This window comes from Diabrotica virgifera, chromosome 4 (assembly GCF_917563875.1).
Source record: "Diabrotica virgifera virgifera chromosome 4, PGI_DIABVI_V3a".
Lineage (NCBI taxonomy): Eukaryota > Metazoa > Arthropoda > Insecta > Coleoptera > Chrysomelidae > Diabrotica > Diabrotica virgifera.
In genome coordinates, this window is record NC_065446.1 from 161,990,459 (window position 1) to 162,134,637 (window position 144,179).

Sequence of the window (144,179 nt, forward strand, 5' to 3'; positions counted from 1 at the left end):
ACTTATAGCACGATAACTTTTGAACGAAATGTCCGATTTCAACCAAATTTGGTATATAGGTTCCTTTTTTGATTTATAAGGTCAAGGTCTTGAACCGAAAGAATCGGTTTACCAGAAATTGAATTTTACCTGGTTTTTATGTAAAAGTATGTTGTTTTTTCTTCAATTCTTTCACCCTGTATACAGTGTGTCTGCGTAACTTGGAACCATATGGGAAACTTTTTCAATATCAATTTTACAAAAAAATGTTATTCTCCATAAAGTACTCTGCATAGTCTAAAACCTAAGATGCAATCATCAGATATAGTCTGTTCGCTAAACTCAGACGCAACTTTCTAGATATTTTAGTCGGTAATTTTGCCAATTTTAGTAAAATTGGCAAAAAGTAATTACTAAATAGTTAATAATCACTAAATAGTTGGTAATTTTGGCAATTTTTGCAAAATTGCCAAAAAACGAAAAAATTATCGACTAAAATATCTAGCCAGTTGCGTCTGAGTTTAGCGAACCGACTATATCAAATTTTATCAATAATATACGAGGTATGTCCAAAAATATGATTTTCGCTCAAGAGTCAAGTGCCTTTACATTTCACAATATCAAAAATTGTTATCAAGAAAAGCTGTTTGTAATTAAAAATTATGATATAAGCATTTATCTACAGCCTTTTAATTGAAAAAAAATTTGAAAATTTTCCTCAAATTACGGATACCCAACATCATTTTTATTTAAGATAACTCCGTTATTATAAATTTTGCGAAAAAACTTATTCGTTATAAAAATGTCTGAATAGTCAAAACAGTATGATGCAATCATAAGATATCATTTTTTTTCAATTTTATACGAGGTATGTCAAAAAATATGAATTTCGATCAAGAGTAAAATACCTTTATAGCTCACAATATTTTAACTAAAAGGATGCAATTGCATACTAAAACATAGTTTTTAATTCTGAACAACTTTTTATAATAACAAATTTCAATTTTGTGAAAAATAAAGGTAATTTACTCTTCAGCGAAATTCATATTTTTTGACATACCTCGTATAAAATTGACAAAATTTAATATATTATAATTTTATCATAGTTTTTAGACTATGCAGAACGTTTTATAAAGAATAACTTTTTTTCGTAAAATTAATAATAATGGAGCTATCATAAATAGAAATGATGTTGGGTGTCCGTGTTTGAGACATATTTTCAAAAAAAATTTTTCATTAGAAGAGTGTAAATGCAGATTATAACATAATTTTTAATTACAAACCACTTTTCTCAATGACAATTTTCGATATTGTGAAATATAAAGGCACTTTACTATTGAGCGAAATTCATATTTTTTGACATAACTCGTATACTGTTGATAAAATTTGATATCTGATGATTGCGTGTTAGGTTTTAGACTATGCAGAGCACTTTATAAAGAATACCTTTTTTTTTTCGTAAAATTGATATTAAAAAAGTTTCCCATATGGTTCCAAGTTACACAGACACACTGTATATAGTGCGGCAGATTCGTGCAAATATTATAAGAATTGTGCATTTAATGATACAGGCATATAATTTGGACCACATATACTACACATATAAAGTTTCAAAATTAGATATGAGGCCATCTAAGATTTTACCTTTTACAAAAATGGCGGGCATTCAAAATGGCGACGATACATATGTGACTCATAGCACGATAATTTTTAAACGAAACGTCCGACTTCAACAAAATTTGGTGTATGGGTTCTTTTTTTAATGTATAAGATCGAGCTCCTGAACCGAAAGAATCGGTTTACTAGAGTTGTGTTTTTCCTGATTTTTTATGTAAAATATGTTGTTTTTTTTTTCAATTTTTTCACCCTGTATATGTTAATTTTTTAAAGCGGTAATACCGGCATTGAAAAGAGCGTAAAACTATTTTTTAGGAAATATTGTGAACTTTTTAGTTATGTTAGTTACCATGTAATAAATGCATAACTTATCTTCACATCTGCAAACATATATGTGCGGCAGATTCGTTCAAATACCTTTTATAAGAATTATTGTGCATTTAACGGTAGAAGCATATAACTTCGACCACCTATACTACATATACAAAGGTTCAACTTTAGATATGAGGCCATCTCAGATTTTGCATTTTACAAAAATTTTACCATTCAAAATGGCGACTATACATATGTGACTCATAGCACGATAACCTTTGAACGAAAAGTCCGATTTCAAGCAAATTTGGTATACAGGGTGTCCCCGAAAATAGTGCGTTCCTTTAAGGTGTGGATATATATCATATCTGAGCAACTCTCAGCTGAACTTACAACTAAGAATCAAGTTCCTAAAATGTTATGTGTATCCTGTATTACTATATGGATGTGAAACCTGGATCATGAAGGTTAACATGATGAACAAATTAGAAGCCTTTGAGATGTGGTCATATCGTAGAATGCTCAGAATATCTTGGGTTCAACGCATTTCTAACAGAGAAGTCTTAAACAGAGTAGGTCAAGGCGAAGGTGACTTAATGAAGATGATAAAAAAGAGAAAACTTGAATATCTGGGGCATATAATGAGAGGTAGCAGATACAGGATGCTGCAGTTAATACTCAATGGAAAGGTCGACGGAAAAAGAGGAATTGGTCGAAAGAAATATTCATGGCTCCGAAACCTTCGTCAATGGACTGGCTTATCAACAGATCAATTGTTACATGCCGCACATTATAGTCCTTATTAAGTCCTATAATATTTTTCCTAAAGTTAACCGTTTAAAAAAAATTACATTACTCCATACGAGTGAATTTTTATTCTCATAAATTTTAATGACCTGGCAACATTGCGTAGAGGAACCTGTGATTGTAGAAATTTCATCTAATGGAACCCCTTGTTTATTTACTACTCGAGGTGTGATTTTTAGGGTTGATGACCCTAGATATAGGTACCTACCAGCAAAATAATTATTTTCCTACGGCCGTGCTAAAAGAGCCACTTTCCCGCACGCATTTCGTTTCCGAAAGTTGCACTTTCCCGCACGGCTTGCGGAAAAATAAAATACCTTGTAATATGGCATTATAAATACTATAGTAGGTACATGCAATAAAATAATATTTAGATATTATTTACTATTTTATTTCAAATTTATCTTATTGTGTTCATGTTTTAATGAAATAAGCGCGATAATTCGATGAAATAAAATTATTTTGACATAATATTTAAAAGTCAGATCAGTAGACAATTATAATGGTTGTGAATCGCGTCATGGAAACCAATATCGTCGTCATGGAAACCAATATCGTCGTCGTGGTAACCCATTATATTGAAAGTTTGGTTTTGAGAAACTTGTCAAAGAATTAATTTGTGTATTTTCACTCCTAAATAAAAATTGATATAACTCTATTTTTTGTGGCTTTTTTCCAAACGTACGGCCCTAGAAAAAATATTGTTCCTATCTCAAGCGGAAAGTGTCTTCCCCGCACTCGACTACTTGCCCGAACTCCGCTATCGCGTCGTTCAGGTCAACGGCAGCCTCGTGCGTGAAAGTATCACTTTCCGCACTAGTTACGAAAATAACTATTCTTGCTTTAATAATGTGGCATTTTTGCTAAAAATATCTGAATTAAGGTTTTGGATTAACGCTCGAAATTTTACATAAATTATGCATAATTACATAATAATGCTCTTAGTGGAAAAATGATTTGTATCTAATGATATATTATATAACACCGGTTTATCTGCGCCTTCCGGTTCCTATTCTCCAGCCGCGTCGCTCTGTCTGATCTCCTGGTCGGAGATCTCTCTCAGACATGGCTTTCTGAATTCCACTTATCCAGGTTGTTTTCGGTCTGCCCCTTTTCCTTCTTTCCGGGGGTTGCCATTCCATTATTAGCTTTGGGAGTCGATGTTTCTAAATTCTTTGTACATGGCCATACCAACAAAGTTGTTTTTGTTGGACTTCTTCAATTATGTTTGTTTTTCTATTCATAATATCTCGTACCCGTTCATTCGTTATATGAGAGAGTCTGGAGATGCAGGCCGATCTTCGCCAGAAGTCCATTTCCAGTGCGAACAACTTCTGTTCTGTTCGCTTATTCAGTTGCCAGGTTTCACATCCATACAGTACCACGCTTTTATAGATGCTATTATAAAGCTATGTTTTCTCTTCTTTTGATATGGTTTTTGACCAAAGTAGTGAGTTCAAAGCTCCTATTACCTTCTTTCCTTTCATAATTCTTTCCTCTATTTAGAATTCTGTCCTTCCACTTTGTTGGATTCTCGTTCCAAGGTATACATAATCAGGGCTTGGCTCGATAACTATATCATCCTCTAGTTGTAACTCACTTTTCTGTCCTCCTATACACATATATTTGGTTTTCTTTATATTAAAGTATAGGCCCCATTTTTTGTATTCTCGAAACAGCCGGTTTGTCATAAATATTAGATCATCTTTATCCTGGGCAATCACCACCTGATCGTCAGCAAAATGCAGTGTGTATAGTGTTGAGTCGTCGTTTAGCTGTATCCCCATTCCAGAACACGATTTCCGCCACTTATTCAAGACCTTATTTATATAGATTTTAAACAGGGTTGGCGATAAGCTGCATCCCTGTCGTAGTCCCTTATTCACCATGAAGCTATTAGATAATCTGCTGTTGATTTTTATGTTTGCTTGGATATTGTTATAGAATTGTTGCACTGCTTTTATTAAAGTTATATTAATAGGGGATTGTGCCAGGACTTGCCATAATTTACAAAGTGGTACGGTATCATATGCCTTAGTTAGATCGACGAATAGTAGATGTATTTCTCTGTCTCTGGCTACTTTTTTTCGTTGAGTTGGTTGATCGTGAATATGTGGTCGATGCAGGATCTTCCTGCTCGGAATCCTGCTTGTTGTTCGATCTCTAAAGGTGCATATTCATTTTCTATTAGAGTTTTTAGAGTTTTCCCATATAATCTGCTAAAGGTGCTGGTTACAGTAATACAGCGATAGTTCTGGCAGTCTTCCTTGTTACCCTTTTTGTGTATTGGGGTTATCCATCCTGTTTTCCAATTTTCTGGTATGTTTTCGCCATTTGTGTAGTTGTTGAAATTATGGTTATTGAAACTGGTTATTCATTTTTGATTTACATTTACTTGGATTGGAGTACGAAGGGAAATATTCTCGTTGGAACTTTACCGCGCTGAGCAGATGGGACGTGACTTGCAAATTGTAGAATTCCTTCATCTTCCTTAGTCTCAGCATCCGTATGGCTTGCAAATTGTAGAAGCCTCGGAGGTGTAACCAGAGAAGGTTCCCATTGTTTTCATTCTGATGGGATGTAGAATAGCATTATGTTGTTTTATATGCCATTAGATTGAAAACTTGGTCTTTTTGGTAGCAGTTGCCGCTAGGGCATTTATGCCATTTCGTTCGTTGCAATCCGGGACTGCATGCCGGGGTTTTGTTTTGGTTGGATCAGGGAGAGCAGCATATATGTGCCTCCTGATGAGAGACTAATAAGTTTCGAAACCGGTAGAGGTGCTTACTGCACTCTCTGATTGGACTAGAATATGGTTCGGCTGTATTATCGTTTTGCAACGAAATTGAAACTGGTGATTCATTTTTGATTTACATTTACTCTGATTGGAGTACGAAGGGAACTATTCTCGTTGGAACTTTACCGCGCTGAGCAGATGGGACGTGAATTGCAAATTGTAGAATTCCCTCATCTTCCTTAGTCTCAGCATCCGTATGGCTTGCAAATTGTAGAAGCCTCTGAGGTGTAACCAGAGAAGGTTCCCATTGTTTTCATTCTGATGGGATGTAGAATAGCATTATGTTGTTTTATATGCCATTAGATTGAAAACATAGTATTTTTGCTAGCAGTTGCCGCTAGGGCATCTATGCCATTTCGTTCGTTGCAATCCGGAACTGCATGCCGGGGTTTTGTTTTGGTTGGATCAGGGAGAGCAGCATATGTGCCTCCTGATGAGAGACTAATAAGTCTCGAAACCGGTAGAGGTGCTTGCTGCACTCTCTGATTGGACTAGAATATGGTTCGGCTGTATTTTCGTTTTGCAACGAAATTGAAACTGGTTATTAATTTTTTCTATTTATTCTTTATTATGATTATTAGTTTGATCAATTTTGTAGTTCCATTTTTTTTAAGTTCCGCTGGGATTCCTTCTGGACCACATGCTTTTTATTTTTTAGTGATGTAATCATTCTCTCAACGAATTCGTCATTTAATTCTACGACTTGACCATTTAAATTGTAGTGTTTTGGTGATTTATTGATGTATTCCCGTCTATTTTCTTGAAGTTCTTTTTTGTAGTGGGTTTTCCATTTTTTTAAGTCAATCATTTGAAGGTTTGTATTATTTCTGTTTTCATTTCTTAGATTTCGAATGAACCTCCAAGTCTCTGAGGATCTGCTTCCACCTAGATGGCATTCCACTTCCCTACATCTCTGTTCCCAGGTATTGTTTTCATTTTTTGTTAACATTTTTTTATATTTGAATAATTCTTGGCGGTATTGGGTTTTATCATATAGGTACGTTTTGTGATTTTAACCATTTATGATATTTCTGTTGTTTTATTTGTTTCTGTTGTTCAAGTTCATTGCTCCAGACTATGTTGTTATTTTTTCTGGTATTTATTATCTCCTCCATGCCTAATGCTTCACTGGCTGCTTCCTTAACCCTTAAACGCCCAAGGGTGGGTAAAAAATATTCACCTAATGCATATTCCATTGTAACACATTTATTACGTGTTTAAACATTTTTCAAAAATTATTTATTGTTAAAAAGACAGCCCTTTATCGAATGTTAATTTGGTTCTACCGATATTTTTGAAAATAAAAGTAATATCTTGGGCTAAATATGGGTGGGCATAAAAAGTACACCCTTAGTAAAACTTGTTACTAATGGTTTCTATATAATTTCTCATTGGTTGGAACATAATTATTATAATTATCGACGTATTATTACATAATCAACATAATTATCCGCCAATAAGGAGGCTGAAAGGAAGAATGTGGAGAAAATCGACAAATCTGAATTACTGGCTTTTGCCAGTATGTTAATTTTGATGTAAGGTACATGCAGCCAATATGGCCAAGTAGGCAATATGGCCACTTTCTTATAACTCGGTAACTACCTTGAATTTAAAGTAGATGGCGCAATAGATATAAACAGTATGTTCGCCAAATACGACAGCCGCTAGAGTAATCAGTCTTAAGCCGACATTGTGAGTGTGTGCTGCATTACAGAAGAAAATAGTGCCTCGTAAGTGCGTCATTATAAACGTGAAACTTATTATATCTCTTTTTACAGTAACAATCACGTAAGTATTTTTTAAGTAGATATTACGTTTAGATTGTGCAAAGGTACGATGATAAATGAGTGCAGTTATTTTTTGGATAAGTTTATGATAGTGCCTTATATTTGAAAAAACAGTTGATTTGGTTCATGTGAGCAATATGGCCATTATCGATAGACAGTAATATGGCCATGGTCATATTGCTATGCATACATTTTCCTAATAGCGTATGTATCATACCAGCTTTTTGTAATGTTTTCTCTATTGTTTAAGGAATAACGATGGGTCGTATTCGCTCTAGAGGCATAAGAGGGCAATGGAGTGAAGAAGACTTAACCCAAGCGCTTCAAGCTATGAACGCGGGTATGTCATTAAATAGGGCCAGTATAACTTATAATCTACCAAGGAGAACCCTTAGGCGCTATGTCGAGCAAGGTAAGACAGGAAAAGCCGCCATGGGTCGTAAACACATCTTAACTCAAGAACAAGAAGCTGAATTAAGTCGAAGAATCATTCGGTTATCCGAAGTAGGTTACCCACTAACTGCAAGTGTACTTCGTCGATGTGTTTACCGGTATACCAAGTTGAATAATATTCCAAATCCTTTTAGAGAAGAAAAAGAAAAAGCTGGGCGATATTGGCTAAAGGGATTTATGGAAAGAAACCCTCAAATTCGAGTTAGAAAAGCACAAAATCTAAATCCGGCAAGAGCCCAAAAACTAAACAAATTCATTGTAAATGACCATTTCACCAAGCTAGAAGAAGTATTGCGATCTTTACATATAATGGAACATCCTGAAAGAATCTATAATATCGACGAGAAAGGATGCAGGCTCTGTTTGCACCATCAACAAAAGGTGTTAGCTGCAAAAGGGTCACGGCGGGTACATCTCGTTACGAACGAACACGCACAAAATGTTTCAATTGTAGCCTGTGGTAATGCTATCGGAACAGCAATACCTCCCGTAATTTTATTTAAAGGGAAGCGCATGAAACAAGAATGGAGTGATTCAATGCCTGCAGGGACTTCAGTACTTATGACCGAAAAAGGTAGCATGACACAAGCAGCATTTTCCCGGTTGGCAATATGGCCAACTCATATTATATCTTATATTACTCATATTTTTGTAACGGTTCTTACGGTTGACTTTTAATTACTTAGAATATCTGTCTAATAATGTAGTTTATACTATAGCATATCAAAAGTTTTGAAAAACTGAAAACATTATTATGTAAAAAAATAAAACCTATTAGCATGGCCATATTGGCTGCATGTACCTTACATTGTAATTTTGTTGTAAGGTTTGTAAATTGTTTATATTAGTATTTTAGAAGATGCTGTGTTTATTAAGCATAATATTCTTAATTTTAATCCATTTCCAACCACCCTCAATAAATATATTAGCTATTTTCGAGGTGGACATTTTTTACCCACCGCTGGGCTTACATGGAAGCTAAAAAAAGTTGGGCGTTTAAGGGTTAATCGCAAGTGTTAATTTGTCATACCGGGTGGTGAATTGGAAAGCGGGCCATAGAAAACTCAATGTAAAATTCTAAACTGTTGAATTCCTGCTTCCCTAATTATTTTACATCAAAAGTCATAAGAAACTATTTGTAGAGAATTGAAATCTGTATTGAAAACAACTGTTAATATTGTTCTACGAACAATAATTATTCAAAATTTTGTAAAAATATAATACATTTTTCAGAGTAATACGCCAAAGTTAGGCCACACGCAATACCATAATGTGTATAAGGTTGCATTTGTTGACAATAAATTTATTATATTAACAATTTGAACTGTCAATTTTTTTATTTATTTTATCAATTACTGTTTAAAACACAATAAAGTTGATAAGATACCTTTAGTTAAGGAGAAGTATTAATAATAAAGATATCTTCTTCAGTCAATAATGTGCTCACTGTCAGTTAAATAATAACGTGTGGCCTAACATGCCCACACATACCTACTGCGGTAAATACATTATATTTTTCAAAATTTTGGAATGTGTTTAAATCGTAGAACAATTGTAACTTCTGTTTCTAATACAGATTTCAATCCTCTACAAATAACTTCTCATGACTTTTGATGTAACATAATTAGGGAAGCAGAAATTCAACAGTTTAGAATTTTACATTGAGTATCCTATGGCCCGTTTTCCGATTCACCACCCGGTATATTATATATTGGTGCTACATGTCAGGTCAATTTGATCAAGCTTTTGATCCAGTCTGTTCTGGTATAGGAACCTGGTGCTGTCGTCATGTAGCCCAGTTAGTTTGTATTTGGGTTTTTTGATTATTTCTTCTCTTTCCTCTTTATATGTTTCATTTATTGCATATTTGAAGAGGATTTGGATTCGAGATATTAGTAGATCCGCATTCTAATGTTTTTTTTTTTTTGAAATGTATTAAAATATGGAATAATTTTAAACTAATTGATAAAATGTTTATTGTAAATAAAAATTTACAATAAAAACCACTATATCTTTTAACTAAACTAGTGTCATGTATTTATTAAGGTGATACAGTAGCGATCAACAGGTAGCCAAAACGCGTTCCAAGATTGCGGCTGTAACTTTGAATATTTTTTCGAGATATTTTGCACACGTATTTCTAATATAATAAAGAATGGCGGTACATAGCCCAATTTGGAAAATATATTAATATGTGGAAATTACTCTGTAATAAAATACAATATTAAAAAAAACGAGCCTGTACCGCCTTTAAGAAGAACAAAAAAATACACTTTCTTCAAATAAACTTTTTTAGCAGATGCCTAGATTTTCTGTCATTTTGGAACTACTAATGGAATAAAAAATTTTAGTAGTTCCAAAATGACACAAAATCTAGGCATCGGATAAAAAAGTTTATTTGAAGAAAGTGTTTTTTTTTGTTATTCTTAATGGCGGTACAGGCTCGTTTTTTTAATATTGTATTTAATTACAGAGTAATTTCCACATATTAATATATTTTTCAAATTGGGCTCTGTACCGCCATTCTTTATTATATTACGAATAAGTGTGCCAAATATCTCGAAAAATATTCAAAATTACAGCTGCAATCTTGGAAAGCGTTTTCGCTACCTGTTGATCGCTACTGTTTCCTCTTAAGCGTTAAATGTGTTGAATGCAAGGGTTTTAACTGAATTACATAGTTTACAGTGGAAATTAAATACATAACAGACAACGTTTAATGATTTTAATTTAGTTTTGTACATTATGCTCCGACTATCAGTAATTTGTTTACTTGTGGTCTAAAAATAGAATTAAATGTTTGTGCTTAATTGACAATAATTTTTATAATACTTAAATGTTCAAAGTGAGCTCTACCATGCATAGATACGACGAATCCTTTTGTTAGTAATGCCATAGTTAACTAAATTATATCGGATAGTTTCTGCAGCACCAAAAATGCGTTTCTGTAATTCAGCTTCTGTTTGGATTTTATGTCGTTTATCATACACTAACGATTTCAAATGTCCCCAAAAATAAAAATCCAATGCACTAAATTCGGGACTCACGGTGGCCACAGAATGAGTCAATTCCTACCAATTCCACGACGAGGATAAGTAGTTATCCAGAAGATTTTTTACAGTTTGGTAAAATGTGCTGGGGCTCCGTTGTGAAGAAACCACATTTGACGTCGCGTCGTGTTTGCGAAGGCACGTCTTCAAGAAGTACCGGCAAAACATTTTGCAAAAAATTTATATGCCTCTACATTCTGTTCATTAGTGTTCTGGGTAATTCATAAAATATTGCATCCTGTAATATTGTACCCTTTCTGTATCCTTTACAAATTTCTCATTGTTAAGAAATACCTGTTCTATTGGAATGAAGCTAAATGACCCCAAATATCCAATGTCAATAACATCAAACAAACCAAGGGGCGAAAAAATGTAAACACTAGCCATTTGGTTGATATTTACATTTTTACTTTACTACCTACCAGATACAAATGATCTACAAACCTACTATTTTTAAATGTGTCAACGGTGTTGCCAGACTTGCAACGGTGTCAATTTGCATATCAAAATATATTTTCGTTTTTCGGCCAAACGGCTGAATTTGGAAAAAAAAAATGTTGTAAGACACCACACAAATAATATAACTATTCTCCAGAGGCTAAGAAGAGACAAAGAATTAATTAACACCGTAAAGAACAGAAAATTGGCTTACTTCGGCCACATTATGCGTAATGAAAAATACCGACTGCTACAGTTGATTCTACAAGGCAAGATTGAGGGCAGGAGAGGCCCTTGACGTAGATCTATTTCGAGCTGCCGTAAATAGAATAAGATGGGTCAATGTGGTCGCCAACATCTCCAGAAGATAGGCATCTTTAGAAGAAGACTTTTTTGCTCTACATTGTGCCTTCTATCTATACCTTTACGGAACGCACTATTTTCGGGGACACCCTGTATAGGTTCTTTTTTGATGTATAAGATCGAGCTTTTGAACCGGAAAAATAGGTTTACCAAAGGTTGTGTGTTTTCTGATTTTTTTTGTAAGAATATGTTGTTTATTTCTTCAATTCTTTCACCCTGTAGGTATTAATTTTTCAAAAAGGTAATACCGGCGTTGAAAAGAGCGTAATAGTTATGTATGATATAAGTGTTAAAAGTACACGTTTAAGGCACGCATGTGAAAGTTTGCAGAATGAGCGAAAGCGAGTTCTGCAATTCACATGAGTGCCTTAAAAATGTACTTTTTAACACGCATATCATACAATATTTTTTCTACAAACGTAATTACAGGACAATATCTACAAAAACTTTTACTTGAACTTGACTGACATTCCAATTTTATATTTTTTTGACATTACATCAAAATTGCATATACGGTCAGTACGAACTGCAGTGCCTTAAAATTTTTTTAAAGCACTAGTGCCTTAAAGTTGCATTTTTAACGCTTGTATGGAGTGCTAAAAATTGTATTTTTAACACGGTTGTAGAAAAAATATTTTTTACGAAATATCTTGAACGCTTGAGTTATATTAATTACAATTTAATAAATGCATAATGTATCTTCACATGTAGGTACCTATGTGCGGCAGATTCCTACAAATACTAATATAAGAATTATTGTGCATTAATGTTAGAAGCATATAATTTGGACCACACATACTACACATACAAAGATTCAAATTTAGATATGAGGCCATCTCAGATTTCACCTTTTCCAAAAATGGCAGGCATTCAAAATGAATCTGCCGCGCATAGGTACATGTGAAAATATATTTTCATTTATTAAATGGTAATTAATATAACTAAAAAATTCAAAATGTTTCCTAAAATATATTTTTACATTCTTTTTAATGACGGTATTACCTTTCTGAAAAAGTTGTATAGGATACAGCGTAATAAAAAAATATAACTTATTTTATTTTCCAGTCGATTTTTTTGCTCTCAAGTGTAGATTACAAAATTCAAAAATCATTAATCAACTATTTGCGTCAATCTTATCTATAATGTGCTTCCGATAAATAGGGAATTAAGGTGAACACATTATTATTAACACTAAAACTTTATTTTTGAAATAATAAATTTATTATACAATAATGTGCTACTTATTTTTATTTCTCTTATTTAATGCCGCATTAGTTATTTGCAAATGTTCACCTACAAATTGTGAAATAACTAACTTTGATCAAGTAAGTGATACCGTCCACCGATGTAGCGATATAATTATTAGGAATCTTGATGTGCCTGCAGGACAGACTCTAGAACTCGATTTAAAACAAGGAGCGAGTCTCAGTTTTGAAGGAATTACTACTTTTGATTATACGAATTGGTCTGGACCACTTATTAGGATAAATGGAAGTGGATTTACGATTAAAGGAGCTCCAGGTAATAAATATTAATTAATATTATTATCTCGGTTATTTATAACATTATTCGCTTTCTGGTTCCCAGTTTCCGGCTTCGTCGGTCGTTAAAGTCGCCAGGGTGAAGATTCCTTTCCGACATTACCTTCTAAAAGCCGCCTAGACAGGAATGTTTCGACCTTCCATTCTTCCTTCTTTCCCTTCGCGTCCATTTTAAAATTTGTTTTGGAAGCCTTTCATCGTTTATTCTTTCTACATGATCATACCAGATCAGTTGTCTCACTTAAATTTCGTCTATGATGGTTGACTTGACTCCCATTATATTTCTGATTTGGTCATTTTGTATTCTTTCAAGCATTCTTCTCCAGCCGATCTTCTCCATAAGTCCATTTCCAATGCAAGTCGGCGTCGTTCCAGAGATTTAGTGAGTTGCCATGTTTCGCATCCATTCGACACTATACTTTTAAAGATAGAGTTAAAGATGAGATGTTTTCTTTGATGTGATATTTCTTTTGACCATAGCATCGGGTTTAGGCATCCAATCACTCTTTTTCCTTTCACGATCCTTTGCTCCATCTCTTTTTCGGTGAGTCCACTCTTATTGATTCTTGTTCCTATATATACATGTTCGTTAATTATTAGATTTTCTACTCCATTCCCGATGCATAAGTATTGCGTTTTCTTTTTATTTACAGAAAGGCCCTTCTATATGTTTAAAATAACCGTCTCGTCATGAATTATAAATCTTCCTTATCCGCTGCTAATACGACTTGGTCATCCGCAAACTGTGGCGTATACAATGTATCGTCGTCAAGTTGAATTCCCATCCCTGAACAAGCTCTTCTCCAGTGTTTTAGTACTTCATTTAAATACACCTTAAATAGTATCGGAGAGAGGCAGCATCCTTGTCGTTATCATCTTGTTACTGCAAATTTTTTTGATAAGGTGTTGTTTAGTTTTATTTTTGATGTAGCTTTAGTCTATAATTGTTGGACTGTGGTGATGAGTGATGATCGGGCTATTTAACCTGCCGATGACAAACCTTTTTTTGTTAAACGGATGACTAACGGGGGTAAAAAATGACCCCACGTCAAAGATGACAATTGACAAAAAATTAAGTTGTTTTAAGAAATGTAATAATGTATTCGTAATTTTACTGTTACTATTGTGTCAATAAATTATAAATAAGCATTAAGTAGTAAAACATATTTTAAATTACAACTGAACAAAAACAGGAATCATCATTCTGAACTTAGAACTAGCGAAATTTTAAAATATACACTAATTACGTCGCCACTGGTTTAACAAACAATTTTTTTTTCAATATTGAAAGGTTTCTTACATACAATTCCACATAATAGACGGTATTTACTTAATACAAAATTGGAATATGGAAGGCCAAGGGAGTTCGTCTTTGACCCCAAATTTAGAAAATATTTTTTTTACTAAAATATAGGGAATTTTTTTTATTACAAAATATGAGGGTATCTAGAATAATATTAAAGTCAAATAAAAAAATAATGAATTTAAAATTGAAAATATTTGTGAATTTATTAAATAAAAACATGCATTGGGGTCCAAATTTACCCCCCTTGGTCATCCGAAGGTTAAGGAAGATTGTTCAAGAGACTGCAACAGCTGTCTCACAGGAATCGTGTTATATGCTTTTGTGAGATCCACAAATAAAAGCTGTATTTCCTGGCTTCTTGCAAGTTTCTTTTCATTAAGTTGTGTTAGGTGCTGTAAAACTAATTTGGATGAAAATTTGGATGGATGAAGACGTATTTTCTGACGGATAAATTTATAGGGCCACAACTGGCCTTGTATATCTACTAGCAAACATTATGAAAGATCTTCATCGTAGAAAAGATATAAAAGAGATGAAAAATTAAAGCAGAAAAGCAATTATTATCAACATTTTTATCTACCATCAAGTCATGATGTGAACAAGCCAAACTCGAGCTCAATAGTACGTAGAGCATAAACCATTTGATATTTTACACATCCATGTTTAATTTCGCATCTTTTATCTATTGGTATTACGGATCAATTGTAAAGGGGTTTCACCCACATATTTTTGGTTTTGGTGGTTAGCATGTTAGATTCACGTAATCACTTACGATGATCGGTCATCCGATGGAAAACTAATATATGGTATACAGTCAACTACAGGAAAACTTTTGCCTCCTAGATTTTTATCTGTTAAATCTCTCTTACATATGAAAATATTTGTGGCTCTAAAAAGAGCCGTTTTTTATAATGAGGCAAAAATCTTATGATTGTAATATGTTACGTTTCAGAAATACGGCTCTCTTTATGTTCTCTTCCATCTCTTGTCTGAGCATGTCATCAACCACCATAAGTTTTACATTAAGAGTCTCGAGGATTTTGTACTGCTCACAAATAATTTTTTTATTAGCTTCAATCTCAAATTTTCGTGTGGTTCTTTTTAATTTAAGTCTGGATATTTCTGCTTTGTACGTATTAATGTTATTATCGGCATCTTCTATTTGTGGGAGAAGGTAATTCATACTAGTTTCTATTCGTGTTATCCTCTTGTTTTATTGATTAAGGTAGTCGTTCAGGTTTTCCATTTTACTAGTGCCAAATTAGGTTGTTATCTCGTATGTACAGCTAAAATCTTCAAAGCTGTATTGGTTAATTAGCTGATCAGATAATGACGCTTTGAGAAATTTCGTGGCATTTATAATAATGCTATAAGTATTGAGGGAGGATGGGTGCCTCTGATTGGTCAATTTAATACCAATGACGGACGGGAGCCAGAGCGCTTGAATGGGCGGATTCAATAGACGGGAAACAACGCGAGTTATTATGGAGGTTAAGTGATACGAAATGAATTAATAAGAGGTTTAGTAATATTAAATTCTTATATTTTTATAAATTCCTTCCTTTAAAAGTCTAATTTTCTTAACATTGTGGTTGAAAATAGGTCGTTGCCGTGTTCTTTCGTGAGCAAAAAGTTTGCTTTTCAGAGTCTTGTAGAATTTTGTTTGAAAATGTTTGTATATGCACTTCAGTATCAAAGATGCTTTTATTCATTTCTGATTTATTTTTAGATACTTCTGACCCGTATTTTTCAGTCCTATTATAGGCATTTTGTCCTTGACCTTGAACGTGATCCACTTTAATTTGTGTTGGTCTTATCTTTTTTTATTTTCAATAAGGTGTTTGCATACGTTATACATTTTACTCATTTCTGCCTGTCTTTCTGTTTTACTAAAACTGCTAAGCCGTATTCGATAATTTTTGGTAACCAAATCGTAGACTCCGACAACAGCTTAGATACATCTATCGAAAAATAGATATAATAAATATTAGAGGTAAGTAAAGGAATAAAAATTAAATGTAGACCCTTTATCTGTTAATATATAGAGGCAAGCCGCTATCACTATTATATCTTTAGAGGCAAGACGCAAACATTTATGTGAAAATTTGGATGGATAAAGACATGTTTCCTGACGGATAAATTTATAGGGCCACAAGTGGCCTTGTCTATCTACTAGCAAACATTAAGGAATATCTTCATCGTAGAAAAGATATAAAAGAGATGAAAAGTAAAAGCAGAAAGCAATTATCAACATTTTTATCTACCATAAAATCATGATGTGAACAAGCCACATTCTAGCTCAATAGTACCTAGAGCATAAACCATTTGATATTTTACACATCCATGTTTAAATTCACACCTTTTATCAATTGCTATGACGGATCAACTGTAAAGGGGTTTCACCCACATATTTTTCATTTTGGTGGTTAGCATGTTAGATTCACGTAATCACTGATGATGATCGGTCATCCGATGGAAAACTAATATATGGCATACAGTCAACTACAGGAAAACCTTTTCTTCGTAGATTTTTATCTGTTAAATCTCTCCTACATATTAAAATATTTGTGGCTCTAAAAAGAGACGTTTTCTATAATGAGGCAAAAATCTTATGATTGTAATATGTTACGTTTCAGAAATACGGCTATCTTTATGTTCTCTTCCATCTCTTGTCTGAGCATGTCATCGACTACCAAAAGTTTTACATTAGGAGTCTCGAGGATTTTGTATACTGCTCACAAATATTTTGTTTAATATCTTCAATCTCAAATTTTCGTGTGGTCCTTTTCAATTTAAGTCTGAATATTTCTGCTTTGTACGTATTAATGTTATTATCGGCATCTTGTACTTGTCGGAGAAGGTAATTCATACTAGTTTCTATTCGTGTTATCCTCTTGTTTAATTCATTAAGGTAGTCGTTCAGGTTTTCTATTTTACTAGTGCTAAATTAGGTTGATATCTCGTATGTACAGCTAAAAACTGCAAAGGTGTAATGGTTAATAAGCTGATCAGATAATGACGCTTTAAAAATTTCGTTGCATTTATAATAATGCTATAAGTATTGAGGGAGGATGGGTGCCTCTGTTTGGGCAATCTAGTACCAATGACGGACGGGAGCCTGAGCGATTGAATGGGCTGCTTCAATAGATGGGAAACAACGCGAGTTAGAATGGAGGTTAAGTGATACGAAATGAATTAATGAAAGGTTTAGTAATATTAAATTCTTATATTTTTATAAATTCCTTCCTTTAAAAGTCTAATTTTCTGGACATTTTAGTTGAAAATACGTCGTTGCCGTGTTCTTTCTTGAGAAAAATGTTTGCTTTTCAGAGTCTTGTAGAATTTTGTTTGAAAATGTTTGTATATGCACTTCAGTATCAAAGATGCTTTTATTCATTTCTGATTTATTTTTAGATACTTCTGACCCGTATTTTTCAGTCCTATTATAGGCATTTTGTCCTTGACCTTGAACGTGATCCACTTTAATTTGTGTTGGTCTTATCTTTTTTTATTTTCAATTAGGTGGTTGCATACGTTATACATTTTACTCATTTCTGCCTGTCTTTCTGTTTTACTAAAACTGCTAAGCCGTATTCGATAATTTTTGGTAACCAAATCGTAGACTCCGACAACAGCTTAGATACATCTATCGAAAAATAGATATAATAAATATTAGAGGTAAGTAAAGGAATAAAAATTAAATGTAGACCCTTTATCTGTTAATATATAGAGGCAAGCCGCTATCACTATTATATCTTTAGAGGCAAGACGCAAACATTTATGTGAAAATTTGGATGGATAAAGACATGTTTCCTGACGGATAAATTTATAGGGCCCCAAGTGGCCTTGTCTATCTACTAGCAAACATTAAGGAATATCTTCATCGTAGAAAAGATATAAAAGAGATGAAAAGTAAAAGCAGAAAGCAATTATCAACATTTTTATCTACCATAAAATCATGATGTGAACAAGCCACATTCTTGCTCAATAGTACCTAGAGCATAAACCATTTGATATTTTACACATCCATGTTTAAATTCACACCTTTTATCAATTGCTATGACGGATCAACTGTAAAGGGGTTTCACCCACATATTTTTCATTTTGGTGGTTAGCATGTTAGATTCACGTAATCACTGATGATGATCGGTCATCCGATGGAAAACTAATATATGGCATACAGTCAACTACAGGAAAACCTTTTCTTCGTAGATTTTTATCTGTTAAATCTCTCCTACATATTAAAATATTTGTGGCTCTAAAAAGAGACGTTTTCTATAATTAGGCAAAAATCTTATGATTGTAATATGTTACGTTTCAGAAATACGGCTATCTTTATGTTCTCTTCCATCTCTTGTCTGAGCATGTCATCGACTACCATAAGTTTTACATTAGGAGTCTCGAGGATTTTGTAAACTGCTCACAAATATTTTGTTTAATATCTTCAATCTCAAATTTTCGTGTGGTCCTTTTCAATTTAAGTCTGAATATTTCTGCTTTGTACGTATTAATGTTATTATCGGCATCTTGTACTTGTCGGAGAAGGTAATTCATACTAGTTTCTATTCGTGTTATCCTCTTGTTTAATTCATTAAGGGAGTCGTTCAGGTTTTCTATTTTACTAGTGCTAAATTAGGTTGATATCTCGTATGTACAGCTAAAATCTGCAAAGGTGTAATGGTTAATAAGCTGATCAGATAATGACGCTTTAAAAATTTCGTTGCATTTATAATAATGCTATAAGTATTGAGGGAGGATGGGTGCCTCTGTTTGGGCAATCTAGTACCAATGACGGACGGGAGCCTGAGCGATTGAATGGGCTGCTTCAATAGATGGGAAACAACGCGAGTTAGAATGGAGGTTAAGTGATACGAAATGAATTAATGAAAGGTTTAGTAATATTAAATTCTTATATTTTTATAAATTCCTTCCTTTAAAAGTCTAATTTTCTGGACATTTTAGTTGAAAATACGTCGTTGCCGTGTTCTTTCTTGAGAAAAATGTTTGCTTTTCAGAGTCTTGTAGAATTTTGTTTGAAAATGTCTGTATATGCACTTCAGTATCAGAGATGCTTTTATTCATTTCTGATTTATTTTAGATACTTCTGGCCCGTATTTTTCAGTCCTATTATTGCCATTGTGTCCTTGACCTTGAAGGACACATATTTTTCATTTTGGTGGTTAGCATGTTAGATTCACGAAATAACTGATGATGATCGGTCATCCGATCGAAAACTAATATATGGTATACAGCCAACTACAGGAAAACGTTTTCCTCGTAGATTTTTATCTGTTAAATCTCTCCTACCAATTAAAATATTTTTGGCTTTAAAAAGAGCCGTTTTTTATTATGAGGCAACAATCTTATGATTGTAATATGGTTCGTTTCAGAAATACGGCTATTTTTATGTTCTCTTCCATCGCTTTGTCTTCGTCTATATACGATTCCTGTTTCTCCGTGTAGAGGTGGAATCGGTTTTCTATCGTTTCTAAGTACTGCTGATACTTTCCAGAATGCAGATTTATTTGGATTTAGGCTTTGGATATATTGGTCCCAGCATTCGCTTCGGTGCTCTTGTAACTGTTTTTTGACCTCCCTGTCTAATTAATTTGCAATTCTTTCATGTTCTCTGTTTCGAGTTCGTTGTGCTCTTCTTCTTCTTCTGTTCTTTTCTCTTGTCAATTCTTTTAATTCGATTGATATTTCTCTGAATCTTCCTTCTTTATGTAGCTATGTTTTCGGTTCTGGTGCTGACTTCCATTGCATTTTGTATTGTTTGTTCTACTTTTATTATGCTTTCATCCAGTTCATTTATGTTATTTATTGTGGGTATTGCACCTATGTTCTCACTCATCACTCTTCTGAAGTTTTGCCAGTTTATTGTCTTCTTTTCACGTGGTTCTACTTGGTTCAAATCTATTGCCCCAAGTGTCATAACTATTACGTTATGTGTGGAGTCTCCTTCGTTTGCCGTTATTATCTCGTGTTGTAATCCCACCTCGTGAAGAATTGCAAGTCTATAAATGTTGGGATATTATCTCCCTGAAAGCATGTTGGGTCTGTAGGTCCAGTTACAATAGTGTTATGTTTGTTTTCGAGATAGTTACAGAGCCGTCTGCCATTACAGTTAGTTAATCTGTTGAACCAGTTGGGCGACCTCGCGTTTAAGTCACCGATAATCACAGTGGGCTCGTCTGAGTCCAGAATGAGATCAAGATCCTCTCCCAGTACTGGATCAAGCGGCCTCACATACACCGAAGCAATTTTCAGTGTATGGTTGGCCGCAGTGATCCGCACCAAGGTAGCCTCCATGGTGACCAGTCCATCTGGTGTTGGAACATGTTGGTGTTCTATTCCTTTTTTCACCATAATGGCCGTGCCACCAGATCTCCCTGTCCGGTCAGTTCTATAGATGTCATAGCCCGGGAACTTGGTTTTCACTTTTTCGGTGAGTTTAGTTTCTTGCAGTGCCATGACATCTATATCGAGTCTGTTGGAAAACTCGTCTAGTGTGTTTAGTTTCGAACGAAGCCCGCCCGAATTCCATCACCCAATTTTAAGTTCGTCCAACTGGTTGTTCAACATTACACGGTGTTATTGAATTGTTTCATCACATCGAAAGCTGCAACCATTTTTTGCATCATGCTGGCGAAGTTCTGCATAGCTGCATTCATTTCGTACAACATTGCATTTTGGTCTAGGGGAGCGCTTGTGTTGGGAACGTTACCTTTTGCCGCATTGGCATAGCTAACGTTTGGTCTAGTAGGTGCACTGGGTACACCTCTGCTCTTTGGTGGTGTTGGAGCTTTTGACCTTTTTGGGGTGCTTTTTTGCATCCCCTGTAGCTTGCTGTGTGAGCTTCGCCACAGTTTGCGCATTTCGCTGCGGTTTCCCGGTCTTTCTCGCAGTCAGAAGTTTTGTGATTTTCACCACATTTCACACAACGTGCTTCGCAATGACATGCCCTAGCGCCGTGATAGAAGTTCTGGCAATTAAAGCATTGCAGAACGTCTTACTTAATTCTGAACTCGTCCTCTTTTGTTACATGTTGTAATATTGTTCATGTAGGAGAGGTTACTGATTTGGGCCATTTTCTTTTCGTCGTTTTCACCGATGGTTACGATGTATAGAGGTAGCTCTTTTTTATCTGGTTTCTTTGAAATCATCCGTTCGATTTTTCGAACTTCGATTCCTTCTTTTTCTATCTCTGCACCTAAAGCTTTCAGGTTTAATCCTGTGTTTAGGCCTCTGATGATCTTTCTCTTTGCCCTGTTTGTTTCAGCGTCGATCGGGTATGCGATGAATTCCACTTTTGGCGTGTGGTCTTCAAGGAGTTTTAACATCACGAGGTAACCTTCTCTGTCATTTGTTTGGATAACTATAGACCTGCCTAACTTCGCGAATTTATTCACGGAGCCAATGCCTTTTGTCGCTGCTTTACCTGAAATCCATTGGCTTTCACCAACAGACTTTAGGATAATTGCCGGTGGTTTTGTTTTTCTTGTGGAGGTCTTAGTCTCTGCCACTGCATTACTTGTTGAAGCCTTGCTGTCTTCTACTGCTGTTTTCTTTTTGTCCTTTCTGTTTTTCCTTTCTTGTAGATTATCCAATGCTTTTTGTTCTTCATCATCAGAGAGTTGATGGATAATTACTTGAGCTACTTCAGCAGGCTTGGTGTTTTTAACAGTGGCAGGCTGAGTTCGTCGTTTTTTGTTGTTCGACTCATGATCCTTTTCAGCATCGCTTGCCTCTGAATGGATCTCAGACATGTCATTATTTTGCGCGTTCTGCGAGATTTGGCGGGTTGTCTTTTGCTTTTCCTATTACGGTACTTAGGAAACTCGTAGACACCATCGTTTCCAGATTCAGTACCTTCTTCCGTTTCCATGACAATTTCTATAGGTACTTCATCTGAGGGAGTTGGGGTTTGGCCTTGCTTTTCAGTAGTTAGTCTCATCAGCTCATCGACTAACTCCTGATTTCTTTTGTCTTTTAGCTCGATGGTGGCCCTCAGCTGTTTTAGCTCGGCTGTTTCTCTACCATGTCTCTCTCTTTCCCTCTGTCTTATGGCTTCTGAGTTCTGGAGATTCATGATGAGCTCCTCGATCTTCGCATTTCGTAGTATCGTGAATGGGTTCAGAGGAAGCGTTAGACTCATCAACCTTGAGACTAGCCCTCGGTTTTCTTCGTCTTTTTGAACGTTAATGGCATTGAGCTTTTGTAGCTCTGCCATTAATCGGTCAATTTGCTGGCCGTAAGCTTGTTGGTCTTGCTTTCTGGCAATTTCGGACTGATGCAGTCGTGCGATAATTTCATCGATCGATCGTTGCATCGCATGCAAATCCTTGGCTTTTTTCAGCTCAAGGTTTTGGGTAGGGCTTGAGGGGTTACGAGGCCTTTTATTTGCCTGTTTGTCCTCGGGGCGTCGGTTGCAGCTATTCGATGTGTCGAATTCTACACGGGCTTGGGGGTTTTTCTGAGACCTGAGGGGTTTTAGAATCGCGGGTTTCATTTTCTACCGAAACCTGAGGGGTTTCTTCGAGGTCTTCGTATGTTTCTCTGACCTCTTCATCGGAGAACTTATTTTCGGGCATTAGTTCATCTTCAGAACTAGAGTACTCTTCCTCCATCTCCGACTTGGGGGAAGAGGCTCTAGGGGCGGATTCGTCGCCAGAAGCATCGTCGTCAGACGACTCATGTTCTGACTCCGAGAGGGATTCGGGTTGGGTGGGTTCATCGACATTGTGAGCGGAATTCCTCGGTGAAAGCGCTGTGCTTTCAGAAGACGACATTTTCTAACTTAAAAGACTCTGTTTTTTTCGGTTGGATGAACCGCTGTTCATCCAATTTCTGGGTGCCGTCCCAGGGACCTACGCGGCTGTTCACGCCCTAACTTGCGCTAGGGAGGGTTCCACTTGCGTTTTCTCAGCTATCAGGCCCAGGTGTCCGGGTCTGTCCGATGTGAAATTCAAAATTTCCACACCTTACATTGTACTTCCTACGGAGTCACAGATAGCTCCCGACAGGCACAAGGCCCGTGAAGAAGCAATCCAGTCCTGGATTGTGACTTCCCAGAGAACTCAATGAAATAGAAAATTCCCTAGGTTAGTCACATCCGCGGATGTCGCTTTTGCCTCTCGGTTTTACCTAAAGAGCGTGTCCTCTCTCCCAGCGTTCCGTGTCTTACGCACGGCGATCTGACAAGATCGAGCTTGGTCAAGTAGTCCCCACTCTTTTGGCTTCTCCTCGCTACTGTCGCACTGCACGCGTCTGTACTGTTCAGCGGCGGCTGAACAACTACTCAAAGTGAAACTCTCCTGATTTACTAATAATTCATTTCGTATCACTTAGCGATCGGATGACCGATCATTTTCAGTTATTTCGTGAATCTAACATGCTAACCAACAAAATGAAAAATATGTGGGTGAAACCCCTTTACAGTTGATCCGTCATAGCAATAGATAAAAGGTGTGAATTTAAACATGGATGTGTAAAATATAAAATGGTTTATGCTCTAGGTACTATTGAGCTAGAATGTGGCTTGTTCACATCATGATTTTATGGTAGATAAAAATGTTGATAATTGCTTTTCTGCTTTTACTTTTCATCTCTTTTATATCTTTTCTACGATGAAGATATTCCTTAATGTTTGCTAGTAGATAGAGAAGGCCACTTGTGGCCCTATAAATTTATCCGTCAGAGAACATGTCTTTATCCATCCAAATTTTCACATAAATGCTTGCGTCTTGCCTCTAAAGATATAAGAGTGATAGCGTCTTGCCTCTATATATTAACAGATAAAGGGTCTACATTTAATTTCTATTCCTTTACTTACCTCTAATATTTATTATATCAGTTTTTCGATGGATGTATCTAAGTTGTTGTCGGAGACTACGATTTGGTTACCAAAAATTATCGAATACAGCTTAGCAGTTTTAGTAAAACGGAAAGACAGGCAGAAGTGAGTAACATGTATAACGTATGCAACCACCTTATTGAAAATAAAAAAAGATAAGACCAACACAAATTAAAGTGGATCACATAAAGTATCTAAAAATAAATCAGAAATGAATAAAAGCATCTTTGATACTGAAGTGCATATACAAACATTTTCAAACAAAATTCTACAAGACTCTGAAAAGCAAACTTTTTGCTCAAGAAAGAACACGGCAACGACGTATTTTCAACTACAATGTCCAGAAAATTAGACTTTTAAAGGAAGGAATTTATAAAAATATAAGAATTTAATATTACTACACCTCTCATTAATTCATTTAGTGTCACTTAACCTCCATAATAACTCGCGTTGTTTCCCGTCTATTGAACCCGCCCATTCAAGCCCTCAGGCTCCCGTCCGTCATTGGTACTAGATTGACCAATCAGAGGCACCCATACTCCCTCAATACTTATAGCATTATTATAAATGCGACGAAATTTCTCAAAGCGTCATTATCTGATCAGCTAATTAACCAATACAGCTTTTAAGTTTTTAGCTCTACATACGAGATAACAACCTAATTTGGCACTAGTAAAATGGAAAACCTGAACGACTACCTTAACGAATTAAACAAGAGGATAACACGAATAGAAACTAGTATGAATTACCTTCTCCGACAAATACAAGATGCCGATAATAACATTAATACGTACAAAGCAGAAATATCCAGACTTAACTTGAAAAGGACCACACGAAAAACGAAGGAGACTCCACACATAACGTAATAGTTATGACACTTGGGGCAATAGATTTGAACCAAGTAGAACCACGTGAAAAGAAGACAATAAACTGGCAAAACTTCAGAAGAGTGATGAGTGAGAACATAGGTGCAATACCCACAATAAATAACATAAATGAACTGGATGAAAGCATAATAAAATAGAACAAACAATACAAAATGCAATGGAAGTCAGCACCAGAACCGAAAACATAGCTACACAAAGAGGAAGATTCAGAGAAATATCAATCGAATTAAAAGAATTGATAAGAGAAAAGAACAGAAGAAGAAGAAGAGCACAACGAACTCGAAACAGAGAAGATAAAAGAATTGCAAATTAATTAGACAGGGAGGTCAAAAAACAGTTACAAGAGCACCGAAGCGAATGCTGGGACCAATATATCCAAAGCCTAAATCCAAATAAATCTGCATTCTGGAAAGTATCAGCAGTACTTAGAAACGATAGAAAACCGATTCCACCTCTACACGGAGAAACAGTAATCGTATATAGACGAAGACAAAGCAGAAGCCATGAAAGATACACTAGAAACGAATTGTAAGAAAAATTTCCATCAAAGGGAAGATCTAGACTTCACCGCAGATGCCGAAAATAGTGCAAGAAGAATAAAAAGAAGAAAATGCAGAATAGGCCTTGAACACACCACCCCAGAAGAAATAAGAAATATAATCAAAAGGGCTAAGGCGAAAAAAGCACCAGGCCCAGACAACATCACAAATAGAGCAATTAAATACCTACCGACCAAATTAATAGTGTACATCACAAATATCATCAACGCAGTACTGAGACTAAGATACTTTCCAGATATATGGAAAGGAGCTCACGTAATAATGATTGGAAAACCAGGGAAAAACGGGAGCTTTCCTCAAAACTACAGACCAATAAGCCTGCTATCATCGATAAGCAAAATAGCTGAAAGAATCAGAACATTCTTGCGAACTCCAAGTACAAAGACTGACAGAGTACATCACGAAAGGCTTCAACGAGAAAATGTACACAGCAGCTGCATTTCTCGACGTCAGTAAGGCATTTGACAGAGTCTGACACGAGGGCCTAATCTACAAAATGAACGATTGTGGATACAGTGGGGCGATGACATGTCTTCTGGCTTCATACTTGGCCAACAGGAGGTTCAGAGTTCGGATAGGGGAAACCCTGTCCCGGGTCGGGACCCTGGAGGCGGGTGTGCCGCAGGGAGCCGTGCTGTCGCCTTACCTGTACACCATATACACCGCAGACACACCTAAAAGCAACAGAACGATCCTAAGCCTATACGCAGATGACACTGCTATAGTAGCATGCAGCAGAGACCCAGACCTGGCAGCAAGACATGTACAAGGAGAATTAAACCGACTATTACGATGGTGCATAAAATGGAAGATTGCACTAAATCCAGATAAAACTCAGGCCGTCATGTTCCGTAAAAAATGGGGAGCACCGAACACAGAATTAAGCTTGGATAATAACCAAATAGAATGGGAAAACGAAGCTAAATACCTAGGCGTAACGCTAGATAGAAAATTAACATTCACACAACACATAAAGCTAACGGTAAATAAAGCAAAAGCACTAAGGAAGCAATTAGCCCCAATAATAGGGAGGAAAAGCAAATTAAACATCAAGACAAAACTCAGAACAGCCAATAGCATAATTCTGCCAACCCTAACATACGCATCAGCAGCCTGGGGACATACGTGCAAGTCCAACAGGAAGAAATTACAAGTCAGCCAAAACCACATAATCAGAGAAGCCCTAAACGTGCCCAAATATGTACCACTGCGGTACATATACCGGGACACAGACCAGAAAAAAATCCTAAGGACCATGGACGAAAAAGCGTATGACATCTTCACCAATATAAGAAATCACCACAACAGGTAGCTAAGGGAATTAACGGATTATAACGAAAACGTTAGAACGGTACAAAGACGGCCTAAACAGCAACTATTGGGATATAGACATGTCCCAGCAGAAGAACATGATGTCTGAGATAGTTACAGAGTAGTCAAACCACACCGCGCAATAAAGGTAGAAAAAAAAACATCATGCTCTGGGGCCCAATCGATGTTAGACGATTGGACGCCAGATCGTGGTGCTCACCAAAAAAATACATAAAACAAAACATACTAACAAAAGACCCTTTATTGTCGCAACCACGTTAATATTAAGTATACTTTGAAGATTAGTGAACACTGACAGTACCCACTCGGCTCATACTCAACATTAAGGGTACAAGGGACCCCTCAGGCCACCTTGTACAAGCCACTTAGGCTTCAGGCCCTTAAGGCAGGTCGAATGAAAGACCTAATCGTCGCGAAACTCTGAGCATCGAGGCCATGGGCGATAACCATGGGCTCGATGGCCAGACTCATCGGGTGCCTAGCTGCCGAGGAGAACAAAATTTGCCAATACTTTGCCAATTTGGCAGCTGAGTGACCGAGCTCACCGCACGGCTCCTCGCGGAGAGATACCAACCTAGGTTGGAGCCTCTCCGAGGGGAGACACACTCTTAGGGATTTCAGTCCAAATTCATGTCAATACCAAAGTAGAATCAGTAACGTAAATAGGGAGAAAAGCTACACAGCTACCCCTACAGTGAGGTGGCCTAACCACAACCATGCTAAAGCGAAGGGTGTTTCTTTTTCCCAAATCACCCGACGCAAAGATCATAGCCTCCCCGCGTATGTTGGGGAGGGGTGGAGGAAAAACCTGGGGGTCAGATAGGTACCGATCCAAAATGACTCGCTCTTTTGGAGCGTGACCAGTCTGATTTTCGGACATGTGGGTCCCGTTGACTAGCAGCGGTACACACATGTTCCTAGGGGGCGGGATGATCGGCGAGTGTGGGTGAGTGAGTGACGAAATGAATTAGTGAGAGGTTTAGTAATATTAAATTCTTATATTTTTATAAATGCCTTCCTTTAAAAGTCCAATTTTTTGGACAATGTAGTTGAAAATACGTCGTTTCCGTGTTCTTCCGTGAGCAAAAATTTGCTTTTCAGAGTCTTGTAGAATTTTGTTTGAAAATGTTTGTATATGCACTTCAGTATCAAAGATGCTTTAATTCATTTCTGATTTATTTTTAGATACATCTGACCCGTATTTTTCAGTCCTATTATTGGCATTCTGTCCTTGACCTTGAAGGTGATCCACTTTAATTTGTGTTGGTCTTATCTTTTTTTATTTTCAATAAGGTGGTTGCATACGTTATACATTTTACTCACTTCTGCCTATCTTTCCGTTTTACTAAAACTGCTAAGCTGTATTCGATAATTTTTGGTAACCAAATCGTAGACTCCGACAATAGCTAGATTTCACTCTAGCGCGGTAGTTTTAGAAGGTGGTATACTCACTCAATCGAGGCCGTCCAGACGATTTTTAATACTTTTCTAATAAGGTCCATGTCCTTCTTTCAATAAGGTCCCTGTACTGTTTAATAATACATTATTTATTTTTATTGTTTAATTGTATAGGAAAATTTTAACTTAAAATTTATTTGTTGATAACGCGATATTATCTTTTACATCTATCGAAAAACTGATATAATAAATATTAGAGGTATAAAGGAATAGAAATTAAATGTAGACCCTTTATCTGTTAATATATAGAGGCAAGACGCTATCACCCTTATATCTTTAGAGGCAAGACGCAAGCATTTATGTGAAAATTTGGATGGATAAAGACATGTTTTCTGACGGATAAATTTATAGGACCACAAGTGGCCTTGTCAATCTACTAGCAAACATTAAGGAATATCTTCATCTTAGAAAAGTATAAAAGAGGTGAAAAGTAAAAGCAGAAAAGCAATTATCAACTTTTTATCTACCATAAAATCATGATGTGAACAAGCCACATTCTAGCTCATATTGACGAGAGCATAACCCATTTGATATTTTACATATTCATGTTCAAATTCACACCTTTTATCTATTGCTATGACGGATCAACTGTAAAGGGGTTTCACCCACATATTTTTCATTTTGGTCGTTAGCATGTTAGATTCACGTAATCACTGATGATGATCGGTCATCCGATGGAAAACTAATATCTGGTATACAGTCAACTACAGGAAAACGTTTTCTTCGTAGATTTTTATGTGTTAATTCTCTCCTACATATTAAAATATTTGTGGCTCTAAAAAGAGCCGTTTTCTATAATGAGGCAAAAATCTTATGATTGTAATATGTTACGTTTCAGAAATACGGCTATCTTTATGTTCTCTTCCATCTCTTGTCTGAGCATTTCATCGACTACCATAAGTTTTACATTAAGAGTCTCGAGGATTTGGTACTGCTCACAAATATTTTGTTTAATATTTTCAATCTCAAATTTTCGTGTGGTCCTTTTCAATTTAAGTCTGGATATTTCTGCTTTGTACGTATTAATTTTATTATCGGCATCTTTTACTTGTCGCAGAAGGTAATTCATACTAGTTTCTATTCGTGTTATCCTCTTGTTTAATTCATTAAGGTAGTCGTTCAGGTTTTCCATTTTACTAGTGCCAAATTAGGTTGATATCTCGTATGTAGAGCTAAAAACTGCAAAGGTGTATTGGTTAATTAGCTGATCAGATTATGACGCTTTGAGAAATTTCCTTGCATTTATAATAATGCTATAAGTGTTGAGGGAGGATGGGTGCCTCTGATTGGTCAATCTAGTACCAATGACCCGTATTTTTCAGTCCTCTTATTGGCATTGTGTCCTTGACCTTGAAGGACCCATAATTTTCATTTTGGTGGTTAGCATGTTAGATTCACGAAATAACTGATGACGATCGGTCATCCGATGGAGAACTAATATATGGTAGACAGCAAACTACAGGAAAATTTTTCCTCGTAGTTTTTTATCTGTTAAATCTCTCCTATATATTAAAATATTTGTTGCTCAAAAAAGAGCCCTTTTTTATAATGAGGCAAAAATCTTATGATTGTAATATGTTACGTTTCAGAAATACGGCTATTTTTATGTTCTCTTCCATCTCTTGTCTGAGCATTTCATCGACTACCATAAGTTTTACATTAAGAGTCTCGAGGATTTTGTACTGCTCACAAATATTGTGTTTAAGAGCTTCAATCTCAAATTTTCGTGTGGTCCTTTTCAAGTTAAGTCTGGATATTTCTGCTTTGTACGTATTAATGTTATTATCGGCATCTTGTATTTGTCGGAGAAGGTAATTCATACTAGTTTCTATTCGTGTTATCCTCTTGTTTAATTCGTTAAAGTAGTCGTTCAGGTTTTCCATTTTACTAGTGCCAAATTAGGTTGATATCTCGTATGTAGAGCTAAAAACTTCAAAGCTGTATTTGTTAATTAGCTATTCAGATAATGACGCTTTGAGAAATTTCGTCGCATTTATAATGCTATAAGAATTGAGGGAGAATGGGTGCCTCGGATTGGTCAATCTAGTACCATGACGGCCGGGAGCCTGAGCGCTTGAATGGGCGGGTTCAATAGACCGGAAACAACGCGAGTTATTATGGAGGTTAAGTGACACTAAATGAGTTAATGAGAGGTTTAGTAATATTAAATTCTTATATTTTTATAAATTCCTACCTTTAAAAGTCTAATTTTCTGGACATTGTTGTTGAAAATACGTCGTTGCCGTGTTCTTTCGTGAGCAAAAAGTTTGCTGTTCAGAGTCTTGTAGAATTTTGTGTGAAAATGTTTGTATATGCACTTCAGTATCAAAGATGCTATTATTCATTTCTGATTTATTTTTAGATACTTCTGACCCGTATTTTTCAGTCCTATTATTGGAATTTGTCCTTGACCTTGAAGGTGATCCACTTTAATTTGTGTTGGTCTTATCTTTTTTTATTTTCAATAAGGTGGTTGCATACGTTATACATGTTACTCACTTCTGCCTGTCTTTCCGTTTTACTAAAACTGCTAAGCTGTACTCGATAATTTTTGGTAACCAAATCGTAGTCTCCGACAACAGCTTAGATACATCCATCAAAAAACTGATATAATAAACATTAGAGGTAAGTAAAGGAATAGAAATTAAATGTAGACCCTTTATCTGTTAATATATAGAGGCAAGACGCTATCACTCTTATATCTTTAGAGGCAAGACTCAAGCATTTATGTGAAAATTTGGATGGATAAAGACATGTTCTCTGACAGATAAATTTATAGGGCCACAAGTGGCCTTGTCTATCTACTAGCAAACATTAAGGAATATCTTCATCGTAGAAAAGATATAAAAGAGATGAAAAGTAAAAGCAGAAAAGCAATTATCAACATTTATATCTACCATAAAATCATGATGTGAACAAGCCACATTCTAGCTCAATAGTACCTAGAGCATAAGTCATTTTATATTTTACACATCCCTGTTTAAATTCACACCTTTTATCTATTGCTATGACGGATCAACTGTAAAGGGGTTTCATTCATATATTTTTCATTTTGTTGGTTAGCATGTTAGATTCACGAAATAACTGAAAATGATCGGTCATCCGATCGAAAACTAATATATGGTATACAGCCAACTACAGGAAAACTTTTTCCTGATAGATTTTTATCTGTTAAATCTCTCCTACATATTAAAATATTTGTGGCGCTAAAAAGAGCCGTTTTTTATAATGAGGCAAAAATCTTACGATTGTAATATGTTACGTTTCAGAAATACGGCTATTTTTATGTTCTCTTCCATCTCTTGTCTGAGCATTTCATCGACTACCATAAGTTTTACATTAAGAGCCTCGAGGATTTTGTACTGCTCACAAATATTTTGTTTAAGAGCTTTAATCTCAAATTTTCGTGTGGTCCTTTTCAATTTAAGTCTGGATATTTCTGCTTTGTACCTATTAGTGTTATTATCGGCATCTTGTATTTGTCGGAGAAGGTAATTCATACTAGTTTCTATTCGTGTTATCCTTTTGTTTAATTTATTAAGGTAGTCGTTCAGGTTCTCCATTTTTCTAGTGCCAAATTAGGTTGATATCTCGTACTGCGAAGCTGTATTGGTTAATTAGCTGATGAGATAATGACGCTTTGAGAAATTTCGTCGCGTTTATAATAATGCTATAAGTATTGACGGAGAATGGGTGCCTCTGATTGGTCAATCTAATACCAATGACGGACGGGAGCCTGAGCGCTTAAATGGGCGGGTTCAATAGACGGGAAACAACGCGAGTTATTATGGAGATTAAGTGATAGTGTAGGAAACAAAGGTTGAACCTTGCAAAATGGACACAAGTCCGGTTTTATTTTTTTTCTGGTATATCAAGGGGTGTTTATTATAAGACTAACTTTTTCTGAAAAAATTTCGCCCCGGAACCTCCCTTTTCACCCCTTTAAAGGGGGTAATTTGTGGTTTTTGCGGAACGTAGCCCTTCCTGTAACATTTACAAAAAATTTCTTTTATAGAAATATGAAGAGGACTATATTTTCTACGATTTATTTCCAACACCATCTCTCTATCATCCACCGTTTAGCAGGGGTGGCGCCCTAAAGTTGACAAGTTTTAAAAAAAGATGTTTAAAAAAATATATATATTTTTCCCTAACTGTAACGGAAATTAAGAAGAAATCCTGCGGAAATTATTCACAAATAATTGACTGATTTTTTGGTATAGGTCTTACTTAAGGGTAATTGCCCTTTCTTTAATTACAGGGTGTTACATTTTAAAAAACCTCTTTTTATACCACCTGAACCGTTTATGCTAGAGTAAAAAGACTTTCAGAGATTACCCATGTACTGGTGCTATTTACAAATTTGTATAATGCACCCCCATTTTTTCCCCGGAACCACCCCAAAAAAACGAAGAATTAATAAATAAATTGATTTTCTTGGAATCCTTCACACACAATGCCCTTTATTAATATGCTTCATACATCATTTTGTGGACGTTATTATTACCCATGCATGGACACCAAAAACAATTTCCTAGTGCAACCCCTGAAGCAAAAAAAAAATAAATAAAATGGGGAGTTGAAAATTTTTTTTCGTTTTTTGCTTTTTGATCCATATGGGCATATGCTTCATCGATAGTGCTTTTCAAAAATATATATGGTTATTGCAACATCTCTGCGAAAACCACCCCTATCCTTGAAAATATACTGCAGAAACTACCCCTATCCCTTGGCGAATATGTTTTTACGATTTTCTCATTACCTATGTATTCTTTTTAAACAAAACTTATACAAGGTTAAAGACCACTATTTACTCTAAAAATTATGTCCTATTCATTTTTTCGTATAAGCAACCGTTACGGCACAGTGGCGCCGTAAACCTCATATATGCTTTGGCGGGCTCCAGGTTTTGTTTTTTTTTTCGTCATCTGTTCGTTTTATTGATAAAGTACTTATGCAAAATAAAACAACACAGTGTAACCTACAAATTATGACTTATGCACATTTTACATTCTTTGCTCCCCAAAGCCAGAGTGGTGGCCCAAAGTAAATTTTTGCATATTTTCGCCACCTACATGCATTTTATTGCATTAATGCTACCTTAACAGCACAATATTTACCCTTAGGTGGTCGCTACGCAGTGGCGGATCCAGGGAGGGGTGATGGGGGTTATCACCCCCCCCTCTCAAACCAAGTGATATTATATTCAAAGATTATAAAAATATTCATTTATTTTTATAGAAATTTAACCAATTGGCACCCCCCTCTTAACGATGCTGGATCCGCCACTGTCGCTAAAGCATAAAAAGTCATTCTTATAAAAATAATATTAATATAATATAAGTATTTCTATAAAAATAAATGAATATTTTTATAATCTTCAAATATAATATCACTTGGTTTGAGAGGGGTGGGGGTGATCGCCCCCATCACCCCTCCCTGGATCCGCCACTGCTTAGCGACCACTTAGGGGTGAATATTGTGCTATTAAGGTAGCATTAAGGCAATAAAATGCGTGTAGGTGGCGAAAATATGAAAAAATTTATTTTGGGCCACCACTGTAGCTTTGGGGAGGAAAGAATGTAAAATGTGCATAGGTGATGATTTGTAGGTTACACTGTGTTCTTTTATTTTACATAAGTACTTGATCAATAAAACAAACAGATGACGAAAAAAATAAAGAAAAACTGGAGCCCGTCAAAGCATATATGAGGTTTACGGCGCCACTGTGCCGGAGCGGTTGCTTAAACGAAAAAAATGAATAGGACCTAATTTTTAGAGTAAATAGTGGTCTTTAACCTTGTATAAGTTTTGTTTAAAAAAAATGAATAGGTAATGAGAAAATCGTAAAAACATGCTGGATAAGGTATAGGGGTAGTTTCTGCAGTATATTTTCAAGGATAGGGGTGGTTTGCGCAGGGATGTTGCAATAACTATATATATTTTTGAAAAGCACTATTGATGAAGCATATGCCCATATGGATCTAAAAGCAAAAAACAAAAAAAAAATTTCAACCCCCCATTTTATTTATTGTTTTTGGCTACAGGGGTTGCACTAGGAAATCGCTTTTAGTGTCCATGCATGAGTAATAATAACTTGCACAAAATGATATATGAAGCATATTAATGAAGGGCATTGTGTGTGAAGGGTTCCAAGAAAATCACTTTATTTATTAATTCTTCTTTTTTTTTGGGTGGTTCCGGGGAAAAAATGGGGGTGCATTATACAAATTTGTAAATAACACCAATACATGGGTAATCGCTGAAAGTCTTTTTACTCTAGCATAAATGGTTCAGATGGTATAAAAAGGGGTTTTTTAAAATGTAACACCCTGTAATTAAAAAAAGGGCAATTATCGTTAAGTGAAACCTATACCAAAAAATCAATCATCTATTTGTGAATAATCTCCGCAGCATTTCTTTTTAATTTCCGTTACAGTTAGGGAAAAATATATATTTTTTAAAAACATCTTTTTTAAAAACTTGTCAAATTTGGGGCGCCACCCTTGTTAAACGGTGGATGATAGAGAGATGCTGTCGGAAATAAATCGTAGAAAATATAGTCCTCTTCATATTTCTATAAAAAAAATTTTTTGTAAAAGGTACAGGAAGGGCTACGTTCTGCAAAAACCATAAATTACCCCCTTTAAAGGGGTGAAAAGGGGGGTTCCGGGGCGAAATTTTTTCAGAAAAAGTTAGTCTTATAATAATCACCCCTTGATATGCCAGAAAAAAAATAAAACCGGACTTGTGTCCATTTTGCAAGGTTCAACCTCTGTTTCCTACACTATGATACGAAATGAATTAATGAGAGGTTTATTAATATTAAATTTTTATATTTTTATAAATGCCTTTCTTTAAAAGTCTAATTTTCTGGACATTTTAGTTGAAAATACGTCGCTGCCGTTTTCTTTCGTGAGCAAAAATTTTGCTTTTCAGAGTCTTGTAGAATTTTGTTTGAAAATGTTTGTATATGCACTTCAGTATCAAAGATGCTTCTATTCATTTCTGATTAATTTTTAGATACTTCTGACCCGTATTTTTCAGTCCTCTTATTGGAATTGTGTCCTTGACCTTGAAGGACACATATTTTTCATTTTGGTGGTTAGCATGTTAGATTCACGAAATAACTGATGAAGATCGGTCATCCGATCGAAAACTAATATATGGTATATAGCCAACTACAGGAAAACTTTTTCCTCGTAGTTTTTTATCTGTTAAATCTCTCCTACATATTAAAATATTTGTGGCTCTAAAAAGAGCCGTTTTTTATATGGAGGCAAAAATCTTATGATTGTAATATGTTACGTTTCAGAAATACGGCTATTTTTATGTTCTCTTCCATCTCTTGTCTGAGCATTTCATCGACTACCATAAGTTTTACATTAAGAGTCTCGAGGATTTTGTACTGCTCACAAATATTGTGTTTAAGAGCTTCAATCTCAAATTTTCGTGTGGTCCTTTTCAAGTTAAGTCTGGATATTTCTGCTTTGTACGTATTAATGTTATTATCGGCATCTTGTATTTGTCGGAGAAGGTAAATCATACTAGTTTCTATTCGTGTTATCCTCTTGTTTAATTCGTTAAAGTAGTCGTTCAGGTTTTCCATTTTACTAGTGCCAAATTAGGTTGTTATCTCGTATGTAGAGCTAAAAACTTAAAAGCTGTATTGGTTAGTTAGCTGATCAGATAATGACGCTTGGAGAAATTTCGTCGCATTTATAATGTAGCAAAACAATGAGTCACCGGCCGCAAGACGTAAGCCGAGAAAAGTCTAGATCTAAGCTCGCTATACGTGGAACCGATGCGCGGTTATTGGAAGGTCACACGATAGTCGGAGAGCTGGCTTAGCCCGGAATGATCGAGAATAACGACTAGGATATATAAGGCATAATTTTTGTGAATAGAGTTTTAGTCTTAAGCTAAAGTTTGTAAAGTAAACTTGTATAAATAAATAATAAAGTCGTAAATAAATACCCGAACGCTCGTTATTGTTACAGTTGGTGTCGGTGTTCGGTAAACTTAGTGCGATATAAATAAGTGAATTACAGAGAGACTTTAAAAGACTTTTGAACTTTATTCGTCGGGAATAACCGGAGTGCGTTAATTGTTCGTATTCGAAAAGATTTGGACTTTATTCGTCGGGAATAGTTAAAGTGCGTTGATTGTTCGGTATTCGGAAAGACTTTTAAAAGACATTGTGAAAAGTACGTGTGTGCCGGCCAAAGATGTTGCTACAAGAACTGACCATAAAACAGCTCCGTGAACAATTAGAAGAGTACGAGTTTGACAGCAGTGGGTGCAAGATAGTCCTACAAGCACGACTCAAGGAAGTCCTCACGAAGAACGGAGATGACCCAGAGACGTTCCACTTCCAGTCAGCAGAGCAAGTAATTTTATCGAAATTAAAAACTGTTTCTGAAACGATCGATGAAACTTCTAGAAAAAACAACGAAAAATTTGAAGAAGTTTCTAGAACATTCGATAAGATGCAGAAAAGTGTAGAGACCGTAGAAGAAAAGATCAAACAGCTAGAGAGCAGGATAACCGATACAAAAGTACAACCATCAGTTAATGCAGCAGCGTTATATCCTTTAGTGAAAGATGAACTACCGAGAGACGAAACGTCGCATAATATGAGATTCAAATTACCACCATTTGATGGAAAGTCCTCTTGGTCCATATATCTTAGACAGTTTGAAGCTATTGCGACCGCCAATCATTGGACCGAACAAGAAAAGGCTGTTTCCTTGACTGCTGCTTTACGAGGTGATGCTGCAGATATATTAAGGTCAATTCCCAAGGGTCAAGAAAATTGTTACCAGACCTTGTTCGCTCGTCTAGAAAAACGCTATGGGGATGCCCATCTACAACAAGTATACAAAGCACAACTGCGAAGTAGAAGTCAACGAGCAAGTGAGAATCTGCAAGAATTTGAAGCAGATGTGGCTCGTGTGGTGCGGTTGGCTTAGCCAGAGGTGCCAGACAGCGTTTTAGAAGAAATTGCAGTAGATACCTTCGTCAATGGGCTGAAAGATAATGAACTACAGAAAGCTTTACGACTAGCAAGACCGAAAGTTTTAGATGAAGCACTTGCTATTGCATTGGAACACGAAACGGCTAGTCAAACTTCACGAGGCCATAGAGTAAGAACCATTGAAGAAAGTGACGAACACAACGATGAACGTCTGGAGGAAATGATACGGAGAGTATTAAGTAATCAGATGCCAAAGAGACGCGAGCCTAGATGTTGGAATTGTGGAGACGTAGGCCACATTCGTCGTAATTGTAAGAAGATCGTACAGCCGTCGGAAAACTAGAGCGGGTCGACACCAAAGGGCAACTGCCGACCTCGAGAACTAGAGCCCCCATAGTAACTGTCAACCTTACGTCCTCCGGTGGAATCCACAACTTATATATCGAAGGTCGTATCAGTAATAGATGTAGATCATTTTTGGTGGATACAGGTGCAACGAGAACTATCGCACGTCCAGATGTAGTACGAGACCATAATAAATTATCACCTGCAACAGTAAAGCTTAGAACAGCGACTGGTGAGCTAATTAATACATATGGCGAGGCTAATATATCAGTATCCATTGGCCAGACCACAGTTGAACATCAAGTATTAATTGCAGAGATCTCCGACGAATTCATATTGGGGATGGACGTACTAAGGAAAGTGGGGGCAATATTGGATGTTCAAAATGGAGTTCTCAAGATCAATGGTAAAGAGTTGCCCTTTCACGACGACAAAGAAGATGTCATCCGCTTACTTACTACATGCGACGTAACCATACCCGGTAATAGTGAGAAAATTCTGATGACCATGCTTGATGGACACTGCCGAGAGGGAAGTTTAAGGATGGTCGAAGATGTGGATAATGTCGAGTTCCTAACGGCGAAAACTTTTGTAAAAGTTCGAGATGTCATCCCTGTAAGAGTTATGAATTTAAGGGAAACTGCTATCAAGTTAAGTAGAGGAGCTTTGATCGGACAGTGTGTTCCCGTGGCTTCAATTTGCTCTGTGAATACCAATGAGAAATCATCGAAGGCGAAGTATCCAAAGGAGCTTGTTGAGATGATCATTGAAAGATGCCAAGATCTTGATCATGAACGAACGGAAAAAGTGACGTCTATGCTGATAGAGTATCAAGATGTTTTTGCTATTGATAAGAAGGATAAGGGCAAAACAAGCATAGTAACGCATAAAATAAATACCGGAGACGCTTAGATAATCAGACAACGGCCTAGACGACTTCCATTTGCGAAAAGAGATGAAGCCGAAGAGATTATCAAGGATATGGACAAACAAGGGGTAATTGAACCATCGAACAGTCCATGGACATCACCAGTAGTTCTGGTAAAGAAGAAAGATGGTTCAACGCGTTTTTGTATCGACTACCGCCAGCTCAATGCGGTAACAAAAAAGATAGTTATCCTTTGCCCAGAATAGACGATACATTGGATACTATCTCCGGTTCTCGTTGGTTTTCCACACTCGATTTAAAAAGTGGATATTGGCAAGTAGACATGGAGCCAGCCGATCGGGAGAAAACCGCATTTTCGATAGGATCAGGGCTTTGGCAGTTTACGGCTATGCCGTTTGGTTTATGTAATGCCCCTGCCACATTTGAAAGATTAATGGAGGCAGTTTTAAGAGGTCTAACGTGGAAAACATGCCTGGTCTACTTAGATGATGTAATCGTGGTTGGAAGGTCCTTTGATGAACATGCCAAGAATCTAATAGAATTTTAACTAAAATTTTAAGTTAAAATTGTAAAAATGCCACAAGAAAATAGCTTCAGAACAACATTAAAAATCTAATAGAAGTCTTTCAACGATTGAGGGCAGCGAACTTGAAGTTAAGTCCGAAGAAATGTCACATGTTTCGACGAGAAGTTAAGTACCTAGGACATATTGTATCGAGTAATGGTGTAACAGCTGATCCTGAAAAGATTGAAGCAATTAAAGATTGGCCAGTACCAAAAGATAAACATGAAATTAGAAGTTTCCTTGGCTTATGTACATATTACCGACGATTTGTCAAAGGATTTGCCAATATCTCCAAGCCCCTAACAAAGTTGACGGAGGAGGGCAAAGAATATACATGGAGTGAAGAGTGCCAAAAAGCTTTCGAACAACTACAAATGGCTCTGATCAGTGCACCGATATTAAGCTACCCGGGACAGGCAGGAAAATTTGTTTTGGATACCGATGCTAGCAACAGTGCCATAGGAGCTGTTCTCTCCCAAATCCAGGATGGACAGGAAAAAGTCATCGCTTATTTCAGCAAAGTCCTGTCGAAACCAGAAAGAAACTATTGCGTTACCAGAATAGAACTGCTGGGTGTAGTGAAGGCTTGCGAACATTTCCATAAATACTTGTATGGCAGAAAGTTCCTTCTTCGCACCGATCACGCTGCTCTAAAATGGCTCATACAATTCCGTAATCCAGAGGGCCAGATGGCAAGATGGTTAGAACGATTACAAGAATATGATTACGATATAGAACACAGGGCCGGAAGAGTTCATTCAAATGCTGATGCCCTTTCGAGACGACCATGCAGTGCAAATTGTAATCACTGTGCCAAATTAGAGGAACGATTTTGCCCCGTAAGACGAACCACCGTAATTAATGAGCAATGGCAGCCCCAACAGTTACAAGACGCCCAGGAGGATGATCCATGTATAAAAAGAGTATTGGATTGGATGCGGAAAGGTGAGAGACCTAGTTGGCAGAACATTAGTGCATGTAGTCCAGAAGTCAAGGCCTACTGGAGCCAATGGAATTGCCTGGTACTAAAAGATGATCTTCTGTACAGAACCTTTGAGAACGATGATGGTACAGAATCGAAGCTTCAGTTGATTGTACCTAAAAGTAAAGTGTCAGAAGTATTGCGTCAGTTGCATGACGGTACATCAGGTGGACACTTTGGTATTACGAAGACTCTGCAAAAGGTTCGAGAACGGTTCTATTGGGTGAACTGTAAAGATGATGTAAGAAGATGGTGCCGGAAATGTGAACTGTGTGCATCCGGTAATGGTCCAGTTGGTAAAAAGAGAGCACCCATGAGACAGTATAATGTTGGCAGTCCTCTGGAAAAAGTAGCAATCGACATTGCAGGTCCATTTCCAGAAACCGATGCTGGAAATAAGTACATCCTGGTAGCCATGGATTATTTTACGAAATGGACCGAGGCCTATGCATTACCGAATCAAGAAGCTGCTACCGCTGCAGAGGCACTTGTTAGAGAATTCTTCAGCCGATTTGGTGTTCCCCTGGAGATCCACTCCGACCAAGGGCGAAACTTTGAGTCAGCTCTTTTCCAAAACGTTTGTAAATTGATTGGTGCCAGTAAGACCAGAACAACACCCCTGCATCCTCAATCAGATGGGATGGTCGAGAGGATGAACCGAACGATGGATAAACACTTGTCCAAAGTTGTATCTGAACATCAGCGAGATTGGGACCAACACATTCATTTATTCCTGATGGCCTACCGCTCAGCCGTAAATGAAACTACAGGTTAAACTCCAACCTGCCTGATGTTGGGTCGTGAAGTTCGTTTGCCCTGCGACCTAGAGTTTGGCTGCAGACCTTCCGAGGAACATGTTGCAGGCGAAGAATACGTCGACCGCCTGAAGTTACGAATGAACAAAATTCATGAATTTGCCCGACAACACATCCAGATAGCCAGTGACAGAATGAAAGATCAATATGATTCTCGATGTAAGAATGAAAGCTTCGAAATAGGTGATTTTGTCTGGCTTTATAATCCACAACGTCGTCGCGGCTTGTGTCCTAAACTACAAAGACAATGGGAAGGTCCGTATGAAGTTAAGAAGAAAATAAATGACGTAATATACAGAATTAAGAAGTTGCCAAACGGTAAACCAAAAGTTATTCACATAAATCGTCTTGCACCATATGCTGGCTCCAATGAAACAGAAGAAGCCCGAGTCCTCCAACAGGAAATGAAAGATGCCGCACAGCCAAGTTTTAAGGAATTTATGTCAAATTACGCAGAAAGAAAGAGTGCTAGATTCGGCGTGACCACAGAAGTTCAGCAAGATCTGTTTGGTGTTCCAGAAAACGTCTCTCTAGCCCACTGTGTTGCCCAAGACCTTGAGATGACTAAAGGAATCTCGTCCGTATTCAATAGAATGTTCGGCCGCCTGGACGAGTTAAGAAATCAGCAGCCTAAAATTGGAAGAGTACTGCGATTGGAAGATGGTCCTTGATCTTTGCTATATATGGTGACCAGGAAGTCTTATACGGACACGCCAAGCTATGAGAACATATGGCGTGCTCTAAGTAATTTGAAGAAAATCGTGTGTAATAATGACATCAAAGATTTGGCTTTACCAAAAATAGGCCATGCAGTAGAAAATCTGGATTGCAAGATTGTGAGAAGCATGCTTGAAGTGGTCTTCAGAGAAACTGGCGTACGAATTACTGTGTGTTGCATGAACCCGAAGATGTCGGATCCTTCAAAGACAGTAGACTGTTATTTCTTCTTGAAGGGTGTATGCAAAGCTGGAGAGTCGTGTAGATTCCGCCATCCTGGGCCTTCATCTAGAGTTGCTGATCCGGACGCTCAGATCTTAAGAGGGGAGCAATGTAGCAAAACAATGAGTCACCGGCCGCAAGGCGTCAGCCGAGAAAAGTCTAGATCGAAGCACGCTATACGTGGAACCGATGCGCGGTTGTTGGAAGGTCACACGATAGTCGGAGAGCTGGCTTAGCCCGGAATGATCGAGAATAACGACTAGGATATATAAGGCATAATTTTTCTGAATAGAGTTTTAGTCTTAAGCTAAAGTTTGTAAAGTAAACTTGTATAAATAAATAATAAAGTCGTAAATAAATACCCGAACGCTCGTTATTGTTACAATAATAATGCTATAAGTATTGTGGGAGTATGGGTGCTTCTGATTGGTCAATCTAGTACCAATGACGGACGGGAGCCTGAGCGCTTGAATGCGCGAGTTCAATAGACGGGAAACAACGCGAGTTATTATCGAGGTTAAGTGACACTAAATGAATTAATGAGAGGTTTAGTAATATTAAATTCTTAAATTTTTATAAATTCCTTCCTCTAAAAGTCTAATTTTCTGGACATTGTAGTTGAAAATACGTCGTTGCCGTGTTCTTTCGTGAGCAAAAAGTTTGCTTTTCAGAGTCTTGTAGAATTTTGTGTGAAAATGTTTGCATATGCACTTCAGTATCAAAGATGCTTTTATTCATTTCTGATTTATTTTTAGATACTTCTGACCCGTATTTTTCAGTCCTATTATTGGCATTTTGTCCTTGACCTTGAAGGTGATCCACTTTAATTTGTGTTGGTCTTATCTTTTTTTATTTTCAATAAGGTGGTTGCATACGTTATACATGTTACTCACTTCTGCCTGTCTTTCCGTTTTACTAAAACTGCTAAGCTGTATTCGATAATTTTTGGTAACCAAATCGTAGTCTCCGACAACAGCTTAGATACATCCATCGAAAAACTGATATAATAAATATTAGAGGAAAGTAAAGGAATAGAAATTAAATGTAGACCATTTATCTGTTAATATATAGAGGCAAGACGCTATCACTCTTATATCTTTAGAGGCAAGACGCAAGGATTTATGTGAAAATTTGGATGGATAAAGACATGTTCTTTGAGGGATAAATTTATAGGGCTACCAGTGGCCTTGTCTATCTACTAGCAAACATTAAGAAATATCTTCGTCGTAGAAAAGATATAAAAAAGATGAAAAGTAAAAGCCGAAAAGCAATTATCAACATTTTTATCTACCATAAAATCATGATGTGAACAAGCCACATTCTAGCTCAATAGTACCTACAGCATAAACCATTTTATATTTTACACATCCATGTTTGAATTCACACCTTTTATCTATTGCTATGACGGATCAACTGTAAAGGGGTTTCACCCACATATTTTAATTTTGTTGGTTAGCATGTTAGATTCACGAAATAACTGATGACGATCGGTCATCCGATCGAAAACTAATATATGGTATAGAGCCAAATACAGGAAAACTTTTTCCTCGTAGATTTTTATCTGTTAAATCTCTCCTACATATTAAAATATTTGTGGCTCTAAAAGAGCACTTTTTTATAATGAGGCAAAAATCTTATGATTGTAATATGTTACGTTTCAGAAATACGGCTATTTTTATGTTCTCTTCCATCTCTTGTCTGAGCATTTCATCGACTACCATAAGTTTTACATTAAGAGCCTCGAGGATTTTGTACTGCTCACAAACATTTTGTTTAAGAGCTTCAATCTCAAATTTTCGTGTGGTCCTTTTCAATTTAAGTCTGGATATTTCTGCTTTGTACCTATTAATGTTATTATCGGCATCTTGTATTTGTTGGAGAAGGTAATTCATACTAGTTTCTATTCGTGTTATCCTCTTGTTTAATTCATTAAAGTAGTCGTTCAGGTTCTCCATTTTACTAGTGCCACATTAGGTTGATATCTCGTACTGCGAATCTGTATTGGTTAATTAGCTGATTAGATAATGGCGCTTTGAGAAATTTCCTCGCGTTTATAATTATGCTATAAGTATTGAGGGAGAATGGGTGCCTCTGATTGGTCAATCTAGTACCAATGACGGACGGGAGCCTGAGCGCTTGAATGGGCGGGTTCAATAGACGGGAAAAATCGCGAGTTATTATGGAGGTTAAGTGATACGAAATGAAGTAATGAGAGGTTTAGTAATATTAAATTTTTATATTTTTATAAATTCCTTCCTTTAAAAGTCTAATTTTCTGGACATTGTAGTTGAAAATGCGTCGTTGCCGTGTTCCTTCGTGAGCAAAAAGTTTGCTTTTCAGAGTCTTGTAGAATTTTGTTTGAAAATGTTTGTATATGCACTTCAGTATCAAAGATGCTTTTATTCGTTTCTGATTTATTTTTGGATACTTCTGACCCGTATTTTTCAGTCCTCTTATTGGCATTGTGTCCTTGACCTTGAAGGACACATATTTTTCATTTTGTTTGTTAGCATGTTAGATTCACGAAATAACTGATGACGATCGGTCATCCGATCCAAAACTAATATATGGTATACAGCAAACTACAGGAAAACTTTTCCCTCGTAGTTTTTTATCTGTTAAATCTCTCCTACATATTAAAATATTGGTGGCTCTAAAAAGAGCCGTTTTTTATATTGAGGCAAAAATCTTATGATTGTAATATGTTACGTTTCAGAAATACGGCTATTTTTATGTTCTCTTCCATCTCTTGTCTGAGCATTTCATCGACTACCATAAGTTTTACATTAAGAGGCTCGAGGATTTTGTACTGCTCACAAATATTGTGTTTAAGAGCTTCAATCTCAAATTTTCGTGTGGTCATTTTCAAGTTAAATCTGGATATTTCTTCTTTGTAGAGGAACTGGTCCGAATATGGGTCATGTATTTAATATGGGCCCCCAGACTATCTATGAAACAAGAAGTGCCATCTGTTAGAAAATGCTTAAATATACTAGAATACCCCTCTCTTCACTTGTATTTATAGATTTCTTGACCAGTGTATATGTTGTTGTTACACAGTGCAGACCGTTTGTTTTTGGCTCTTGAAGAAATTTTATCGGGTAAGTTTATATTACGTGATATTTGCGTTTATTGACATTATTTCCGAATTGATATATTATGCTTGTGTGGCAGAAACACGGAGGAAACTGGTTTTAATGTAGATTATGAACAAAGACTAATTATAAAATCATAACCTGATATATTTTTTGAACGTACATATTTTGAAATATGGGCCTCATGTGTGATGTAAATATGGGCTAGGGGCCCATATTCGGACCGCAATAGTTTAAAAATCTCTTTTTTTGCAGGTCAACAATGTCTGGCAATAATAGAAAATTTAACTGTCTCAATTTGCGAAAAAAATGGAACAAAGATGACATGAAGAACGCCGTAGATGCTGTAAAAGAGGGAAAAATGGGATTAAAAAGTGCCTCCAAAAGTTTCCTGGTGCCAAGAACGACTTTACAGAGAATGGTAAACAAAGTCAAAACGAGCAACAATTCGGTTGATGTAATTATAAATACCAAGTTGGGACGAAAACCAATTCTTGGATATGATATAGAAGACGAATTGGTTGAGTATATTCTCAAAATGGAGTCTCAGTTTTTTGGTTTAACCAGAAGAGACTTGTGTAGAATGGCATACACACTGGCTGTTAAAAATAGAATCAACAATCCTTTTAAAAATGGCATTGCGGGTCGTACCTGGTTAGATGGTTTTTTAAGAAGACACAAAAGTCAACTGTCATTGCGAAGACCAACTGGAACCTCTTTTGCAAGGGCTTTGGGGTTCAACAAGGAAAATATCAAAATATTTTTCGATAATCTTGAGGCACAATATGAAAAACTTAACTATGGTCCACATCAAATATACAACGTCGACGAAACTGGTCTTTCCGTTGTACCATCGAGAATTCCTAAAGTCATTGGACGAAAAGGAAAGCGTCAGATTGCCGCCATTACATCTGCTGAGAGAGGTTCGCTAGTGACTATGGTTGCAGCAATGAGCGCAGGAGGGCAATTTGTTCCTCCATTGTTGATCTTTCCAAGAAAAAATAGAAATGATCAGCTTATACGCGGAGCACCACCAGGGAGTATCTATCAGTACATCCAAGTGGCTGGATCCAACAAAATTTATTCACTGAATGGTTCAATCATTTTATCCAGTTCGTAAAGCCTACTGAGGAGTCACCTGTGTTGCTTATAGTAGATGGATATTACAGCCACACAAGAAATTTAGAGGTAATAAATTTGGCAAGGGAAAATAATGTCTGCATCATATCACTTCCTCCTCATTCGACACATAAACTCCAGCCGCTAGACAAAACGTTTATGGGACCACTAAAAGCTTATTATAGTGAGGAGATTAGAACCTGGATACGAATTAATAACAGAGCCCTAACACAATTTGATGTAGCAGAACTATTGGGAAAAGCATTTCTGAAATGCCAAACGGCAGAGATCGCTAAGAATGGGTTCAAAGTAACAGGAATCTGGCCAATAAATAAAACCATTTTTTCTGATGCTGATTTTATTGCTGAGAAACTAGAATCTGAGAAAACCTGTAACTCATCCGAAATTAATTTGGAAGGATTGACAAGGGAACTTGGAGAAACGATTGAAAATATAACAGTTAATTCAGAAGATCAAGAACCAAGCTGTTCTAAAGACCCAGATCCACCAATAAGGAACAAAACTAACGCAGCCACCGTACCAGAACACTGTTCAAAAACATTCATGGGTCCATTCGTTCTTTCACCTGTCCCATCAGTTACGAAGCGAGTGTCTTCAAGAGGAAGGAAAACTTCTCGTTCTCAAGTTATAACTTCATCTCCGTATAAATCAGACCTTGAATTATCAATTGAGAATATAAGAAAATCAAAAGAAGGAAAGGGGAAGAGAACGGTATTTTCAGATGAATCAAAACAAAATGTAAAGACCAAGGATGGAAAGGGGAAGCGAATAGTTTCTGCGCTAAAGCCGAAAGAAAATGTAAAAAAACCCAAGAGAAAGATCAAAACCAAATTCAGTTCGGATGAAGAAGAGGAAGAGGAATTTTTGCCCGCTGACGAAGACCTTGACGTAGAACAGATAGGACAGTATTCTCCTGAAAGCAATGACGCCACATGTCTATTTTGTGAACAACAGTTTTCTGATGACACTAGAGGAGAAACGTGGGTTCAATGTTTAATGTGCAATCTCTGGGCACATGAACAGTGTTCCGGAGCTGAAAAAGACTGTTACGTTTGCGATTTTTGCAGATAATTTTATTTTATTTTTTCACAGATATGTTTATTGTTTTTTAAGCATAAATTGTTGGCTAGGTTATTTCGTATTTTTAATGTCAAAAGAAAATTTTGTTAGTTTTTGAGTGGGGCCCATATTTCAGACAGCCTGGCCTGGTTAGAAAAATATGCCCCACGTCATATTAATATCCGTAAAATTAATAAACTTTATTATAAAAAATACATAACTAGCAGTTGTTTTTCTAAAGTCTTAGAGCATTTATAAATTACATTTAGACATTGTTATAAAAATATAATAAGCAAGTTTCAACAGAAAAACAAATGGGGGGCCCATATTCGGACCAGTTCCTCTACGTATTAATGTTATTATCGGCATCTTGTATTTGTCGGAGAAGGTAATTCATACTAGTTTCTATTCGTGTTATCCTCTTGTTTAATTCGTTAAGGTAGTCGTTCAGGTTTTAAATTTTACTAGTGCCAAATTAGGTTGATAGCTTGTATTTAGAGCTAAAAAGTTCAAAGCTGTATTTGTTAATTAGCTATTCAGATAATGACGCTTTGAGAAATTTCGTCGCGTTTATAATAATGCTATAAGTATTGAGGGAGAATGGGTGCCTCTGATTGGTCAATCTAGTACCATGACGGACGGGAGCCTGAGCGCTTGAATGGGCGGGTTCAATAGACGGTAAAAACGCGAGTTATTAAGGAGGTTAAGTGATAGGAAATGAAGTAATGAGAGGTTTAGTAATATTAATTCGTATATTTTTATAAATTCCTTCTTTTAAAAGTCTAATTTTCTGGACATTTTAGTTGAAAATACGTCGTTGCCTTGTTCTTTCGTGAGCAAAAAGTTTGCTTTTCAGAGTCTTGTAGAATTTTGTTTGAAAATGTTTGTATATGCACTTCAGTATCAAAGATGCTTTTATTCATTTCTGATTTATTTTTAGATACTTCTGACCCGTATTTTTCAGTCCTATTATTGGCATTTTGTCCTTGACCTTGAAGGTGATCCACTTTAATTTGTGTTGGTCTTATCTTTTTTATTTTCAACAAGGTGGTTGCATACGTTATACATGTTACTCAGTTCTGCCTGTCTTTCCGTTTTACTAAAACTGCTAAGTTGTATTCGATAATTTTTGGTAACCCAATCGTAGTCTCCGACAACCGCTTAGATACATCCATCGAAAAACTGATATAATAAATATTAGAGGTAAGTAAAGGAATAGAAATTAAATGTAGACCCTTTATCTGTTAATATATAGAGGCAAGACGCTATCACCATTATATCTTTAGAGGCAAGACGCAAGCATTTATGTGAAAATTTGGATGGATAAAAACATGTTCTCTGAGGGATAAATTTATAGGGCCACACGTGCCCTTGTCTATCTACTAGCAAACATTAACGAATATCTTCATCGTAGAAAAGATATAAAAGAGATGAAAAGTAAAAGCAGAAAAGCAATTATCAACATTTTTATCTACCATAAAATCATGATGTGAACAAGCCACATTCTAGCTCAATAGTACCTAGAGCATAAACCATTTTATATTTTACGCATCCATGTTTAAATTCACACCTTTTATCTATTGCTATGACGGATCAACTGTAAAGGGGTTTCACCCACATATTTTTCATTTTGTTGGTTAGCATGTTAGATTCACGAAATAACTGAAAATGATCGGTCATCTGATCAAAAACTAATATATGGTATACAGCCAACTACAGGAAAACTTTTTCCTCGTAGATTTTTATCTGTTAAACCTCTCCTACATATTAAAATATTTGTGGCTCAAAAAAGAGCCCTTTTTTATAATGAGGCAAAAATCTTATGATTGTAATATGTTACGTTTCAGAAATACGGCTATTTTTATGTTCTCTTCCATCTCTTCTCTGAGATGGACCCATCGACTACCATAAGTTTTACATTAAGAGCCTCGAGGATTTTGTACTGCTCACAAATATTTTGTTTAAGAGCTTCAATCTCAAATTTTCGTGTGGTCCTTTTCAATTTAAGTCTGGATATTTCTGCTTTGTACCTATTAATGTTATTATCGGCATCTTGTATTTGTTGGAGAAGGTAATTCATACTAGTTTCTATTCGTGTTATCCTCTTGTTTAATTCATTAAAGTAGTCGTTCAGGTTCTCCATTTTACTAGTGCCAAATTAGGTTGATATCTCGTACTGCGAAGCTGTATTGGTTAATTAGTTGATGAGATAATGACGCTTGGAGAAATTTCGTCGCGTTTATAATTATGCTATAAGTATTGAGGGAGAATGGGTGCCTCTGATTGGTCAATCTAGTACCAATGACGGACGGGAGCCTGAGCGCTTGAATGGGCGGGTTCAATAGACGGGAAAAATCGCGAGTTATTATGGAGGTTAAGTGATACGAAATGAAGTAATGAGAGGTTTAGTAATATTAAATTTTTATATTTTTATAAATTCCTTCCTTTAAAAGTCTAATTTTCTGGACATTGTAGTCGAAAATGCGCCGTTGCCGTGTTCCTTCGTGAGCAAAAAGTTTGCTTTTCAGAGTCTTGTAGAATTTTGTTTGAAAATGTTTGTATATGCACTTCAGTATCAAAGATGCTTTTATTCGTTTCTGATTTATTTTTGGATACTTCTGACCCGTATTTTTCAGTCCTCTTAGTGGCATTGTGTCCTTGACCTTGAAGAACACATATTTTTCATTTTGTTTGTTAGCATGTTAGATTCACGAAATAACTGATGACGATCGGTCATCCGATCCAAAACTAATATATGGTATACAGCAAACTACAGGAAAACTTTTCCCTCGTAGTTTTTTATCTGTTAAATCTCTCCTACATATTAAAATATTGGTGGCTCTAAAAAGAGCCGTTTTTTATATTGAGGCAAAAATCTTATGATTGTAATATGTTACGTTTCAGAAATACGGCTATTTTTATGTTCTCTTCCATCTCTTGTCTGAGCATTTCATCGACTACCATAAGTTTTACATTAATAGTCTCGAGGATTTTGTACTGCTCACAAATATTGTGTTTAAGAGCTTCAATCTCAAATTTTCGTGTGGTCCTTTTCAAGTTAAGTCTGGATATTTCTGCTTTGTACGTATTAATGTTATTATCGGCATCTTGTATTTGTCGGAGAAGGTAATTCATACTAGTTTCTATTCGTGTTATCCTCTTGGTTACTTCGTTAAGGTAGTGGTTCAGGTTTTCCATTTTATTAGTGCCAAATTAGGTTGTTATCCCGTATGTGGGGCTAATAACTTAAAAGCTGTATTGGTTAATTAGCTGATCAGATAATGACGCTTTGAGTAATTTCGTCGCATTTATAATAATGCTATAAGTATTGAGGGAGTATGGGTGCTTCTGATTGGTCCATCTAGTGCCAATGGCTGACGGGAGCCTGAGCGCTTGTTGGAGTTATTATGGAGGTTAAGTGACACTAAATGAATTAATGAGAGGTTTAGTAATATTAAATTCTTATATTTTTATAAATTCCTTCCTTTAAAAGTCTAATTGTCTGGACATTGTAGTTGAAAATACGTCGTTGCCGTGTTCTTTCGTGAGCAAAAATTTGCTTTTCAGAGTCTTGTAGAATTTTGTTTGAAAATGTTTGTATATGCACTTCAGTATCAAAGATGCTTTTATTCATTTCTGATTTATTTTTAGATACTTCTGACCCCTATTTTTCAGTCCTATTATTGGCATTTTGTCCTTGACCTTGAAGGTGATCCACTTTATTTTGTGTTGGTCTTATCTTTTTTTATTTTCAATAATGTGGTTGCATACGTTATACATGTTACTCACTTCTGCCTGTCTTTCCGTTTTACTAAAACTGCTAAGCTGTATTCGATAATTTTTGGTAACCCAATCGTAGTCTCCGACAACAGCTTAGATTCATCCATCGACAAACTGATATAATAAATATTAGAGGTAAGTAAAGGAATAGAAATTAAATGTAGACCCTTTATCTGTTAATATATAGAGGCAAGACGCTATCACCCTTATATCTTTAGAGGCAAGTCGCAAGCATTTATGTGAAAATTTGGATGGATAAAGATATGTTCTCTGAGGGATAAATTTATAGGGCCACAAGTGGCCTTGTCTATCTACTAGCAAACATTAAGGAATATCTTCATCGTAGAAAAGATATAAAAGAGATGAAAAGTAAAAGCAGAAAAGCAATTATTCACATTTTTATCTACCATAAAATCATGATGTGAACAAGCCACATTCTAGCTCAATAATACCTAGAGCATAAACCATTTTATATTTTACACATCCATGTTTCAATTCACACCTTTTATCTATTGCTATGACGGATCAACTGTAAAGGGGTTTCACCCACATATTTTTAATTTTGTTGGTTAGCATGTTAGATTCACGAAATAACTGAAAATGATCGGTCATCCGATCGAAAACTAATATATGGTATACAGCCAACTACAGGGAAACTTTTTCCTCGTAGATTTTTATCTGCTAAATCTCTTCAACATATTAAAATATTTGTGGCTCAAAAAAGAGCCCTTTTTTATAATGAGGTAAAAATCTTATGATTGTAATATGTTACGTTTCAGAAATACGGCTATTTTTATGTTCTCTTCGATCTCTTGTCTGAGATGGACCCATCGACTACCATAAGTTTTACATTAAGAGCCTCGAGGATTTTGTACTGCTCACAAATATTTTGTTTAAGAGCTTCAATCTCAAATTTTCGTGTGGTCCTTTTCAAGTTACGTCTGGATATTTCTGCTTTGTACGTATTAATGTTATTATCGGCATCTTGTAGTTGTCGGTGAAGGTAATTCATACTAGTTTCTTTTCGTGTTATCCTCTTGTTTAATTCATTAAGGTAGTCGTTCAGGTTCTCCATTTTTCTAGTGCCAAATTAGGTTGATATCTCGTACTGCGAAGCTGTATTGGTTAATTAGCTGATGAGATAATGACGCTTTGAGAAATTTCGTCGCGTTTATAATAATGCTATATGTATTGAGGGAGAATGGGTGCCTCTGATTGGTCAATCTAATACCAATGACGGACGGGAGCCTGAGCGCTTGAATGGGCGGGTTCAATAGACGGGAAACAACGCGAGTTATTATGGAGATTAAGTGATACGAAATGAATTAATGAGAGGTTTATTATTATTAAATTTTTATAAATTCCTTTCTTTAAAATTCTAATTTTCTGGACATTGTAGTTGAAAATACGTCGTTGCCGTTTTCTTTCGTGAGCAAAAAGTTTGCTTTTCAGAGTCTTGTAGAATTTTGTTTGAAAATGTTTGTATATGCACTTCAGTATCAAAGATGCTTCTATTCATTTCTGATTAATTTTTAGATAGTTCTGACCCGTATTTTTCAGTCCTCTTATTGGCATTGTGTCCTTGACCTTGACAGAAACATATTTTTCATTTTGGTGGTTAGCATGTTAGATTCACGAAATAACTGATGATGATCGGTCATCCGATCGAAAACTAATATATGGTATACAGACAACTACAGGAAAACTTTTTCCTCGTAGTTTTTTATCTGTTAAATCTCTCGTACATATTAAAATATTTGTGGCTCTAAAAAGAGCCGTTTTTTATATGGAGGCAAAAATCTTATGATTGTAATATGTTACGTCTCAGAAATACGGCTATTTTTATGTTCTCTTCCATCTCTTGTCTGAGCATTTCATCGACTACCATAAGTTTTACATTAAGAGTCTCGAGGATTTTGTACTGCTCACAAATATTGTGTTTAAGAGCTTCAATCTCAAATTTTCGTGTGGTCCTTTTCAAGTTAAGTCTGGATATTTCTGCTTTGTACGTATTAATGTTATTATCGGCATCTTGTATTTGTCGGAGAAGGTAATTCATACTAGTTTCTATTCGTGTTATCCTCTTGTTTAATTCGTTAAGGTAGTCGTTCAGGTTTTCCATTTTACTAGTGCCAAATTAGGTTGTTATCTCGTATGTAGAGCTAAAAACTTAAAAGCTGTATTGGTTAATTAGCTGATCAGATAATGACGCTTTGAGAAATTTCGTCGCATTTATAATAATGCTATAAGTATTGAGGGAGTATGGGTGCTTCTGATTGGTCAATCTAGTACCAATGACGGACGGGAGCCTGAGCGCTTGAATGGGCGGGTTCAATAGACGGGAAACAACGCGAGTTATTATGGAGGTTAAGTGACACTAAATGAATTAATGAGAGGTTTATTAATATTAAATTCTTATATTTTTATAAATTCCTTCCTTTAAAAGTCTAATTTTCTGGACATTGTAGTTGAAAATACGTCGTTGCCGTGTTCTTTCGTGAGCAAAAAGTTTGCTTTTCAGAGTCTTGTAGAATTTTGTTTGAAAATATTTGTATATGCACTTCAGTATCAAAGATGCTTTTATTCATTTCTGATTTATTTTTAGATACTTCTGAACGTATTTTTCAGTCCTATTATTGGCATTTTGTCCTTGACCTTGAAGGTGATCCACTTTAATTTGTCTAATCCTCTTATCTTTTTTATTTTCAATAAGGTGGTTGAATACGTTATACATGTTACTCACTTCTGCCTGTCTTTCCGTTTTACTAAAACTGTTAAGCTGTATTCGATAATTTTTGGTAACCCAATCGTAGTCTCCGACAACAGCTTAGATACGTCCATCGAAAAACTGATATAATAAATATTAGAGGTAAGTAAAGGAATAGAACTTAAATGTAGACCCTTTATCTGTTAATATATAGAGGCAAGACGCTGTCACCCTTATATCTTTAGAGGCAAGACCCAAGCATTTATGTGAAAATTTGGATGGAGAAAGACATGTTCTCTGAGGGATAAATTTATATGGCCACAAGTGTCCTTGTCTATCTACTAGCAAACATTAAGGAATATCTTCATCGTTGAAAAGATATAAAAGAGATGAAAAGTAATTATCATCATTTTTATCTACCATAAAATCATGATGTGAACAAGCCACATTCTAGCTCAATAGTACCTAGAGCATAAACCATTTTTTATTTTACACATCCATGTTTAAATTCACACCTTTTATCTATTGCTATGACGGATCAACTGTAAAGGGGTTTCACCCACATATTTTTCATTTTGTTGGTTAGCATGTTAGATTCACGAAATAACGGAAAATGATCGGTCGTCCGATCGAAAACTAATATATGGTATACAGCCAACTACAGGAAAATTTTTCCTCGTAGATTTTTATCTGTTAAATCTCTCCTACATATTAAAATATTTGTGGCTCAAAAAAGAGCCCTTTTTTTATAATGAGGCAAAAATCTTATTATTGTAATATGTTACGTTTCAGAAATACGGCTATTTTTATGTTCTCTTCCATCTCTTGTCTGAGATGGACCCATCGACTACCATAAGTTTTATATTAAGAGCCTCAAGGATTTTGTACTGCTCACAAATATTTTGTTTAAGAGCTTCAATCTCAAATTTTCGTGTGGTCCTTTTCAATTTAAGTCTGGATATTTCTGCTTTGTACCTATTAATGTTATTATCGGCATCTTGTATTTGTCGGAGAAGGTAATTCATACTAGTTTCTTTTCGTGTTTTCCTCTTGTTTAATTCATTAAGGTAGTCGTTCAGGTTCTCCATTTTTCTAGTGCCAAATTAGGTTGATATCTCGTACTTCGAAGCTGTATTTGTTATTTAGCTGAAGAGATAATGACGCTTTGAGAAATTTCGTCGCGTTTATAATAATGCTATAAGTATTGAGGGAGAATGGGTGCCTCTGATTGGTCAATCTAGTACCAGTGACGGACGGGAGCCTGAGCGCTTGAATGGGCGGTTTCAATAGACGGGAAACAACGCGAGTTATTATGGAGGTTAAGTGATACGAAATGAATTAATGAGAGGTTTATTGTTATTAAATTTTTATATTTTTATAAATTCCTTTCTTTAAAAGTCTAATTTTCTGGACATTGTAGTTGAAAATACGTCGTTGCCGTTTTCTTTCGTGAGCAAAATGTTTGCTTTTCAGAGTCTTGTAGAATTTTGTTTGAAAATGTTTCTATATGCACTTCAGTATCAAAGATGCTTCTATTCATTTCTGATTAATTTTTAGATAGTTCTGACCCGTATTTTTTAGTCCTCTTATTGGCATTGTGTCCTTGACCTTGAAAGAAACATATTTTTCATTTTGGTGGTTAGCATGTTAGATTCACGAAATAACTGATGACGATCGGTCATCCGATCGAAAACTAATATATGGTATACAGCCAACTACAGGAAAACTTTTTCCTCGTAGTTTTTTATCTGTTAAATCTCTCCAATATATTAAAATATTGGTGGCTCTAAAAAGAGCCGTTTTTTATATTGAGGCAAAAATCTTATGATTCTAATATGTTACGTTTCAGAAATACGGCTATTTTTGTGTTCTCTTCCATCTCTTGTCTGAGCATTTCATCGACTACCATAAGTTTTACATTAAGAGTATCGAGGATTTTGTACTGCTCACAAATATTGTGTTTAAAAGCTTCAATCTCAAATTTTCGTGTGGTCCTTTTCAAGTTAAGTCTGGATATTTCTGCTTTGTACGTGTTAATGTTATTACCGGCATCTTGTATTTGTCGGAGAAGGTAATTCATACTAGTTTCTATTCGTATTATCCTCTTGGTTACTTCGTTAAGGTAGTCGTTCAGGTTTTCCATTTTACTAGTGGCAAATTAGGTTGTTATCTCGTATGTAGAGCTAATAACTTAAAAGCTGTATTGGTTAATTAGCTGATCAGATAATGACGCTTTGAAAAATTTCGTCGCATTTATAATAATGCTATAAGTATTGAGGGAGTATGGGTGCTTCTGATTGGTCAATCTAGTACCAATGACGGACGGGAGCCTGAGCGCTTGAATGGGCGGGTTCAATAGACCGGAAACAACGCGAGTTATTATGGAGGTTAAGTGACACTAAATGAATTAATGAGAGGTTTAGTAATATTAAATTCTTATACTTTTATAAATTCCTTCTTTAAAAGTCTAATTTTCTGGACATTGTAGTTGAAAATACGTCGTTGCCGTGTTCTTTCGTGAGCAAAAAGTTTGCTTTTCAGAGTCTTGTAGAATTTTGTTTGAAAATGTTTGTATATGCACTTCAGTATCAAAGATGCTTTTATTCATTTCTGATTAACATGTTACTCACTTCTGCCTGTCTTTCCGTTTTACTAAAACTGCTAAGCTGTATTCGATAATTTTTGGTAACCAAATCGTAGTCTCCGACAACAACTTAGATACATCCATCGAAAAACTGATATAATAAATATTAGAGGTAAGTAAAGGAATAGAAATTAAATGTAGACCCTTTATCTGTTAATATATAGAGGCAAGACGCTATCACTCTTATATCTTTTGAGGCAAGACGCACGAATTTATGTGAAAATTTGGATGGATAAAGACATGTTCTTAGAGGGATAAATTTATAGGGCCACAAGTGGCCTTGTCTATCTGCTAGCAAACATTAAGGAATATCTTCATCGTAGAAAAGATATAAAAGAGATGAAAAGTAAAAGCAGAAAAGCAATTATCAACATTTTTATCTACCATAAAATCATGATATGAACAAGCCACATTCTAGCTCAATAGTACCTAGAGCATAAACCATTTTATATTTTACACATGCATATTTAAATTCACACCTTTGATCTATTGCTATGACGGATCAACTGTAAAGGGGTTTCACCCACATATTTTAATTTTGTTGGTTAGCATGTTAGATTCTCGAAATAACTGAAAATGATCGGTCAATGATCGAAAACTAATATATGGTATTCAGCCAAATACAGGAAAACTTTTTCCTCATAGATTTTTATCTGTTAAATCTCTCCTGCATATTAAAATATTTGTGGTTCTAAAAAGAGACCTTTCTTATAATGAGGCAAAAATCTTATGATTGTAATATGTTACGTTTCAGAAATACGGCTATTTTTATGTTCTCTTCCATCTGTTGTCTAAGCATTTCATCGACTACCATAAGTTTTACATTAAGAGTCTCGAGGATTTTGTACTGCTCACAAATATTGTGTTTAAGAACTTCAATCTCAAATTTTCGTGTGGTCCTTTTCAAGTTAAGTCTGGATATTTCTGCTTTGTACGTATTAATGTTATTATCGGCATCTTGTATTTGTCGGAGAAGGTAATTCATACTAGTATCTATTCGTGTTATCCTCTTGTTTAAATCGTTAAAGTAGTCGTTCAGGTTTTCCATTTTACTAGTGCAAAATTAGGTTGTTATCTCGTATGTAGAGCTAATAACTTAAAAGCTGTATTGGTTAATTAGCTGATGAGATAATGACGCGTTGAGAAATTTCGTCGCGTTTATAATAATGCTATAAGTATTGAGGGAGAATGGGTGCCTCTGATTGGTCAATCTAATACCAATGGCGGACGGTAGCCTGAGCGCTTGAATGGGCGGGTTCAATAGACGGGAAACAACGCGAGTTATTATGGAGATTAAGTGATACGAAATGAATTAATGAGAGGTTTAGTAATATTAAATTCTTATATTTTTATAAATTCCTTCTTTAAAAGTCTAATTTTCTGTACATTGTAGTTGAAAATACGTCGTTGCAGTGTTTTTTCGTGAGCAAAAAGTTTGCTTTTCAGAGTCTTGTAGAATTTTGTTTGAAAATGTTTGTATATGCACTTCAGTATAAAGATGCTTTTATTCATTTCTGATTAATTTTTAGATACTTCTGACCCGTATTTTTCAGTCCTCTTATTGGCATTGTGTCCTTGAACTTGAAGGACACATATTTTTCATTTTGGTGGTTAGCATGTTAGATTCACGAAATAACTGATGACGATCGGTCATCCGATCCAAAACTAATATATGGTATACAGCAAACTACAGGAAAACTTTTTCCTCGTAGTTTTTTATCTGTTAAATCTCTCCTACATATTAAAATATTGGTGGCTCTAAAAATAGCCGTTTTTTATATTGAGGCAAAAATCTTATGATTGTAGAAATCTTGTCTGAGCATTTCATCGACTACCAAAAGTTTTACATTAAGAGTCTCGAGGATTTTGTACTGCTCACAAATATTGTATTTAAGAGCTTCAATCTCAAATTTTCTTGTGGTCCTTTTCAAGTTAAGTCTGGATATTTCTGCTTTGTACGTATTAATGTTATTATCGGCATCTTGTATTTGTCGGAGAAGGTAATTCATATTAGTTTCTATTCGTGTTATCCTCTTGTTTAATTCGTCAAGGTAGTCGGTCAGGTTTTCCACTTTACTAGTGCCAAATTAGGTTGTTATCTCGTATGTAAAGCTAAAAACTTAAAGCTGTATTGGTTAATTAGCTGATCAGATAATGACGCTTTGAGAAATTTCGTCGCATTTATAATAATGCTATAAGTATTGAGGGAGTATGGGTGCTTCTGATTGGTCAATCTAGTACCAATGACGGACGGGAGCCTGAGCGCTTGAATGGGCGGGTTCAATAGACGGGAAACAACGCGAGTTATTATAGAGGTTAAGTGATACGAAATGAATTAATCAGAGGTTTAGTAATATTAAATTTTTATATTTATATAAATTCCTTCCTTTAAAAGTCTAATTTTCTGGACATTGTAGTTGAAAATACGTCGTTGCCGTGTTATTTCGTGAGCAAAAACTTTGCTTTTCAGAGTCTTGTAAAATTTTGTTTGGAAATATTTGTATATGCTCTTCAGTATCAAAGATGCTTTTATTCATTTCTGATTTATTTTTAGATAATTCTGACCCGTATTTTTCAGTCCTCTTACTGGCATTGTGTCCTTGACCTTGAAGGACACATATTTTTCATTTTGGTGGTTAGCATGTTAGATTCACGAAATAACTGATGACGATCGGTCAACCGATCCAAAACTAATATATGGTATACAGCAAACTACAGGAAAACTTTTTCCTCGTAGTTTATTATCTGTTAAATCTCTCCTACATATTAAAATATTGGTGGCTCTAAAAAGAGCCGTTTTTATATTGATGCAAAAATCTTATGATTGTAATATGTTACGTTTCAGAAATACGGCTATTTTTATGTTCTCTTCCATCTCTTGTCTGAGCATTTCATCGACTACCATAAGTTTTACATTAAGAGTCTCGAGGATTTTGTACTGCTCACAAATATTGTGTTTAAGAGCTTCAATCTCAAATTTTCGTGTGGTACTTTTCAAGTTAAGTCTGGATATTTCTGCTTTGTACGTATTAATGTTATTATCGGCATCTTGTATTTGTCGGAGAAGGTAATTCATACTAGTTTCTATTCGTGTTATCCTCTTGTTTAATTCGTTAAGCTAGTCGTTCAGGTTTTCCATTTTACTAGTGCCAAATTAGGTTGTTATCTCGTATGTAGAGCTAAAAACTTAATGCTGTATTGGTTAATTAGCTGATCAGATAATGACGCCTTGAGAAATTTCGTCGCATTTATAATAATGCTATAAGTATTGAGGGAGTATGGGTGCTTCTGATTGGTCAGTCTAGTACCAATGACGGACGGGAGCCTGAGGGCTTGAATGGGCAGGTTCAATAAACGGGAAACAACGCGAGTTATTATGGAGGTTAAGTGACACTAAATGAATTAATGAGAGGTTTAGTAATATTAAATTCTTATATTTTTATAAATTCCTTCTTTTAAAAGTCTAATTTTCTGGTCATTTTAGTTGAAAATACGTCGTTGCCGTGTTCTTTCGTGAGCAAAAAGTTGGCTTTTTCGAGTCTTGTAGAATTTTGTTTGAAAATGTTTGTATATGCACTTCAGTATCAAAGACGCTTTTATTCATTTCTGATTTATTTTTAGATACTTCTGACCCGTATTTTTCAGTCCTATTATTGGCATTTTGTCCTTGACCTTGAAGGTGATCCACTTTAGTTTGTGTTGGTCTTATCTTTTTTTTATTTTCAATAATGTGGTTGCATACGTTATACATGTTACTCACTTCTGCCTGTCTTTCCGCTTTACTAAAACTGCTAAGCTGTATTCGATAATTTTTGGTAACCCAATCGTAGTCTCCGACAACAACTTAGATATATCCATCGAAAAACTGATATAATAAATATTAGAGGTAAGTAAAGGAATAGAAATTAAATGTAGACCCTTTATCTGGTAATATATAGAGGCAAGACGCTATCACCATTATATCTTTAGAGGCAAGACGCAAGCATTTATGTGAAAATTTGGATGGATAAAGACATGTTCTCTGAGGGATAAATTTATAGGGCCACAAGTGGCCTTGTCTATCTACTAGCAAATATTAAGGAATATCTTCATCGTAGAAAAGATATAAAAGAGATGAAAAGTAAAAGCAGAAAAGCAATTATCCACATTTTTATCTACCATAAAATCATGATGTGAACAAGCCACATTCTAGCTCAATAGTACCTAGAGCATAAACCATTTTATATTTTACACATCCATGTTTCAATTCACACCTTTTATCTATTGCTATGACGGATCAACTGTAAAGGGGTTTCATGCACAAACTAATATAACCCACTTATATTTTTATAATTTCCTTCTTTAAAAGTCTAATTTTCTGGACATTGTTGTTGAAAATACGTCGTTGCCGTTTTCTTTCGTGAGCAAAAAGTTTGCTTTTCAGAGTCTTGTAGAAGATTGTTTGAAAATGTTTGTATATGCACTTCAGTATCGAAGATGCTTCTATTCATTTCTGATTAATTTTTAGATACTTCTGACCCGTATTTTTCAGTCCTCTTATTGGAATTGTGTCCTTGGCCTTGAAGGACACATTTTTCATTTGTGTGGTTAGCATGTTAGATTCACGAAATAACTGATGACGATCGGTCATCCGATCGAAAACTAATATATGGTATACAGCCAACTACAGGAAAACTTTTCCCTCGTAGTTTTTTATCTGTTAAATCTCTCCAATATATTAAAATATTGGTGGCTCTAAAAAGAGCCGTTTTTTATATGGAGGCAAAAATCTTATGATTGTAATATGTTACGTTTCAGAAATACGGCTATTTTTGTGTTCTCTTCCATCTCTTGTCTGAGCATTTCATCGACTACCATAAGTTTTACATTAAGAGTATCGAGGATTTTGTACTGCTCACAAATAATATTGTGTTTAAAAACTTCAATCTCAAATTTTCGTGTGGTCCTTTTCAAGTTAAGTCTGGATATTTCTGCTTTGTACGTGTTAATGTTATTATCGGCATCTTGTATTTGTCGGAGAAGGTAATTCATATTAGTTTCTATTCGTGTTATCCTCTTGGTTACTTCGTTAAGGTAGTCGTTCAGGTTTTCCATTTTACTAGTGCCAAATTAGGTTGTTATCTCGTATGTAGAGCTAATAACTTAAAAGCTGTATTGGTTAATTAGCTGATCAGATAATGACGCTTTGAAAAATTTCGTCGCATTTATAATAATGCTGTAAGTATTGAGGGAGTATGGGTGCTTCTGATTGGTCAATCTAGTACCAATGACGGACGGGAGCCTGAGCGCTTGAATGGGCGGGTTCAATAGACCGGAAACAACGCGAGTTATTATGGAGGTTAAGTGACACTAAATGAATTAATGAGAGGTGTAGTAATATTAAATTCTTATATTTTTATAAATTCCTTCTTTAAAAGTCTAATTTTCTGGACATTGTAGTTGAAAATACGTCGTTGCAGTGTTCTTTCGTGAGCAAAAAGTTTGCTTTTCAGAGTCTTGTAGAATTTTGTTTGAAAATGTTTGTATATGCACTTCAGTATCAAAGATGCTTTTATTCATTTCTGATTAATTTTTAGATACTTCTGACCCGTATTTTTCAGTCCTCTTATTGGCATTTTGTCCTTGACCTTGAAGGTGATCCACTTTAATTTGTCTAATCCTCTTATCTTTTTTATTTTCAATAAGGTGGTTGCATACGTTATACATGTTACTCACTTCTTCCTGTCTTTCCGTTTTACTAAAACTGCTAAGCTGTATTCGATAATTTTTGGTAACCAAATCGTAGTCTCCGACAACAACTTAGATACATCCATCGAAAAACTGATATAATAAATATTAGAGGTAAGTAAAGGAATAGAAATTAAATGTAGACCCTTTATCTGTTAATATATAGAGGCAAGACGCTATCATTCTTATATCTTTAGAGGCAAGACGCAAGCATTTATGTGAAAATTTGGATGGATAAAGACATGTTCTTTCAGGGATAAATTTATAGGGCCACAAGTGGCCTTGTCTATCTACTAGCAAACATTAAGGAATATCTTCATCGTAGAAAAGATATAAAAGAGATGAAAAGTAAAAGCAGAAAAGCAATTATCAACATTTTTATCTACCATAAAATCATGATACGAACAAGCCACATTCTAGCTCAATAGTACCTAGAGCATAAACCATTTTATATTTTACACATCCATGTTTAAATTCACACCTTTTGTCTATTGCTATGACGGATCAACTGTAAAGGGGTTTCACCCACATATTTTAATTTTGTTGGTTAGCATGTTAGATTCTCGAAATAACTGAAAATGATCGGTCAGTGATCGAAAACTAATATATGGTATACAGCCAACTACAGGAAAACTTTTTTCCACCTACCTCTACCGAAAGTATACTTTTCCGGACCTGATTGTAGGGAGCAAAGTTGTACTTTTCCTCCCTAGGGAGGAAAATATTTTTCCTCCCTAGGGAGGAAAAGTAAAAGTGACGTCATGGTATTTCATTCATGAAATATAACTTATTGACGCCCTGTATAATATCTATTTTCTATTACGAAGTATCTATACATTTTAACGTTTATTTATAAAACATCCTGTATTTTGCAGAATGGTAAAAAACACTAAATTGTTATTTTGATTTAACAATGTTTACATTAATAATTTGACTTATATTTGACAGTTGACAGTTATATTGTACCTACTTGTTGTTTTAGTTCTAATAAATTTTGTTGGTTAGTTACATAAATAAATTAAGTAAAAATGAAAAAATGACTTGTTATTTGAGGAAGGTGGAAAACCCATATGTATAACATGGGAGTAAAGTGCCTTTTCCTCCCTTGAATGATTACTGCCCTCCGCTACGCGTCGGGCAGTAAACTTCATCCTCGGGAGGAAAAGTTACACTTTCCTCCCTTGTTATACAAATAGCTATTCCTCGTAGATTTTTATCTGTTAAATCTCTCCTGCATATTAAAATATTTGTGGCTCTAAAAAGAGCCCTTTTTTATAATGAGGCAAAAATCTTATGATTGTAATATGTTACGTTTCAGAAATACGGCTATTTTTATGTTCTCTTCCATCTCTTGTCTGAGCATTTCATCGACTACCATAAGTTTTACATTAAGAGTCTCGAGCATTTTGTACTGCTCACAAATATTGTGTTTAAAAGCTTCAATCTCAAATTTTCGTGTGGTCCTTTTCAAGTTAAGTCTGGATATTTCTGCTTTGTACGTATTAATGTTATTATCGGCATCTTGTATTTGTCGGAGAAGGTAATTCATACTAGTTTCTATTCGTGTTATCCTCTTGTTTAATTCGTTAAGGTAGTCGTTCAGGTTTTCCATTTTACTAGTGCAAAATTAGGTTGTTATCTCGTATGTAGAGCTAAAAACTTAAAAGCTGTATTGGTTAATTAGCTGATCAGATAATGACGCTTTGAGAAATTTCGTCGCATTTATAATAATGCTATAAGTATTGAGGGAGTGTGGGTGCTTCTGATTGGTCAATCTAGTACCAATAACGGACGGGAGCCTGAGCGATTGAATGGGCGGGTTCAATAGACGGGAAACAACGCGAGTTATTTTGGAGGTTAAGTGACACTAAATGAATTAATGAGAGGTTTAGTAATATTAAATTCTTATATTTTTATAAATTCCTACCTTTAAAAGTCTAATTTTCTGGACATTGTAGTTGAAAATACGTCGTTGCCGTGTTCTTTCGTGAGCAAAAAGTTTGCTTTTCAGAGTCTTGTAGAATTTTGTTTGAAAATGTTTGTATTATGCACTTCAGTATCAAAGATGCTTTTATTCATTTCTGATTTATTTTTATATACTTCAGACCCGTATTTTTCAGTCCTATTATTGGCATTGTGTCCTTGACCTTGAAGGACACATATTTTTCATTTTGGTGGTTAGCATGTTAGATTCACGAAATAACTGATGACGATCGGTCATCCGACCCAAAACTAATATATGGTATACAGCAAACTACAGGAAAACTTTTTCCTCCTAGTTTTTTATCTGTTAAATTTCTTCTACATATTAAAATATTGGTGGCTCTAAAAGAGCCGTTTTTTATATTGAGGCAAAAACACTATGATTGTAATATATTACGGTTCAGAAATACGGCTATTTTTATGTTCTCTTCCATCTGTTGTCTAAGCATTTCATCGACTACCATAAGTTTTACATTAAGAGTCTCGAGGATTTTGTACTGCTCACAAATATTGTGATTAATTATTTGTATGGGAAATAAGCCACAATTAAAATGAAAAAAATAATTTTATTAACGTTTCGACGCCCAAATCGGGTGCCGTTGTCAAAATACAAAATATTACTAAAATAAACTAAAGTGTTGTTGCTAAGCAAAAAAATTCTTCTAATAATTTATTTAATCTCACTCATTTATATTGGCAATTCAGACATATATTATACATTTTAAAGTAGAAGACTTTAAAATGATATTGCCAATATTTATGAGTTGCGTTCCTGGGACGACTTACTGAAAGATAGTTCATTCGATTACATGAAATTAACCCCAACTCAAGAATATCCGTCATAAAAAATTATAGCATGTGATATGTCTTTAAAAAGACAACCAAATGCAACGACAGTAAAATTCTCGCGTTAGAGACTTCATAGTAAATCACAAGGGAAAACCAGGAAAAACCTGTGATACTATCCCGACATCGTAAGTATTTGGTCTTACATTAATTTACTCTCAAAAAATAATACCAAATTCTGACTTGTAACATGTTTAAATTATAAATAATATTAATAATACTAGATATATAAGTAATACTAAAATATAAAATATGTACTAGCTCGATATTATTGACTTACTAATCTTGGTATTTTCTTTCTATTGACTTCCTCTTTCAGTATGGGTAACCACATCCTACTGCATTCTACCGAGGAATTTGCGACACAATTGGTTTCATTTAGCATAATTAGAGCCGCTTCTTTGATTTTTCTCTTTTTACTATCTGATTCTTTCAGGACTATACTTGAATCTCTCCACTGAACTCTATGTTCATTATCCCATGCGTGTTGACATATCTGAGATCTCTCAAATTCTCTATTTTTAATATAAGATTGATGTTCATTTATTCTAACGTCTAATGGTCTTGATGTCTCACCTAAATAAAATTGTTCGCATTCACAAGGTATTTTATAAATGCAATTCTTTGTTCTTTCTTGATCATTGTTAGGTTTAGTTTTAGATAGAATAGATCTCAATGTGTTTGTTGTTTTGAATGTTGTTGAAATGTTGAATTTATTTCCTATTGTTTTAAGTTTCTCGGATAGTCCTTTTATATATGGTATTGATATTTTCCTCGTATTATTTCTGGTGAATGTTGTAGGATCCCGTTCTAAGTTGTTCTGTTCCATTCGATCCAATCTTGACAATTCCTTATTTATAAACGATAAAGGATAATCATTTTTTAATAAAACAGATGTTAACAATTGTTTTTCTGCTAAAAAGGAATTTTCGTTAGAACAAGTAATTTTGGCTCTATCATATAAGGATTTAATGATTCCCTTTTTAACGTTGATGTTGTGATTTGACTTGTAATTGAGATATCTGTTGGTGTGTGTTGGTTTTCTATACACTTGAGTCTCATATCCAATATCCTTCTTTGAGATCAAAACATCGAGGAAAGGTAGGCTGTTATTGTATTCCTTTTCCATTGTAAATTTTATTGTCTCTTCTTGATCGTTTATAATATTCAGGAACGTATCCAACAATTCTGATCTATGAGGCCATATTGAAAACACATCATCTATATATCTCCACCATACTGTGGGTTTTAAATTTTGTTTAAAAATAATATTAGTTTCGAAATCCTCCATAAATATATTAGCCAATAATGGAGATAAAGAAGAGCCCATTGCTAGACCAAAATTTTGTTTATAGAATTCATTGTTTAGTTGAAAATAGGTATTATGGGTACATAATGTCAATAACTCCATTATAGCTGATACATTTAGTCTTGTCCTAGTTGCCAATGTATTATCATTCTCTAATTTCGTTTTGATTATGTTTAAAGTTTTATCTAATGGTACATTTGTAAATAAACTGTTTATGTCAAAACTTACTAAAATATTATTTGGATTAAATTCAATAGTTGATAATTTGTTTAAAAAATGTTTTGTATTTTTTATAAAAGTGTCATCATTATTAGCAAATGGTTTTAGAATGTTTAATAAGAATTTTGATAGTTCACTACAAGGAGAATTGATGGTACTACAAATGGGTCTAAGTGGTATGTTCGCTTTATGAATTTTCGGCACTCCATAAAAATGTGGTGTCTTACTGTAGTGAGGTGTCATTAATTTTCTTTGATAGTATGTTAGATCATTTTTAAATTTGAATAAAGTTCTATATATTTTGTTTTCTAGTGTCTTCGTTGGATCCTTCGTTAATTTGCTATAAGGTCCATTTGTAATTAGATCTGTAATTTTGTCCTCATATTGTATTTTATTCATTATTACAGTTGCATTGCCTTTATCCGCTGGTAGGATTGTTATGGAGTCATCATTTCTTAAAGTTTTTAAAGCTTTCATTTCCTCTTTGCTGATATTCTGTTCAATTTGATTAGACTTTTCCAATTCAAGTTTACATAGTACCCTATATTGTTCTTTTTCATGAGTTGGTAGACACTGGGATATTTTCTCCACTGAGCTGATTATGTCTAATTTTGGAATAGATGGATGAGTAACAGCATAGTTTAAACCTTTTGACAATACCAAATTTTCCGTTGCATTTAAATGTCTATTTGATAGATTGACAACTGTCGCTAATATGTCATTATTTCTATTTAGGTTATCAAAAGTATGTAAACTATTTTGTTCTAAAAGATTATTAAATTTATTTAAATGTATATTTCTTTGTTTCTGATATGAATTTTCATAAATTATGTGTAAACTAAAAATAATTCGATCAAAATCAGAATTTGATATCATTCCGAAAAGTAAATCTTCAATACTTACGATGTCTTGTTCGATAAAAAATAAATTTGACCTGTGAAATTGCAACCTTTCCCGGATCATCGACAAACTGGCTCTATGTAGAATATTTTGGAGTCTTCTGCTTGAGTATGCTGGCCGTAACCTCAAGCCCTTTGGTATTATGTTGTTATTTCTACATCTTCTTAAAAATTTTATTGAATTTTGACAATGTGCCAGTTTCTCGTAGAAGGTTTCCAATTTCCTAAAATTTTGACACACGATAGGCCCATACCGGTTTCTTAATGTTGTTCTGAAGCTATTTCCTTGTGGCATTTTTATGATTAATTATTTGTATGGGAAATAAGCCACAATTAAAATGAAAAAAATAATTTTATTAACGTTTCGACGCCCAAATCGGGTGCCGTTGTCAAAATACAAAATATTACTAAAATAAACTAAAGTGTTGTTGCTAAGCAAAAAAATTCTTCTAATAATTTATTTAATCTCACTCATTTATATTGGCAATTCAGACATATATTATACATTTTAAAGTAGAAGACTTTAAAATGATATTGCCAATATTTATGAGTTGCGTTCCTGGGACGACTTACTGAAAGATAGTTCATTCGATTACATGAAATTAATCCCAACTCAAGAATATCCGTCATAAAAAATTATAGCATGTGATATGTCTTTAAAAAGACAACCAAATGCAACGACAGTAAAATTCTCGCGTTAGAGACTTCATAGTAAATCACAAGGGAAAACCAGGAAAAACCTGTGATACTATCCCGACATCGTAAGTATTTGGTCTTACATTAATTTACTCTCAAAAAATAATACCAAATTCTGACTTGTAACATGTTTAAATTATAAATAATATTAATAATACTAGATATATAAGTAATACTAAAATATAAAATATGTACTAGCTCGATATTATTGACTTACTAATCTTTATGATTTACTATGAAGTCTCTAACGCGAGAATTTTACTGTCGTTGCATTTGGTTGTCTTTTTAAAGACATATCACATGCTATAATTTTTTATGACGGATATTCTTGAGTTGGGGTTAATTTCATGTAATCGAATGAACTATCTTTCAGTAAGTCGTCCCAGGAACGCAACTCATAAATATTGGCAATATCATTTTAAAGTCTTCTACTTTAAAATGTATAATATATGTCTGAATTGCCAATATAAATGAGTGAGATTAAATAAATTATTAGAAGAATTTTTTTGCTTAGCAACAACACTTTAGTTTATTTTAGTAATATTTTGTATTTTGACAACGGCACCCGATTTGGGCGTCGAAACGTTAATAAAATTATTTTTTTCATTTTAATTGTGGCTTATTTCCCATACAAATAATTAATCATAAAAATGCCACAAGGAAATAGCTTCAGAACAACACAAATATTGTGTTTAAGAGCTTCAATCTCAAATTTTCGTGTGGTCCTTTTCAAGTTAAGTCTGGATATTTCTGCTTTGTACGTATTAATGTTATTATCGGCATCTTGTATTTGTCGGAGAAGGTAAATCATACTAGTTTCTATTCGTGTTATCCTCTTGTTTAAATCGTTAAGGTAGTTGTTCAGGTTTTCCATTTTACTAGTGCAAAATTAGGTTGTTATCTCGTATGTAGAGCTAATAACTTAAAAGCTGTATTGGTTAATTAGCTGATGAGATAATGACGCGTTGAGAAATTTCGTCGCGTTTATAATAATGCTATAAGTATTGAGGGAGAATGGGTGCCTCTGATTGGTCAATCTAATACCAATGACGGACGGAAGCCTGAGCGCTTGAATGGGCGGGTTCAATAGACGGGAAACAACGCGAGTTATTATGGAGATTAAGTGATACGAAATGAATTAATGAGAGGTTTAGTAATATTAAATTTTTATATTTTTATAAATTCCTTCCTTTAAAAGTCTAATTTTCTGGACATTGTAGTTGAAAATACGTCGTTGCCGTGTTCTTTCGTGAGCAAAAAGTTTGCTTTTCAGAGTCTTGTAAAATTTTGTTTGAAAATGTTTGTATATGCTCTTCAGTATCAAAGATGCTTTTATTCATTTCTGATTTATTTTTAGATACTTCTGACCCGTATTTTTCAGTCCTCTTACTGGCATTGTGTCCTTGACCTTGAAGGACACATATTTTTCATTTTGGTGGTTAGCATGTTAGATTCACGAAATAACTGATGACGATCGGTCATCCGATCCAAAACTAATATATGGTATACAGCAAACTACAGGAAAACTTTTTCCTCGTAGTTGTTTATCTGTTAAATCTCTCCTACATATTAAAATATTGGTGGCTCTAAAGAGAGCCGTTTTTATATTGATGCAAAAATCTTATGATTGTAATATGTTACGTTTCAGAAATACGGCTATTTTTATGTTCTCTTCCATCTCTTGTCTGAGCATTTCATCGACTACCATAAGTTTTACATTAAGAGTCTCGAGGATTTTGTACTGCTCACAAATATTGTGTTTAAGAGCTTCAGTCTCAAATTTTCGTGTGGTACTTTTCAAGTTAAGTCTGGATATTTCTGCTTTGTACGTATTAATGTTATTATCGGCATCTTGTATTTGTCGGAGAAGGTAATTCATACTAGTTTCTATTCGTGTTATCCTCTTGTTTAATTCGTTAAGGTAGTCGTTCAGGTTTTCCATTTTACTAGTGCCAAATTAGGTTGTTATCTCGTATGTAGAGCTAAAAACTTAAAGCTGTATTGGTTAATTAGCTGATCAGATAATGACGCCTTGAGAAATTTCGAGGCATTTATAATAATGCTATAAGTATTGAGGGAGTATGGGTGCTTCTGATTGGTCAGTCTAGTACCAATGACGGACGGGAGCCTGAGGGCTTGAATGGGCGGGTTCAATAAACGGGAAACAACGCGAGTTATTATGGAGGTTAAGTGACACTAAATGAATTAATGAGAGGTTTAGTAATATTAAATTATTATATTTTTATAAATTCCTTCTTTAAAAGTCTAATTTTCTGGACATTGTAGTTGAAAATACGTCGTTGCCGTGTTCTTTCGTGAGCAAAAAGTTTGCTTTTCAGAGTCTTGTAGAATTTTGATTGAAAATGTTTGTATATGCACTTCAGTATCAAAAATGCTTTTATTCATTTCTGATTAATTTTTAGATACTTCTGACCCGTATTTTTCAGTCCTCTTATTGGCATTGTGTCCTTGACCTTGAAGGACACATATTTTTCATTTTGGTGGTTAGCATGTTAGATTCACGAAATAACTGATGACGATCGGTCATCCGATCCAAAACTAATATATGGTATACAGCAAACTACAGGAAAACTTTTTCCTCGTAGTTTTTTATCTGTTAAATTTCTCCTACATATTAAAATATTGGTGGCTCTAAAAAGAGCCGTTTTTTATATTGAGGCAAAAATCCTATGATTGTAATATGTTACGTTTCAGAAATACGGCTATTTTTATGTTCTCTTCCATCTCTTGTCTGAGCATTTCATCGACTACCATAAGTTTTACATTAAGAGTCTCGAGGATTTTGTACTGCTCACAAATATTGTATTTAAGAGCTTCAATCTCAAATTTTCTTGTGGTCCTTTTCAAGTTAAGTCTGGATATTTCTGCTTTGTACGTATTAATGTTATTATCGGCATCTTGTATTTGTCGGAGAAGGTAATTCATATTAGTTTCTATTCGTGTTATCCTCTTGTTTAATTCGTTAAGGTAGTCGTTCAGGTTTTCCATTTTACTAGTGCCAAATTAGGTTGTTATCTCGTATGTAGAGCTAAAAACTTAAAGCTGTATTGGTTAATTAGCTGATCAGCTAATGACGCTTTGAGAAATTTCGTCGCATTTATAATAATGCTATAAGTATTGAGGGAGTATGGGTGCTTCTGATTGGTCAATCTAGTAGCAATGACGGACGGGAGCCTGAGCGCTTGAATGGGCGGGTTCAATAGACGGGAAACAACGCGAGTTATTATAGAGGTTAAGTGATACGAAATGAATTAATCAGAGGTTTAGTAATATTAAATTTTTATGTTTTTATAAATGCCTTCCTTTAAAAGTCTAATTTTCTGGACATTGTAGTTGAAAATACGTCGTTGCCGTGTTCTTTCGTGAGCAAAAAGTTTGCTTTTCAGAGTCTTGTAGAATTTTGTTTGAAAATGTTTGTATATGCACTTCAGTATCAAAGATGCTTTTATTCATTTCTGATTAATTTACTTCTGACCCGTATTTTTCAGTCCTCTTATTGGCATTGTGTCCTTGACCTTGAAGGACACATATTTTTCATTTTGGTGGTTAGCATGTTAGATTCACGAAATAACTGATGACGATCGGTCATCCGATCCAAAACTAATATATGGTATACAGCAAACTGCAGGAAAACTTTTTCCTCGTAGTTTTTTATCTGTTAAATCTCTCCTACATATTAAAATATTGGTGGCTCTAAAAAGAGCCGTTTTTTATATTGAGGCAAAAATCTTATGATTGTAATATGTTCCGTTTCAGAAATACGGCTATTTTTATGTTCTCTTCCATCTCTTGTTCAGCATTTCATCGACTACCAAAAGTTTTACATTAAGAGTCTCGAGGATTTTGTACTGCTCACAAATATTGTATTTAAGAGCTTCAATCTCAAATTTTCTTGTGGTCCTTTTCAAGTTAAGTCTGGATATTTCTGCTTTGTACGTATTAATGTTATTATCGGCATCTTGTATTTGTCGGAGAAGGTAATTCATATTAGTTTCTATTCGTGTTATCCTCTTGTTTAATTCGTCCAGGTAGTCGTTCAGGTTTTCCATTTTACTAGTGCCAAATTAGGTTGTTATCTCGTATGTAGAGCTAAAAACTAAAAGCTGTATTGGTTAATTAGCTGATCAGATAAAGACGCTTTGAGAAATTTCGTCGCATTTATAATAATGCTATAAGTATTGAGGGAGTATGGGTGCTTCTGATTGGTCAATCTAGTACCAATGACGGACGGGAGCCTGAGCGCTTGAATGGGCGGGTTCAATAGACGGGAAACAACGCGAGTTATTATAGAGGTTAAGTGATACGAAATGAATTAATCAGAGGTTTAGTAATATTAAATTTTTATATTTTTATAAATTCCTTCCTTTAAAAGTCTAATTTTCTGGACATTGTAGTTGAAAATACGTCGTTGCCGTGTTCTTTCGTGAGCAAAAAGTTTGCTTTTCAGAGTCTTGTAAAATTTTGTTTGAAAATGTTTGTATATGCTCTTCAGTATCAAAGATGCTTTTATTCATTTCTGATTTATTTTTAGATACTTCTGACCCGTATTTTTCAGTCCTCTTACTGGCATTGTGTCCTTGACCTTGAAGGACACATATTTTTCATTTTGGTGGTTAGCATGTTAGATTCACGAAATAACTGATGACGATCGGTCAACCGATCCAAAACTAATATATGGTATACAGCAAACTACAGGAAAACTTTTTCCTCGTAGTTGTTTATCTGTTAAATCTCTCCTACATATTAAAATATTGGTGGCTCTAAAAAGAGCCGTTTTTATATTGATGCAAAAATCTTATGATTGTAATATGTTACGTTTCAGAAATACGGCTATTTTTATGTTCTCTTCCATCTCTTGTCTGAGCATTTCATCGACTACCATAAGTTTTACATTAAGAGTCTCGAGGATTTTGTACTGCTCACAAATATTGTGTTTAAGAGCTTCAGTCTCAAATTTTCGTGTGGTACTTTTCAAGTTAAGTCTGGATATTTCTGCTTTGTACGTATTAATGTTATTATCGGCATCTTGTATTTGTCGGAGAAGGTAATTCATACTAGTTTCTATTCGTGTTATCCTCTTGTTTAATTCGTTAAGGTAGTCGTTCAGGTTTTCCATTTTACTAGTGCCAAATTAGGTTGTTATCTCGTATGTAGAGCTAAAAACTTAAAGCTGTATTGGTTAATTAGCTGATCACATAATGACGCCTTGAGAAATTTCGACGCATTTATAATAATGCTATAAGTATTGAGGGAGTATGGGTGCTTCTGATTGGTCAGTCTAGTACCAATGACGGACGGGAGCCTGAGGGCTTGAATGGGCGGGTTCAATAAACGGGAAACAACGCGAGTTATTATGGAGGTTAAGTGACACTAAATGAATTAATGAGAGGTTTAGTAATATTAAATTCATATATTTTTATAAATTCCTTCCTTTAAAAGTCTAATTTTCTGGACATTTTAGTTGAAAATACGTCGTTGCCGTGTTCTTTCGTGAGCAAAAAGTTTGCTTTTCAGAGTCTTGTAAAATTTTGTTTGAAAATGTTTGTATATGCACTTCAGTATCAAAGACGCTTTGATTCATTTCTGATTTATTTTTAGATACTTCTGACCCGTATTTTTCAGTCCTATTATTGGCATTTTGTCCTTGACCTTGAAGGTAATCTACTTTAATTTGTGTTGGTCTTATCTTTTTTTTATTTTCAATAATGTGGTTGCATACGTTATACATGTTACTCACTTCTGCCTGTCTTTCCGCTTTACTAAAACTGCTAAGCTGTATTCGATAATTTTTGGTAACCCAATCGTAGTCTCCGACAACAGCTTAGATATATCCATCGAAAAACTGATATAATAAATATTAGAGGTAAGTAAAGGAATAGAAATTAAATGTAGACCCTTTATCTGTTAATATATAGAGGCAAGACGCTATCACCCTTATATCTTTAGAGGCAAGACGCAAGCATTTTTGTGAAAATTTGGATGGATAAAGACATGTTCTCTGAGGGATAAATTTATAGGGCCACAAGTGGCCTTGTCTATCTACTAGCAAATATTAAGGAATATCTTCATCGTAGAAAAGATATAAAAGAGATGAAAAGTAAAAGCAGAAAAGCAATTATCCACATTTTTATCTACCATAAAATCATGATGTGAACAAGCCACATTCTAGCTCAATAGTACCTAGAGCATAAACCATTTTATATTTTACACATCCATGTTTCAATTCACACCTTTTATCTATTGCTATGACGGATCAACTGTAAAGGGGTTTCACCCACAAACTAGTATAACCCACTTATATTTTTATAAATTCCTTCTTTAAAAGTCTAATTTTCTGGACATTGTAGTTGAAAATACGTCGTTGCCGTTTTCTTCGTGAGCAAAAAGTTTGCTTTTCAGAGTCTTGTAGAAGTTTGTTTGAAAACGTTTGTATATGCACTTCAGTATCAAAGATGCTTCTATTCATTTCTGATTAATTTTTAGATACTTCTGACCCGTATTTTTCAGTCCTCTTATTGGAATTGTGTCCTTGGCCTTGAAGGACACATTTTTTATTTTTGTGGTTAGCATGTTAGATTCTCGAAATAACTGAAAATGATCGGTCAATGATCGAAAACTAATATATTGTATACAGCCAACTACCAGAAAACTTTTTCCTCGTAGATTTTTATCTGTTAAATCTCTCCTGCATATTAAAATATTTGTGGCTCTAAAAAGAGCCCTTTTTTATAATGAGGCAAAAATCTTATGATTGTAATATGTTACGTTTCAGAAATACGGCTATTTTTATGTTCTCTTCCATCTCTTGTCTGAGCATTTCATCGACTACCATAAGTTTTACATTAAGAGTCTCGAGGATTTTGTACTGCTCACAAATATTGTGTTTAAGAGCTTCAATCTCAAATTTTCGTGTGGTCCTTTTCAAGTTAAGTCTGGATATTTCTGCTTTGTACGTATTAATGTTATTATCGGAATCTTTTATTTGTCGGAGAAGGTAATTCATACTAGTTTCTATTCGTGTTATCCTCTTGTCTAATTCGTTAAGGTAGTCGTTCAGGTTTTCCATTTTACTAGTGCAAAATTAGGTTGTTATCTCGTATGTAGAGCTAATAACTTAAAAGCTGTATTGGTTAATTAGCTGATCAGATAATGACGCTTTGAGAAATTTCGTCGCATTTATAATAATGCTATAAGTATTGAGGGAGTATGGGTGCTTCTGATTGGTCAATCTAGTACCAATGGCGGACGGGAGCCTGAGCGCTTGAATGGTAGCAATGACGGACGGGAGCCTGAGCGCTTGAATGGGCGGGTTCAATAGACGGGAAACAACGCGAGTTATTATAGAGGTTAAGTGATACGCAATGAATTAATCAGAGGTTTAGTAATATTAAATTTTTATATTTTTATAAATTCCTTCCTTTAAAAGTCTAATTTTCTGGACATTGTAGTTGAAAATACGTCGTTGCCGTGTTCTTTCGTGAGCAAAAAGTTTGCTTTTCAGAGTCTTGTAGAATTTTGTTTGAAAATGTTTGTATATGCACTTCAGTATCAAAGATGCTTTTATTCATTTCTGATTAATTTACTTCTGACCCGTATTTTTCAGTCCTCTTATTGGCATTGTGTCCTTGACCTTAAAGGACACATATTTTTCATTTTGGTGGTTAGCATGTTAGATTCACGAAATAGCTGATGACGATCGGTCATCCGATCCAAAACTAATATATGGTATACAGCAAACTACAGGAAAACTTTTTTCTCGTAGTTTTTTATCTGTTAAATCTCTCCTACATATTAAAATATTGGTGGCTCTAAAAAGAGCCGTTTTTTATATTGAGGCAAAAATCTTATGATTGTAATATGTTCCGTTTCAGAAATACGGCTATTTTTATGTTCTCTTCCATCTCTTGTCTGAGCATTTCATCGACTACCAAAAGTTTTACATTAAGAGTCTCGAGGATTTTGTACTGCTCACAAATATTGTATTTAAGAGCTTCAATCTCAAATTTTCCTGTGGTCCTTTTCAAGTTAAGTCTGGATATTTCTGCTTTGTACGTATTAATGTTATTATCGGCATCTTGTATTTGTCGGAGAAGGTAATTCATATTAGTTTCTATTCGTGTTATCCTCTTGTTTAATTCGTCAAGGTAGTCGTTCAGGTTTTCCATTTTACTAGTGCCAAATTAGGTTGTTATCTCGTATGTAGAGCTAAAAACTTAAAGCTGTATTGGTTAATTAGCTGATCAGATAATGACGCTTTGAGAAATTTCGTCGCATTTATAATAATGCTATAAGTATTGAGGGAGTATGGGTGCGTCTGATTGGTCAATCTAGTATTAATGACGGACGGGAGCCTTAGCGCTTGAATGGGCGGGTTCAATAGACGGGAAACATCGCGAGTTATTATAGAGGTAAAGTGATACGAAATGAATTAATCAGAGGTTTAGTAATATTAAATTTTTATATTTTTATAAATTCCTTCCTTTAAAAGTCTAATTTTCTGGACATTGTAGTTGAAAATACGTCGTTGCCGTGTTCTTTCGTGAGCAAAAAGTTTGCTTTTCAGAGTCTTGTAAAATTTTGTTAGAAAATGTTTGTATATGCTCTTCAGTATCAAAGATGCTTTTATTCATTTCTGATTTATTTTTAGATACTTCTGACCCGTATTTTCAGTCCTCTTACTGGCATTGTGTCACTGACCTTGAAGGACACATATTTTTCATTTTGGTGGTTAACATGTTAGATTCACGAAATAACTGATGACGATCGGTCATCCGATCCAAAACTAATATATGGTATACAGCAAACTACAGGAAAACTTTTTCCTCGTAGTTGTTTATCTGTTAAATCTCTCCTACATATTAAAATATTGGTGGCTCTAAAAAGAGCCGTTTTTATATTGATGCAAAAATCTTATGATTGTAATATGTTACGTTTCAGATATACGGCTATTTTTATGTTCTCTTCCATCTCTTGTCTGAGCATTTCATCGACTACCATAAGTTTTACATTAAGAGTCTCGAGGATTTTGTACTGCTCACAAATATTGTGTTTAAGAGCTTCAATCTCAAATTTTCGTGTGGTACTTTTCAAGTTAAGTCTGGATATTTCTGCTTTGTACGTATTAATGTTATTATCGGCATCTTGTATTTGTCGGAGAAGGTAATTCATACTAGTTTCTATTCGTGTTATCCTCTTGTTTAATTCGTTAAGGTAGTCGTTCAGGTTTTCCATTTTACTAGTGCCAAATTAGGTTGTTATCTCGTATGTAGAGCTAAAAACTTAAAGCTGTATTGGTTAATTAGCTGATCAGATAATCACGCCTTGAGAAATTTCGACGCATTTATAATAATGCTATAAGTATTGAGGGAGTATGGGTGCTTCTGATTGGTCAGTCTAGTACCAATGACGGACGGGAGCCTGAGGGCTTGAATGGGCGGGTTCAATAAACGGGAAACAACGCGAGTTATTATGGAGGTTAAGTGACACTAAATGAATTAATGAGAGGTTTAGTAATATTAAATTCTTATATTTTTATAAATTCCTTCCTTTAAAAGTCTAATTTTCTGGACATTTTAGTTGAAAATACGTCGTTGCCGTGTTCTTTCGTGAGCAAAAATTTGCTTTTCAGAGTCTTGTAAAATTTTGATTGAAAATGTTTGTATATGCACTTCAGTATCAAAAATGCTTTTATTCATTTCTGATTAATTTTTAGATACTTCTGACCCGTATTTTTCAGTCCTCTTATTGGCATTGTGTCCTTGACCTTGAAGGACACATATTTTTCATTTTGGTGGTTAGCATGTTAGATTCACGAAATAACTGATGACGATCGGTCATCCGATCCAAAACTAATATATGGTATACAGCAAACTACAGGAAAACTTTTTCCTCGTAGTTTTTTATCTGTTAAATTTCTCCTACATATTAAAATATTGGTGGCTCTAAAAAGAGCCGTTTTTTATATTGAGGCAAAAATCCTATGATTGTAATATGTTACGTTTCAGAAATACGGCTATTTTTATGTTCTCTTCCATCTCTTGTCTGAGCATTTCATCGACTACCATAAGTTTTACATTAAGAGTCTCGAGGATTTTGTACTGCTCACAAATATTGTATTTAAGAGCTTCAATCTCAAATTTTCTTGTGGTCCTTTTCAAGTTAAGTCTGGATATTTCTGCTTTGTACGTATTAATGTTATTATCGGCATCTTGTATTTGTCGGAGAAGGTAATTCATATTAGTTTCTATTCGTGTTATCCTCTTGTTTAATTCGTTAAGGTAGTCGTTCAGGTTTTCCATTTTACTAGTGCCAAATTAGGTTGTTATCTCGTATGTAGAGCTAAAAACTTAAAGCTGTATTGGTTAATTAGCTGATCAGCTAATGACGCTTTGAGAAATTTCGTCGCATTTATAATAATGCTATAAGTATTGAGGGAGTATGGGTGCTTCTGATTGGTCAATCTAGTAGCAATGACGGACGGGAGCCTGAGCGCTTGAATGGGCGGGTTCAATAGACGGGAAACAACGCGAGTTATTATAGAGGTTAAGTGATACGAAATGAATTAATCAGAGGTTTAGTAATATTAAATTTTTATGTTTTTATAAATGCCTTCCTTTAAAAGTCTAATTTTCTGGACATTGTAGTTGAAAATACGTCGTTGCCGTGTTCTTTCGTGAGCAAAAAGTTTGCTTTTCAGAGTCTTGTAGAATTTTGTTTGAAAATGTTTGTATATGCACTTCAGTATCAAAGAGGCTTTTATTCATTTCTGATTAATTTACTTCTGACCCGTATTTTTCAGTCCTCTTATTGGCATTGTGTCCTTGACCTTGAAGGACACATATTTTTCATTTTGGTGGTTAGCATGTTAGATTCACGAAATAACTGATGACGATCGGTCATCCGATCCAAAACTAATATATGGTATACAGCAAACTGCAGGAAAACTTTTTCCTCGTAGTTTTTTATCTGTTAAATCTCTCCTACATATTAAAATATTGGTGGCTCTAAAAAGAGCCGTTTTTTATATTGAGGCAAAAATCTTATGATTGTAATATGTTCCGTTTCAGAAATACGGCTATTTTTATGTTCTCTTCCATCTCTTGTTCAGCATTTCATCGACTACCAAAAGTTTTACATTAAGAGTCTCGAGGATTTTGTACTGCTCACAAATATTGTATTTAAGAGCTTCAATCTCAAATTTTCTTGTGGTCCTTTTCAAGTTAAGTCTGGATATTTCTGCTTTGTACGTATTAATGTTATTATCGGCATCTTGTATTTGTCGGAGAAGGTAATTCATATTAGTTTCTATTCGTGTTATCCTCTTGTTTAATTCGTCCAGGTAGTCGTTCAGGTTTTCCATTTTACTAGTGCCAAATTAGGTTGTTATCTCGTATGTAGAGCTAAAAACTAAAAGCTGTATTGGTTAATTAGCTGATCAGATAAAGACGCTTTGAGAAATTTCGTCGCATTTATAATAATGCTATAAGTATTGAGGGAGTATGGGTGCTTCTGATTGGTCAATCTAGTACCAATGACGGACGGGAGCCTGAGCGCTTGAATGGGCGGGTTCAATAGACGGGAAACAACGCGAGTTATTATAGAGGTTAAGTGATACGAAATGAATTAATCAGAGGTTTAGTAATATTAAATTTTTATATTTTTATAAATTCCTTCCTTTAAAAGTCTAATTTTCTGGACATTGTAGTTGAAAATACGTCGTTGCCGTGTTCTTTCGTGAGCAAAAAGTTTGCTTTTCAGAGTCTTGTAAAATTTTGTTTGAAAATGTTTGTATATGCTCTTCAGTATCAAAGATGCTTTTATTCATTTCTGATTTATTTTTAGATACTTCTGACCCGTATTTTTCAGTCCTCTTACTGGCATTGTGTCCTTGACCTTGAAGGACACATATTTTTCATTTTGGTGGTTAGCATGTTAGATTCACGAAATAACTGATGACGATCGGTCAACCGATCCAAAACTAATATATGGTATACAGCAAACTACAGGAAAACTTTTTCCTCGTAGTTGTTTATCTGTTAAATCTCTCCTACATATTAAAATATTGGTGGCTCTAAAAAGAGCCGTTTTTATATTGATGCAAAAATCTTATGATTGTAATATGTTACGTTTCAGAAATACGGCTATTTTTATGTTCTCTTCCATCTCTTGTCTGAGCATTTCATCGACTACCATAAGTTTTACATTAAGAGTCTCGAGGATTTTGTACTGCTCACAAATATTGTGTTTAAGAGCTTCAGTCTCAAATTTTCGTGTGGTACTTTTCAAGTTAAGTCTGGATATTTCTGCTTTGTACGTATTAATGTTATTATCGGCATCTTGTATTTGTCGGAGAAGGTAATTCATACTAGTTTCTATTCGTGTTATCCTCTTGTTTAATTCGTTAAGGTAGTCGTTCAGGTTTTCCATTTTACTAGTGCCAAATTAGGTTGTTATCTCGTATGTAGAGCTAAAAACTTAAAGCTGTATTGGTTAATTAGCTGATCACATAATGACGCCTTGAGAAATTTCGACGCATTTATAATAATGCTATAAGTATTGAGGGAGTATGGGTGCTTCTGATTGGTCAGTCTAGTACCAATGACGGACGGGAGCCTGAGGGCTTGAATGGGCGGGTTCAATAAACGGGAAACAACGCGAGTTATTATGGAGGTTAAGTGACACTAAATGAATTAATGAGAGGTTTAGTAATATTAAATTCATATATTTTTATAAATTCCTTCCTTTAAAAGTCTAATTTTCTGGACATTTTAGTTGAAAATACGTCGTTGCCGTGTTCTTTCGTGAGCAAAAAGTTTGCTTTTCAGAGTCTTGTAAAATTTTGTTTGAAAATGTTTGTATATGCACTTCAGTATCAAAGACGCTTTGATTCATTTCTGATTTATTTTTAGATACTTCTGACCCGTATTTTTCAGTCCTATTATTGGCATTTTGTCCTTGACCTTGAAGGTAATCTACTTTAATTTGTGTTGGTCTTATCTTTTTTTTATTTTCAATAATGTGGTTGCATACGTTATACATGTTACTCACTTCTGCCTGTCTTTCCGCTTTACTAAAACTGCTAAGCTGTATTCGATAATTTTTGGTAACCCAATCGTAGTCTCCGACAACAGCTTAGATATATCCATCGAAAAACTGATATAATAAATATTAGAGGTAAGTAAAGGAATAGAAATTAAATGTAGACCCTTTATCTGTTAATATATAGAGGCAAGACGCTATCACCCTTATATCTTTAGAGGCAAGACGCAAGCATTTTTGTGAAAATTTGGATGGATAAAGACATGTTCTCTGAGGGATAAATTTATAGGACCACAAGTGGCCTTGTCTATCTACTAGCAAATATTAAGGAATATCTTCATCGTAGAAAAGATATAAAAGAGATGAAAAGTAAAAGCAGAAAAGCAATTATCCACATTTTTATCTACCATAAAATCATGATGTGAACAAGCCACATTCTAGCTCAATAGTACCTAGAGCATAAACCATTTTATATTTTACACATCCATGTTTCAATTCACACCTTTTATCTATTGCTATGACGGATCAACTGTAAAGGGGTTTCACCCACAAACTAGTATAACCCACTTATATTTTTATAAATTCCTTCTTTAAAAGTCTAATTTTCTGGACATTGTAGTTGAAAATACGTCGTTGCCGTTTTCTTCGTGAGCAAAAAGTTTGCTTTTCAGAGTCTTGTAGAAGTTTGTTTGAAAACGTTTGTATATGCACTTCAGTATCAAAGATGCTTCTATTCATTTCTGATTAATTTTTAGATACTTCTGACCCGTATTTTTCAGTCCTCTTATTGGAATTGTGTCCTTGGCCTTGAAGGACACATTTTTTATTTTTGTGGTTAGCATGTTAGATTCTCGAAATAACTGAAAATGATCGGTCAATGATCGAAAACTAATATATTGTATACAGCCAACTACCAGAAAACTTTTTCCTCGTAGATTTTTATCTGTTAAATCTCTCCTGCATATTAAAATATTTGTGGCTCTAAAAAGAGCCCTTTTTTATAATGAGGCAAAAATCTTATGATTGTAATATGTTACGTTTCAGAAATACGGCTATTTTTATGTTCTCTTCCATCTCTTGTCTGAGCATTTCATCGACTACCATAAGTTTTACATTAAGAGTCTCGAGGATTTTGTACTGCTCACAAATATTGTGTTTAAGAGCTTCAATCTCAAATTTTCGTGTGGTCCTTTTCAAGTTAAGTCTGGATATTTCTGCTTTGTACGTATTAATGTTATTATCGGAATCTTTTATTTGTCGGAGAAGGTAATTCATACTAGTTTCTATTCGTGTTATCCTCTTGTCTAATTCGTTAAGGTAGTCGTTCAGGTTTTCCATTTTACTAGTGCAAAATTAGGTTGTTATCTCGTATGTAGAGCTAATAACTTAAAAGCTGTATTGGTTAATTAGCTGATCAGATAATGACGCTTTGAGAAATTTCGTCGCATTTATAATAATGCTATAAGTATTGAGGGAGTATGGGTGCTTCTGATTGGTCAATCTAGTACCAATGGCGGACGGGAGCCTGAGCGCTTGAATGGTAGCAATGACGGACGGGAGCCTGAGCGCTTGAATGGGCGGGTTCAATAGACGGGAAACAACGCGAGTTATTATAGAGGTTAAGTGATACGCAATGAATTAATCAGAGGTTTAGTAATATTAAATTTTTATATTTTTATAAATTCCTTCCTTTAAAAGTCTAATTTTCTGGACATTGTAGTTGAAAATACGTCGTTGCCGTGTTCTTTCGTGAGCAAAAAGTTTGCTTTTCAGAGTCTTGTAGAATTTTGTTTGAAAATGTTTGTATATGCACTTCAGTATCAAAGATGCTTTTATTCATTTCTGATTAATTTACTTCTGACCCGTATTTTTCAGTCCTCTTATTGGCATTGTGTCCTTGACCTTAAAGGACACATATTTTTCATTTTGGTGGTTAGCATGTTAGATTCACGAAATAGCTGATGACGATCGGTCATCCGATCCAAAACTAATATATGGTATACAGCAAACTACAGGAAAACTTTTTTCTCGTAGTTTTTTATCTGTTAAATCTCTCCTACATATTAAAATATTGGTGGCTCTAAAAAGAGCCGTTTTTTATATTGAGGCAAAAATCTTATGATTGTAATATGTTCCGTTTCAGAAATACGGCTATTTTTATGTTCTCTTCCATCTCTTGTCTGAGCATTTCATCGACTACCAAAAGTTTTACATTAAGAGTCTCGAGGATTTTGTACTGCTCACAAATATTGTATTTAAGAGCTTCAATCTCAAATTTTCCTGTGGTCCTTTTCAAGTTAAGTCTGGATATTTCTGCTTTGTACGTATTAATGTTATTATCGGCATCTTGTATTTGTCGGAGAAGGTAATTCATATTAGTTTCTATTCGTGTTATCCTCTTGTTTAATTCGTCAAGGTAGTCGTTCAGGTTTTCCATTTTACTAGTGCCAAATTAGGTTGTTATCTCGTATGTAGAGCTAAAAACTTAAAGCTGTATTGGTTAATTAGCTGATCAGATAATGACGCTTTGAGAAATTTCGTCGCATTTATAATAATGCTATAAGTATTGAGGGAGTATGGGTGCGTCTGATTGGTCAATCTAGTATTAATGACGGACGGGAGCCTTAGCGCTTGAATGGGCGGGTTCAATAGACGGGAAACATCGCGAGTTATTATAGAGGTAAAGTGATACGAAATGAATTAATCAGAGGTTTAGTAATATTAAATTTTTATATTTTTATAAATTCCTTCCTTTAAAAGTCTAATTTTCTGGACATTGTAGTTGAAAATACGTCGTTGCCGTGTTCTTTCGTGAGCAAAAAGTTTGCTTTTCAGAGTCTTGTAAAATTTTGTTAGAAAATGTTTGTATATGCTCTTCAGTATCAAAGATGCTTTTATTCATTTCTGATTTATTTTTAGATACTTCTGACCCGTATTTTCAGTCCTCTTACTGGCATTGTGTCACTGACCTTGAAGGACACATATTTTTCATTTTGGTGGTTAACATGTTAGATTCACGAAATAACTGATGACGATCGGTCATCCGATCCAAAACTAATATATGGTATACAGCAAACTACAGGAAAACTTTTTCCTCGTAGTTGTTTATCTGTTAAATCTCTCCTACATATTAAAATATTGGTGGCTCTAAAAAGAGCCGTTTTTATATTGATGCAAAAATCTTATGATTGTAATATGTTACGTTTCAGATATACGGCTATTTTTATGTTCTCTTCCATCTCTTGTCTGAGCATTTCATCGACTACCATAAGTTTTACATTAAGAGTCTCGAGGATTTTGTACTGCTCACAAATATTGTGTTTAAGAGCTTCAATCTCAAATTTTCGTGTGGTACTTTTCAAGTTAAGTCTGGATATTTCTGCTTTGTACGTATTAATGTTATTATCGGCATCTTGTATTTGTCGGAGAAGGTAATTCATACTAGTTTCTATTCGTGTTATCCTCTTGTTTAATTCGTTAAGGTAGTCGTTCAGGTTTTCCATTTTACTAGTGCCAAATTAGGTTGTTATCTCGTATGTAGAGCTAAAAACTTAAAGCTGTATTGGTTAATTAGCTGATCAGATAATCACGCCTTGAGAAATTTCGACGCATTTATAATAATGCTATAAGTATTGAGGGAGTATGGGTGCTTCTGATTGGTCAGTCTAGTACCAATGACGGACGGGAGCCTGAGGGCTTGAATGGGCGGGTTCAATAAACGGGAAACAACGCGAGTTATTATGGAGGTTAAGTGACACTAAATGAATTAATGAGAGGTTTAGTAATATTAAATTCTTATATTTTTATAAATTCCTTCCTTTAAAAGTCTAATTTTCTGGACATTTTAGTTGAAAATACGTCGTTGCCGTGTTCTTTCGTGAGCAAAAATTTGCTTTTCAGAGTCTTGTAAAATTTTGTTTAAAAATGTTTGTATATGCACTTCAGTATCAAAGACGCTTTGATTCATTTCTGATTTATTTTTAGATACTTCTGACCCGTATTTTTCAGTCCTATTATTGGCATTTTGTCCTTGACCTTGAAGGTGATCCACTTTAATTTGTGTTGGTCTTATCTTTTTTTTATTTTCAATAATGTGGTTGCATACGTTATACATGTTACTCACTTCTGCCTGTCTTTCCGCTTTACTAAAACTGCTAAGCTGTATTCGATAATTATTGGTAACCCAATCGTAGTCTCCGACAACAGCTTAGATATATCCATCGAAAAACTGATATAATAAATATTAGAGGTAAGTAAAGGAATAGAAATTAAATGTAGACCCTTTATCTGTTAATATATAAAGGCAAGACGCTACCACCCTTATATCTTTAGAGGCAAGATGCAAGCATTTATGTGAAAATTTGGATGGATAAAGACATGTTCTCTGAGGGATAAATTTATAGGGCCACAAGTGGCCTTGTCTATCTACTAGCAAATATTAAGGAATATCTTCATCGTAGAAAAGATATAAAAGAGATGAAAAGTAAAAGCAGAAAAGCAATTATCCACATTTTTATCTACCATAAAATCATGATGTGAACAAGACACATTCTAGCTCAATAGTACCTAGAGCATAAACCATTTTATATTTTACACATCCATGTTTCAATTCACACCTTTTATCTATTGCTATGACGGATCAACTGTAAAGGGGTTTCACCCACAAACTAATATAACCCACTTATATTTTTATAAATTCCTTCTTTAAAAGTCTAATTTTCTGGACATTGAAGTTGAAAATACGTCGTTGCCGTTTTCTTTCGTGAGCAAAAAGTTTGCTTTTCAGAGTCTTGTAGAAGTTTGTTTGAAAACGTTTGTATATGCACTTCAGTATCAAAGATGCTTCTATTCATTTCTGATTAATTTTTAGATACTTCTGACCCGTATTTTTCAGTCCTCTTATTGGAATTGTGTCCTTGGCCTTGAAGGACACATTTTTCATTTTTGTGGTTAGCATGTTAGATTCTCGAAATAACTGAAAATGATCGGTCAATGATCGAAAACTAACATATGGTATACAGCCAACTACAAGAAAACTTTTTCCTCGTAGATTTTTATCTGTTAAATCTCTCCTGCATATTAAAATATTTGTGGCTCTAAAAAGAGCCCTTTTTTATAATGAGGCAAAAATCTTATGATTGTAATATGTTACGTTTCAGAAATACGGCTATTTTTATGTTCTCTTCCATCTCTTGTCTGAGCATTTCATCGACTACCATAAGTTTTACATTAAGAGTCTCGAGGATTTTGTACTGCTCACAAATATTGTGTTTAAGAGCTTCAATCTCAAATTTTCGTGTGGTCCTTTTCAAGTTAAGTCTGGATATTTCTGCTTTGTACGTATTAATGTTATTATCGGAATCTTTTATTTGTCGGAGAAGGTAATTCATACTAGTTTCTATTCGTGTTATCCTCTTGTTTAATTCGTTAAGGTAGTCGTTCAGGTTTTCCATTTTACTAGTGCAAAATTAGGTTGTTATCTCGTATGTAGAGCTAATAACTTAAAAGCTGTATTGGTTAGTTAGCTGATCAGATAATGACGCTTTGAGAAATTTCGTCGCATTTATAATAATGCTATAAGTATTGAGGGAGTATGGGTGCTTCTGATTGGTCAATCTAGTACCAATGACGGACGGGAGCCTGAGCGCTTGAATGGGCGGGTTCAATAGACCGGAAACAACGCGAGTTATTATGGAGGTTAAGTGACACTAAATGCATTAATGAGAGGTTTAGTAATATTAAATTCTTATATTTTTATAAATTCCTTCTTTAAAAGTCTAATTTTCTGGACATTGTAGTTGAAAATACGTCGTTGCCGTGTTCTTTCGTGAGCAAAAAGTTTGCTTTTCAGAGTCTTGTAGAATTTTGATTGAAAATGTTTGTCTATGCACTTCAGTATCAAAAATGCTTTTATTCATTTCTGATTAATTTTTAGATACTTCTGACCCGTATTTTTCAGTCCTCTTATTGGCATAGTGTCCTTGACCTTGAAGGACACATATTTTTCATTTTGGTGGTTAGCATGTTAGATTCACGAAATAACTGATGACGATCGGTCATCCGATCCAAAACTAATATATGGTATACAGCAAACTACAGGAAAAGTTTTTCCTCGTAGTTTTTTATCTGTTAAATCTCTCCTACATATTAAAATATTGGTGGCTCTAAAAAGAGCCGTTTTTTATATTGAGGCAAAAATCTTATGATTGTAATATGTTACGTTTCAGAAATACGGCTATTTTTATGTTCTCTTCCATCTCTTGTCTGAGCATTTCATCGACTACCAAAAGTTTTACATTAAGAGTCTCGAGGATTTTGTACTGCTCACAAATATTGTATTTAAGAGCTTCAATCTCAAATTTTCTTGTGGTCCTTTTCAAGTTAAGTCTGGATATTTCTGCTTTGTACGTATTAATGTTATTATCGGCATCTTTTATTTGTCGGAGAAGGTAATTCATATTAGTTTCTATTCGTGTTATCCTCTTGTTTAATTCGTCAAGGTAGTCGTTCAGGTTTTCCATTTTACTAGTGCCAAATTAGGTTGTTATCTCGTATGTAGAGCTAAAAACTTAAAGCTGTATTGGTTAATTAGATGATCAGATAATGACGCTTTGAGAAATTTCGTCGCATTTATAATAATGCTATAAGTATTGAGGGAGTATGGGTGCTTCTGATTGGTCAATCTAGTACCAATGACGGACGGGAGCCTGAGCGCTTGAATGGGCGGGTTCAATAGACGGGAAACAACGCGAGTTATTATAGAGGTTAAGTGATGCGAAATGAATTAATCAGAGGTTTAGTAATATTAAATTTTTATATTTTTATAAATTCCTTCCTTTAAAAGTCTAATTTTCTGGACATTGTAGTTGAAAATACGTCGTTGCCGTGTTCTTTCGTGAGCAAAAAGTTTGCTTTTCAGAGTCTTGTAGAATTTTGTTTGAAAATGTTTGTATATGCACTTCAGTATCAAAGATGCTTTTATTCATTTCTGATTAATTTACTTCTGACCCGTATTTTTCAGTCCTCTTATTGGCATTGTGTCCTTGACCTTAAAGGACACATATTTTTCATTTTGGTGGTTAGCATGTTAGATTCACGAAATAGCTGATGACGATCGGTCATCCGATCCAAAACTAATATATGGTATACAGCAAACTACAGGAAAACTTTTTTCTCGTAGTTTTTTATCTGTTAAATCTCTCCTACATATTAAAATATTGGTGGCTCTAAAAAGAGCCGTTTTTTATATTGAGGCAAAAATCTTATGATTGTAATATGTTCCGTTTCAGAAATACGGCTATTTTTATGTTCTCTTCCATCTCTTGTCTGAGCATTTCATCGACTACCAAAAGTTTTACATTAAGAGTCTCGAGGATTTTGTACTGCTCACAAATATTGTATTTAAGAGCTTCAATCTCAAATTTTCCTGTGGTCCTTTTCAAGTTAAGTCTGGATATTTCTGCTTTGTTATTATCGGCATCTTGTATTTGTCGGAGAAGGTAATTCATATTAGTTTCTATTCGTGTTATCCTCTTGTTTAATTCGTCAAGGTAGTCGTTCAGGTTTTCCATTTTACTAGTGCCAAATTAGGTTGTTATCTCGTATGTAGAGCTAAAAACTTAAAGCTGTATTGGTTAATTAGCTGATCAGATAATGACGCTTTGAGAAATTTCGTCGCATTTATAATAATGCTATAAGTATTGAGGGAGTATGGGTGCTTCTGATTGGTCAATCTAGTACCAATGACGGACGGGAGCCTGAGCGCTTGAATGGGCGGGTTCAATAGACGGGAAACAACGCGAGTTATTATAGAGGTTAAGTGATACGAAATGAATTAATCAGAGGTTTAGTAATATTAAATTTTTATATTTTTATAAATTCCTTCCTTTAAAAGTCTAACTTTCTGGACATTGTAGTTGAAAATACGTCGTTGCCGTGTTCTTTCGTGAGCAAAAAGTTTGCTTTTCAGAGTCTTGTAAAATTTTGTTTGAAAATGTTTGTATATGCTCTTCAGTATCAAAGATGCTTTTATTCATTTCTGATTTATTTTTAGATACTTCTGACCCGTATTTTTCAGTCCTCTTACTGGCATTGTGTCCTTGACTACTGGCTTGAAAAAGTTTGCTTTTCAGAGTCTTGTAGAAGTTTGTTTGAAAATGTTTGTATATGCACTTCAGTATCAAAGATGCTTCTATTCATTTCTGATTAATTTTTAGATACTTCTGACCCGTATTTTTCAGTCCTCTTATTGGAATTGTGTCCTTGGCCTTGAAGGACACATTTTTCATTTTTGTGGTTAGCATGTTAGATTCACGAAATAACTGATGACGATCGTTCATCCGATCGAAAACTAATATATGGTATACAGCCAACTACAGGAAAACTTTTTCCTCGTAGATTTTTATCTGTTAAATCTCTCCTGCATATTAAAATATTTGTGGCTCTAAAAAGAGCCCTTTTTTATAATGAGGCAAAAATCTTATGATTGTAATATGTTACGTTTCAGAAATACGGCTATTTTTATGTTCTCTTCCATCTCTTGTCTGAGCATTTCATCGACTACCAAAAGTTTTACATTAAGAGTCTCGAGGATTTTGTACTGCTCACAAATATTGTATTTAAGAGCTTCAATCTCAAATTTTCTTGTGGTCCTTTTCAAGTTAAGTCTGGATATTTCTGCTTTGTACGTATTAATGTTATTATCGGCATCTTTTATTTGTCGGAGAAGGTAATTCATATTAGTTTCTATTCGTGTTATCCTCTTGTTTAATTCGTCAAGGTAGTCGTTCAGGTTTTCCATTTTACTAGTGCCAAATTAGGTTGTTATCTCGTATGTAGAGCTAAAAACTTAAAGCTGTATTGGTTAATTAACTGATCAGATAATGACGCTTTGAGAAATTTCGTCGCATTTATAATAATGCTATAAGTATTGAGGGAGTGTGGGTGCTTCTGATTGGTCAATCTAGTACCAATGACGGACGGGGGCCTGAGCGCTTGAATGGGCGGGTTCAATAGACGGGAAACAACACGAGTTATTATAGAGGTTAAGTGATACGAAATGAATTAATCAGAGGTTTAGTAATATTAAATTTTTATATTTTTATAAATTCCTTCTTTAAAAGTCTAATTTTCTGGACATTGTAGTTGAAAATACGTCGTTGCCGTGTTCTTTCGTGAGCAAAAAGTTTGCTTTTCAGAGTCTTGTAGAATTTTGTTTGAAAATGTTTGTATATGCACTTCAGTATCAAAGATGCTTTTATTCATTTCTGATTAATTTTTAGATACTTCTGACCCGTATTTTTCAGTCCTCTTATTGGCATTTTGTCCTTGACCTTGAAGGTGATCCACTTTAATTTGTCTAATCCTCTTATCTTTTTTATTTTCAATAAGGTGGTTGCATACGTTATACATGTTACTCACTTCTGCCTGTCTTTCCGTTTTACTAAAACTGCTAAGCTGTATTCGATAATTTTTGGTAACCAAATCGTAGTCTCCTACAACAACTTAGATACATCCATCGAAAAACTGATATAATAAATATTAGAGGTAAGTAAAGGAATAGAAATTAAATGTAGACCCTTTATCTGTTAATATATAGAGGCAAGACGCTATCACTCTTATATCTTTGGAGGCAAGACGCAAGCATTTATGTGAAAATTTGGATGGATAAAGACATGTTCTTTGAGGGATAAATTTATAGGGCCACAAGTGGCCTTGTCTATCTACTAGCAAACATTAAGGAATATCTTCATCGTAGAAAAGATATAAAAGAGATGAAAAGTAAAAGCAGAAAAGCAATTATCAACATTTTTATCTACCATAAAATCATGATATGAACAAGCCACATTCTAGCTCAATAGTACCTAGAGCATAAACCATTTTATATTTTACACATCCATGTTTAAATTCACACCTTTTATCTATTGCTATGACGGATCAACTGTAAAGGGGTTTCACCCACATATTTTAATTTTGTTAGTTAGCATGTTAGATTCTCGAAATAACTGAAAATGATCGGTCAATGATCGAAAACTAATATATGGTATACAGCCAACTACAGGAAAACTTTTTCCTCGTAGATTTTTATCTGTTAAATCTCTCCTGCATATTAAAATATTTGTGGCTCTAAAAAGAGCCCTTTTTTATAATGAGGCAAAAATCTTATGATTGTAATATGTTACGTTTCAGAAATACGGCTATTTTTATGTTCTCTTCCATCTCTTGTCTGAGCATTTCATCGACTACCATAAGTTTTACATTAAGAGCCTCGAGGATTTTGTACTGCTCACAAATATTGTGTTTAAGAGCTTCAATCTCAAATTTTCGTGTGGTCCTTTTCAAGTTAAGTCTGGATATTTCTGCTTTGTACGTATTAATGTTATTATCGGAATCTTTTATTTGTCGGAGAAGGTAATTCATATTAGTTTCTATTCGTGTTATCCTCTTGTTTAATTCGTTAAGGTAGTCGTTCAGGTTTTCCATTTTACTAGTGCAAAATTAGGTTGTTATCTCGTATGCAGAGCTAATAACTTAAAAGCTGTATTGGTTAATTAGCTGATCAGATAATGACGCTTTGAGAAATTTCGTCGCATTTATAATAATGCTATAAGTATTGAGGGAGTATGGGTGCTTCTGATTGGTCAATCTAGTACCAATGACTGACGGGAGCCTGAGCGCTTGAATGGGCGGATTCAATAGACGGGAAACAACGCGAGTTATTATGGAGGTTAGGTGACACTAAATGAATTAATGAGTGGTTTAGTAATAGTAAATTATTATATTTTTATAAATTCCTTCTTTAAAAGTCTAATTTTCTGGACATTGTAGTTGAAAATACGTCGTTGCCGTGTTCTTTCGTGAGCAAAAAGTTTGCTTTTCAGAGTCTTGTAGAATTTTGATTGAAAATGTTTGTATATGCACTTCAGTATCAAAAATGCTTTTATTCATTTCTGATTAATTTTTAGATACTTCTGACCCGTATTTTTCAGTCCTCTTATTGGCATTGTGTCCTTGACCTTGAAGGACACATATTTTTCATTTTGGTGGTTAGCATGTTAGATTCACGAAATAACTGATGACGATCGGTCATCCGATCCAAAACTAATATATGGTATACAGCAAACTACAGGAAAACTTTTTACTCGTAGTTTTTTATCTGTTAAATTTCTCCTACATATTAAAATATTGGTGGCTCTAAAAAGAGCCGTTTTTTATATTGAGGCAAAAATCCTATGATTGTAATATGTTACGTTTCAGAAATACGGCTATTGTTCTCTACGGAATATGTTCTCTTCCATCTCTTGTCTGAGATGGACCCATCGACTACCATAAGTTTTACATTAAGAGTCTCGAGGATTTTGTACTGCTCACAAATATTGTGTTTAAGAGCTTCAATCTCAAATTTTCTTGTGGTCCTTTTCAAGTTAAGTCTGGATATTTCTGCTTTGTACGTATTAATGTTATTATCGGCATCTTGTATTTGTCGGAGAAGGTAATTCATATTAGTTTCTATTCGTGTTATCCCCTTGTTTAATTCGTTAAGGTAGTCGTTCAGGTTTTCCATTTTACTAGTGCCAAATTAGGTTGTTATCTCGTATGTAGAGCTAAGAACTTAAAGCTGTATTGGTTAATTAGCTAATCAGCTAATGACGCTTTGAGAAATTTCGTCGCATTTATAATAATGCTATAAGTATTGAGGGAGTATGGGTGCATCTGATTGGTCAATCTAGTAGCAATGACGGACGGGAGCCTGAGCGCTTGAATGGGCGGGTTCAATAGACGGGAAACAACGCGAGTTATTATAGAGGTTAAGTGATACGAAATGAGTTAATCAGAGGTTTAGTAATATTAAATTTTTATATTTTTATAAATTCCTTCCTTTAAAAGTCTAATTTTCTGGACATTGTAGTTGAAAATACGTCGTTGCCGTGTTCTTTCGTGAGCAAAAAGTTTGCTTTTCAGAGTCTTGTAGAATTTTGTTTGAAAATGTTTGTATATGCACTTCAGTATCAAAGATGCTTTTATTCATTTCTGATTAATTTACTTCTGACCCGTATTTTTCAGTCCTCTAATTGGCATTGTGTCCTTGACCTTAAAGGACACATATTTTTCATTTTGGTGGTTAGCATGTTAGATTCACGAAATAGCTGATGACGATCGGTCATCCGATCCAAAACTAATATATGGTATACAGCCAACTACAGGAAAACTTTTTCCTCGTAGATTTTTATCTGTTAAATCTCTCCTGCATATTAAAATATTTGTGGCTCTAAAAAGAGCCCTTTTTTATAATGAGGCAAAAATCTTATGATTGTAATATGTTACGTTTCAGAAATACGGCTATTTTTATGTTCTCTTCCATCTGTTGTCTAAGCATTTCATCGACTACCATAAGTTTTACATTAAGAGTCTGGAGGATTTTGTACTGCTCACAAATATTGTGTTTAAGAGCTTCAATCTCAAATTTTCGTGTGGTCCTTTTCAAGTTAAGTCTGGATATTTCTGCTTTGTACGTATTAATGTTATTATCGGCATCTTGTATTTGTCGGAGAAGGTAATTCATATTAGTTTCTATTCGTGTTATCCTCTTGTTTAATTCGTCAAGGTAGTCGTTCAGGTTTTCCATTTTACTAGTGCAAAATTAGGTTGTTATCTCGTATGTAGAGCTAATAACTTAAAAGCTGTATTGGTTAATTAGCTGATGAGATAATGACGCTTTGAGAAATTTCGTCGCGTTTATAATAATGCTATAAGTATTGAGGGAGAATGGGTGCCTCTGATTGGTCAATCTAATACCAATGACGGACGGGAGCCTGTCGCTTGAATGGGCGGGTTCAATAGACGGGAAACAACGCGAGTTATTATGGATATTAAGTGATACGAAATGAATTAATGAGAGGTTTAGTAATATTAAATTCTTATATTTTTATAAATTCCTTCTTTAAAAGTCTAATTTTCTGGACATTGTAGTTGAAAATACGTCGTTGCCGTGTTCTTCGTGAGCAAAAAGTTTGCTTTTCAGAGTCTTGTAAAATTTTGTTTGAAAATGTTTGTATATGCTCTTCAGTATCAAAGATGCTTTTATTCATTTCTGATTTATTTTTAGATACTTCTGACCCGTATTTTTCAGTCCTCTTACTGGCATTGTGTCATTGACCTTGAAGGACACATATTTTTCATTTTGGTGGTTAACATGTTAGATTCACGAAATAACTGATGACGATCGGTCATCCGATCCAAAACTAATATATGGTATACAGCAAACTACAGGAAAACTTTCTCCTCGTAGTTGTTTATCTGTTAAATCTCTCCTACATATTAAAATATTGGTGGCTCTAAAAAGAGCCGTTTTTATATTGATGCAAAAATCTTATGATTGTAATATGTTACGTTTCAGAAATACGGCTATTTTTATGTTCTCTTCCATCTCTTGTCTGAGCATTTCATCGACTACCATAAGTTTTACATTAAGAGTCTCGAGGATTTTGTACTGCTCACAAATATTGTGTTTAAGAGCTTCAATCTCAAATTTTCGTGTGGTCCTTTTCAAGTTAAGTCTGGATATTTCTGCTTTGTACGTATTAATGTTATTATCGGCATCTTGTATTTGTCGGAGAAGGTAATTCATACTAGTTTCTATTCGTGTTATCCTCTTGTTTAATTCGTTAAGGTAGTCGTTCAGGTTTTCCATTTTACTAGTGCCAAATTAGGTTGTTATCTCGTATGTAGAGCTAAAAGCTGTATTGGTTAATTAGCTGATCAGATAATGACGCCTTGAGAAATTTCGACGCATTTATAATAATGCTATAAGTATTGAGGGAGTATGGGTGCTTCTGATTGGTCAGTCTAGTACCAATGACGGACGGGAGCCTGAGGGCTTGAATGGGCGGGTTCAATAAACGGGAAACAACGCGAGTTATTATGGAGGTTAAGTGACACTAAATGAATTAATGAGAGGTTTAGTAATATTAAATTCTTATATTTTTATAAATTCCTTCCTTTAAAAGTCTAATTTTCTGGACATTTTAGTTGAGAATACGTCGTTGCCGTGTTCTTTCGTGAGCAAAAAGTTGGCTTTTTCGAGTCTTGTAGAATTTTGTTTGAAAATGTTTGTATATGCACTTCAGTATCAAAGACGCTTTTATTCATTTCTGATTTATTTTTAGATACTTCTGACCCGTATTTTTCAGTCCTATTATTGGCATTTTGTCCTTGACCTTGAAGGTGATCCACTTTAATTTGTGTTGGTCTTATCTTTTTTTTATTTTCAATAATGTGGTTGCATACGTTATACATGTTACTCACTTCTGCCTGTCTTTCCGCTTTACTAAAACTGCTAAGCTGTATTCGATAATTTTTGGTAACCCAATCGTAGTCTCCGACAACAGCTTAGATATATCCATCGAAAAACTGATATAATAAATATTAGAGGTAAGTAAAGTAATAGAAATTAAATGTAGACCCTTTATCTGTTAATATATAGAGGCAAGACGCTATCACCCTTATATCTTTAGAGGCAAGACGCAAGCATTTATGTGAAAATTTGGATGGATAAAGACATGTTCTCTGAGGGATAAATTTATAGGGCCACAAGTGGCCTTGTCTATCTACTAGCAAATATTAAGGAATATCTTCATCGTAGAAAAGATATAAAAGGGATGAAAAGTAAAAGCAGAAAAGCAATTATCCACATTTTTATCTACCATAAAATCATGATGTGAACAAGCCACATTCTAGCTCAATAGTACCTAGAGCATAAACCATTTTATATTTTACACATCCATGTTTCAATTCACACCTTTTATCTATTGCTATGACGGATCAACTGTAAAGGGGTTTCACCCACAAACTAATATAACCCACTTATATTTTTATAAATTCCTTCTTTAAAAGTCTAATTTTCTGGACATTGTAGTTGAAAATACGTCGTTGCCATTTTCTTTCGTGAGCAAGAAGTTTGCTTTTCAGAGTCTTGTAGAAGTTTGTTTGAAAATGTTTGTATATGCACTTCAGTATCAAAGATGCTTCTATTCATTTCTGATTAATTTTTAGATACTTCTGACCCGTATTTTTCAGTCCTCTTATTGGAATTGTGTCCTTGGCCTTGAAGGACACATTATTCATTTTTGTGGTTAGCATGTTAGATTCTCGAAATAACTGAAAATGATCGGTCAATGATCGAAAACTAATATATGGTATACAGCCAACTACAAGAAAATTTTTCCTCGTAGATTTTTATCTGTTAAATCTCTCCTGCATATTAAAATATTTGTGGCTCTAAAAAGAGCCCTTTTTTATAATGAGGCAAAAATCTTATGATTGTAATATGTTACGTTTCAGAAATACGGCTATTTTTATGTTCTCTTCCATCTCTTGTCTGAGCATTTCATCGACTACCAAAAGTTTTACATTAAGAGTCTCGAGGATTTTGTACTGCTGACAAATATTGTGTTTAAGAGCTTCAATCTCAAATTTTCGTGTGGTCCTTTTCAAGTTAAGTCTGGATATTTCTGCTTTGTACGTATTAATGTTATTATCGGAATCTTATATTTGTCGGAGAAGGTAATTCATACTAGTTTCTATTCGTGTTATCCTCTTGTTTAATTCGTTAAGGTAGTCGTTCAGGTTTTCCATTTTACTAGTGCAAAATTAGGTTGTTATCTCGTATGTAGAGCTAATAACTTAAAAGCTGTATTGGTTAATTAGCTGATCAGATAATGACGCTTTGAGAAATTTCGTCGCATTTATAATAATGCTATAAGTATTGAGGGAGTATGGGTGCTTCTGATTGGTCAATCTAGTACCAATGACGGACGGGAGCCTGAGCGCTTGAATGGGCGGGTTCAATAGACCGGAAACAACGCGAGTTATTATGGAGGTTAAGTGACACTAAATGCATTAATGAGAGGTTTAGTAATATTAAATTCTTATATTTTTATAAATTCCTTCTTTAAAAGTCTAATTTTCTGGACATTGTAGTTGAAAATACGTCGTTGCCGTGTTCTTTCGTGAGCAAAAAGTTTGCTTTTCAGAGTCTTGTAGAATTTTGATTGAAAATGTTTGTATATGCACTTCAGTATCAAAAATGCTTTTATTCATTTCTGATTAATTTTTAGATACTTCTGACCCGTATTTTTCAGTCCTCTTATTGGCATTGTGTCCTTGACCTTGAAGGACACATATTTTTCATTTTGGTGGTTAGCATGTTAGATTCACGAATTAACTGATGACGATCGGTCATCCGATCCAAAACTAATATATGGTATACAGCAAAACTTTTTCCTCGTAGTTTTTTATCTGTTAAATTTCTCCTACATATTAAAATATTGGTGGCTCTAAAAAGAGCCGTTTTTTATATTGAGGCAAAAATCCTATGATTGTAATATGTTACGTTTCAGAAATACGGCTATTTTTATGTTCTCTTCCATCTCTTGTCTGAGCATTTCATCGACTACCATAAGTTTTACATTAAGAGTCTCGAGGATTTTGTACTGCTCACAAATATTGTATTTAAGAGCTTCAATCTCAAATTTTCTTGTGGTCCTTTACAAGTTAAGTCTGGATATTTCTGCTTTGTACGTATTAATGTTATTAGCGGCATCTTGTATTTGTCGGAGAAGGTAATTCATATTAGTTTCTATTCGTTTTATCCTCTTGTTTAATTCGTTAAAGTAGTCGTTCAGGTTTTCCATTTTACTAGTGCAAAATTAGGTTGTTATCTCGTATGTAGAGCTAAAAACTTAAAGCTGTATTGGTTAATTAGCTGATCAGCTAATGACGCTTTGAGAAATTTCGTCGCATTTATAATAATGCTATAAGTATTGAGGGAGTATGGGTGCTTCTGATTGGTCAATCTAGTAGCAATGACGGACGGGAGCCTGAGCGCTTGAATGGGCGGGTTCAATAGACGGGAAACAACGCGAGTTATTATAGAGGTTAAGTGATACGAAATGAATTAATCAGAGGTTTAGTAATATTAAATTTTTATATTTTTATAAATTCCTTCCTTTGAAAGTCTAATTTTCTGGACATTGTAGTTGAAAATACGTCGTTGCCGTGTTCTTTCGTGAGCAAAAATTTGCTTTTCAGAGTCTTGTAAAATTTTGTTTGAAAATGTTTGTATATGCTCTTCAGTATCAAAGATGCTTTTATTCATTTCTGATTTATTTTTAGATACTTCTGACCCGTATTTTTCAGTCCTCTTACTGGCATTGTGTCCTTGACCTTGAAGGACACATATTTTTCATTTTGGTCGTTAGCATGTTAGATTCACGAAATAACTGATGACGATCGGTCATCCGATCGAAACTTAATATATGGAATAAAGCCAACTACAGGAAAACTTTTCCTCGTAGTTTTTTATCTGTTAAATCTCTCCTACATATTAAAATATTTGTGGCTCTAAACAGAGCCGTTTTTTATATTGAGGCAAATATCTTATGATTGTAATATGTTACGTTTTGAGAAATACGGCTATTTTTATGTTCTCTTCCATCTCTTGTCTGAGTATTTCATCGACTACCATAAGTTTTACATTAAGACTCTCGAGGATTTTGTACTGCTCACAAATATTGTATTTAAGAGCTTCAATCTCAAATTTTCTTGTGGTCCTTTTCAAGTTAAGTCTGGATATTTCTGCTTTGTACGTATTAATGTTATTATCGGCATCTTGTATTTGTCGGAGAAGGTAATTCATATTAGTTTCTATTCGTGTTATCCTCTTGTTTAATTCGTTAAGGTAGTCGTTCAGGTTTTCCATTTTACTAGTGCCAAATTAGTTTGTTATCTCGTATGTAGAGCTAAAAACTTAGCTATATTGGTTAATTAGCTGATCAGATGATGACGCTTTGAGAAATTTCGTCGCATTTATAATAATTCTATAAGTATTGAGGGAGTATGGGTGCTTCTGATTGGTCAATTTAGTACCAATAACGGACGGGAGCCTGAGCGCTTGAATGGGCGGGTTCAATAGACGGGAAACAACGCGAGTTATTATGGAGGTTAAGTGACACTAAATGAATTAATGAGAGGTTTAGTAATATTAAATTCTTATATTTTTATAAATTCCTTCCTTTAAAAATCTAATTTTCGGATATTGTAGTTGAAAATACGTCGTTGCCGTGTTCTTTCGTCAGCAAAAAGTTTGCTTTTCAGAGTCTTGTAGAATTTTGTTTGAAAATGTTTGTATATGCACTTCAGTATCAAAGATGCTTTTATTCATTAATGATTTATTTTTAGATACTTCTGACCCGTATTTTTCAGTCCTATTATTGGGATTTTGTCCTTGACCTTGAAGGTGATCCACTTTAATTTGTCTAATCCTCTTATCTTTTTTATTTTCAATAAGGTGGTTGCATACGTTATACATGTTACTCACTTCTGCCTGTCTTTCCGTTTTACTAAAACTGCTAAGCTATATTCGATAATTTTTGGTAACCAAATCGTAGTCTCCGACAACAACTTAGATACATCCATCGAAAAACTGATATAATAAATATTAGAGGTAAGTAAAGGAATAGAAATTAAATGTAGACCCTTTATCTGTTAATATATAGAGGCAAGACGCTATCACTCTTATATCTTTAGAGGCAAGACGCAAGAATTTATGTGAAAATTTGGATGGATAAAGACATGTTCTCTGAGGGATAAATTTATAGGGCCACAAGTGGCCTTGTCTATCTACTAGCAAATATTAAGGAATATCTTCATCGTAGAAAAGATATAAAAGAGATGAAAAGTAAAAGCAGAAAAGCAATTATCCACATTTTTATCTACCATAAAATCATGATGTGAACAAGCCACATTCTAGCTCAATAGTACCTAAAGCATAAACCATTTTATATTTTACACATCCATGTTTCAATTCACACCTTTTATCTATTGCTATGACGGATCAACTGTAAAGGGGTTTCACCCACAAACTAATATAACCCACTTATATTTTTATAAATTCCTTCTTTAAAAGTCTAATTTTCTGGACATTGTAGTTGAAAATACGTCGTTGCCGTTTTCTTTCGTGAGCAAAAAGTTTGCTTTTCAGAGTCTTGTAGAAGTTTGTTTGAAAATGTTTGTATATGCACTTCAGTATCAAAGATGCTTCTATTCATTTCTGATTAATTTTTAGATACTTCTGACCCGTATTTTTCAGTCCTCTTATTGGAATTGTGTCCTTGGCCTTGAAGGACACATTATTCATTTTTGTGGTTAGCATGTTAGATTCTCGAAATAACTGAAAATGATCGGTCAATGATCGAAAACTAATATATGGTATACAGCCAACTACAAGAAAACTTTTTCCTCGTAGATTTTTATCTGTTAAATCTCTCCTGCATATTAAAATATTTGTGGCTCTAAAAAGAGCCCTTTTTTATAATGAGGCAAAAATCTTATGATTGTAATATGTTACGTTTCAGAAATACGGCTATTTTTATGTTCTCTTCCATCTCTTGTCTGAGCATTTCATCGACTACCATAAGTTTTACATTAAGAGTCTCGAGGATTTTGTACTGCTCACAAATATTGTGTTTAAGAGCTTCAATCTCAAATTTTCGTGTGGTCCTTTTCAAGTTAAGTCTGGATATTTCTGCTTTGTACGTATTAATGTTATTATCGGCATCTTGTATTTGTCGGAGAAGGTAATTCATACTAGTTTCTATTCGTGTTATCCTCTTGTTTAATTCGTTAAGGTGGTCGTTCAGGTTTTCCATTTTACTAGTGCCAAATTAGGTTGTTATCTCGTATGTAGAGCTAAAAACTTAAAGCTGTATTGGTTAATTAGCTGATCAGATAATGACGCCTTGAGAAATTTCGACGCATTTATAATAATGCTATAAGTATTGAGGGAGTATGGGTGCTTCTGATTGGTCAATCTAGTACCAATGACGGACGGGAGCCTGAGCGCTTGAATGGGCGGGTTCAATAGACCGGAAACAACGCGAGTTATTATGGAGGTTAAGTGACACTAAATGCATTAATGAGAGGTTTAGTAATATTAAATTCTTATATTTTTATAAATTCCTTCTTTAAAAGTCTAATTTTCTGGACATTGTAGTTGAAAATACGTCGTTGCCGTGTTCTTTCGTGAGCAAAAAGTTTGCTTTTCAGAGTCTTGTAGAATTTTGATTGAAAATGTTTGTATATGCACTTCAGTATCAAAAATGCTTTTATTCATTTCTGATTAATTTTTAGATACTTCTGACCCGTATTTTTCAGTCCTCTTATTGGCATTGTGTCCTTGACCTTGAAGGACACATATTTTTCATTTTGGTGGCAAGACGCTATCACTCTTATATCTTTAGAGGCAAGACGCAAGCATTTATGTGAAAATTTGGATGGATAAAGACATGTTCTTTGAGGGATAAATTTATAGGGCCAGAAGTGGCCTTGTCCATCTACTAGCAAACATTAAGGAATATCTTCATCGTAGAAAAGATATAAAAGAGATGAAAAGTAAAAGCAGAAAAGCAATTATCAACATTTTTATCTACCATAAAATCATGATATGAACAAGCCACATTCTAGCTCAATAGTACCTAGAGCATAAACCATTTTATATTTTACACATCCATATTTAAATTCACACCTTTGATCTATTGCTATGACGGATCAACTGTAAAGGGGTTTTACCCACATATTTTAATTTTGTTGGTTAGCATGTTAGATTCTCGAAATAACTGAAAATGATCGGTCAATGATCGAAAACTAATATATGGTATACAGCCAACTACAGGAAAACTTTTTCCTCGTAGATTTTTATCTGTTAAATCTCTCCTGCATATTAAAATATTTGTGGCTCTAAAAAGAGCCCTTTTTTATAATGAGGCAAAAATCTTATGATTGTAATATGTTACGTTTCAGAAATACGGCTATTTTTATGTTCTCTTCCATCTGTTGTCTAAGCATTTCATCGACTACCATAAGTTTTACATTAAGAGTCTGGAGGATTTTGTACTGCTCACAAATATTGTGTTTAAGAGCTTCAATCTCAAATTTTCGTGTGGTCCTTTTCAAGTTAAGTCTGGATATTTCTGCTTTGTACGTATTAATGTTATTATCGGCATCTTGTATTTGTCGGAGAAGGTAATTCATACTAGTTTCTATTCGTGTTATCCTCTTGTTTAAATCGTTAAAGTAGTCGTTCAGGTTTTCCATTTTACTAGTGCAAAATTAGGTTGTTATCTCGTATGTAGAGCTAATAACTTAAAAGCTGTATTGGTTAATTAGCTGATGAGATAATGACGCTTTGAGAAATTTCGTCGCGTTTATAATAATGCTATAAGTATTGAGGGAGAATGGGTGCCTCTGATTGGTCAATCTAATACCAATGACGGACGGGAGCCTGTCGCTTGAATGGGCGGGTTCAATAGACGGGAAACAACGCGAGTTATTATGGATATTAAGTGATACGAAATGAATTAATGAGAGGTTTAGTAATATTAAATTCTTATATTTTTATAAATTCCTTCTTTAAAAGTCTAATTTTCTGGACATTGTAGTTGAAAATACGTCGTTGCCGTGTTCTTTCGTGAGCAAAAAGTTTGCTTTTCAGAGTCTTGTAGAATTTTGTTTGAAAATGTTTGTATATGCACTTCAGTATCAAAGATGCTTTTATTCATTTCTGATTAATTTTTAGATACTTCTGACCCGTATTTTCCAGTCCTCTTATTGGCATTGTGTCCTTGACCTTGAAGGACACATATTTTTCATTTTGGTGGTTAGCATGTTAGATTCACGAAATAACTGATGACAATCGGTCATCCGATCCAAAACTAATATATGGTATACAGCAAACTACAGGAAAACTTTTTCCTCGTAGTTTTTTATCTGTTAAATCTCTCCTACATATTAAAATATTGGTGGCTCTAAAAAGAGCCGTTTTTATATTGATGCAAAAATCTTATGATTGTAATATGTTACGTTTCAGAAATACGGCTATTTTTATGTTCTCTTCCATCTCTTGTCTGAGCATTTCATCGACTACCATAAGTTTTACATTAAGAGTCTCGAGGATTTTGTACTGCTCACAAATATTGTGTTTAAGAGCTTCAATCTCAAATTTCGTGTGGTACTTTTCAAGCTAAGTCTGGATATTTCTGCTTTGTACGTATTAATGTTATTATCGGCATCTTGTATTTGTCGGAGAAGGTAATTCATACCAGTTTCTATTCGTGTTATCCTCTTGTTTAATTCGTTAAGGTAGTCGTTCAGGTTTTCCATTTTACTAGTGCCAAATTAGGTTGTTATCTCGTATGTAGAGCTAAAAACTTAAAGCTGTATTGGTTAATTAGCTGATCAGATAATGACGCCTTCAGAAATTTCGTCGCATTTATAATAATGCTATAAGTATTGAGGGAGTATGGGTGCTTCTGATTGGTCAGTCTAGTACCAATGACGGACGGGAGCCTGAGGGCTTGAATGGGCGGGTTCAATAAACGGGAAACAACGCGAGTTATTATGGAGGTTAAGTGACACTAAATGAATTAATGAGAGGTTTAGTAATATTAAATTCTTATATTTTTGTAAATTCCTTCCTTTAAAAGTCTAATTTTCTGGACATTTTAGTTGAAAATACGTCGTTGCCGTGTTCTTTCGTGAGCAAAAAGTTTGCTTTTTCGAGCCTTGTAGAATTTTGTTTGAAAATGTTTGTATATGCACTTCAGTATCAAAGACGCTTTTATTCATTTCTGATTTATTTTTAGATACTTCTGACCCGTATTTTTCAGTCCTATTATTGGCATTTTGTCCTTGACCTTGAAGGTGATCCACTTTAATTTGTGTTGGTTTCACCCACATATTTTTCATTTTGTTGGTAAGCATGTTAGATTCACGAAATAACTGAAAATGATCGGTCATCCGATCGAAAACTAATATATGGTATACAGTCAACTACAGGAAAATTTTTCCTCGTAGATTTTTATCTGTTAAATCTCTCCTACATATTAAAATATTTGTGGCTCAAAAAAGAGCCCTTTTTTTAAAATGAGGCAAAAATCTTATTATTGTAATATGTTACGTTTCAGAAATACGGCTATTTTTATGTTCTCTTCCATCTCTTGTCTGAGATGGACCCATCGACTACCATATGTTTTACATTAAGAGCCTCAAGGATTTTGTACTGCTCACAAATATTTTGTTTAAGAGCTTCAATCTCAAATTTTCGTGTGGTCCTTTTCAATTTAAGTCTGGATATTTCTGCTTTGTACCTATTAATGTTATTATCGGCATCTTGTATTTGTCGGAGAAGGTAATTCATACTAGTTTCTATTCGTGTTATCCTCTTGTTTAATTCATTAAAGTAGTCGTTCAGGTTCTCCATTTTTCTCGTGCCAAATTAGGTTGATACCTCGTACTTCGAAGCTGTACTGGTTAATTAACTGATGAGATAATGACGCTTTGAGAAATTTCGTCGCGTTTATAATAATGCAATAGGTATTGAGGGAGAATGGGTGCCTCTGATTGGTCAATCTTGTACCAATGACCGACGGGAGCCTGAGCGCTTGAATGGGCCGTTTCAATAGACGGGAAACAACGCGAGTTATTATGGAGATTAAGTGATACGAAATGAATTAATGAGAGGTTTAGTAATATTAAATTTTTATATTTTTATAAATTCCTTTCTTTAAAAGTCTAATGTTCTGGACATTGTAGTTGAAAATACGTCGTTGCCGTTTTCTTTCGTGAGCAAAAAGTTTGCTTTTCAGAGTCTTGTAGAATTTTGTTTGAAAATGTTTGTATATGCACTTCAGTATCAAAGACGCTTCTATTCATTTCTGATTAATTTTTAGATAGTTCTGACCCGTATTTTTCAGTCCTCTTATTGGCATTGTGTCCTTGACCTTGAAAGAAACATATTTTTCATTTTGGTGGTTAGCATGTTAGATTCACGAAATAACTGATGACGATCGGTCATCCGATCGAAAACTAATATATGGTATACAGCCAACTACAGGAAAACTTTTTCCTCGTAGTTTTTTATCTTTTAAATCTCTCCTACATATTAAAATATTTGTGGCTCTAAAAAGAGCCGTTTTTTATATGGACGCAAAAATCTTATGATTGTAATATGTTACGTTTCAGAAATACGGCTATTTTTATGTTCTCTTCCATCTCTTGTCTGAGCATTTCATCGACTACCATAAGTTTTACATTAAGAGTCTCGAGGATTTTGTACTGCTCACAAATATTGTGTTTAAGAGCTTCAAACTCAAATTTTCGTGTGGTCCTTTTCAAGTTAAGTCTGGATATTTCTGCTTTGTACGTATTAATGTTATTATCGGCATCTTGTATTTGTCGGAGAAGGTAATTCATATTAGTTTCTATTCGTGTTATCCTCTTGTTTAATTCGTTAAGGTAGTCGTTCAGGTTTTCCATTTTACTAGTGCCAAATTAGGTTGTTATCTCGTATGTAGAGCTAAAAACTTAAAAGCTGTATTGGTCAATTAGCTGATCAGATAATGACGCTTTGAGAAATTTCGTCGCATTTATAATAATGCTATAAGTATTGAGGGAGTATGGGTGCTTCTGATTGGTCAATCTAGTACCAATGACGGACGGGAGCCTGAGCGCTTGAATGGGCGGGTTCAATAGACGGGAAACAACGCGAGTTATTATGGAGGTTAAGTGACACTAAATGAATTAATGAGAGGTTTAGTAATATTAAATTCTTATATTGTTTTTTTTTGAGTTGGTTGAAAACGTCACAGTTGACAGTTTTTAATTTTTGCTAAAAAAACCTCATCAAACCTAATTTAGTGTGAAAACAGTTGTTAATTCTTGTTAATTTTTTATTTATCGTTGATAAGAAGTCGAGGTCCGCTGGGATGAACAGCCTCGGCTTCTTTTCGCAGTGAATATCTGTTGTGAATTTTGTTGTGTTTGACATTTGATTTTTTTGAAGAAAACTTAAAATAGACAAATCTGTGATTATCGTTCGAGGTGAACGGACGACTCATCCAAAGGGTAAGGGCCAAAACTATCTATATTTCCCTGTTAATTTCTAATTTGCATCGACTGGCATAAATTTTAAATTCGTCAATCTGCCGCATAAGATGGAGGAAGAAGTTCCTCCCGATCCTCCTCCACCACCTGACCCTCCTAATAAAATCAACCAACATGAATGTCAATCTCGACCTCCAATTATTCAGAAAAGTCTTAAAGGAAAAAAACAAATACTATTTTCGGAGACCGACATAGGTCCTTATGAAGTATTTGTCCAGGGTCAGGATAAAAATATTGGAGATTACCACGTGTTAAGTATAGCTAAATCTATTTCTGTTTTAAAAATTAAAGACATCACGAAAATCAGTAGAAAAGGTAAAAACAGGATAGGGGTATTATTTGCCCCTAGAAAAGCAGCCAACGATTTCGTTGTGAGGAAAGATTGGGAAGCCCTAGGGTATGACGTGTTCATTCCATTTCATCAGATTTCTTGTAGGGGTATAGTAAGGGGAGTTAATAAAAGATTCACAGAGGAAGAAATAAAGGAGGCATCAGAAACCAACTTGGCTTTATGTAAGATATTAAGTGTAAAGCGAATGAACCGGAGAGTACAAGTGGATTCAAAGGTTGAATTTGTCTCCACGGGAACTATTAGCATAACTTTTTCAGGAAAAACTATTCCTAAAGAAATTTCCATATATCAACTACCAATGAGGGTCACACCATTCATCAGCCCTGTTCTTCAATGTGGAAATTGCTTACTTTATGGCCATTTTACGAACCAATGTAGAGGAAAAAAGAAATGTGCTAGATGCGGAACTTCTCATGAGGATTCTTCATCTAATACGTGTACAAAATATTGCATTTTCTGCAAATCTTCTGACCATGAATCAAATAGTCGTAATTGTAGAGAGAGAGTCAGACAAAAGATATTAAGGATCTAATGTCCTTTTCTAATCTATCTTTCTATGAGGTAAGTCAGCAGGTTCCTAGGATCCATAATATTTCATCTTTAAACATAAACGATTTCCCCCCCTTACATAGCGATCAGAATAATTCTAATGGCATCTTACCACAGGAGAGGAGGTCTACAGCCTCAGCTCAATATTCAAAACCTTTTAGTCAAGTCACTCAATCTCCACCAAAAAGAAGAAGACCTTCAATACAAGAAAATACAGGTTATGATAAAATCTCCCACCAAAGACTACTTATTAATCCATCAGGTAGAAGAATAAATGAGCCTTCGACTTCAAAATTCAATCCTGCTCACTCTGATTCTCAAATCACTAACTCACAATCTTTATCCCAACTTCATTTGGATTTCAATCAGGCCATGTCTATGCTGAACCAATCTCACAGGGAGCTCGTCATGACCTTCATTGGGGACTTAATAAACTCAAAATCATACTCCATTTCTTACAATATGGCAGATCTAAAGACTAGCATAAACAAAAGTGTATCACCTTTCAATACAAATGTAAACCAGGGTCGGAGGGGAATAGAGGATCTCGAGCCTGAGGATTCGAGATCTTTTGACTCCTTGGTCTAGCAAACATACTCTTTATAATGAATCCTAACACTCCGATAACTATTATTCAGTGGAATATACGTTCGTATAACACTAATTCTGACAATCTAAAAATCCTTATAAAAAACCTTAACCCAGATATAATCCTTATTAGCCAATCTTGGCTCTCAAACCAACATGTTATAAGATGTAGAGGGTATCAAATAATCAGAAAAGATCGAGAGGATGGCTATGGCGGATTAATTACTCTTATCAAAAATAATATTGATTATAGGGAAATTCAAATTGCCAATCCAGGCTTCAATCATGATGTCCAATTCCAACTCACATTTCTCCCTAACTTTAATTTGAATATTCTTAATATATACTGTCCACAAGACAACTCTATCTCCAAATCCAACTGGTTTTCCCTTGTTAAATTACTTAATAAGCCATTTTTAATCATGGGTGATCTAAATTGTAATCATAAGGCATGGGGTAGTTCTAGAGACAGTCACAATGGTAGGATTATTTTTGATTCTTTGGAGGAACTTGAGCTAGTATTTCTCAATGATGGGTCCCCAACTAGACTGGTGGCCCCAGGAGGCAGTAAGTCGGTAGTAGATCTAACAATGGCATCAGTCGATATGGCAGCCAGTGTGGGCAAGTGGTCCACTATTTCAGATACTGGAACTAGTGACCACTTCCCCATAATATGTCAGATAGGTGTATGTCCTCAATCTCCCCCGCATTCATGTAAAAGAAGAAATCTAAAGAAAGCTGATTGGTCTACTTATCATAACAATTTAAACAGCATTTTCTTAGCTTCTCCCAGGGAAGATTACGAATTTTTTACTAACTCCATATCATCGGTAGCTGATGAAACAATACCTTGGCTTCACCCTCCTAATAATTCCAAATACCATATTCCATGGTGGGATGACTCATGTGCTGAAGTCGTCTCTGCGAGAGTGTCTGCCTTAAAAAAATTTAAAAATATCCCCTCAATGGAAAACTATATCGAGACTAAAAAGAATATAGCCAAATCAAGAAAATTCCTAAAATCAAAACGTAAAAATAGTTTCAGACTATTTTGCAGTAAATTAAATAGAAACACTCCTCTAAAAGTTGTGTGGGAGAAAATTAATAAGGTATCGGCTTCGAAACCTTCAATATATACACAATTGCCCTCTACTCTTATATCCCACGAAATTCTATGTTGCTTAACCCCCCTTTCCGCTGTCAATAAAGTATTGGTTAGATCTCCTCAAGCCCTAGAACCGCCATTTGCTCTCGACGAGTATCAGAACTCCCTCTCAATTAAATCTGACTCGGCTCCTGGTTTGGATCAGATTTCCTACTCAATGTTAAAAAATCTTCCCGTTGTTGGATCTTTGTTATTAATTCAACTTTTCAATGAAAGTCTTAGAACGGGTATAGTTCCTGTTCAGTGGAAACAATCAGTAATTTTACCTATAATCAAAAAAGATAAAGATTGTAATAATCCGTTAAACTTTAGACCAATAGCTCTTTCTTCATGTGTAGGCAAAATGCTCGAAACTCTTATAAAGAATAGAATAGAGTGGATTGTGGAACATAATAAGATTTTTAACCCACTACAACTAGGATTTAGAAGGGGTAGAGGTTGTACGGAATGCCTTACATACCTCACCTCAACAATTCAAATAGGCTTCGCTCAAAATCAATACACTGTTGGCATATTTCTAGATATCTCTTCTTCTTATGATAATGTCAATATATCACTCTTGTATTCCAAATTATTAAAGTATAACATTCCAACCCAACTGGCTAATTTGATTTTCTGCCTTCTAAATGATAGAGAGCTATTTGTCAAAGACAAACTGGGACAAACCCATGGCCCAAGAAAATCAAGTCTGGGACTACCCCAAGGTTCCCCATTAAGCCCTATTCTCTTCAACCTATATTGTCTTTCCCTGTATAATTTAATCCCCTCTTCATGCAAACTAATTCAGTATGCAGACGATTTGGTTCTTCTGATTAGAGGGAGTGATATTAATGAATTGGTAATTAATGTAAATAAATTATTGATTCAGATGGAATCATGGTTGCTAGACCACAATTTAAATCTGTCTGAGAACAAATCTTCTGCAATATTATTTACAAAAGGAAACACGAAAATCTCTCCCCCTAACGTAATATTTTGTAACCAGAATATTGGTTGGGTGGATTCAGTCAAATACCTGGGGGTAAATATTCAAAAAAACTCAAAGTGGAATTCATATGTAAACTCAATAGAACTAAAAGTAAATCGTGGCCTGAATGTGATGAGAGCTCTTTGTGGGACTTATTGGGGAAGTGATCCAAAAACCTTACAAATTGTACACAATGGTCTGATTCAGAGCCATCTGGACTTTGGCTGCCAGGTAATTTTCGATTGTCCAACTTCCTTAATTAAAAGATTGGAGAAACTAAAATACAAAAGTATCCGAATTATAACTGGATGCATGAAATCTACCCCAATTCATGCTCTCTTAAGTGAAAGTGGTCAGATCTCGCTTAAATCTAGATGGGAATGGCTTAGCTCTAAATTTATATTAAAAAATTTAATGTTAATTGGCAACCCAATTATTTCCGCTCTCGACCTGTTAGACTTGGCAATTCAAAGGAACCAAAATCATTGGAAAAACAGAAGTATTATATTTCTAGTGCTTTTAAAAAACAAATTTAAAAGTACTTATCCCAACTTATATTTAAGTGACTTATACCCATGCCATAACTTTGAACTAGACCATCAATTATCAACAATTCCAATCATAAATATCCAATCTAATCGTTCAGATGAACTTGCCTCAGTTCAACTCCAAAAAATAATTCTAAATAAACCTAGTCACACCAAATTCTTCACGGACGGCTCGGTTGATGATGAAGGATCAGCAGGCTTTGGTGTCTTTAGCCGAGAGATCAACTATTCTTATACCAGTAAACTACCTAAGTATACCCAAATATGTACGGCTGAGATTGTCGCAATTAATCATGCCCTCCAAATTATTTTGAAAAATGGGATTAAACAAGCAATCATCTGCTCGGACTCTAAAAGTGCCTTACAGAAAATAGGCAGATCAACCTATTCTATGGAAACAGAACATTCATCGTTCATGACCAAGAGAGGCATCATTGAAGCGAAAGAAAATAACGTTAATATTAGTCTGGCATGGATTCCAGGACACTCGAATATTAAAGGGAACATTGTGGCTGATAAACTAGCTAATATAGGTAGAACCTTAAATGTAGCTGCTGGTATCACTCTTCACTATTCCAACTTTCTACCAGACATCAAGCATTCCATCTGGAATCGGTGGAAGCAAGAATGGCAGGGGAAAAATCGAAATAATTCATTTTACTCTAAAATTGTAGGTCAGATAGATAAACTCCCCTGTTACCACAATTTTGCATACCAAGACAGAAGACATATAACCACCATTATTAGAATGAGGACAGGTCATTGTGCTACTCCAGTTCACCTATTCAGGATAGGAGTAAAAGATGACCCATATTGTGACTGTGGCCGAGTTGGGTCCTTAAATCATCTGATTTTTGAGTGCCCTATAAATATGTCACCCAATTTTGACCTGTATAATGTATAAAGAATTAGCCAAGACAATTATCCCTACTCCCATTGAAATTTGCTTACTTATGTCCAACCTTAATCCACGTAGGATTAACCTGAACCTTAAATTCCTTAACTTAGCCAAACTTAATTTATAAATTAATCAATTCCCAAATTTGAATAAAAAAAATTTAGAAGATAAAGATATAAAAAGATATTGGACCTCCAAATGATAAAAGCCTTAACCCTTATGGTATAATATTGCCTTTCCTGTAGGGACTGTCCGGCCCTATACGAAGATGTTCCTGCTAATATATATTTAAAAAAAAATTGAGGCTTTAACATATATATTTGGAAATATTCGACTGCCCAGAGCAAGACAAGAGTATTTCCCTGGTGTAAGCTGGGCGAATTATCCCGAGGGATATAACCCAATAAAGGAAGAAGAAGAAGAAGAAATTCTTATATTTTTATAAATTCCTTCCTTTAAAAGTCTAATTTTCTGGATATTGTAGTTGAAAATACGTCGTTGCCGTGTTCTTTCGTGAGCAAAAATTTGCTTTTCAGAGTCTTGTAGAATTTTGTTTGAAAATGTTTGTATATGCACTTCAGTATCAAAGATGCTTTTATTCATTTCTGATTTATTTTTAGATACTTCTGACCCGTATTTTTCAGTCCTATTATTGGCATTTTGTCCTTGACCTTGAAGGTGATCCACTTTAATTTGTCTAACCCTCTTATCTTTTTTATTTTCAATAAGGTGGTTGCATACGTTATACATGTTACTCACTTCTGCCTGTCTTTCCGTTTTACTAAAACTGCTAAGCTGTATTCGATAATTTTTGGTAACCAAATCGTAGTCTCCGACAACAACTTAGATACATCCATCGAAAAACTGATATAATAAATATTAGAGGTAAGTAAAGGAATAGAAATTAAATGTAGACCCTTTATCTGCTAATATATACAGGCAAGACGCTATCACTCTTATATCTTTAGAGGCAAGACGCAAGCATTTATGTGAAAATTTGGATGGATAAAGACATGTTCTTTGAGGGATAAATTTATAGGGCCACAAGTGGCCTTGTCTATCTACTAGCAAACATTAAGAAATATCTTCATCGTAGAAAAGATATAAAAGAGATGAAAAGTAAAAGCAGAAAAGCAATTATCAACATTTTTATCTACCATAAAGTCATGATATGAACAAGCCACATTCTAGCTCAATAGTACCTAGAGCATAAACAATTTTATATTTTACACATCCATGTTTAAATTCACACCTTTGATCTATTGCTATGACGGATCAACTGTAAAGGGGTTTCACCCACATATTTTAATTTTGTTGGTTAGCATGTTAGATTCTCGAAATAACTGAAAATGATCGGTCAATGATCGAAAACTGATATATGGTATACAGCCAACTACAGGAAAACTTTTTCCTCGTAGATCTTTATCTGTTAAATCTCTCCTGCATATTAAAATATTTGTGGCTCTAAAAAGAGCCCTTTTTTATAATGAGGCAAAAATCTTATGATTGTAATATGTTACGTTTCAGAAATACGGCTATTTTTATGTTCTCTTCCATCTCTTGTCTGAGCATTTCATCGACTACCATAAGTTTTACATTAAGAGTCTCGAGGATTTTGTACTGCTCACAAATATTGTGTTTAAGAGCTTCAATCTCAAATTTTCGTGTGGTCCTTTTCAAGTTAAGTCTGGATATTTCTGCTTTGTACGTATTAATGTTATTATCGGCATCTTGTATTTGTCGGAGAAGGTAATTCATACTAGTTTCTATTCGTGTTATCCTCTTGTTTAATTCGTTAAGGTAGTCGTCAGGTTTTCCATTTTACTAGTGCAAAATTAGGTTGTTATCTCGTATGTAGAGCTAATAACTTAAAAGCTGTATTGGGTAATTAGCTGATCTGATAATGACGCTTTGAGAAATTTCGTCGCATTTATAATAATGCTATAAGTATTAAGGGAGTATGGGTGCTTCTGATTGTCACCAATGGCGGCGTTCGTTATTCTGCCACAGAATAACGAACTCCCCAATTGGCCAGTGCGCAAGCCCGAAACCTATTTAAACGCGTGCAAACAGCGCACTGGCATCAGACGCTAAGCGACCCTCGATGCTGACTGACCTTCCTGGTGCATTTTTCTTTCACCTCGAAAGTTGTGTTTAATTTGAGCTACCTTTGTCTGAGATTCTCTTTCAGGTTATCTATGAATGTAAGAAGATTGAAAATGGTAATGAGCTCTACCAAGTAGTCGCTAATCGTTGGTTTCCCAACGCCCTTTATTAATCTACTTCTATTTTCAGCATATTGTTGTATTTACTAATTTACTTGTGTTCATTTACAGCACATCGTTATATTTATTAATTCACTTGTGTTTCTTTACAGCATATCGTTATATTTACTAATTCACCTGTATTTCCTTATAGCATTGTTTATCAACCCATGTATTGACTTTTACTCTATTCTAGTTATTACTCATAATTTTATTTCAGCCTTTGTGCGTGTTTCTGTCCCTACAGAAACACCATTTTGCATTTACCTTCTATTGAACCTTTAGTAGCTTACTTTCAGGCACTTTATTTGTCAGCGTGTTCTGTCGACACAGAAACACGCTGGCTACTTGTTAAACTACAGTATTAATCATTTCTCTCTCCTTAGGTATAATAATCCATTTAACTTTTTTTCACAACGCCTAAGTAGATATTGATTAATATATACGTTGATTTTTTATATATATACTATATTTAGATTGATACTTGTCCTATCCAAGTGATAGATATATTTGTACTTATATATGTATACATTATCTTTAATAACCTTTTACCTGTTGGTCCAAAGGGCCTAATATTTTTACTGAATCTTGATTTTACTATAACAGACTCTATTCTGCCCCATTGGCACAATTTCACGCAATTTTTAGGAACTTCTCTGCTTTTAAGTTTATACACTTATAATTTTTAAATTATTGCTATTTGTTTTAAAACCTTTATTTTTTTGATAAAGTGACCCTTCTCCCGAGACGCTGTAATAGAGGCTTTGGTTCTGAACTGCCTTTTGGGCGACCAGCTAACGTCTGTCGCTTAAAACCAGCCAGTTCCTCGAGCGCTAATTACAGGGCACGTCTATGTAAGGGCACCTTTTGTTTTGGGTATATAATCCTATATTATCACACTTGCCGCCTTTGTTTCATAATTTATACCACAAATCTATTGTTCTGTTTAATCAATTTTCATAAAAAATGACTAACAAAAAGAAGTCAGACTCAACACACAACACTAGGTCGACGTCGAACGTTGACGGAGCGACGGGAGCCAGTACACCCCAGAAGGATGGTACGGCCCCGCGACATGGCGCCCAACTACAGGGGACTCCAACCCAAGAAAAGGTAACGACCCAGCTGCCCGACGCAGCAGCCAAGACGGAAGATTCACAGGGTGCACCCACCACATCAACGGTTGCACCCACCACATCAACGGCTGCACCCACCACATCAACAGCTGCACCCACCACATCAACGGTTGCACCCACCACATCAACGGCTGCACCCAAAGAACCCACGATGTCCGAGATGATGGAGGCTATGACAAAAGCCTTCCAAAATGTAGCAATGAAAGCAGCCGCATCACCGGCAATTCAACTGCCGATAACACAGCCTCCCAAGTGGAGGCCAGCTCTGCAGAAATTCTCAGGCAAAGAACACGAGAGCCCCGAAGAATTTCAACAATTAGCGACCGACCACCTCTTAGAAATGGGCCTCGATGAACGTTACTGGACGGCGTTCATACTAGAGCAGGGCCTGATCGGCGATGCAGCCACCTGGGCTGACCACCATGCAAGCCCAAAATTGCATCATCAAGTTTTCTTCGAGAGGCTAATCCAACACTTCAACCACTCATCGAAGATGGCAAAGCTACTAGCCAAACTCTATGGCACACTTCAGAAGTCGAATGTCCCAGCAGCCGAATTCATATCAACAAAGATGGCCCTTTTCAACCGAGTGGCTCCAGAAGTCACGGAGGACAGACGCTGTCGCGTCATTATTGACCAGCTACTGCCTCAACTCAGGCAGCATATGAGGGTGAGCCCACCACGGACTGAAGAAGCACTTAGACGATCGGCCGATGAACTTGAGATGGACAACAGAATACAAAACATGCCTCGCAAGAAACAACGGCAAGACGATCAAACCCCGACAAACACACCTAGACAGTCTGAAACGCTTGATGACTGGCGTAACCGAGGGTCCAGAAACCAGTCAAACAACCGCTCCACACCTCGTTCCAACCAAAGGGACCAGGGAAACGACGACGGGGGCGCCGGACATTAGAAAACCCAGATAGTGTGGTGCCCCAGCTGAATCCAATGGACACGCAGATTGATTCCACCAACCTCCCAAGAATCTCAGCCGAGATGCATTCAAGACGGATCAAGGCAATGATTGATACTGGCGCATCAAACAATTTTGTCAGTATGAGCCTTGTCGAAAAGGGAATGGTGAGAGGCAAAGCCACGAGGGTCCAGCTGGCTTGCGAAGGCCACAGTTCCAAATGCATGGGGACAGTTGACGTAAATGTACGTTTCAGCGAGAACTTCAGCAGCAAAGTACGATGCTACGTCGTAGAAAATCTCAACCACGACATGGTGTTGGGTATGCCATGGCTGAAGGCAGAGGAAGTTCTACTAGACATCCCAAGAAAATGCCTTCACGTCGGGACAGACAGCCGTCAAACATTGTTCTGGGAGATGCCACTCAGAACTCCCAAGTCAAGAGGTCAAGACTTGCTGCAAAGAGAACAAGCCCCCACGTATGCCTTCGAGTCAGTCAGAGAGATCGTCGAAGAATACGCAGACGTATTCGACGATAAAGTCCGCCAGCCAACTACAAAAGCCACAACGATGCAAATTGAGCTGACCGACGACAGACCCGTCAACACACGACCATACAAATACTCCCAGGAGAAAAAGCGAATCATGGCTTCCGAAGTCCAAGACATGCTCGCTGCTGGGGTTATCAGGCCGTCCAAAAGTCCTTACAACAGTCCGGTTGTAATTGTGACCAAGAAGGATGGCAGCCCGAGGTTCTGTGTCGACTATAGAAAAATCAACAATATCACAGTGGATGAAGCATCCAACATGCCAGCCATCCACGACTCAATCAAAGAACTTGGTGCAGCGACAATCTTCTCAACATTGGACCTGAAAAGCGGGTTTTGGCAAATTCCGCTGTCCGAGAAGTCAAAGCCGATCACCGCCTTCAGCCTGCCCGATGGCTCACAGTATGAATTCACCGTCATGCCATTCGGCCTGAAGAACGGGCCAGCTGCATTCCAGAAGCTCGTCACAACTGTATTCGCCGGCTATATAGACGAATTCCTAAAAGTCTATATGGACGACATTATCGTCTATTCAACCACATGGGAGGAACACCAGAAACATCTCCACCTAGTATTGGAAAGACTGAGAACCCACGGCCTCTGGGTTTCGCTGAAGAAATGTAAGTTCGCAGCCAGCGAGCTAGACTACCTGGGCCATCGAATTACATCTTCAAACACTCAACCACTTGACAGACACCGAGACAAGATCCAAGGGTTCACGACACCGAGAACTCTCAGACAGCTGAGATCCTTCATCGGCACGGCAAGCTGGCTGAGAGATTTCATCCCGAACTTCTCCGAGATGGTGACCCCACTAACAGATCTGACCGCTGGAAAACACAAATTCAAATGGAACAACGAAGCGGAGGTGGCTTTCAACAATATCAAAGCCGCCATCTCCGGCAAACTAGAATTGGAACGTCCAGATGAGAACCAGCCATTCAGCCTGCAGACAGACGCGTCCGAGATTGGCATGGGGGCCGTCTTATTTCAAGGGGACCAAAGCAACAGAAGGATCATTGCGTACTGCTCAACAAAGTTCAAGAAAGCAGAACGCAAATACCATATCAATGAGAAGGAATGTCTCGCCGTGGTCTGGGCTTTGAAGAGGCTCAAGCACTTCCTGCAGGACAGAAAATTCACCCTCTACACGGACAGTCGAGCCCTACTGTGGCTAGACCGCTACAAGTCGGATAAGGCCAAGCTGTCCCGATGGGCTTTACTCCTGCAGGAGTACAACTTCGAGGTAATCCATATCCCAGGCAAAGAAAACGAGTTGCCGGACCATTTGTCCCGCAATCCCTCAGCCGATGAAGACCAACTACACGACCCAGATGAAGAAGTTGAGCGTCTTGCGTGGCCACAACAACAGTATGAAGAAGACGACGGCTTTCCTCTGCTGTGCATGCTAGACGATACCGAGGAAACCGCCAACCACCCCATCTTAGACGACCTGAGAGATATGCCCCTGCAGACGAGAATAAGACGTGAGCACGAAACTCACGTCGGGATGCAGAGGTTCGTCAAACGATGGAACAGAATTAGAGAGAGAGGCCCACGCGACGATTTGGAGACGAGCTTCACACAAGAGTTCCAGGTGATCGACGGCGCTGGTTATTTCATAGACGATGGTGCTCGCAGACTGATAGTCCCCGGTTGCTTCCGGGCAGAGGTTCTGCAAGTTTACCATAACAGCCCGGAAGCGAACCACCCGAGACAGGAAGAGACAGCAAGAGCCATCCGCGAGCTGTACTACTGGCCAGAACTCACGAAAGACGTCCAAAAACATGTCCAGTCATGCATGAAATGTGCACGAACGAAGTCAGCCAAACCACAACCCAAAGCCCCCATAATAACGAGACCTCCTACCAACCCATGGGAACGAGTCTCGTTTGATGTCCTCGGACCGTATCCCGCAGCCAGGGGTACAAAGAATAGGTTCATTCTTCTAGCCACCGACTGTCTTAGTAACTGGGTAGAATATCGATGCACGACAGTAGCCAAAAGCAGAGACTGCATCAATTTCCTAAAAGATGAAGTCTGCAACCGATAGGGCCATCCTTCTACACTTATCACAGACAATGGTGCACAGTTCCGTACCGATGCGTGGGAAAGATTCCTACGCCGTCACAACATCCAAGGCGAGAAGGCCCCCATCTATCATCAAAGAGCGAACCCAGTCGAAAGACGAGTCCAGGAGTTGAAGAAAGGACTAAGAGCCCGAGTGACATCACCCGAGGACCCACGCTGGGACACATATGTTAGCGACATAATCTTCACGTTGAGGACTCGAGCTAACGCTGCCACAGGCCAGACCCCAGCAGAACTTCTCCTCGGATACCGCCCAAGACGATCCGAAGAATCCGACTTCCAAATCCGAAGACAGGAAGCCAGAGACCAGAGGATCCAGCAAGCGATAGCCAACAAGACGATCTACGCACGCAATCTTTTCCCAGAGAACCCAGAGGCTAAGCATCCGCCTCATTTCATCCCAGGTGAACAGGTGATGGTCCGAAACCACGGCAAAGGCAACTTCGGAGAGACGTTCACCGGGCCCCATTCCATCATCAGAGCAGCCGGCGATCATACCTATGAAGTCCACAGGGACCAAGACATCGACCGGCTGATTCATGTTGACGACATCAGACCTGCAACAGCCCTAGAAATCAACGGCGACCAAGCCGTTAACGAGGACGATGAAGCAGTGTTTTGACCCCAAAAAGACATTTTTTTTTCTTTTCCCACAAAGACACTTTCAAAGACATTTTTTTTCTTTAGCTTTAATTTTTTGAATTGTAAAACCTTGTTTTATTTTCAATAAAATTTTTTTTGCACACAGGAAGGTCTCCAGAGCGGAGGGGGTGTCACCAATGGCGGCGTTCGTTATTCTGCCACAGAATAACGAACTCCCCAATTGGCCAGTGCGCAAGCCCGAAACCTATTTAAACGCGTGCAAACAGCGCACTGGCATCAGACGCTAAGCGACCCTCGATGCTGACTGACCTTCCTGGTGCATTTTTCTTTCACCTCGAAAGTTGTGTTTAATTTGAGCTACCTTTGTCTGAGATTCTCTTTCAGGTTATCTATGAATGTAAGAAGATTGAAAATGGTAATGAGCTCTACCAAGTAGTCGCTAATCGTTGGTTTCCCAACGCCATTTATTAATCTACTTCTATTTTCAGCATATTGTTGTATTTACTAATTTACTTGTGTTCATTTACAGCACATCGTTATATTTATTAATTCACTTGTGTTTCTTTACAGCATATCGTTATATTTACTAATTCACCTGTATTTCCTTATAGCATTGTTTATCAACCCATGTATTGACTTTTACTCTATTCTAGTTATTACTCATAATTTTATTTCAGCCTTTGTGCGTGTTTCTGTCCCTACAGAAACACCATTTTGCATTTACCTTCTATTGAACCTTTAGTAGCTTACATTCAGGCACTTTGTTTGTCAGCGTGTTCTGTCGACACAGAAACACGCTGGCTACTTGTTAAACTACAGTATTAATCATTTCTCTCTCCTTAGGTATAATAATCCATTTAACTTTTTTTCACAACGCCTAAGTAGATATTGATTAATATATACGTTGATTTTTTATATATATACTATATTTAGATTGATACTTGTCCTATCCAAGTGATAGATATATTTGTACTTATATATGTATACATTATCTTTAATAACCTTTTACCTGTTGGTCCAAAGGGCCTAATATTTTTACTGAATCTTGATTTTACTATAACAGACTCTATTCTGCCCCATTGGCACAATTTCACGCAATTTTTAGGAACTTCTCTGCTTTTAAGTTTATACACTTATAATTTTTAAATTATTGCTATTTGTTTTAAAACCTTTATTTTTTTGATAAAGTGACCCTTCTCCCGAGACGCTGTAATAGAGGCTTTGGTTCTGAACTGCCTTTTGGGCGACCAGCTAACGTCTGTCGCTTAAAACCAGCCAGTTCCTCGAGCGCTAATTACAGGGCACGTCTATGTAAGGGCACCTTTTGTTTTGGGTATATAATCCTATATTATCACACTTGCCGCCTTTGTTTCATAATTTATACCACAAATCTATTGTTCTGTTTAATCAATTTTCATAAAAAATGACTAACAAAAAGAAGTCAGACCCAACACACAACACTAGGTCGACGTCGAACGTTTGAATGAGCGGGTTCAATAGACGGGAAACAACGCGAGTTATTATGGAGGTTAAGTGACACTAAATGAATTAATGAGAGGTTTAGTAATATTAAATTCTTATATTTTTATAAATTCCTTCTTTAAAAGTCTAATTTTCTGGACATTGTAGTTGAAAATACGTCGTTGCCGTGTTCTTTCGTGAGCAAAAAGTTTGCTTTTCAGAGTCTTGTAGAATTTTGTTTGAAAATGTTTGTATATGCACTTCAGTATCAAAGATGCTTTTATTCATTTCTGATTAATTTTTAGATGCTTCTGACCCGTATTTTTCAGTCCTCTTATTGGCATTGTGTCCTTGACCTTGAAGGACACATATTTTTCATTTTGGTGGTTAGATTGACGAAATAACTGATGACGATCGGTCATCCGATCCAAAACTAATATATGGTATACAGCAAACTACAGGAAAACTTTTTCCTCGTAGTTTTTTATCTGTTAAATCTCTCCTACATATTAAAATATTGGTGGCTCTAAAAAGAGCCGTTTTTTATATTGAGGAAAAATCTTATGATTGTAATATGTTACGTTTCAGAAATACGGCTATTTTTATGTTCTCTTCCATCTCTTGTCTGAGCATTTCATCCACTACCATAAGTTTTACATTAAGAGTCTCGAGGATTTTGTACTGCTCACAAATATTGTATTTAAGAGCTTCAATCTCAAATTTCTCTTGTGGTCCTTTTCAAGTTAAGTCTGGATATTTCTGCTTTGTACGTATTAATGTTATTATGGGCATCTTGTATTTGTCGGAGAAGGTAATTCATATTAGTTTCTATTCGTGTTATCCTCTTGTTTAATTCGTTAAGGTAGTCGTTCAGGTTTTCCATTTTACTAGTGCCAAATTAGGTTGTTATCTCGTATGTAGAGCTAAAAACTTAAAGCTGTATTGGTTAATTAGCTGATCAGATAATGACGCTTTGAGAAATTTCGTCGCATTTATAATAATGCTATAAGTATTGAGGGAGTGGGTGCTTCTGATTGGTCAATCTAGTAGCAATGACGGACGGGAGCCTGAGCGCTTGAATGGGCGGGTTCAATAGACGGGAAACAACGCGAGTTATTATAGAGGTTAAGTGATACGAAATGAATTAATCAGAGGTTTAGTAATATTAAATTTTTATATTTTTATAAATTCCTTCCTTTAGAAGTCTAATTTTCTGGACATTGTAGTTGAAAATACGTCGTTGCCGTGTTCTTTCGTGAGCAAAAAGTTTGCTTTTCAGAGTCTTGTAAAATTTTGTTTGAAAATGTTTGTATATGCTCTTCAGTATCAAAGATGCTTTTATTCATTTCTGATTTATTTTTAGATACTTCTGACCCGTATTTTTCAGTCCTCTTACTGGCATTGTGTCCTTGACCTTGAAGGACACATATTTTTCATTTTGGTGGTTAGCATGTAGATTCACGAAATAACTGATGACGATCGGTCATCCGATCCAAAACTAATATATGGTATACAGCAAACTACAGGAAAACTTTTTCCTCGTAGTTTTTTATCTGTTAAATCTCTCCTACATATTAACATATTGGTGGCTCTAAAAAGAGCCGTTTTTATATTGATGCAAAAATCTTATGATTGTAATATGTTACGTTTCAGAAATACGGCTATTTTTATGTTCTCTTCCATCTCTTGTCTGAGCATTTCATCGACTACCATAAGTTTTACATTAAGAGTCTCGAGGATTTTGTACTGCTCACAAATATTGTGTTTAAGAGCTTCAATCTCAAATTTTCGTGTGGTACTTTTCAAGTTAAGTCTGGATATTTCTGCTTTGTACGTATTAATGTTATTATCGGCATCTTGTATTTGTCGGAGAAGGTAATCCATACTATTTTCTATTCGTGTTATCCTCTTGTTTAATTCGTTAAGGTAGTCGTTCAGGTTTTCCATTTTACTAGTGCCAAATTAGGTTGTTATCTCGTATGTAGAGCTAAGAACTTAAAGCTGTATTGGTTAAGTAGCTGATCAGATAATGACGCCTTGAGAAATTTCGTCGCATTTATAATAATGCTATAAGTATTGAGGGTGTATGGGTGCTTCTGATTGGTCAGTCTAGTACCAATGACGAACGGGAGCCTGAGGGCTTGAATGGGCGGGTTCAATAAACGGGAAACAACGCGAGTTATTAGGAGGTTAAGTGACACTAAATGAATTAATGAGAGGTTTAGTAATATTAAATTCTTATATTTTTATAAATTCCTTCCTTTAAAAGTCTAATTTTCTGGACATTTTAGTTGAAAATACGTCGTTGCCGTGTTCTTTCGTGAGCAAAAAGTTTGCTTTTTCGAGTCTTGTAGAATTTTGTTTGAAAATGTTTGTATATGCACTTCAGTATCAAAGACGCTTTTATTCATTTCTGATTTATTTTTAGATACTTCTGACCCGTATTTTTCAGTCCTATTATTGGCATTTTGTCCTTGACCTTGAAGGTGATCCACTTTAATTTGTGTTGGTCTTATCTTTTTTTTATTTTCAATAATGTGGTTGCATACGTTATACATGTTACTCACTTCTGCCTGTCTTTCCGCTTTACTAAAACTGCTAAGCTGTATTCGATAATTTTTGGTAACCCAATCGTAGTCTCCGACAACAGCTTAGATACATCCATCGAAAAACTGATATAATAAATATTAGAGGTAAGTAAAGGAATAGAAATTAAATGTAGACCCTTTATCTGTTAATATATAGAGGCAAGACGCTATCACCCTTATATCTTTAGAGGCAAGACGCAAGCATTTATGTGAAAATTTGGATGGATAAAGACATGTTCTCTGAGGGATAAATTTATAGGGCCACAAGTGGCCTTGTCTATCTACTAGCAAACATTAAGGAATATCTTCATCGTAGAAAAGATACAAGAATAAAAAACCGCTAAACGCCGTAAAAATGAGTGGCGCATACAATATTCCAGCTACAAAAGATCTGATATGAAAATTACGTGGCGCGAAAATGTATTTTCATTTTGATGCAAAACAAAATTCTAGTTTTATTTTAAAAGATTTTTCCATAATATTTGCTAAATTTGAAGTAAACGCGCCACAAAAGTGTTTCAAAATTCTAACTGTATCAAATTTACTCTTTTGTGGCGCGTTTACTTCAAATTTAGCAAATATTATGGAAAAACCTTTTAAAATAAAACTAGAATTTTGTTTTGCATCAAAATGAAAATACATTTTCGCGCCACGTAATTTTCATATCAGATCTTTTGTAGCTGGAATATTGTATGCGCCACTCATTTTTACGGCGTTTAGCGGTTTTTTATTCTTGTATCAGGAGTTTTTCAAGTTATATACAAATTAAATGTATGAAGTTGAATGCAATTTTTCTCGATTACACGTCAAGCTTTATAAATGGTCACCTTTGTCGCATTATCTCCCAAATGATCTAGTGACCATCGAATTTATACTAGATTTTTTTTCTAGTCGAAATAGAATAAATAAAAATATTGGGATGGCCGGTAAATGAACTCAGATTATCCGTTACAGATCAAATTTAGCGTCGTAACCACTACAACTACATAAACCATTTCGGGAATAATAGTTAATTGGATTATACATTTCTAACTTAAGACTTCTAAACGGCTTAACCGATTTTGATCACTAAACATGAGTTTGAAACGTATTGACAAGTAGTATCTGATGCATGTGAGTTCAAGTATGAAAACTAAAGTTGTTACAGAAATTATTGAGCTTGAACTGTTTTTCCCCATAGGAAATAGATTTGATCATACTTATGAAGCGTATAACTTAATATTTCTAATTTTCCCGGATATGAGGTAAACAACGTTAGATTAGCCTAGAGTCCTTCTACAAACGCTCAGTTATTGGCGCAATTCGTAGGTTGAAATTTTGAGAAATTGTCGAAAAACCAAAATTTTCAAAGTTTAGTTTTTAAATTTTTTGGCTATACTGAGCCGTGTGTACGTCTGAGCTTGATCGCTTAGTCAACGTTTGAAAACCTAACTCAACCCTATTGATGTGGTTTATTTGCGATTTTCCTGTCTCTCCTTGAACCTAAGACATATACGCCCAAAAAATTTGCCATTTTGTATCTACCTAGCCCTATAGCTGGCTTACGGGTAGTCAGAAGTCAAAAATTGCACCGGTTCTGAATCGGCCCTCACACCCTCTTGAAACACAGAAAAAAAATTCAGATCGGTGTAACTTTTCCACATACATACATACATACATACATACATATGTACATATCCACAAACATTTTCCCCTTTTTAAATAAAAATTGAGTTCTAATTCTGAGCTCGCTAACTTTTAAACGGTATAACCGATTTTCAAAATTAAACATGCGTTGGAACGTTTTTGAAATTTTTGGGAGTTTTGGGGACGAGAACGAAAAACAGACCCTAAATAGGAAAAGCCGTAAAATCCACAGCCTTGGACCAAAATGAAGAAGTAATATATGGATCTAGGAGTCTTTTCCTAAACTTTAAGATGGGATTTGGCTCAATTTTCCATTCAGTCAGGTTTAGAAAATCGAAAATTTCGTGTATATAATATTATATAGTGTCGCATGTAGGGGTTGTGCGCCACTGGCGAGAACTGTCGTTCTCTGGTAATTTTCAAAATTAGATGTGCGTTGGAAAGGTAATGATCAGTACTAGCAGAAGCCGCAAAGGTCGAACTAATATTTTTGAAATTTTTGGTAGTTTTGAGAACGAGAACCTTGGTCGCAATCTCTCCCAAATGATCTAGAACTTACGACACCAGTGATAAGACAATCCGAGTTCATATCCCAGCCATCCTAATAATTATGTAATTATGGCCGGCAAATGAACTCGGATTGCCCAATCAAACTAGCATCGTAACCACTACAATTACATAAACCATGATTGATTAATAACATTGATTTTTTCGATATAAACTAAATTTCGATAACCAATAAATCGAAAACTATTAATTTTATCAAAAAAATATAAAACATTTTTTGCTTACAATTAATGTTTTTACCAACATTTGCGGTCAAAATATAATAAAAAATTTCCACCCTCGAGACGGGGTGGTAACCACCCCATGGTAAAAGCCTCTTTCGGAATCATACAGATTTTGATCCTTAGACTCTCCACTACTTATTCTCAAATTTTCAAGCAAATCGATCCATTCTGTAAAAATTGCGAAGTGAAAAGTTTCAGTTCCTGGACTAATTATACTTTTGGAGCTCTATAACTTCTGAACGGCTGACTGATGTTGATCACTAAATATGAGTTTAAAACGTATTGACAAGTAGTATCTGATGCATCCAAGATCAAGTATGATAACTGAACGAATTACAGGAATTATTGAGCTTGAAAAACGGTTTTTCCCATAAGAAATAGATTTGATTATACTTATGAAGCCTATAACTAAAAAATTAGAATTTTCCCAGATATGAGATATACACCGTTAGACGCGTCCTGAGTCCTCCTACAAACACTCAGTTATTGGCGCAATTCGTAGGTTGAAATTTTGAGTAATTGTCGAAAAACCAAAATTTTCAACGTTTAATTTTTCAGTTTTTCGGCTATGGTGAGCAGTGTGTATGTCTCAGGTTGATCGCTTAAGCACCGTTTGAAATCTTAACTCATCCCTATTAATTTGGTGTATTTGCGGTTTTCCTGTCCTCCTTGAACCCAAGATATATACGCCCAAAAAATATGCTATTTTGTATCTATCTAGTCCTCTAGCTGGCTTACCGGTAGTCAGAAGTCAAAAATTAGACCGGTTCTGAATCGGCCCTCACACCCTCTTGAAACACAGAAAAAAAAATTCAGATCGGTGTAACTTTTCCACACACATACATACATACATACATATCCACAAACATTTTCCCTTTTTTAAATAAAAATTGAGTCATACTTCTGAGCTCGATAACTTTTGAATGGTACAACCGATTTTCAAAATTAAACATGCGTTGGAAAGGTAATGATCTGTGCTATCAGAAGCCGCAAAGGTCGGGCTTAAGTTTTTGAAATTTTTGGAAGTTTTCGGGACGAGAACGAAAAACAGACTCTAAATGGGAATGGCCGTAAAATCCACACCCTTGGACCAAAATGGAGATATGACATATGCATGGACGAGTCTTTTCCTATTCTTTAAGATGGGATGTGGCCCAATTTTCAATTCAGTCAGGTTTAGAAAATCGAAAATTTCGTGTATATATAGTGTCGCTTGTAGGGGTGTTGTGCGCCACTGGTGAGAACTGCCGTTCTCTGTGGATAAAAGAGATGAAAAGTAAAAGCAGAAAAGCAATTATCCACATTTTTATCTACCATAAAATCATGATGTGAACAAGCCACATTCTAGCTCAATAGTACCTAGAGCATAAACCATTTTATATTTTACACATCCATGTTTCAATTCACACCTTTTATCTATTGCTATGACGGATCAACTGTATAGGGGTTTCACCCACAAACTAATATAATCCACTTATATTTTTATAAAGTCCTTCTTTAAAAGTCTAATTTTCTGGACATTGTAGTTGACAATACGTCGTTGCCGTTTTCTTTCGTGAGCAAAAAGTTTGCTTTTAAGAGTCTTGTAGAAGTTTGTTTGAAAATGTTTGTATATGCACTTCAGTATCAAAGATGCTTCTATTCATTTCTGATTAATTTTTAGATACTTCTGACCCGTATTTTTCAGTCCTCTTATTGGAATTGTGTCCTTGGCCTTGAAGGACACATTTTTCATTTTGGTGGTTAGCATGTTAGATTCACGAAATAACTGATGACGATCGGTCATCCGATCGAAAACTAATATATGGTATACAGCCAACTACAGGAAAACTTTTTCCTCGTAGTTTTTTATCTGTTAAATCTCTCCAGTATATTAAAATATTTGTGGCTCTAAAAAGAGCCGTTTTTTATATGGAGGCAAAAATCTTTCGTTTCAGAAATACGGCTATTTTTATGTTCTCTTCCATCTCTTGTCTGAGCATTTCATCGACTACCATAAGTTTTACATTAAGAGTTTCGAGGATTTTGTACTGCTCACAAATATTGTGTTTAAGAGCTTCAATCTCAAATTTTCGTGTGGTCCTTTTCAAGTTAAGTCTGGATATTTCTGCTTTGTACGTATTAATGTTATTATCGGCATCCTGTATTTGTCGGAGAAGGTAATTCATATTAGTTTCTATTCGTGTTATCCTCTTGTTTAATTCGTTAAGGTAGTCGTCCAGGTTTTCCATTTTACTAGTGCCAAATTAGGTTGTTATCTCGTATGTAGAGCTAAAAACTTAAAAGCTGTATTGGTCAATTAGCTGATCAGATAATGACGCTTTGAGAAATTTCGTCGCATTTATAATAATGCTATAAGTATTGAGGGAGTATGGGTGCTTCTGATTGGTCAATCTAGTACCAATGACGGACGGGAGCCTGAGCGCTTTAATGGGCGGGTTCAATAGACGGGAAACAACGCGAGTTATTATGGAGGTTAAGTGACACTAAATGAATTAATGAGAGGTTTAGTAATATTAAATTCTTATATTTTTATAAATTCCTTCTTTAAAAGTCCAATTTTCTGGACATTGTAGTTGAAAATACGTCGTTGCCGTGTTCTTTCGTGAGCAAAAAGTTTGCTTTTCAGAGTCTTGTAGAATTTTGTTTGAAAATGTTTGTATATGCACTTCAGTATCAAAGATGCTTTTATTCATTTCTGATTAATTTTTAGATACTTCTGACCCGTATTTTTCAGTCCTCTTATTGGCATTGTGTCCTTGACCTTGAAGGACACATATTTTTCATTTTGGTGGTTGGCATGTTAGATTCACGAAATAGCTGATGACGATCGGGCATCCGATCGAAAACTAATATATGGTACACAGCAAACTACAGGAAAACTTTTCCTCGTAGTTTTTTATCTGTTGAATCTCTCCTACATATTAAAATATTTGTGGCTCTAAAAAGAGCCATTTTTTATATTGAGGCAAAAATCTTATGATTGTAATATGTGACGTTTCAGAAATACGGCTATTTTTGTGTTCTCTTCCATCTCTTGTCTGAGCATTTCATCGACTACCATAAGTTTTACATTAAGAGGCTCGAGGATTTTGTACTGCTCACAAATATTGTGTTTAAGAGCTTCAATCTCAAATTTTCGTGTGGTCCTTTTCAAGTTAAGTCTGGATATTTCTGCTTTGTACGTATTATTGTTATTATCGGCATCTTCTATTTGTCGGAGAAGGTAATTCATACTAGGTTCTATTCGTGTTATCCTCTTGTTTAATTCGTTAAGGTAGTCGTTCAGGTCTTCCATTTTACTAGTGCCAAATTAGGTTGTTATCTCATAAGTAGAGCTAAAAACGTAAAAGCTGTGTTGGCTAATTAGCTGATCAGATAATGACGCTTTGAGAAATTTCGTCGCATTTATAATAATGCTATAAGTATTGAGGGAGTATGGGTGCTTCTAATTGGTCAATCTAGTACCAATGACGGACGGGAGCCTGAGCGCTTGAATGGGCGGGTTCAATAGACGGGAAACAACGCGGGTTATTATGGAGGTTAAGTGACACTAAATGAATTAGTGAGAGGTTTAGTAATATTAAATTCTTATATATTCCTTCCTTTAAATGTCTAATTTTCTGGACATTGTAGTTGAAAATACGTCGTTGCCGTGTTCTATCGTGAGCAAAAAGTTTGCTTTTCAGAGTCTTGTAGAATTTTGTTTGAAAATGTTTGTATATGCACTTTAGTATCAAAGATGCTTTTATTCATTTCTGATTTATTTCTAGATACTTCTGACCCGTATTTTTCAGTCCTATTATTGGCATTTTGTCCTTGACTTTGAAGGTGATCCACTTTCATTTGTGTTGGTCTTATCTTTTTTTATTTTCAATAAGGTGGTTGCATACGTTATACGTGTTACTCACTTCTGCCTGTCTTTCCGTTTTACTAAAACTGCTAAGCTGTATTCGATAATTTTTGGTAACCCAATCGTAGTCTCCGACAACAGCTTAGATACGTCCATCGAAAAACTGATATAATAAATATTAAAGGTAAGTAAAGGAATAGAAATATAAAATGTAGACCCTTTATCTGTTAATATATAGAGGCAAGACGCTGTCACCCTTATATCTTTAGAGGCAAACGCAAGCATTTATGTGAAAATTTAGATGGATAAAGACATGTTCTCTGAGGGATAAATTTATAGGGCCACAAGTGGCCTTGTCTATCTACTAGCAAACATTAAGGAATATCTTCATCGTTGAAAAGATATAAAAGAGATGAAAAGTAAAAGCAGAAAAGCAATTATCAACATTTTTATCTACCATAAAATCATGATGTGAACAAGCCACATTCTAGCTGAATAGTACCTAGAGCATAAACCATTTTATATTTTACACATCCATGTTTAAATTCACACCTTTTATCTATTGCTATGACGGATCAACTGTAAAGGGGTTTCACCCACATATTTTTCATTTTGTTGGTAAGCATGTTAGATTCACGAAATAACTGAAAATGATCTGCTCACAAATATTGTGTTTAAGAGCTTCAATCTCAAATTTTCGTGTGGTCCTTTTCAAGTTAAGTCTGGATATTTCTGCTTTGTACGTATTAATGTTATTATCGGCATCTTGTATTTGTCGGAGAAGGTAATTCATATTAGTTTCTATTCGTGTTATCCTCTTGTTTAATTCGTTAAGGTAGTCGTTCAGGTTTTCCATTTTACTAGTGCCAAATTAGGTTGTTATCTCGTATGTAGAGCTAAAAACTTAAAAGCTGTATTGGTCAATTAGCTGATCAGATAATGACGCTTTGAGAAATTTCGTCGCATTTATAATAATGCTATAAGTATTGAGGGAGTATGGGTGCTTCTGATTGGTCAATCTATTACCAATGACGGACGGGAGCCTGAGCGCTTGAATGGGCGGGTTCAATAGACGGGAAACAACGCGAGTTATTATGGAGGTTAAGTTACACTAAATGAATTAATGAGAGGTTTAGTAATATTAAATTCTTATATTGTTTTTTTTTTGAGTTGGTTGAAAACGTCACAGTTGACAGTTTTTAATTTTTGCTAAAAAAACCTCATCAAACCTAATTTAGTGTGAAAACAGTTGTTAATTCTTGTTAATTTTTTATTTATCGTTGATAAGAAGTCGAGGTCCGCTGGGATGAACAGCCTCGGCTTCTTTTCGCTGTGAATATCTGTTGTGAATTTTGTTGTGTTTGACATTTGATTTTTTTGAAGAAAACTTAAAATAGACAAATCTGTGATTATCGTTCGAGGTGAACGGACGACTCATCCAAAGGGTAAGGGCCAAAACTATCTATATTTCCCTGTTAATTTCTAATTTGCATCGACTGGCATAGATTTTAAATTCGTCAATCTGCCGCATAAGATGGAGGAAGAAGTTCCTCCCGATCCTCCTCCACCACCTGACCCTCCTAATAAAATCAACCAACATGAATGTCAATCTCAACCTCCAATTATTCAGAAAAGTCTTAAAGGAAAAAAACAAATACTATTTTCGGAGACCGACATAGGTCCTTATGAAGTATTTGTCCAGGGTCAGGATAAAAATATTGGAGATTACCACGTGTTAAGTATAGCTAAATCTATTTCTGTTTTAAAAATTAAAGACATCACGAAAATCAGTAGAAAAGGTAAAAACAGGATAGGGGTATTATTTGCCACTAGAAAAGTAGCCAACGATTTCGTTGTGAGGAAAGATTGGGAAGCCCTAGTGTATGACGTGTTCATTCCATTTCATCAGATTTCTTGTGGGGGTATAGTAAGGGGAGTTAATAAAAGATTCACAGAGGAAGAAATAAAGGAGGCATCAGAAACCAACTTGGCTTTATGTAAGATATTAAGTGTAAAGCGAATGAACCGGAGAGTACAAGTGGATTCAAAGGTTGAATTTGTCTCCACGGGAACTATTAGCATAACTTTTTCAGGAAAAACTATTCCTAAAGAAATTTCCATATATCAGCTACCAATGAGGGTCACACCATTCATCAGCCCTGTTCTTCAATGTGGAAATTGCTTACTTTATGGCCATTCTACGAACCAATGTAGAGGAAAAAAGAAATGTGCTAGATGCGGAACTTCCCATGAGGATTCTTCATCTAATACGTGTACAAAATATTGCATTTTCTGCAAATCTTCTGACCATGAATCAAATAGTCGTAATTGTAGAGAGAGAGTCAGACAAAAAGATTTTAAGGATCTAATGTCCTTTTCTAATCTATCTTTCTATGAGGCAAGTCAGCAGGTTCCTAGGATCCATAATATTTCATCTTTAAACATAAACGATTTCCCCCCCTTACATAGCGATCAGAATAATTCTAATGGCATCTTACCACAGGAGAGGAGGTCTGCAGCCTCAGCTCAATATTCAAAACCTTTTAGTCAAGTCACTCAATCTCCACCAAAAAGAAGAAGACCTTCAATACAAGAAAATACAGGTTATGATAAAATCTCCCACCAAAGACTACTTATTAATCTATCAGGTAGAATAATAAATGAGCCTTCGACTTCAAAATTCAATCCTGCTCACTCTGATTCTCAAATCACTAACTCACAATCTTTATCCCAACTTCATTTGGATTTCAATCAGGCCATGTCTATGCTGAACCAATCTCACAGGGAGCTCGTCATGACCTTCATTGGGGACTTAATAAACTCAAAATCATACTCCATTCCTTACAATATGGCAGATCTAAAGACTAGCATAAACAAAAGTGTATCACCTTTCAATACAAATGTAAACCAGGGTCGGAGGGGAATAGAGGATCTCGAGCCTGAGGATTCGAGATCTTTTGACTCCTTGGTCTAGCAAACATACTCTTTATAATGAATCCTAACACTCCGATAACTATTATTCAGTGGAATATACGTTCGTATAACACTAATTCTGACAATCTAAAAATCCTTATAAAAAACCTTAACCCAGATATAATCCTTATTAGCGAATCTTGGCTCTCAAACCAACATGTTATAAGATGTAGAGGGTATCAAATAATCAGAAAAGATCGAGAGGATGGCTATGGCGGATTAATTACTCTTATCAAAAATAATATTGATTATAGGGAAATTCAAATTGCCAATCCAGGCTTCAATCATGATGTCCAATTCCAACTCACATTTCTCCCTAACTTTAATTTGAATATTCTTAATATATACTGTCCACAAGACAACTCTATCTCCAAATCCAACTGGTTTTCCCTTGTTAAATTACTTAATAAGCCATTTTTAATCATGAGTGATCTAAATTGTAATCATAAGGCATGGGGTATTTCTAGAGACAGTCACAATGGTAGGATTATTTTTGATTCTTTGGAGGAACTTGAGCTAGTATTTCTCAATGATGGGTCCCCAACTAGACTGGTGGCCCCAGGAGGCAGTAAGTCGGTAGTAGATCTAACAATGGCATCAGTCGATGTGGCAGCCAGTGTGGGCAAGTGGTCCACTATTTCAGATACTGGAACTAGTGACCACTTCCCCATAATATGTCAGATAGGTGTATGTCCTCAATCTCCCCCGCATTCATGTAAAAGAAGAAATCTAAAGAAAGCTGATTGGTCTACTTATCATAACAATTTAAACAGCATTTTCTTAGCTTCTCCCAGGGAAGATTACGAATTTTTTACTAACTCCATATCATCGGTAGCTGATGAAACAATACCTTGGCTTCACCCTCCTAATAATTCCAAATACCACATTCCATGGTGGGATGACTCATGTGCTGAAGTCGTCTCTGCGAGAGTGTCTGCCTTAAAAAAATTTAAAAATATCCCCTCAATGGAAAACTATATCGAGGCTAAAAAGAATATAGCCAAATCAAGAAAATTCCTAAAATCAAAACGTAAAAATAGTTTCAGACTATTTTGCAGTAAATTAAATAGAAACACTCCTCTAAAAGTTGTGTGGGAGAAAATTAATAAGGTATCGGCTTCGAAACCTTCAATATATACACAATTGCCCTCTACTCTTATATCCCACGAAATTCTATGTTGCTTAACCCCCCTTTCCGCTGTCAATAAAGTATTGGTTAGATCTCTTCAAGCCCTAGAACCGCCATTTGCTCTCGACGAGTATCAGAACTCCCTCTCAATTAAATCTGACTCGGCTCCTGGTTTGGATCAGATTTCCTACTCAATGTTAAAAAATCTTCCCGTTGTTGGATCTTTGTTATTAATTCAACTTTTCAATGAAAGTCTTAGAACGGGTATAGTTCCTGTTCAGTGGAAACAATCAGTAATTTTACCTATAATCAAAAAAGATAAAGATTGTAATAATCCGTTAAACTTTAGACCAATAGCTCTTTCTTCATGTGTAGGCAAAATGCTCGAAACTCTTATAAAGAATAGAATAGAGTGGATTGTGGAACATAATAAGATTTTTAATCCACTACAACTAGGATTTAGAAGGGGTAGAGGTTGTACGGAATGCCTTACATACCTCACCTCAACAATTCAAATAGGCTTCGCTCAAAATCAATACACTGTTGGCATATTTCTAGATATCTCTTCTTCTTATGATAATGTCAATATATCACTCTTGTATTCCAAATTATTAAAGTATAACATTCCAACCCAACTGGCTAATTTGATTTTCTGCCTTCTAAATGATAGAGAGCTATTTGTCAAAGACAAACTGGGACAAACCCATGGCCCAAGAAAATCAAGTCTGGGACTACCCCAAGGTTCCCCATTAAGCCCTATTCTCTTCAACCTATATTGTCTTTCCCTGTATAATTTAATCCCCTCTTCATGCAAACTAATTCAGTATGCAGACGATTTGGTTCTTCTGATTAGAGGGAGTGATATTAATGAATTGGTAATTAATGTAAATAAATTATTGATTCAGATGGAATCATGGTTGCTAGACCACAATTTAAATCTGTCTGAGAACAAATCTTCTGCAATATTATTTACAAAAGGAAACACGAAAATCTCTCCCCCTAACGTAATATTTTGTAACCAGAATATTGGTTGGGTGGATTCAGTCAAATACCTGGGGGTAAATATTCAAAAAAACTCAAAGTGGAATTCATATGTAAACTCAATAGAACTAAAAGTAAATCGTGGCCTGAATGTGATGAGAGCTCTTTGTGGGACTTATTGGGGAAGTGATCCAAAAACCTTACAAATTGTACACAATGGTCTGATTCAGAGCCATCTGGACTTTGGCTGCCAGGTAATTTTCGATTGTCCAACTTCCTTAATTAAAAGATTGGAGAAACTAAAATACAAAAGTATCCGAATTATAACTGGATGCATGAAATCTACCCCAATTCATGCTCTCTTAAGTGAAAGTGGTCAGATCTCGCTTAAATCTAGATGGGAATGGCTTAGCTCTAAATTTATATTAAAAAATTTAATGTTAATTGGCAACCCAATTATTTCCGCTCTCGACCTGTTAGACTTGGCAATTCAAAGGAACCAAAATAATTGAAAAAACAGAAGTATTCCATTTCTAGTGCTTTTAAAAAACAAATTTAAAAGTACTTATCCCAACTTATATTTAAGTGACTTATACCCATGCCATAACTTTGAACTAGACCATCAATTATCAACAATTCCAATCATAAATATCCAATCTAATCGTTCAGATGAACTTGCCTCAGTTCAACTCCAAAAAATAATTCTAAATAAACCTAGTCACACCAAATTCTTCACGGACGGCTCGGTTGATGATGAAGGATCAGCAGGCTTTGGTGTCTTTAGCCGAGAGATCAACTATTCTTATACCAGTAAACTACCTAAGTATACCCAAATATGTACGGCTGAGATTGTCGCAATTAATCATGCCCTCCAAATTATTTTGAAAAATGGGATTAAACAAGCAATCATCTGCTCGGACTCTAAAAGTGCCTTACAGAAAATAGGCAGATCAACCTATTCTATGGAAACAGAACATTCATCGTTCATGACCAAGAGAGGCATCATTGAAGCGAAAGAAAATAACGTTAATATTAGTCTGGCATGGATTCCAGGACACTCGAATATTAAAGGGAACATGGTGGCTGATAAACTAGCTAATATAGGTAGAACCTTAAATGTAGCTGCTGGTATCACTCTTCACTATTCCAACTTTCTACCAGACATCAAGCATTCCATCTGGAATCAGTGGAAGCAAGAATGGCAGTGGAAAAATCGAAATAATTCATTTTACTCTAAAATTGTAGGTCAGATAGATAAACTCCCCTGGTACCACAATTTTGCATACCAAGACAGAAGACATATAACCACCATTATTAGAATGAGGATAGGTCATTGTGCTACTCCAGTTCACCTATTCAGGATAGGAGTAAAAGATGACCCATATTGTGACTGTGGCCGAGTTGAGTCCTTAAATCATCTGATTTTTGAGTGCCCTATAAATATGTCACCCAATTTTGACCTATATAAAGAATTAGCCAAGACAAATATCCCTACTCCCATTGAAATTTGCTTACTTATGTCCAACCTTAATCCACGTAGGATTAACCTGATCTTTAAATTCCTTAACTTAGCCAAACTTAATTTATAAATTAATCAATTCCCAAATTTAAATTAAAAAAATTAAGAAGATAAAGATATAAAAAGATATTGGACCTCCAAATGATAAAAGCCTTAACCCTTATGGTATAATATTGCCTTTCCTGTAGGGACTGTCTGGCCCTATACGAAGATGTTCCTGCTAATATATATTTTAAAAAAAATTGAGGCTTTAACATATATATTTGGAAATATTCGACTGCCCAGAGCAAGACAAGAGTATTTCCCTGGTGTAAGCTGGGCGAATTATCCCGAGGGATATAACCCAATAAAGGAAGAAGAAGAAGAAGAAATTCTTATATTTTTATAAATTCCTTCCTTTAAAAGTCTAATTTTCTGGACATTGTAGTTGAAAATACGTCGTTGCCGTGTTCTTTCGTGAGCAAAAGTTTGCTTTTCAGAGTCTTGTAGAATTTTGTTTGAAAATGTTTGTATATGCACTTCAGTATCAAAGATGCTTTTATTCATTTCTGATTTATTTTTAGATACTTCTGACCCGTATATTTCAGTCCTATTATTGGCATTTTGTCCTTGACCTTGAAGGTGATCCACTTTAATTTGTCTAACCCTCTTATCTTTTTTATTTTCAATAAGGTGGTTGCATACGTTATACATGTTACTCACTTCTGCCTGTCTTTCCGTTTTACTAAAACTGCTAAGCTGTATTCGATAATTTTTGGTAACCAAATCGTAGTCTCCGACAACAACTTAGATACATCCATCGAAAAACTGATATAATAAATATTAGAGGTAAGTAAAGGAATAGAAATTAAATGTAGACCCTTTATCTGCTAATATATACAGGCAAGACGCTATCACTCTTATATCTTTAGAGGCAAGACGCAAGCATTTATGTGAAAATTTGGATGGATAAAGACATGTTCTTTGAGGGATAAATTTATAGGGCCACAAGTGGCCTTGTCTATCTACTAGCAAACATTAAGGAATATCTTCATCGCAGAAAAGATATAAAAGAGATGAAAAGTAAAAGCAGAAAAGCAATTATCAACATTTTTATCTACCATAAAGTCATGATATGAACAAGCCACATTCTAGCTCAATAGTACCTAGAGCATATACAATTTTATATTTTACACATCCATGTTTAAATTCACACCTTTGATCTATTGCTATGACGGATCAACTGTAAAGGGGTTTCACCCACATATTTTAATTTTGTTGGTTAGCATGTTAGATTCTCGAAATAACTGAAAATGATCGGTCAATGATCGAAAACTGATATATGGTATACAGCCAACTACAGGAAAATTTTTCCTCGTAGATTTTTATCTGTTAAATCTCTCCTGCATATTAAAATATTTGTGGCTCTAAAAAGAGCCCTTTTTTATAATGAGGCAAAAATCTTATGATTGTAATATGTTACGTTTCAGAAATACGGCTATTTTTATGTTCTCTTCCATCTCTTGTCTGAGCATTTCATCGACTACCATAAGTTTTACATTAAGAGTCTCGAGGATTTTGTACTGCTCACAAATATTGTGTTTAAGAGCTTCAATCTCAAATTTTCGTGTGGTCCTTTTCAAGTTAAGTCTGGATATTTCTGCTTTGTACGTATTAATGTTATTATCGGCATCTTGTATTTGTCGGAGAAGGTAATTCATACTAGTTTCTATTCGTGTTATCCTCTTGTTTAATTCGTTAAGGTAGTCGTCAGGTTTTCCATTTTACTAGTGCAAAATTAGGTTGTTATCTCGTATGTAGAGCTAATAACTTAAAAGCTGTATTGGGTAATTAGCTGATCAGATAATGACGCTTTGAGAAATTTCGTCGCATTTATAATAATGCTATAAGTATTGAGGGAGTATGGGTGCTTCTGATTGGTCAATCTAGTACCAATTACTGACGGGAGCCTGAGCGCTTGAATGGGCGGGTTCAATAGACGGGAAACAACGCGAGTTATTATGGAGGTTAAGTGACACTAAATGAATTAATGAGAGGTTTAGTAATATTAAATTCTTATATTTTTATAAATTCCTTCTTTAAAAGTCTAATTTTCTGGACATTGTAGTTGAAAATACGTCGTTGCCGTGTTCTTTCGTGAGCAAAAAGTTTGCTTTTCAGAGTCTTGTAGAATTTTGTTTGAAAATGTTTGTATATGCACTTCAGTATCAAAGATGCTTTTATTCATTTCTGATTAATTTTTAGATGCTTCTGACCCGTATTTTTCAGTCCTCTTATTGGCATTGTGTCCTTGACCTTGAAGGACACATATTTTTCATTTTGGTGGTTAGATTGACGAAATAACTGATGACGATCGGTCATCCGATCCAAAACTAATATATGGTATACAGTGGCGGCTCGTGATTTTTACAATAGGGGAGGCTATACCTAACTGTAAAATATCTAGACAAATTTGCACTAGCAAAATGCAAAAAAATGCGCCAAAAAATGTAATTTAAGGCACCATCTTTTGACCATTTTTTATTTACATTTCATAATATCATCCTAATTCATAATTTCATGATATCATCATTTTAAAAATAGTTAGTCTAATAGTAAAAGTTTAATACCAAAGTTTGTGTCGTTTATTTGTTAACAATTCCATCTATTTGTAAATAGATACCTATGCATATCAAAATAAATACAGATTTGAAGTTTTGCAGTCCATACATAATGAAGCTTCAAATTTTTTAAGATACTCAACTGAATTTTTTTAATTCTAAACGCGGCCTACTGTGAATTCAAAAACACGATAAATTACCGATATTTTGCTTTGAGTTAGAGATATCGGAAAAAGTTATTTGAGCAAGTTGTTCCAAATATTATAATAACCCCACATACCAAATTTCATAACAAAATTCGCACTTTTAGATTTTTCATTATTTTTAGTCAGGACCCTAAAATTCGTTGTCCCGAGACGCACCCAACCACCCAATGGAGCAGAGAAGCTACACTGCCTCCCTTGGTATATCTCCGGGCAGCGTGGGATGGCGCCGTAGATGCCACTGTTAGGAGACCGGGTCTCCTTAAACGCCTGCTGCGCTGCACGGAGCATTAGCAACGGAGAAAGCTGGGCTTTTCGGCTCCGTTCGTGCATCTCGGGATAACGCAGGGTCCTGCCTACAATAATATGTAATAAAACTGAGACGCGATCATGCGTTCTAATGCTAATGCTCCGTACGTATGGATAATTAGTGATAATATGGAATTTACACGTTGTATAATAGCGAGAGTAATTGTTGTTTTCGCGATTCATGATAAACAAAACAGTATAGAGTGTGTAAAAATTTTATGGGGAGGCTGAGCCTCCCTTGCCTCCTCTGACGAGCCGCCACTGACGGTATACAGCAAACTACAGGAAAACTTTTTCCTCGTAGTTTTTTATCTGTTAAATCTCTCCTATATATTAAAATATTGGTGGCTCTAAAAAGAGCCGTTTTTTATATTGAGGCAAAAATCTTATGATTGTAATATGTTACGTTTCAGAAATACGGCTATTTTATGTTCTCTTCCATCTCTTGTCTGAGCATTTCATCCACTACCATAAGTTTTACATTAAGAGTCTCGAGGATTTTGTACTGCTCACAAATATTGTATTTAAGAGCTTCAATCTCAAATTTCTCTTGTGGTCCTTTTCAAGTTAAGTCTGGATATTTCTGCTTTGTACGTATTAATGTTATTATCGGCATCTTGTATTTGTCGGAGAAGGTAATTCATATTAGTTTCTATTCGTGTTATCCTCTTGTTTAATTCGTTAAGGTAGTCGTTCAGGTTTTCCATTTTACTAGTGCCAAATTAGGTTGTTATCTCGTATGTAGAGCTAAAAACTTAAAGCTGTATTGGTTAATTAGCTGATCAGATAATGACGCTTTGAGAAATTTCGTCGCATTTATAATAATGCTATAAGTATTGAGGGAGTATGGGTGCTTCTGATTGGTCAATCTAGTAGCAATGACAGACGGGAGCCTGAGCGCTTGAATGGGCGGGTTCAATAGACGGAAAACAACGCGAGTTATTATAGAGGTTAAGTGATACGAAATGAATTAATCAGAGGTTTAGTAATATTAAATTTTTATATTTTTATAAATTCCTTCCTTTAAAAGTCTAATTTTCTGGACATTGTAGTTGAAAATACGTCGTTGCCGTGTTCTTTCGTGAGCAAAAAGTTTGCTTTTCAGAGTCTTGTAAAATTATGTTTGAAAATGTTTGTATATGCTCTTCAGTATCAAAGATGCTTTTATTCATTTCTGATTTATTTTTAGATACTTCTGACCCGTATTTTTCAGTCCTCTTACTGGCATTGTGTCCTTGACCTTGAAGGACACATATTTTTCATTTTGGTGGTTATCATGTTTGATTCACGAAATAACTGATGACGATCGGTCATCCGATCCAAAACTAATATATGGTATACAGCAAACTACAGGAAAATTTTTCCTCGTAGTTTTTTATCTGTTAAATCTCTCCTACATATTAAAATATTGGTGGCTCTAAAAAGAGCCGTTTTTATATTGATGTAAAAATCTTATGATTGTAATATGTTACGTTTCAGAAATACGGCTATTTTTATGTTCTCTTCCATCTCTTGTCTGAGCATTTCATCGCCTACCATAAGTTTTACATTAAGCGTCTCGAGGATTTTGTACTGCTCACAAATATTGTGTTTAAGAGCTTCAATCTCAAATTTTCGTGTGGTACTTTTCAAGTTAAGTCTGGATATTTCTGCTTTGTACGTATTAATGTTATTATCGGCATCTTGTATTTGTCGGAGAAGGTAATTCATACTATTTTCTATTCGTGTTATCCTCTTGTTTAATTCGTTAAGGTAGTCGTTCAGGTTTTCCATTTTACTAGTGCCAAATTAGGTTGTTATCTCGTATGTAGAGCTAAAAACTTAAAGCTGTATTGGTTAATTAGCTGATCAGATAATGACGCCTTGAGAAATTTCGTCGCATTTATAATAATGCTATAAGTAATGAGGGTGTATGGGTGCTTCTGATTGGTCAGTCTAGTACCAATGACGAACGGGAGCCTGAGGGCTTGAATGGGCGGGTTCAATAAACGGGAAACAACGCGAGTTATTATGGAGGTTAAGTGACACTAAATGAATTAATGAGAGGTTTAGTAATATTAAATTCTTATATTTTTATAAATTCCTTCCTTTAAAAGTCTAATTTTCTGGACATTTTAGTTGAAAATACGTCGTTGCCGTGTTCTTTCGTGAGCAAAAAGTTTGCTTTTTCGAGTCTTGTAGAATTTTGTTTGAAAATGTTTGTATATGCACTTCAGTATCAAAGACGCTTTTATTCATTTCTGATTTATTTTTAGATACTTCTGACCCGTATTTTTCAGTCCTATTATTGGCATTTTGTCCTTGACCTTGAAGGTGATCCACTTTAATTTGTGTTGGTCTTATCTTTTTTTTATTTTCAATAATGTGGTTGCATGCGTTATACATGTTACTCACTTCTGCCTGTCTTTCCGCTTTACTAAAACTGCTAAGCTGTATTCGATAATTTTTGGTAACCCAATCGTAGTCTCCGACAACAGCTTAGATACATCCATCGAAAAACTGATATAATAAATATTAGAGGTAAGTAAAGGAATAGAAATTAAATGTAGACCCTTTATCTGTTAATATATAGAGGCCAGACGCTATCACCCTTATATCTTTAGAGGCAAGACGCAAGCATTTATGTGAAAATTTGGATGGATAAAGACATGTTCTCTGAGGGATAAATTTATAGGGCCACAAGTGGCCTTGTCTATCTACTAGCAAACATTAAGGAATATCTTCATCGTAGAAAAGATACAAGAATAAAAAACCGCTAAACGCCGTAAAAATGAGTGGCGCATACAATATTCCAGCTACAAAAGATCTGATATGAAAATTACGTGGCGCGAAAATGTATTTTCATTTTGATGCAAAACAAAATTCTAGTTTTATTTTAAAAGATTTTTCCATAATATTTGCTAAATTTGAAGTAAACGCGCCACAAAATTGTTTCAAAATTCAAACTGTATCAAATTTACTCTTTTGTGGCGCGTTTACTTCAAATTTAGCAAATATTATGGAAAAACCTTTTAAAATAAAACTAGAATTTTGTTTTGCATCAAAATGAAAATACATTTTCGCGCCACGTAATTTTCATATCAGATCTTTTGTAGCTGGAATATTGTATGCGCCACTCATTTTTACGGCGTTTAGCGGTTTTTTATTCTTGTATCAGGAGTTTTTCAAGTTATATACAAATTAAATGTATGAAGTTGAATGCAATTTTTCTCGATTACACGTCAAGCTTTATAAATGGTCACCTTTGTCGCATTATCTCCCAACTGATCTAGTGACCATCGAATGTATACTAGATTTTTTTTCTAGTCGAAATAGAATAAATAAAAATATTGGGATGGCCGGTAAATGAACTCAGATTATCCGTTACAGATCAAATTTAGCGTCGTAACCACTACAACTACATAAACCATTTCGGGAATAATAGTTAATTGGATTATACATTTCTAACTTAAGACTTCTAAACGGCTTAACCGATTTTGATCACTAAACATGAGTTTGAAACGTATTGACAAGTAGTATCTGATGCATCTGAGTTCAAGTATGAAAACTAAAGTTGTTACAGAAATTATTGAGCTTGAACTGTTTTTCCCCATAGGAAATAGATTTGATCATATTTATGAAGCGTATAACTTAATATTTCTAATTTTCCCGGAAATGAGGTAAACAACGTTAGATTAGCCTAGAGTCCTTCTACAAACGCTCAGTTATTGGCGCAATTCGTAGGTTGAAATTTTGAGAAATTGTCGAAAAACCAAAATTTTCAAAGTTAATTTTTAAATTTTTTGGCTATACTGAACCGTGTGTACGTCTGAGCTTGATCGCTTAGTCAACGTTTGAAAACCTAACTCAACCCTATTGATGTGGTTTATTTGCGATTTTCCTGTCTCTCCTTGAACCTAAGATATATACGCCCAAAAAATTTGCCATTTTGTATCTACCTAGCCCTATAGCTGGCTTACGGGTAGTCAGAAGTCAAAAATTGCACCGGTTCTGAATCGGCCCTCACACCCTCTTGAAACACAGAAAAAAAATTCAGATCGGTGTAACTTTTCCACATACATACATACATACATACATACATATGTACATATCCACAAATATTTTCCCCTTTTTAAATAAAAATTGAGTTCTAATTCTGAGCTCGCTAACTTTTAAACGGTATAACCGATTTTCAAAATTAAACATGCGTTGGAAAGTTTTTGAAATTTTTGGGAGTTTTGGGGACGAGAACGAAAAACAGACCCTAAATAGGAAAAGCCGTAAAATCCACAGCCTTGGACCAAAATGAAGAAGTAATATATGGATCTGGGAGTCTTTTCCTAAACTTTAAGATGGGATTTGGCTCAATTTTCAATTCAGTCAGGTTTAGAAAATCGAAAATTTCGTGTATATAATATTATATAGTGTCGCATGTAGGGGTTGTGCGCCACTGGCGAGAACTGTCGTTCTCTGGTAATTTTCAAAATTAGATGTGCGTTGGAAAGGTAATGATCAGTACTAGCAGAAGCCGCAAAGGTCGAACTAATATTTTTGAAATTTTTGGTAGTTTTGAGAACGAGAACCTTGGTCGCAATCTCTCCCAAATGATCTAGAACTTACGACACCAGTGATAAGACAATCCGAGTTCATATCCCAGCCATCCTAATAATTATGTAATTATGGCCGGCAAATGAACTCGGATTGCCCAATCAAACTAGCATCGTAACCACTACAAGTACATAAACCATGATTGATTAATAACATTGATTTTTTCGATATAAACTAAATTTCGATAACCAATAAATCGAAAACTATTAATTTTATCAAAAAAATATAAAACATTTTTTGCTTACAATTAATGTTTTTACCAACATTTGCGGTCAAAATATAATAAAAAATTTCCACCCTCGAGACGGGGTGGTAACCACCCCATGGTAAAAGCCTCTTTCGGAATCATACAGATTTTGATCCTTAGGCTCTCCACTACTTATTCTCAAATTTTCAAGCAAATCGATCCATTCTGTAAAAATTGCGAAGTGAAAAGTTTCAGTTCCTGGACTAATTATACTTTTGGAGCTCTATAACTTCTGAACGGCTGACTGATGTTGATCACTAAATATGAGTTTAAAACGTATTGACAACTAGTATCTGATGCATCCAAGATCAAGTATGATAACTGAACGTATTACAGGAATTATTGAGCTTGAAAAACGGTTTTTCCCATAAGAAATAGATTTGATTATACTTATGAAGCATATAACTAAAAAATTCGAATTTTCCCAGATATGAGATATACACCGTTAGACGCGTCCTGAGTCCTCCTACA